Consider the following 138,593-nt stretch of genomic DNA (forward strand, 5'->3'; position numbering starts at 1 on the left):
AATGTCCAAAATATGCGAGCAGGTCATTCAGCTCAGTACCAGAAAAGCAACAAACTCAATCAAAAGTGGGAGGAAGATCTAAACAGACATTTCTCCAAAAAGACATACAGATGGCCAACCAACACATGAAAGGATGCTCAACAACACTCCTTATTCGAGAAATGCAAATCGAAACTACAATGAGGTGTCGCCTCTCACCAATCAGAATGGCCATCATCAAAAACCTACAAACAATAAACGCTGGAGAGGGTGTGGAGAAAAGAGAACTCCACTGCACTGGTGGTGGGAATGGAAACTGATACGGCTACTCTGATACGTATGGAGATTCCATAAAAAACTAGGAATACAGCTACCATATACCGTCAGTCCCACCACCAGGCATATAGCCTGAGAAAGCCACAACCGAAAAAGACAGGTGTAACCCACTCTTCATGACAGCGCCATTCACAATAGAGAGAATATGGAAGAAACTCAGATTCCATCAACAGATGAGTGGATAAAGTTATGTTACATACACACAATGGAATACTACTCACCATAAAAAGAAACGAATTTGAATCAGTTCTAGTGAGGTGGATGAACCTAGAGCCTGTTACACATGGTGAAGTAAGTCAGAAAGAGAAAACTAATTTCGTATATTAATGCCTGTACATGGAATATGGAAAAATGATATTGATGAACCTATTTGCAGGGCAGGAATAGAGACACAGACATAGAGAACAGACTTGGGACACAGTTGGGCAAGGAGAGGGTGGGCCAACTGAGAAAGGAGCATGGAAACATATACATTCAGTTCAGTTCAGTTCAGTTCAGTCGCTCAGTCGTGTCCGACTCTTTGTGACCCCATGAATCGCAGCACTCCAGGCCTCCCTGTCCATCACCAACTCCCAGAGTTCACTCAGACTCACGTCCATCGAGTCCGTGATGCCACCCAGCCATCTCATCCTCTGTCATCCCCTTCTCCTCCTGCCCCCAATCCCTTTCAGCATCAGAGTCTTTTCCAATGAGTCAACTCTTCGCATGAGGTGGCCAAAGTACTGGAGTTTCAGCTTTAGCATCAGTCCTTCCAAAGAACACATATATATTACCACACGTAAAATGGAGAGCTTACGGGAAGTTGCTGTATAACACAGGAAGTTCGACTCGGTACCCTGTGATAACCTAGAGGAGTGGGATGGGTCACGGGGGGTTGGGAAGGGTTCAAGTGGGAAGGGACATTTGTATACTTATGGCCGATTCATGTTGTTGCATGGCAGACGCCAACACAGTGCTTTAAAGCAATTACACTCTGATTAAAAGTAAATTTTTAAAAAAATCCCAAAGTTAAGCAAACAAGCAATTCCTCCAATAATCTTCTGGATGGGTCTTCGTCTCTACGTGCAGGCTTTCTCTAGCCGCAGAGCGGGCTTCTCACTGTGGTGGCTTCTCCTGCCGTGGAGCTTGGTCTCCAGGCACACAGGCTCCAGGGGTGCAGACCAGAGCAGCAGGGCGCAGCGAGAGTTCAGCAGCCGTGGCTCACAGCCGCGTCAGAGCTCCAGCCCAGCCACTGTGCCACACGGGCCTAGTTACTCTGCAACACGGGCCTAGTTCCTCTGCGGCACGTGTAATCTTCCTGCACCCGGGATCAAACTCTCGTCCCCTATGTTACCAGCTGGATTTTTATCCACTGTACCACCAGGGAAGTCTTCCTCAGATAATTAATGAGATCTCTGAGTTATCCTCGTATAAGTCTTCTCGTAGATGCCTGACATGTTCAACTCATGTGGTCTCCCAACCTCATCCCTAATCCTTGTGTGTTTGAACAGGCCAAAGAAACACCTGGAGCAGAAGTTGTCCTTAGCACCCAGCTGGAGCTTTGGTTTGGCTCGCAGACCCTCAGAGCCCAGTATGGTACAGAAGAGACAACTCTTCTCCTAGCTCCAGCAGTGAGTCCAATAACCTACACCTCAGTGGCCACTCCTGCCCCGCCACTGCCTGGAAGGGGCACATTAACGGCTCAGGATTCCAGTCTCCAGGGGCCTCTGTCCAGAAGGCAAATGGGCCATATCTGCTTGGTGAGACCTGGATGGGGAGTACAGTGGGGTCAGAATAGCACTGACTGAGCCTTCCACAGACCCTGTCTTGAGAAACCAGTTCTAAAAAGGAAAGAAAAAAAAAAACAAAAAACCTGATCTGTAGAGATTTCTGCAGTACGAAAACCACTACAGCAGCTAATTCCAAGCTACCAATGGATTTACTTTCCTGAGAAATCTGTATGCAAGTCAAGAAGCAACAGTTAGAACTGGACATGGAACAAAGGACTGGTTCCAAACTGGGAAAGGACTACATCAAGGCTGTATACTGTCGTCCAGTTCATTTAACTTATGTCCAGAGTACATCATGAGAAACGCTGGGCTGGATGAAGCACAAGCTGAAGTCATGATTGCCTGGAGAAATATCAACAAACTCAGATACGCAGGTGACACCACCCTTATGGCAGAAAGTGAAGAGGAACTAAAGAACCTCTTGATGAAAGGGAAAGAAGAGAGTGAAAAAGCTGTCTTAAAACTCAGCATTCAGAAAACGAAGATCATGGCATCCAGTCCCATCACTTCATGGCAAATAGATGGGGAAACAATGGAAACAGTGACAGACTTTATTTTGGGGGGCTCCAAAATCTCTGCAGATGGTGACTGCAGCCATGAAATTAAAAGGCACGCTTGCTCCTTGGAAGAAAAGCAATGACCAACCTAGAGAGCATATTAAAAAGCAGAGACATTACTCAGCCAACAAAGGTCCATCTAGTCAAAGCGATGGTTTTTCCAGTAGTCATGTATGGATATGAGAGTTGGACTATAAAGAAAGCAGAGAGCAAATAATTGATGCTTTTGAACTGTGGTGTTGGAGAAGACTCTTGAGAGTCCCTTGGATGGCAAGGAAATCAAAGCAGTCCATCCTAAAGGAAATCAGTCCTGAATATTCATTGGAAGGACTGATGCTGAAGCTCCAATACTTTGGTCACCTGATGTGAAGAACTGACTCATCTGAAAAGATCCTGATGCTGGGAAAGATTGAAGGCAGGAGGAGAAAGGGACAACAGAGGATGAGATGTTGGATGGCATCACCAACTCGATGAACATGACTTTGAGTAAACTCCGGGAGTTGGTGATGGATAGGGAAGTCTGGCGTGCTGCATTCCATGGAGTCTCAAATAGTCAGACACAACTGAGCTACTGAACTGAACTGAATGGCTTTAATACTCCTGAACTTTGAACACTTCGCTGTCTTGGTGAGCTGCCACTGGCTGTGTCCAGCACACCATTACCCCGTCCTATGTTGCTCACCATGGCGCCCAAAAGTCCTTGATGCAGGGACAGTTTAATTTCGTCTCAATCTCTGGCAGGTGTCTGACAAATAACCTAGGAAAACTGGGTCCCAGACCGCAGGGGAAAGAAGCAAACAATATAAACCCTTGATGTCTAAAAGGGTTTTTTTCTTCCAAGGAGTTCAAAGCAGTTGCTGTGTTGGATCTGACATTATCCTCCCAAAAACCCTGGGAAAGTAGAGACACAGCAGGAAGAATTCTGGTATCCCTTTCTGAAAGATGGGACACTGAGGTCCAGGGAGCTTAGCTTGGTCAAGGCCACCAGCAGTTTGAACAGAGGTTCGGGTGGGAAGCCCAATTAGGCCTCCCAGTCTCAACCCTGCAGCCCTCCCCCCACCCTGCCTTCTCATGACCCCGCAGCAGGAGGCAGATGGGGTGGAAAAGCATGAGCTCTCCCTGTGGTTTTCCCAGACAGAACCCAGGTCTCTGCTTCCCAGCTCTCCCAGTCTCAGACCACACACCCTCCATGCCTCCAGGGGAGCTGGCCCGACAGGCTTCCCTTGGGGCTGCGCCAGCTCTGTCTCCGCTCATTAGCAGGTCTGTTTCCAGGTGGATCCACTGTGGGGTCATTAAAGCAATAAACAAGTTCCCGATTGTTGGTGGGCTGAACCTGGAACCCACTGATCCCTGCATTGTGCAGAGTTCCAGCGGGCCCACACAGCCCCCGAAACAATGGCTCACTTCCTCCCAGGAAGCCGCAGACCCGAGCCAGTCTCCTGGGCTCGCCCACGTGCTCTGGCCAAGTCATTGTCTTCAAGTCGGCCAGGTCCAGCCATTCCCATGACCAGGGTAATTGTATGCTCTTTGCCGTCCAAGAGTAGGGGGAAATACGGGGCTGGAGGCAGAGAGCCATAACTCCCTTAAGAATGCTGTTGCCCAAATCCCCACCGTCTCTGACCAGGAGGTCTGTGGTCCCTGCTGCCTACCTGAATTCCATGCTTTAGCCTTTCCCTAGAACTGGGGTGTAAAGAAGACTCTAGAAACAAATGCAGGGCAGGAGCCCTAGCCAAGCTTCCCAACCCTCCTGGCACCTTTTTACATGTTTAGCTAGGATTGTTTCCTATGTCCCCAAATGGTTTGCATATATATCTCCCCAGGGAAGGGCAGGGTCCATGAATATTGTGAGCAGCAAGGTTATCCAGCCTTCCAGAGAGTCCTTCGCCTGGTGGGGAGGAACAGCTCAGGCTGTTCTTTCACAAGGGATTCCAACAGATAACCAGTGGTGCCCTAAGACACAGTCACTGCCAACCTGGATTGTTTTAAACACTTCTGTTTGGGATTTCCTAGGTAGAATGATGTCTCAGGGACAGGAGAGGACCTGGGACAGAGGGAGCTAGGATCTGAAAAGAGGATGAGCCTCAGGTGGGGAGAGATCAAGAAGTCTAGGCCAGGAACTTCATACACATGCCGGAGAGCCTGGCCCCTACGGTCCACAGGATGAGAAGGGTTGAGGTCCGGAGACAGAGGTGCCAGAGACTCTGTGTGCAATTGCTCACCCTTGCCAAGACCCGGAAGAGCTGGTGAGGCTGACGTGTTTAATCGAGGGCCAACTCTGCCTCAGCTGAACATAATTGGCTAAGACTGCTCAGCTTTGGCCCCAAGCCCTTACCTGGGAAGAAACACACCACTTATCCTTAAAGCCAGCTGGTCGGGGGATACAGGAGGTTCTGGATTGTGGAGGCGGATGAGCAAAGGCCTGGCTGGAGGTGACAGGCGGGGAGGACCTGCTGGGAAAGAGATCTTTCGCGGAGAAAGGAGTCACCGTCGTGGGATGGCTTTGGGTAAAGATGTTGGCGATACGCTGAAGGGAATGGGCAGATGGAGGCTGAGGTCAGGCTCAAACTCCACTCCTTCAGTGTAGGATTTGGCCAACATTTCTTTTTTTCTTTTTAAATTAATTTTATTGAGGTATAATTTACTGAAAGTAAAACATACCATTTTTAAGTGTTTTGACAAATTTTCAAACCTATGTGACCACCACCACAATTAAGATATAAAACACTTCCTTCGTCCCCAAAAGTTTCCCTCCAACCACCACCGGCCCCAGGCAACAACTGCCTTGTTTTCTGTCACCATAGACTAGCTCTGCAAATTCAAGATTTTCGGATAAACAGAACTATGGAGCATGTCTTGTGCCTGGCTTCTCCCAGTTGTTGCACGAACCTGTACTTTCTCTTTTCATTGCTGAGTAGTATCTCATTGTGCGACTTTACCACAGTTTATTTGTGTATGCTTCTTCATGGACATCTGGATTATTTCCACTTTGGGGCTGTTATAAATAAAATTTCCTTCAACGTGAGTATAAAAGTCTTTGTGGGTATATATTTTCATTTCTCTTGGGTATTTATCTAGTAGTACTTGGGTATACATCCAGCAGGGTCACATGGTGAGTGTATGTTAATTTTATGAGAAACTGTCAAAATCTTTTCCAAAGAGGCGATAGCATTCTATGTACCCATCAACAATATGAGTGTTCCAATTCCTCTGCATCCTTGCACATACTGCATTGTTCATCTTTTTTCTTTTAGTCATTCCCATAGGAGTGTAATAAAATCTCATTGCATTTTTCATTTTCATTTCCTTGATGACTAATGATGTTGAATATGCCTTATTGGCCATTCACAGATTTTCCTCGGTGAAGTGATTGTTCAAATATTTCGTTCATTTTTTTAAAATTGGGTTGTTTGCCTTCTTACTGAAACATAAATTCTTTACATATTCTGAATACAAGACCTTTGTCAGATATATGTATAGTAAATACTTTTTTCAATAGCGTTTACTTCCTTTTTTGGCCTGTGACTTCCTTGTTTGTGTTCTAAAAGTGTCCTTGGAAAAGCAGAGGTTTCTAATTTCAGTGGAGTCAAATTTACTCTTTTTTTTTTTATGTTCTTAGAAATCTTTAATAACTCTAAGGTCACAAAGATTTTCTTTTATGTTTTATTTTAGAATTTTTATTAGTGTCCCTTTTACGTTTAGATCTAGGATCTATTCTAGTTTATTTTTGTATGTGTTATCAGGTTGTGGTCAAGGTATATTTTTTTCCATGAGACTATACAGTTGTTCCAGAGAAGGCAATGGCACTCCACTCCAGTACTTTTGCCTGGAAAATCCCATGGACGGAGGAGCCTGGTAGGCTGCAGTCCATGGGGTCGCTAAGAGTCAGACACAACTGAGTGACTTCACTTTCACTCTTCACTTTCATGCATTGGAATGGGAAATGGCAACCCACTCCAGTGTTGTTGCCTAGAGAATCCCAGGGACGGGGGAGCCTGGTGGGCTGCCCTCTATGGGGTCGCACAGAGTCGGACACGACTGAAGCGACTTAGCAGCAGCATACAGTTGTTCTGGGCTTCCCTGGTGACTCAGACAGTAAACCATTTGCCTGTGATGCAGGAGACCAGAGTTTGATTCCTGGGTCGGGAAGTTCCCCCAGAGCAGGAAATGGAACCTGGAGAATTTCATGGACAGAGGAGCCTGGTGGGCTACAGTCCATACGTGGGGTTGTAAAGAGCTGGATATGACTGAGCTACTAACACAACAGAGAGCTGGTCTAGCTTCATTTGTTGAAAAGATACCCTTTCCTCTTTAAATTACTGTGGCCCTTTTGTCAAAATCAACTGAGGAAGTATGTGTCGATCTATTTATGGACTATCTATGTGTCCGTCTTTACACCAACACCACACTGACTCCGTCACTACGGCTGTAGAGTATGTTTTGAAGTCAAGTAATATATTGTATTTTGCTCTTCTTTTTCAAGATAGTTTTGAATATTCCAGGTCCTTTGAATTTCCACGTAAATTTTAAAGTCAGGTTCTCATCTTATTGTTGATGTTAAAAATTTTTATTTCCTTAGTTTGGGCCATGAGGGGGTCTCTGTTGCTTGCACTCCGGCTTTCTCTGGTTGGGGCAAGCAGAGGCTACTCTTCACTGCAGTGTGTGGGCATCTCACTGCGGTGGCTACTCTTGCGGATTCTAGGGCACCCCGTCCTCAGTAGTTGTGGTTCATGGTTTTAGTTGCGCCACAACATGTGGAATCTTCCCAGAGTAGGGATTGAACTTGTGTCCCCAACATTGGCAGGTGATTCTTAACCCCCGGACCACCAGGGAAGTCCCTCCATGTAAATTTCAGAATAAGCGTGTCAATTTCTGCAAAAATCACTGGATGGTTATCTTAGTCCCTTGGCCTGCTGTAACAGAATACCATAGGCTTAAACAACAGAAATTTATTTCTCAGTCCAAGATCAGCAGACTAGCAGATTCAGTGTCTGGTGAGAGCCTGCTTCCTGGTTTACAGATGCCATCTTCTCATTGCATCCTCACATAGCAGAAGGGGCAAGGGTTCACTCTGGGAATTTCTTATAGGGGCACTAAACCCTTTTGTGATGGCTCTGCCCTCATGACCTAATCACCTCCCAAAGGTGTCACCTCCTAATGCAATCACACTGGGTTTAGGGTTTCAACACATGAATTTGGAGGGGGGGGGCGACACGTTCAGCCCATAGCAGTGATTTTGATTGGGATTGCATAGAATCTATAGGTTGATCTGGGGAGCATTAATGTTCTTACAATATTGAGTCTCCCCATCCATGACAATTGTGTATCTCTTCATTTCGATCTTTGACTTCTCTCAGCAATGTTTTGCAGTTTTCCATGTAAATGTCTTAGACAACTTTCATTAAACTGATCTCTAGGTATTACGTGTTTGTTGATGCTACTGTAAGTGGTATCTTTTCATTTTATATTCCAATAGTTTGTTACAAGTATATAGAAATATGACTTATTTTGTATTCTGATCTTGTATTCTGCAGCTCGGATCAATTGACTTATTAGTTCTAACAATTTTTGGTAAATCCATTAGTTTTCTACACACATATCATTTTAATTGTGAATAAAGTCAGTTTTATTTTTTCTTTTACACTTTTTATGCCTTGTACACCTGGACTATCCCACTTGGTCCTGTGTGTTATCCTTTTTTATATTGCTGGGTTCTATTTGCAAAAACTTTGTTAAGGCTTTGTGTCTGTGTTCAAGGGATATTACTCTGCAGTTTTCTTTCCTTGTAATATCTTTTATTGTGGCATCAGGGTAATTCTGGACTCATAAAATGAGTTGGGAAATGTTTCTTTTCCCTCTGTTTTCTGAAACAATTAATGCATTATTAGTATTATTTCGCCCTTAAATAACTGATAGAATTTTGTCAGTTTCTTAAAAAATTATGAACTGAAGTCTTTAATAGAGGGCTACTCGGATTTTCTATATCTTCTTGGGCCAGTTTTCCTAATGTTGTATTTCAAGTAATTTGTTCATTTTATGTAACTTGCCAAATTTATTCTAAAAAGTTAATAATTGTTATTAATAATAACAATTGTTAATAACACTCCCTTTTATCCTTTTACTATCTATAGAATTTGAAGTGATGAGCCCTCCCTTTCATCCTGATGTTGATATTTTTGTGTGTCTTCCCTTTTTTTCAAGTGTTGTGTCTTTCCTCTTTCTTTTTTTAATCTAGCTAGGAGTTTATCAATTATATTGATCTTTTCAAAGAATCAGGCTTTGCTTTCATTGATTTTCTTTATTGTTGGTCTGTTTCTTATTTCACTAATTTCAACTCTTATCTTTATTATTTTCTTCCCAACATTGCTATTTGAAGGTCATAGAATAGCATAAGTTCCCACTCCCATCTTCAGTCATAAGATGTCTGAATGGAAAGGGATTTTAGTCATAAACTTGTCCAGCCCCTTCAATTTTACTGGTGAACAGAAATCTGAGGGGGCAGTAATTTTCCTCAGGCCACTTAGTTTTCTTCCAAGGCCAACTCATTTATTCCTTTGCTTATTCATTCCTTCATTAATACATTCTTTTTAAACATTTTAAGCCTTATTGCATTTATTGCAATACGGCTTTAGTTTTTGGCTGCAAGACATGTGGGACCCTAGTTCTTCAACCAGGGATTGAACCCATGCCTCCTGCACTGGACGGTTAAGTCTCAACCACTGGACCACCAGGGAAATCCCCATGAATATATTCTTATTCAGGACTTCCCTGGTGGCCTAGTGGTTAGGAATCTGCCTCCCAAAGCAAAGGACACAGGTTTGATCCCTGGTCCTGGAAGATTCCACATGCTAAGGGGCAACTAAGCCCACACACCACAACTACTGAGCCGGTGTGCCTAGAACCCATGCTCTGCAACAACAGACGCCACTGTAATGAGAAGCCTCTGTACTGCAACTAGAGAGTAGCCCTTGCTTTGCACAACTAGAGAAAGCCCACAGGCAGCAACAAAGACCCAGTGCAGCCACAAATGAAGAAATAAAATTTAAAAATAAACATATCACTCCTTGTAAGTAAAAATCAAATATCTTATTCATGTGAAATATATTGGTTGATCTTGTACTATGAGTCAGAGATTGTTCTGTTCTAAGAACAAAGTTGAATAAGTTCGTCTCTAGGTTCAAAAATCTCCCAGGCTAATGATGGAGATAACAAGTAATCAGACAATTACAATACAGTGCCAAATGCTTAACAGAGGTGTTCTCAGGGTGACACGGATGGCTTATATGAAGACAAGGGTGGAGGTTGGGGTTGGTCAGTAAAGACTTCAGACAAGACACGAAGGCAGGAGGAGAAGGGGATAATTGAGGACGAGATGGTTGGATGGCATCACCAACTCAATGGACATGAGTTTGATCAAGCTCTTGGAGATGGTGAAGGACAGGGAAGCCTGGTGTGCTGCAGTCCATGGGGTCACAAATAGGTGGGCATGACTGAGCAAATGAACAAATATATGTAATTGAGTTTATTTTAAGAAAGGTATAAAAGGGAGTTAGAGAAAGAGAAGAGGTGGAGTCAAATGAATAAGGGTTTTCATCCTGGGCCTCCTATCCAGAGGCCTCAGGAGCTCTGCCGTGGATCTGTCCGATTCTTTCAGGTCAATAAGTTGTTCTCGTGAGCCACTGCCATGTTGTAGATTCACTGTCAAGTTTCATAGCTTTCTCTCTATCTCTTATAGCAAGGCTTCTCCTAATACCGCCATTGATTTATATCCTCAAAGAGCCCATCCATGGTACGGATCCTGTTTAGGGTCCGATATGCACCCTCCACATTCCCTTCCTGTGGCATCATAGTCCTGGTAATGAACTTTAGATGTTTTGCTATGACCCTTGGAGTTAAGTCTCTAGTCCACAGGACCCCTTAGCGCCCAGCCAACTGGAAGCCCAGGCAAGACTAAATGGATACACCAGGCAAAATAACTCTTCTTTGCTTCAGAAGAAGTTTTGTGAATCTACTAAATATTTGTTTTAAATAAGGCAAATAGAAAGCAATGCAAATCTCAATAAGCAGTCATCAATTAATTAGCTAATTTTGTGACTAGTCATGACAGGAAGCTTGGGAGAATAAAAATTATGTATTCAATCATGATTGAATCAGATGACTCGATTATGCTTTCCAGGGAATAAATATTCTCTCAGATTCTCGTTTATATTCTGACTTCCTTTTTTGCAGGTGGCTGATCCCCTCCAGAGACGGTAAATATATGTAGAAGCTGTGGCATTATCTTACTAGTATTGACATCTTATATATTATCTCCTTACATACTGCTGCATAAAAAATCACCCCCAAACTCTGCATCTCAAAATAATAAACAGTGTTACCTCACACAGTTTCTGAATTTTAGGGATCCAGGTGTGCTTCAGATCCTGAAAGATGATGCTGTGAAAGTGCTGCACTCAATATGCCAGCAAATTTGGAAAACTCAGCACTGGCCACAGGACTGGAAAAGGTCAGTTTTCATCCCAATTCCAAAGAAAGGAAATGCCAAAGAATGCTCAAACTACCGCACAATTGCACTCATCTCACATGCTAGTAAAGTAATGCTCAAAATTCTCCAAGCCAGGCTTCAGCAATACATGAACCATGAACTTCCAGATGTTCAAGCTGGTTTTAGAAAAGGCAGAGGAACCAGAGATCAAATTGCCAACATCTGCTGGATCATGGAAAAAGCAAGAGAGTTCCAGAAAAACATCTATTTCTGCTTTATTGACTATGCCAAAGCCTTTGACTGTGTGGATCACAATAAACTGTGGAAAATTCTTAAAGAGATGGGAATACCAGACCACCTGACCTGCCTCTTGCGAAATCTGTATGCAGGTCAGGAAGCAATAGTTAGAACTGGACATGGAACAACAGACTGGTTCCAAATAGGAAAAGGAGTACGTCAAGGCTGTATATTGTCACCCTGCTTATTTAACTTATATTCAGATTACATCATGAGAAACGCTGGGCTGGAAGAAGCACAAGCTGGAATCAAGATTGCTGGGAGAAATATCAATCACCTCAGATATGCAGATGACACCACCCTTATGGCAGAAAGTGAAGAGGAACTAAAAAGCCTCTTGATGAAAGTGAAAGAGGAGAGTGAAAAAGTTGGCTTAAAGCTCAACATTCAGAAAACGAAGGTCATGGCATCTGGTCCCATCGCTTCATGGGAAATAAATGGGGAAACAGTAGAAACAGTGTCAGACTTTATTTTTGGGGGCTCCAAAATCACTGCAGATGGTGACTGCAGCCATGAAATTAAAAGACGCTTACTCCTTGGAAGAAAAGTTATGACCAATCTAGATAGTATATTCAAAAGCAGAGACATTACTTTGCCAACTAAGGTCCGTCTAGTCAAGGCTATGGTTTTTCCTGTGGTCATGTATGGATGTGAGAGTTGGACTGTGAAGAAGGCTGAGCGCCGAAGAATTGATGCTTTTGAACTGTGGTGTTGGAGAAGACTCTTGAGAGTCCCTTGGACTGCAAGGAGATCCAACCAGTCCATTCTGAAGGAGATCAACCTTGGGATTTCTTTGGAAGGAATGATGCTAAAGCTGAAGCTCCAGTACTTTGGCCACCTTACGCAAAGAGTTGACTCATTGGAAAAGACTCTGATGCTGGGAGGGATTGGGGGCAGGAGGAGAAGGGGATGACCAAGGATGAGATGGCTGGGTGGCATCACGGACTCGATGGACGTGAGTCTGAGTGAACTCCGGGAGTTGGTGATGGACAGGGAGGCCTGGCGTGCTGCGATTCATGGGGTTGCAAAGAGTCGGACATGACTGAACTGAACTGAACTGAGGTGTGCTTAGCTGAGTGATTCTGACTCAGATTCTCTTAGATCTCTTCAGAAGTTATCAGCCGGAGCTGTAGTCTCTGAAGACTTGACTGGGCTGAAGGGTTGGCTTCTAAATCCCTTCACAGGCCCGCTGCAAGAGGTGTGGTTCCTCACCACATGGGCCTTTCCAAAATGCTGCTTGACATGACAAGTGACTTCTCTCAGAGTGAATGACCCAAATGCCAATCTGTTATGACATGATCTCCAAATTATATGTTGTCACTTCTTCCTTAATCTGTCCATCAGAAATGAGTCACTAAGTCCAGCTCAGCTCACACTCATTGGAAAGGGATTACAATAGGACAAGGGCATGCAGGCCTGGAGATGAGGATCACTAGGAATCCATCTTGGAGACCCTCACAGACTGACTACAACTTTAAGGGTTTGGAAGCTTAGTGACATTGAGGATGAAATGGCCAATTCGCTTTTGTCTTATTTTCCACATAGAGCCTAATTCTTAGAGATGAAATTATTTTGTAAATCTCCTCTTTATAGATATTATACTATTCCATCCTAAAATAAAACATAATAGGAGTTTAGGGCCAAGATGGTGGCATAGAAAGACCTTGAGCTCACCTCCTCCCACGGGGCACACCAAAATTACCACTATTTTCAGAGGAACTATTGTTGAGAAGAACTGGAAGACTAGCAGAAAACAGTTTCTGCAACTAAAGAGAAAAAGAGAAACTACAGCATGATGGGTAGGAGGGCAGAGACGTGGTATCATCAAGACCCTCACCCCAGGGTCACATACAGGAGGATGGTCACAATGGCAGAGATTCTCCCTGAGGAGTGAGTGATCTGAGCCCCACATCAGGCTCCCCAGTCTTGGGGTTTTCTGCACCAGGAGGATGAGCCCCCAGACTGTTTGGCATTGGAAGCGAATGGGACTCATTTGGGGGGAGAGCCAGGGAACTGTGGAAAATGAAAACTTCACTCTTAAAAGCCACACACAAAATCTCACCTGCTCTGGGACCCAGGGCAGAAGCAGTGATTGAAGGGAACTGATCAGAAGCACCTGCTGATCTTGCAAAGCCTCCTGGAGAGGCAGGAGGAAACTGGAGCTCAACCTGAGGACAAAGACACCGGCGATAGCCATTCGGGGGAGTTCATTCCACCATGAGGACACTGGCTCTTATAAGCACTGCTTTGTAATCCTCCCTCTAGCCTACTAGGGCAGGGACTCAGCCCTGCCCACCACCCTATGGGCTCCAGTACTGGGATCTTTTAGGCCATCCAAATACCTGGGCAGACTCACAGCCCCACCTACCAACAGACCTAATCCCTTAAGACCCCCTGAGCCTGTAGCAGCACTGAGAGGGCCCTAGAGGGGCCAGGGCCCAGCCCCAAATACCAGTTCACTGGCACTAGTCCTGGGATCCCTAAGGTCCTACAGCAGAGACCCCAAGACCCAGCCTCACTCTTCAGTGGAAAGCCACCAGCCCTGGGATCTCATGGACCCTGGCTCTACCCACCAGCAGCAGAAACTCAGCCCTAGGACTGTGACAGCTCTGCAGCTTCCCAAACCAGGATGCAGCCCACCCACAAGCAGGCCAGCACCAACTCCAGGACCCCCTAAACTCCAGCCCCACTCACCAGCAGGCCAGACACCTTGGACCCTCAGCCAGCTGCCCTAGGGTCCAGCCCCACTCACTGTCACCAGCAGGCCAACACCCCAGACCCTACAGTCAGCCAGGTCAGCAACTGGCCCTGCCTACCAGCAGATTGACACTAGATCCAGGACCCTCAGCACTCAACCTTCCACCACAGAGCCCAGCTCTATGCATCAGTGGTCCAGCACCAGCCCCAGGGTCCTTCAAGGCTCTGCAGCTAACAGCCCCATGACCTGGACCTACCAAACAGTGGCCTGCAGGCTCTGCACAAAAAGGGCCTGGCAACCAACAAGACCAGGGTCTAGCCATGCTTATCAAACGGCCCATAGTAGTCAGCCAGACACCACAGGAAGACCTGTGCAGCACAAACACGGGGTACCCGTAGGACATACAGCTCTGGTGACCATAAGGGAAAGCGCCGCTGGGGCATATAGGATCTTCAAAAGGCCATTTCTCCAAGGCTGAGAAATGTAACCAACCTACCAGACACATAGAAATAAAAATAGCAAATTAGAGGTGACAGAGGAATATTTTCCAAATGAAAGAACAAGATAAAACCCCGGAAGAAGAGCTAAGCGTAGTGGAAATAGCAATCTACTCAATAGAGAGTTTGAGGCAATGATCACAAAGATGTTCAAAGAACTTGGGAGAGAATGGATGAAGATGAACAGAATGAGAAGTTAGACGTTTTTAACAGAAAATAGAAAAAGAACCAAACAGAGATGAAGAATCCAGCAACTGAAATTAAAAATACAAGATTTCCCTGGTGGTCCCATGGTTAAGAGTCTGCCTTCTAATGCGAGGGACACAGGTTCCATCCCTGGTCTGGGAACTAAAATCCCACATGCCAGAGGGCATCTAAGCCTGCACCTCAACTACTGAGCTCATCCTGCGTGCCACAGCTAAGACCCGATGCAACCAAGCAAATAAACAAACAGATATTTTTTTTAAAATACACTAGAAGGAATCAACAGTAGATTAAATGATACAGAGGAACAGATCAGCAAGCTGGAAGACAGAGTAGTGATCATTGAAGCTGAAGACAAAAAAGAAAATAAAAAGAAATGAGGAGAGTTTAAGACAGCTCTGGAACAACATCATGCAAACTAATATTCACATTGCAAGGATCCCAGAAAGAGAAGAGAGAGAGGAAGACTCGGAGAGCATATTTGAAGACATAATAGCTGAAAACTTCCCTAATTCGGGAAGAGAAACAGATATCCAGGTCCAGGAAGACACACAGTGTCTCAAATAGGATCAGAGGACCACACCAAGACACACCATAATTAAAATGGAAAAAAAAAATAAATAAAAGAGAATATTAAATGTGGCAAGAGCAAAGCAACAAGTTACATACAAGGGTGACTCTCAGGTGACTTTTTAGCAGAAATTCTGCAGGCCAGAAGGGAGTGGTCAAGAAACATGAAAATTACAAATGGGACATCTCGTTGGTAAAGGCTAATATATAGTAAGCGGAGTAAAACAGCCATGTGTAAAGCTAATAGGAAGGTTAAAAGACAAAAGCAGTCAAGTCAGCAATAAGTAGTTAAGGGATGCAGAAAATAAAAAGATGTAAAAAATGATGTCAAAAACATTAAATGTGATGAGTATGGGAAGAGTAAAAATGCAGATTTGTTGAAATGCATTTGAATTTAAGAGATTAGCAACTTAACGTAATCAAACACATATATGTAGATTGCTATGTACAGTGTGGGGAGTCTGTTGCATAACTCTACCCTATCTTTGTATAGTGACATATCATAACTAGACTTATTGTGGTGATCATTTTGAGATGGATGGAAATGCTAAATCACTATGTTATGTCACAGCAACTAACATAGTACTGAAGGTCAATTAAACTTAAAAAAAAAAAAAATGCAGGGGCAGAGGATAAACTGAGAGATTGACCAATGTACATTACTGGGCTTCCCAGGCGGCACTAGTGGTAAAGAACCCACCTGCCAGTGCACGAGATTTGGGAGATATAGGTTTGATCCCTGGGTCGGGAAAATCCCCTGGAGGAGGGCATGGCAACCCACTCCAGCATCCTTGCCTGGAGAATCTCATGGACAGAGGAGCCAGATGGGCTATAGTCCACAGGGTTGCAAGGAGTTGGACACGAATGAAGTGTCCATGCATGCACATACGCACACTGCTGCTGCTGCTAAGTTGCTTCAGTCGTGTCTGACTCTGTGCAACCCATACATGGCAGCCCACCCATACATGGCAGCCCACCAGGCTCTGCCGTCCCTGGGATTCTCCAGGCAAGAATGCTGGAGTGGGTTGCCATTTCCTTCTCCAATGCGTGAAAGTGAAAAGTCAAAGTAAAGTCGCTCAGTCATGTGCGACTCTTAGTGACCCCATGGACTGCAGCCCACCAGGCTCCTCCACCCAGGGGATTTTCCAGGCAAGAGTACTGGAGTGGGGTGCCGTTGCCTTCTCTGCATATGCACACTACTATATATAAAATAGAAAACTAATAAGAACCTGCTGTACAGGAACTTCCTTGATGGCTCACTAGTAAAGAATCTGCCTGCAGTGCAGGAGACCCAGAATCTGCATGTTCCATCCCTGGGTCAGAACGATCCCCTGGAGGAGAAAATGGCAACCCACTCCAGTATTCTTGCCTAAAACATCCCATGGACGGAGGTATCATAGCACAGGGAACTTGAGCAAATATTCTTTAACAGCCTATATGAAAAAATGATCTAAAAATAGAGTTGATGTATGTATATGAGTACTTTGCTGTACATCTGAAACTACAACAACATTGTAAACCAACTATACTCCAATAAAAAAAAATTTTTAAAGTAAGCAAATTCATACAAAAAGAGGTCAGATTTGTGGTTACCAAGGCTTCCCTTGTAGCTTGTCGGTAAAGAGTCTGCCTGCAATGCAGGAGACCTAGCTAGGTTCAATCCCTGGGTCAGGAAGATCCCCTGGAGAAGGAAATGGCAACCCATTCCAGAGTTCTTGCCTGGAGAATCCCGTGGACAGAGTTGGATACAACTAAGCTACTAAGCACACACACACACACACACACACAAAGGCAGGGGTGGCTGGAGGGAGAATTGAATGAAGGTAGTCAAAAGGTATGAAGTTTCACTTGTAAGATCAATAGATATGACGGATGTAATGTACAGCATGATAAATGCAACCGGCATTGCTGTGTGTTGCATACGAAATTATTAAGAGTAAACCCTAAAAGTTCTCATCACAAGAAAAAATATGTATTTTTTTCTGTTTCTTTAATTTTGTACCTAAACGAGATGTTGGATGTTCACTAAACTTTGTGGCAATCATTTCATGACGTATGTAAGCCAAATTATCATGCTGTACATCTTAAATTTATAAGGGCTGTAAGTCAACTGTATCTCAATAATACTGGAAGGGGAAAAAAATAGTAGGAGTTTTTACTGAGAACCCTGTCCAGCTTTGTGTTCGGAGAGCTACCTTAGATACTTATCTATAAAGAATGACCTATCAGGAGGCAACTTCAAGGAATGTTTTGGAAGGATGTAACTATTATCTTTTGTTGGTTTAGAATTATGCAGAATTATGACTCAATTTGTTTATTGTAAGGGCTGAAGATAGACGGGAATGGGCATGAGAGGTATTATGGACTGAATGTGTCTTCCCCCAATCCAAGATGAAGCCCTAACTGCTCAGTGTGATGGCATCTTGATAGGAGACCTTTGGAAGGTAATTAGGTCTAGAATCGATGAGATCATGAGGGTAGGGCCCCCATGATGGGAATTAGTGTTCTTACAAGAAGAGATATGAGGGTTCTCTCTCTTCACCAAGTCCAGATAGAAGAAGTATTCAACAGCTTTCAAGCCAGGGAGAGAGTTTTCATCAGGAATCCAATCATCTGGCACCTAGATCTTGAACTTCCAGCCTCCAAAACTGTGAGAAGTGAATTTCTGTTGTTTAGGCCACCCAGTCTACGGCATCTTGTTACAGATAAGGGGTTACTGTCATCTGATTGAGTAGAAGCAAAAATAAATTCACAGTGTTAGGATTCTACTGAATTTTCAGTGGTGGAAGAATCTGCAGGCTTTCACAGCAGCCTCTGTCTGCAGAGGGGCTGGACTGATGGCAGGGAGTTCCAACAGCTGAGGAAGTAACTGAAAATGTGACTCGGGAGCATGAAAGTAAACATTTTAAGGGCCAACTTGGACTTCTAAGCCAACAGAAGAAAATCTGGAGAGGATTCACACTGCTGGTTGGAGGGGTGGGATCAGTATAGTCATTAATGCAGATTCCTCTGATCAAAGATTGTTTTTAACAGAATAGGTTCTTCTGTTTGCATAAATCATTTTGTCATGGAAAAGATTTTAAAAATGGGAACAAGAGCTAAGACCTAGCTTACTTTTCCAGATTCAAGAGAAGAAGATGCAGCCAGGAGGCTTGTATAGTCATGAAATGCGGCAGCTCGTCCACCTTCATGCGCCTGGTGACAAGGAAGGGCTCTCTTTCTTCTCTACAGGAGCAACCCAGCAGGAATATGTCTAACTCTTCTCCGAAACTGCTCGGAAGAACATCATTCCAGGCTCACCGCAAAAGAAGGGAAAGTCTGGGGGGAGATGTACACGCTAAAGAGAACTGATTCAGCTGCTATAACAAAGGCCAGTGTCACTGTGGCTTACCCGACATATCAGTTTATTAGTGTTTCCTGTAATTGCTCAAAACTAGTATCAGTATCCTTTTTTCATGCCCCAAGTCATGGCCTGAAATACCTAATACAGTTCCTGCCACCATGTACACATTCTAGCCAGGAAAAGGGAGAAAGAACAGACAGAATACATCCTTTCTTGTTAAAAACATGACCAGGGAGTTTCATGTATTATTAATACTTTGTGTAGGTCTTACAGGGCAGAACCAGGAAGTTGTGTTATCACTTCTTACATTCTATAGGGTAGAACCTAGGCACATGGCCATGTTTAGCTGCAAGAGAGGCTAGGAAGTGCAATTGTTTGATTGGTAGTCAGTTTTTCAGCTAAAACTTGTATTACTCTAGAAGAGGAAAACAGATGTTATGGGACAACTAGCAATCTCTGTCACAAAAAACCTTCTGCAATCTTGCATGGAAGGAGGGCAAATCAGATTAGTCATAGATAAAGATCTTTTTATTAGATTATAAACTTTTGACAACAAGGAGCCTAGCTCCTCACTTTGCCATCATTGCCTAGCACAATTCATGCACATAGTAGGTTCTCAATATTTATCAAATACATGAATGAATGAGAGGCAGCTAGGATGTAAGTATTCAGAAGACCCTCCACTGTGCCTCTTCCCAAGGACTGTTGTTGCAAGGATCCAGAATACTTGATTTCTTGTCAAGTTTAAACATGAGGAAGTATGCTGGAATTCCTTCACAAAGCAACATTTCCTACCCAGCATTGCCATCTTTATAAACAATGTGGTTTTTTTATAACTCTGGTCTAACATCTAGTGATGTCAAGTGTTGCATGACACAGTGCGCATGGAGCAGTCTGACAGCATATGATAGGAGAAAATTAGGCTCTCCCAGCAGCTTTAATGTGCTATTACTATAAGCAAACTTGATGTGTTCCTGGGAAGGTTTTACCCCAAGTTCTTCTATATTACACAGATTAATTCTTATAGATGGGAGGGGCCAGTGTTGGAGCAAATGGGACATCTTCTGGGAGTTGCTGGGAGGAATCAGCTCAAGGAGGCAGAGCCTCCAGCCTCAGCTTGGGGGCTGGGTTAGCCTCCCAGCTCTCCCCTGGGGGCTATGTTTTCAGATCCAGCATTAAGTAAGCTGAGAGAATCAAAAACAGTAAAATATGGAAGATAATACAACAGTCAACAGAAAGATAAACTAAGAAGAAATAAAAAGTAGTTAAAAAAAAAGGCAGCAGGCAAGTGACAATATGAACTAAAAATAAAAAAATAAGCTAAAAAGAAATTAAAAGATGGAACAAAGGCACGATAAGGCAAAGGGTTAGAAATAACAGATGGAAAATAAAAATATAATATCAAAAGATCTAGAAGATGAGATGAAAGACATAGTATAAAATAGCTAGAAGAAAGAGAAGACGGGATTAAAAAATGACTGAGATAAGTAAACTCATTAAACTCCCAAAATAAGAAGACTAAAGGGGTTAAAACAATAAAACGTGTTAAACCAATACCAAAAGAAACAAAAAATTTAAAAGACTAGGCTCTGAGGGAAGAGAGTAATAGATCAATTTTGTTTCACGTTAAAATAAGGCTGCACTGCAAGGGCAGAACCCTTCCCCTCATGCAGACTCATTCTTCTCAGTCCAAGCAGTCTCAAGGTTGTGCAGACCTCCCAACAGAGAAATTAGCATCCGCAGCATTACACAGCATCTGGAGAAATTTGCTAGAGTTGATCTAACAAAGTGCCACAAACTGGGTGGCTTAAACAGCAGAGCTTAGAGGTCCACGTTCACAGCGTTGGCAGGGTGGGCTCCTTTTGAGGGTGCAAAGGAAGAATCCACCCCGGCCCGCTCTCCCTGGCTGGGGACGCCCATTTCTCCTGGTGTCTCTCCTCCATGTGCGTCCGCAGGCAAATGTTCCCTTCTGATAAAGACTACAGTTCTGCTGGATTCGAGCTCACCCTAATTACTCCATTTTAATTTAATTGCCTTTGTAAAGACCATATCTCCAAACATAGTCACATTCTGAAGTATTTGGGGTTAGGATATATGAATTTGGGAGAAGGGCCCATAATAGCATCCCTACAAGTTGTTCCTGGGAGGATACTCTCTAGACAGAGAGATACAAGCAGAGAGCAGATTCTTCAACCTTTTGCCTAGTTTGGGGCCTTTGATAGAGCTGATTTTTTTTTAAATTTCTGATTAATATTCTTCATTTCTCTTGGAGCCACAGGGCAGTAAAGCTGAGTCCCAGAAGGATAAGCCTCTGCAGTCTGACCCATTTTCTCTCATGACTTTAGGGCAGCTGGGGGCAAGAAACGTCCTGGCAGCCCCTGTCTGGTGGCCAACAGAGAGGCCCACCCACAAGGCTGGGCTGGTGCGCCTGGCTTCTCCTGCCAAGACATTTCTGCTCTGGCTACAAACACCTTGCGAGATCGACGATGCCTTCTAATTCTCTGCAAACCCACAGCATGATCGCTGGCCAGGTTTTGGCGTTTGTAAGTCATTCTCTTCTGCCTTTTCCAAGCAGGAAAGCCAGGGAGAGCTGGGCACTGGAACACCTCACTCTTAGGAATGAATGTTCTATTCTTGGTTTCTGTCTGAGGTGGAGCTCAGGACTGCGTGCAGCGAGAAAAGACTAGAACATCCTCCTCCTGGAGAGGAGGAAGCCCTGACCCACAGATCACCTAATTCAATTTCCTTGTTAATAGTTGAGGAAATAGAAGTTCAGGAAGGAAAGACTTGCTCCCAAGTGTTCTCTCCGTCTCCCACACGCAGGCACACACAGGCAAAGAGCAGGCCGGCGCCCAGGCCCCAGGGCAGCCTTCTGACAGGGACAGCCTCCTGGGCCTTCAGCTTGTGCGTCTGTGCAGGGCCTTGCGCTCAGAAGGGCCCTGGGCTTGACTGACCGCTCTGCTGTCACCATCTTGAATTCTTAATCATTTGAAACAAAGGCACCACGTGTCATTTTGCAGTGTGCCCTGCAAGTTGTGGCAGCGGGTCCTGCCCCTCACCCCCACTTCCCACTGCGTTCTGATGAAGAAGGAAGCGCAGGCCATCCAAGCTCTTCTTGGCCACGAGCTGGGGCAGAGACTTCGGGTACTGTTCTTAGCACAAGATAAGCCCTTCAGAGAAGGCGGAGGAAGGGAGGATGCCTTTGCTTCAGGCCCAAGGCTGTGGCTCTGGCCTCGGCTCCTCAGCGAGTCCTCAGCTGGGGCATGAGCCTCAGTCACTCCCATCAGATCTCCGGCCTGCCTAGATGGCCCGTCCCAGCCCTGTTCCTTTCCAAAGCCCCTCAGTCTCCCTGGCAGAAACCCAAGGAGGCGGGAGAGGGGAGGGATGAAAGGAAAGTGAAAGTCTCAGCCTCTCTGGATAGCCCTTCTCCTCCCCCTCCCCCTCCCCCTGCCCCCTGCCGTTGCCATGGAGACCAGAACAAAGCCTCTCTTTCCCCTCTTTTCTGGATTGTTAATTGTCTTTACTCCATGGTGCCTTTGTTAATTGTTGCCAGTCCCTCCCAGGATGAGGATCTAGGTCTCCTCAAGACAGGAAAGAGCAGGGGAAAAAAAGTTAGGGGGTGGGGGTGGGGCAGGGCAAGCCAGGTGGCGGGGGTGGGGACGCAGGGAGGAGGCGACCGCGGGCTTTTCTGAATCATCCCGGCTTCTAGGAAGCAAGCACCCTCCTCACCTCTGTCCCTCAATCAAGTGCCTTTGGAGGTGGGCCCCAGTGACCCCGCTCTATGGGAAGGGATAGGAAAGAACAGAAAGAGAAAAGAAAAAAAGCAGCCGCTGCGCATACGTGCCGCGTGTGCATGTTTGTGCGCTTGTGTGTCTGGCAGGTGCCCGCTCAGAGGGAGGTGGCTGTCTTGGCAGTGCACCCATTCCAGTCGACCAGTGAGACATGCAGCTTGGTTTTATCCCCAGTTTTTAGGATTACTAGTGATTAGACTTACAGAGAGAATGTGTGCTAGCTCGGGAGGTGAGAATGCCTACGCCAGCTCTCTTCCCCCTGCCTGAGTCCCCACAGTAGCTACACATGTGAAGAATGGAGCCAAGAAGTTTTAGAAGCACGCACGAGTGTATGTGTGCGTGTGTTTGTGTATAAAATGGACCCAAGTCATAGCATTAACACACTCAAGAGCACATGCACCGAGCGGGGTCACTGTCTTTGTGCGCGTAGGCACGTGGGTCAAGTGATAGTGATGGGCTGAGAGCGATATGGGTCTATCCTTTCATGGGTGACAGGAGGTTGACTTTCACATAGAAGCAAAGAGTTGTTTCTACTTCTGGGGTCTAAGCTAGGCTGTTAAATAATACTCAAGTGTTACTTTATATAGTTCGGAGTCTGAGGACCCCATGAGAAGTGGAGCAGGGTGGTTACAGAGGAAAAAGCATGGATTTGAGGGCCAGAAACCTGGATTCAAATGTCACCGCTTGCCCCTTCACTATGTGGTCTCGGAAACTTCCCTTCCCCTCTCTGAGTATCATTTTCCTCATCTCTAAAATGGAACTGTCCCCGTCTTCACAGAGCTGTTGAGAGATTAGAGGAGATTATGCATATAAGGTACCAGAGTTGAGCAAGATACCTCTCCTTTCTTAGAGAGGAGCTGGAGGAGATGGTTCTAGAAGGCTGATTCCTTCCAGACCTTATATTCTCAGATTCTGATAGGCAAATGAAACATTCTGTGAATCCACTTGTTATCTTCTTGATTAGCTTTCATAGCAATTAAGACTGAGGATGACTCTCTGGAAGAACTCAGATAGAACCAAGTAGAGGCCCACCAGTGTCAGCCGGAAGGGAGAGCCTGCTGTGGCCCTCCCATGCACCACGGGGGCACTCGTGACTTACTCCTGACTCCAGTGTCTCACTACAGGGATCGAGAAAAGCATTTCCTTGGTCAGCGGGAGGAAGAGCTGATGCCCAAACTAGCTCTGCTAGCCTGGGCCTACCCTGACCTGGCCCAAGACACAAGCTCCCTCCTCGAGGCTTCACAGAGAAAGTGGCACTCGGGAGGTCCTGGTGGTCTGCCAGAAGCAGGAAGGGCTTCAGGCAAAGCAGTGAGACAGGGCTTTCCGTGTGCTCTCAGCTCACTTCCTCTCCTGGAGCTTCTCTCCAGGCCCTGCTCCTATAACAGTGAGGAAAGTAGTTCACACCAATCTGTGAATCTAATCCTTTTACGACTTCTCCATAAATAAGGAATATTTATACTCCTTTTTTTCAGCAAACATTTTTTAAGCATCTCCTATAGGCTCTGGAAATTAAATGGAAAGTACAGTGGACAAGTTTCTTTTCTCACAGAGCCTACAGTCTAAGGATAGACAGAAAAGCACAAGAAAACAGAAACCTAATGAAATAAGCATCACCTGTGATATGAAGGAGGCAAATGGGGTCTGAAGGAATAAAGGTGGGAGACGGGGGTAGGAGATGATCGTAGGTCGGGGAGGAGGAAAGATGGGGGAAGGGACACTTGTGTCGACACCAGAGAATGAAAAGGTGCCACTCTGGGAAGGACAGAGTTTGGGGAGGCACTTTCCAGGTAAAGAGATATTTATAGGGTTTGAGGTCTGGTTTAAGACTGATCCTTTAACAAGGAGATCTGACTGGGATTGGGCAAATTTTGCAAGATAACAGTTCAGGATTGGAGCACACAGCAAGGGGAGAGTCTTTAAAAATAAACAATTGTTTGATAAGCTAGTGGTTTGCCAGGTTAAACAAACTATTGTCCTGAGAAGGAGGCTGTCTGAGCAGTCTATTGTTCAGATAAATTGATTTTTAGCAAGCTCCTGAAGCAAATAATGAAGTTATTTACTGGTTTGCAGTCTTATCTTCCTGGGCAAGAAATTTCTGGAACAAATATTAAAGCCATGTCATTGCAAGTAGCCTTATATAAGTTATGTGGCCCATAAGAATTCTCAGTTTCTCAGTTCTCAGAAGCAGTGAGTTTGTGGTAGTCTAGCTGAGAGACTACCACAGTGGCCTGGGCTAGGGTGGGGACAGTGGAGATAAAAAAGTAGATAGATTGGGATATACTTTTGGAGACAGATCAACAGTACCCACTAATCAGATTAGATCAGACTGAGTCAATCAAAGATGACTCCTAAGTGTTAGGCTCAAGCCACTGAGTAAGTGGTGGGTACCATTTACTGAGATAGGAAAGATGGTCCAGGGTATAAACAGTCTTAGGGGAGTGGTTAAAGGCTCAGTTTTGAAGATGTTAAGTTTAGGATGTCTGTGAGTTCTTGGGTAGAAATGACAAGCATGTGGTTGAATACATGAATCCAAAGTATATTAGGTAGTCCTAGAGATTTAACTGAAAAAATTGGGAGAATCATCAGTACCTCATTGGTATTTAAAGTCATGGAAACAATTAAAATTTCGTCTAGGGAGAGAAAGTAAAGAGAAAGGAAAACGGGATGTCTCTCACCTGGAGACAGCAGTGGAGGAAGAAACGTAAACAGAGGAGGCTGAGAAAGGGCGACCAGTGAGGTCAGAAGAGGGTGGCATCTTGAAGCGGGTGTTTTAAGGAGGGAATGGTCACATGGGGTTAAATGTGTAAGTCTGGTATTGCCAGGAAATGGTGCAGTAGGCATAGAAAGTCCTAGAATCTTCAAAGTCACATTACTTCCTCCCATCACTTTCTAGCTATGACCTTGAGCTTCCTTTTCCTTACCTAAGTGGGGATAGTGATACCACCCTCACGGAACTGGCATGAGGTACAGATAGTGTACGTGAAAAGTACCATGCCTAACATGCAGTAGGCAGATACGATAAAGGTCCCAATTCAAGTGTCGGTGATTGGGAAGAGTAGACACCAGTGAAGTGAGATACAGTGGGTGGGGGTACTGGAGAGAGGAAAGCCCACTTCCTAAGCTCGCCTTTCTTCCCATCTCATTTGCCAAAACCGAGGATCCCTACAAGGAGGAATCCATAATGAGCTTACCCACTGAAGCTGATCAGCAGCCAGAGAAGACGCCCCGATACATGGGAAGCCCTGGCATGTTTGCTGGGAGGAGGAAAAGCTTGGTGGCACCTGAGAGGTTTCCATAGTCTCTGAAATGGCTTCACCCACAGTTGGCTTCTTCCAAATGCCAGTCCCTGAAGAATGAATTTTGACTTTTCTCACCTCCTCAACTCCACCCATTTCTTTCTTTCCACTCTCCTCACCCATACCTTAGCTCAGGCCCACATTATTTTTACCCTGGTTACCGCCACTGGCCACTGGCCTCCCTGTCTTCAGTTGGACTGATCTCAGTAGAGGCCTGCTTAGAATTCCTCACTGACCTCCTATTCCTTTCAATCAACCAACTGATCGATGAATATTTATCACGGGGCTGCTCTTTGCCAAGACCTGGCTAAACACAAGGAGTCTAACAGTGAGCCTGAGAGACACATTCCTGCCCCTGCAGTGCTTACAAGGGAGTCAGACAAATGAACAGCCACCATACTATCTGTGACTGGGGGCCGAGGGTGGGGGTGGGGGGCTTTCTGAGCCAGATTGCCCACCAAGAGAGGCTCTGGGAGAGTAGATATCTGGGCTGAGACCTAAAAGATGAATAAGTTAGCCAAGGAAGGTGGTGAGGAATGATGATATCCAAAACCTCAGAAAGTCTTAGAGCCTGGCTGACCATCAGCTGAGACCCTGGCCACCTGCATTGTGAGTGTTATTTGCAGATCCAGGATCGCCACCCCTTTAATCTGCTCTGCTTTCCAAGATCCAGTTCAGATGGCACCTCCCCCAGGAAGCCTGATCTGTCCCAGGCCCTAGCACTCTTGGTGGTCCCCATGCTCCACGTGCCTGGCTGGTCTCAGCACCTTTCCACATCACTGTAATCATATGCTCACTCCTCTGTCTCCTCCAGAAAGGACAGGGCACTTTCTCATTCATCCTGGTGTCCCTTGCACTTAGTTGGGTCAGGCATAGGCATTTAATAAGTACACTGATTCAAATGAATCCATCCTCCCCTCCCCCACAGTATCAAACAGGTCAGGGAAAAAATAAAAGGGCTTGAGAGAGTGCAAAATGACAGGGCTGGGGAGTGGTCTGCCACATTAGGAAGCCGTCCAGCTGCAGGTGGGATCATGCTCCTAAGGGAGGTTCTGAAACAGGGTTTTTAAGTCCAGATTCTCTGTCTGGAGGGGTTAGGAGGCTGGGAGTTGGATCCACAACTTCTTGGGTCTTGCTCTAAGGAGCGAAGATCCTCTGGAATGACCTCATACCTGGGCAGTGAGAGTGAGAGGCATCCACCTCTTTCTTCTATTCTCTCCATCCCGTCACCCACCTCCACCCGCGTCCGCCGCCCGGGAGCCCTCGCTCTTCCCTTTGCAGCAGAGGTTTCCAGCTGTTGCTGCCTGGAGGGACCTGGCCGCAGGGAGGAGGAGGGAACTCTCTGTCCCTCCCTCCTCCTCCATCTCCCCACCCTTCCTCCCTCCTCCAACCCAGCCCGCTCTCGGTCTCCCTCCCTTTTTCTCCTCTGAGGCTGTGGAGTCGCCTCGCAGCAGCGAGCAACCGGCAGCTAGCGCCCCGCTCCCAGTCCCGGCTTGGAACTGAACTGTGTTAAGTGCGGGTCCTGGAAGCCCGGCCCAGCAGCGGTGAGCCCGGGTCTGAGCCTGGGGCGCCGCGATCAGCCTCAGAGGCCGTGACTGGGGACCGAGCCGAGGCGCGGATCGCGGAGCGGGAGAGCCGGGCGGGCCGGCGCCGGAGCCCGTGAGTCCGAGCGCAGGACCGCGGAAGGCCGGGAGCCGGCCGCGCGCCGGGGCCAGAGGGCAGAGTGCAGGGAGCGGCCTGGCCCGGCCGAGGGCGCCGCCCGGCCGGAACCGAGCTCTCCGCCCGCAACGGCGGCGCGCGGCAGGGCGCGGACCCGGGGTGGCCGCGAGTCCCGGCCGACTGCCCGGCCGACGGCGGGGGGCGTGCCTCCTCCCAGCGCGGCCGCCCCGGCCCGGCGCTCCCGGCCGCCGCGCCGCGGGGGCATGTGAACGGGAAGCCCGGGCTGCCGGCCTCGAGGACCTGGACAGAGGAGGAGCGGGAGCGCCGAGCCGCGAGCCCGGCGCCCGGCTGAGCCGTAAGTGCGCCCCTCCGTGCCCGGAGCGCGCCGTCGCGTCTCTCTCGCCCGCCCTCCGAAGTTTTGACACTCGCGACCCGACGTTTCTGAGCACACGCTGGGTCTTTTCTCTGCGAGTTTCCATCTTCGGCAAAGTTTTTCACAAAGGAACGGGTCCCCACCTACCCCGCACTAGGCGGGTGCTGGCGGATACCCGCGGGCAGACTTGGGCTGGGGTGGAGAGGGCTGGAAGCCTGGAAAGGCCGTGGGTGGCTGTGTGTCTGTCTGTGCGCACCACACGAGCCGGGCTTGGGGTGCACCGCCCCCCGCTGCTCATTTACTGCTCGGGGGCACTGGGTTTTTCTCACTTGTACGTCCAGTTCGAGGATTTCCTAGCGGGAAGCCGGGGCGACCAGCGAGCGCCCGGCTTGGGGCTCCGGTGCCCGCCCCGCAGCGCAGATCTGCCCCTGTCCTGCTTCTGTTCGGTGCGGGGGGCGGGCCACGCAGCCTCTCTCACCCTTCCAGGTTTGTTTCCCAGCGGACCAGCTGGGCGCTGCGCCCTGTTTGTTTTCTGCTCCGGCTGCTCCAGTTTCACCCCCCTTTCCCCTCCCACCCTAGCCTTCTTACCACCCCCAACCTCCCGCCTCTGCATGTGGAAGGAGAATCTTTTCATCCCCATTTCTCTGCAAAAGCAAATCGTGCCTGGGGGCGGGGGGTGGGAAGGGGGTCTAGACGCTCTGTTCCCAGCGGCTCGCCATTGTTTTCCCACCCCGCGCGTTCTGTACGTAAACACACACACACACACACACACGTGTGCGCGCCGGCTGTTTCGAGTCGCACACATGCACACACACTCACACACGCACGTGTGCGCGCCGGCTGCTCGAGTCCCCAGACGCGCGGGGATCGCCCGCGGGACTCTCCCATCTGCCCGCCTGGTCTTCGGGCTCGAGGTGCCCCATTACTTAACCGGAGCTGGGGAGGGCAAGACGCGTGGGGGTTGCCGGAGAGTCCAGGTCAGAGCCGTGAGCCGGGCCGGGGCGGGAAGTGAATTTTGAACTTCAGCCCTAGACCTTTCTGGGAGGACCCCGAGCGCACAAGCCGCGGCTTCCCGCCCTGGAGGGCCGACGGCAGCTGCAAGGACTCCAACGGCGCTCTTGGCAGCCTCCTCCGTGACAGGGGCTAGGAGGAAGCCCAAGAGTTTTCCTGGGAAGTTTGCTTTGACTCTGTGGGAATTTCCGGGCAGGGCGCCTTGGCGCTGGTAAAAGGATCTGGCGAAAGACAGCCAGAGAAGATGCTGCTGCTCTGGGCGGAGTTTCCAGAGACCCTGCTTTCTACTGTGCTCCCTTGGGAAGTGGGGCTGGAGATGCTGGGGTATAATTCCCCACCTATGGACAGCGTGTGCTTGGTCAAGTCCCTTAACGTTTCCAGATTTCCCCCCATGCAAAATGGGCAGAGTTATGCACACATCTTTGAAACCGGGGTCTAATGACCAGGTAAAGGATACAGGTTTGGAAGGTATGGACTCCAAGAGGGTAGTTGGAACATTGAAAGCCTAGCTTAGTGATTAAGAGACAGGGCTGTAGAGTTGGATCCCAGGTACCGCTACTGGAGACATGATCTTGAGAAGTTTAACCTGTATCTGTTTGCTCATCTGTAAAATAGGTTTAATATGGACAGTACCTACTTCATGGGGCTGTCTTAGTGAAGCTCATACAATAGTGCCTAGCACATAGTAAGTGCTGGAGAAATGTGACATTATTATTGCCATTATTACTTAACTGACTTTGTACATAGCTCAGAAGAGCATTCTGGGATTGTGCTCATTTAATCAATTATAATTATTGTCCATTTCTGGGAAGGAAAAAAACCTCACACTTCTTTCCACCCTTTTCTGATTTTAGCACCTCCCTACTCCTTGTGTGAGCTTCCCTAGCAGCTGAGTGATAAAGAATTTGCCTGCCAGTGCAGGAGATGCAGGATCAGGTCCTGGAAAGATCCCTTGGAGAAGGAAATGGCAACCCACTCCCGTATTCTTGCCTGGGAAATCCCATGGACAGAGGAGCCTGAAGGGCTGCAGTCCATGGGGTCACAAAGAGTCTGACACACATAGTGATTGAACACCACTCCTTGTATCTTGTGAAGTCTTTTTGCTTTTTCCTTTCTTTTTCTCCTTCCTCTCCTCTTCCCCTCCTCCCTCCCTTCACAATTTTTGTGCAAGGCATTTTATTCCCTCCTTTTCCTCATTCTTAAAAATCAATTTTGGCTCGAGGCAGTGGAAATCAGACCCCAGGAAGGGAGCATCCCCGAGAGGGCTCTGGCCTGGGCTCCTGGCTCAGGATTGGATGCCCATTTCTGTCTCTGGGGCCGGATGAATTTCTGGAGAGTGGAGCCCAGGTGTCTGAGGCCCCAGGGAAGAGTCAAGTGGGATGGGCTGAGGCTGTTCCTGGGGGAGCTCTGCTCCCAAGGTGCCATCTGTGTTGCCTGATGCTGGGGCTCACTTGGGAACTTGGGATATCCCAGCTGCCTGGGCAGACTCGATGTAGGATTTGGGATAAATAAGGGGCAAAGATTCCACCTTCCATTTTCCACTTGCAGTTGGAGTGGTTACTAGGAGTCTGGGTTTGTCACAAGCTTCTTGTCTGATTCTGGACCCTGCAGAGGCACCGCACAAGTAAGGGGGAGCTGGGCAACAGGAAGAGCAAGGCAGCTGCTGCCCACCCACCCTACCTTGGGCAACAGGTTCCTCTCTCCTCTTTCTCTGACCCCCTAACCCCCTCCCCAGTCCTGGGAGAAGATGGCCAGAAAGTTGGTCCTTGGAGATCCTGCAAGTGGGCTCTCAATGATGAGAACCAGCATTTTAGTCTCCTCATTCATCCCTTTAAGAGAAATGTGTTGAGCTCCTATTGCATGCCAGGCCTGTGCTAGGCATCAAGGCTTCAGGGTTGAACGAGACAGGCAGTGTGCCTGCCTTCTGAGAGCCTTCTTTCTGGGAGGAGGCAATAAATATCTTGAAATAAGTAGCCAAAACAGGATTAGATCCTATGTGATTTCAGAAATACAACACGGTGATGAGATAGACAGTGTATGTGTGGGGACCGTCAGCGGAGGTCCTAGGAGGGGAGGCCAGTGAAAGCTGACCTGGGAAAACAGTGGCTCAGCCCAGGCCTAAAGGATGAGAGGGAGCTCGCTGCCCAAAGACCTGAAGGAAGGGGACTCCAGGCAGAGGGAGCAGCAACAGAAAGACCCCTGCAGCCAGAACAGGGTTTGCAGCAGCGGTGCGGCTGGAGAGGGAGCCCAGAGAAGCCAGGAGGGCCGGGGCTGTTCTCCCGGGGCCTGGTGAGGAACCTGCATCTCAGGACCAGGGCCGTGGTCCCAAACTGGTCTCATCATTGAAGCCGTTGAAGAGTTTTCAAGAGAGGCGTGACATTCTGATTTATGATGTTAAAAGATTATTTGGAACATAAAAAAAGGTTACTTGGTGATCAGAGTTGCGCCAGGAGAGGGAAATGGTGGCTGAGGAGTGGGATGAAGGAAAGACGGTGTCTCCTCTGTAGACTCTTGTGTCCTTTCTGAGTGTATCGATAGTACCCTGTGTATGTGTCCACTATGCCAAAAAAGTACTCAAAACCAGAGAGCATAGTTTAAAAAGTATAGCATAAGCCTGGAAAAGGTATATAATAAAAAAAAAATCTAAAACTGTATATTTTAGTACCAATTTTGTAAAGATAATGGTATGTACATCACACACATACATAGCAGAGGTTAATTCTGGACACCAGACGTATGGGTGAATTTTATTTTCTCCTTTATCTTCTGTTAATTTTTCCAACCTTCTGCAATGGTCACAAATTACTTTTACAAGTGGGGGGGAAATGTGGAAAAAAGGTATCACTTTGGTTACTAAGTAAAGAGTGGTTTGAAGGGGAGCAGGAACTGAAGAAGAGAGGCTGGCTAGCAGACTGCTTCTGAGTTGAGGTGACTTGGATAAGGCAGCCTGGTGGGGGTCATCCTGGAGGTAAAGCCAGCGAGTCTCATTAGCACACCATTGCCTAACCCAAAAATGCTCTGCTCTTGCTTTGAGAGCGCATTCCACCTCCAGCTGAGATCTGGTAATCAGGAATGCTGGGATCTGCAATGCTGACAATTTCCAATGCTGCCTTGGCTTTGGAAATATCTTGGGTTTCATCTACATCCTTATTCCCATCTTTCCTCCTAGTAGGGAGGGCCCCATCCTGAGCATTTGAACATTTTTCTACTGTGATAATTAGCAGCCTCAGGGCAACATGATATCTACAGTAAGAAGGATTTAGAGCCAGGAGAGCTGTTCATCACATAACATCTCTGAACTTCCATTTCCCCATCTATGAAATGGGATGACAGCAATACTTCCCTGTTAGAATTTGGGAGGCTCATATGTGTTTGAGTCTGTAGGTGGTCCATGAACGGTAAGGATCTGGGTTTGCTGTTGTCAGACAAGTGTTCGTTTGAGCAAGGCCTGCTCCTCCAGAGGATCTAGGTGTCCCCGTCCTTGAGGGCTAACGCCTGCTTCTATGCAGGTTTTCTGCTCTCTGGGGGTGCTTTGAGTCTGGCCCTTATTGGGCAGCTCCCTGAGTAGGTCACTAGGAAGCTGATGCAACTGGAAAAAGGGGAATTCAAATGCAGCTGTGCCCACACGCGTCCTTCCCCAGCCTTATTCAGGGGTGAAGCTGAGTGTTTGAAGAGGGCTCTGTGCTGGGAAGGCCCGGCCAGGCCCACGGTAAGTTGTGCTTTGAATGGGAATTATTTTTGTGTCTGTGTTTGCTTAAGAGGGCCACTCCTGCCTGAACTCGCCGCGATCCTCGCCGTCTGCTAGCCCTCTTCCTGGAACTCAGGTGTGTTGGCCAGGAGGGCTGTCACGGTGCTTGCCACCACTCGGGGGACCGGGACACGCGGAAGGTTGCTTTCACATATCCTGTCTTCTGCCTGCCTCCCGCTTCCAAGCAGGAAAGCATGCCCTGGCTCACCCCTGTGTTGACTGCCCTTTCCTTGGCCTACCTTCCAGCACCTTGGGATGATTCAGGTAGGAGATTTGTTACAAACCAGCTGAGTAGCGCCACATTTACCTCCGCCAGCTTCTCTAATCAGGAGTGACTCTTCCTTCTAAAAATTCAAATGCTTTCTCTAAGCAGCGGTGATATGGTAGTTCCCTCCTAAGAGGGGTAAAATGGGGTGGATGCGACCTTCGGTTCGGGTCTAGGACCTGCTGCATCCACGGGCCTAGCCGGAGAACCCTGAGACTGACCCTGCTCAGGCCTCATGATGGCGAAGGCCCTTGTGGTTCCCCTAGGAACACATCTCTGTCCAGAGTGAAGTGGTCAGAACTCTGAGAGGCTGAGGGGTGAGGAGGAAGTGGTCAGAGTATCCCCTGCCTGCTCCCAGGGTCATCAGGGGGTGAATCCAGGGCCTGGGCACAGCCCAGGATATGCCGTGTGGGGCCCAGCATCTCAGGTGTGCACGGGAGGACCAGCTAGAGGAGCAGCAGGGGCTGGGATCTCATCCAAAGGCTGGCGATACCAGCCAGGAGTGTTTTTATGGGGGAGGGATGTTGGGGTGGTAGAGGAGAGGAAGGAAGAAGTGAGGACAGTATCTCTAGCTGCCGCATTTTTTTCTTAAATAGCATCCCTGCCTAGGCCCGCCTGGTCCCTCTGGGAAGCCTGACATGTGCCATCAAATCTTAATTCAGTTCTCTTGATACACGCAGCAGACTCCCGTCCCACCATCAGTGGCCTTAGCATTTAAATGGCCTTGGCATGAAGCCCCATGCATGAGCAGCCCGGGCGATCGCGGCCTGGTTGAGCAGGATGGTTTAGCGTTATTCCCCGTCTTGTCCCTCTGTGTCTTCTGGGGACGTGTCCGAGGTAGAGCGTCACTGCTTTGGCCTGAAGAGAGGGGAACGCGGAGGAGCCACAGATAGGGCACGCCCACTCAGGCTCCCTTCTCTGGTGGCTTGGGTCTGTAATCCCTGCCAGACCTGGAGCTCTCTGGGGGCCCCACCCCAGAGGAGGCCAGACTGATCTCCCCGGCCTCACCTCCTCTAGGCCCGCCCCTCGCTTGACTCGGAATGGAATGTGCCGCCTGTGCGACAGGAAGGGGTGGGAGCCAGCTCCAGAGGGCCTGGTCCCGTCCCTCCCTCCCCCACGGAGGGCAGGGGCCTCAGGGTTGGGTCCTGCTTGCTCCTTGGCAGGGCTGAAGGTGCCCCAGTCCGGCCTCAGGGCCTGCGCTGAGTGGGCACGAGGTGGGTGCCCTGGGGACCCAGGTGCAGCCTTGGGAAGGAGCAGCCACGGTGGGGGGATTTCCTTGTAAGGCCAAGACAAGGGTCAGTGACCAGTCAGAGTCGAAGCGCACAGCGAGCCAAGCGCCAGTAGCTGGGAGTGGCCCACCCCAGACCTCCATCCTTTCTTGACTTGTGTTTTGTTTTTTTGACTTCTGTTTTAATTGTGGCTTATATTTCTGTAGTTTCTAAAGGTAGTACAACAATAGGGGTTATAATCAGAATGGAAAGGATTTTAAATATATGTAGAATTGCCAGACGGTGAAACAGAAAAAGTGATCTGTGTTTCTTCTCTGGAAGACTGGAAATCAAGGCTTGACCAACAGTAGAATATTCTGCTGAAAGAGAATGGTAGGAGGAGCAATAGTTGGAAATATAAGAGGCCTGTAACACTGGGCTGATACCCTTTCGAGATGACCGCTGAGCAGGCCCCACCTCGTGCCCTGCCCACCCCCATGTGCTGTGGGCTGGGGTGGGCTGCCCAGTAGCTGGCACATAGGCCTCCTACTTCTGGCACCTGGGAGGGCAGGAAAGGGAGTGAACTGTGGCTAAAGCTGTCCTCCTGCTGACTCAAAAGAATCAAGTCCTACCTGGCCACAGGCCGGCCTGTGCACCCCAGGTGTGCCGCTCTGACCCAGCCTTGCTTCAGCACCCTCACCCCAGCCCAGAGGAAGGAGCCTGAAGTCATTCACCCATTCCTGCAAGGCTCTGGTTCCAGGCCCATCCCTTGAAATGTAGGGTGGGGTGGGGTGGGGAAGGAAGCACGAATAAAAGGTTAGTGGGGAGGGGCTGGAAGGACGCTTGTTTCCAGGTACAACCAGGCAGTCTGGGGCCAGTGGGGCGTGGACAGTGGGGAGTGAGCGGGGAGCCGCTGCAAGCAAAAGGGAGGGGCCCTCCAGCACCTGCCATTTCTCTGACTTGCTTGGCTCCCCTGTCCGCGGCCGGTGGAGAGGGAGGGTGTGTGAAAGAGCGTGTAAACGCGTGTAAGCCCTTGCCTGCTAGCCCTGGGGAACCAGGCACTACCTCTAACAGCCCCTGGAAGGCAGTGGGGACATTAGACCGGTGTCAGGGAGAAAGGGGAGAGAGAGTCTGGCAGGGCCGTGCTCAGGAGCCAGAGTGAAGCCTCCCCTCCCCCCACTCCAACAGTGGGGCTCAGTTCTAGCCTATCAGAGAGGCGATCCCCCACCACGGTCCTCTCTGCAAGGACGCAGCGGGAGGGTGTGGTGGGGACTGTAGCCCCACCCCCCACCAGGAGGCTAGGATTGGGGAGGTCAGTGGGGTCCCCTCGTTTGGGCTGAGGAGACCAGGAGATCAAGGCTTCTCCCCTTAGTGGGGGTGAAGGGCTCAGCTGTCCCAGGTCCCCAAGCCAAGGAACAGGGCAGAGAACAGAGAAAGGGCAACTTGCTTGGGGTAGAGGTAGGTGGCAGGGGAGATTTTTCTCTTTGGTATCTGAGGAAGTCAGGGATGATGACTCTCGCATCTGGGTGAGCAGGGCTCTTGGAGTTGTGCAGCGCACACCCTGCACAGCTATGCATGCTGGCCCTTTTGGAACTGGTGTAGAGCATCGGGCACCTGTGTTTTTCACAAGGTAAGCTCCTTTCTCTGCTACCAGATCTCCCTGCCCTTAGATCCATACTCCTCAACTTGAGACTTGCAATTTGGAGGTGATATTTAGATCTTTGTTTCCTCTCTCTAGGTGTTGATTGACTTGGAGTTTGGGGAACCAGAATTGAGGAAAGTGCCTGTACGTGAGCATGGGTGTGTGTGTACCCGGCAGTTTTAGGGGGTCTGGAGAGTCTGACTCCGGCCGCCTTCCTGTGGAGTCAGCGTCCTGTTCGGACAATTCACCAAAGGGTGAAGCAGAGTTCCCAAGTCCTGAGTCGAGGCTCTTAGATGCGGCAGGGAAGTGGAAAGAGGGAAAGTCCTTGCTCCCCCAACAGTAACCTCTCCCCCAGGTGCCTTCCCTGGCCTTTGGCCCGCTGGGTCTTTGTGTCCTTGCTTTCCCCACTCCCTCTCCCATCATCAGACTCATTCATCCCTTGTCCTTCAAGATCCTACTCTTTGATCTCTTAGGAGATGACTGGCTAATCAGATTTACCCATCTAAATTCATGTGCTGGTGGCACAGGTAATTCCTGAAGCTCTTTTAACTGACCTTTTAACTGGCCACCAGGCCCTATCAATCCAAGAGGTGACTGTCCAAGTGGGAACCTGGGGTGCAGCTGGGGTGGGTCTTTGGCCCAACCGTGCTGCTCCATCGCGCATCCATCCAGCAGGCGGGAGGGGAGCGGCCTCAAAGCTGTGCCCTGCACACGGGCTGAGATACCAGTTTTGAGGAAGGTAAAGGTTAGATACCGACTGATGAAGTGAAGGTTAGATACCGACTGATGAAGTGAAGGTTAGGAGGTGCGGGGAGAGGGCTGCAGAGCATCCAAGCATCCGGGAGGGCACCACAGCCAGATCTGGGCAGTCAGGGAAGGTTCCCTGGTGGCTCAGAGGGTAAAGCGTCTGCCTGCAATGAGGGAGACCCAGGTTTGATCCCTGGGTCAGGAAGATCCCCTGGAGAAGGCAATGGCACCCAACTCCAGTATTCTTGCCTGGATAATCCCATGGATGGAGGAGCCTGGTGGGCTACAGTCCATGGCGTCGCAAAGAGTCGGTCATGACTGAGCGTCTTCACTTTCTTTCTTTCTTTCTTTCTTTTAAGGGGAAGCATAGTGACCTGGAAGGTGAGGAGAAAGCTTATCGAGAGCAAGTCAGGGAGAAGGTTGTAAGGGCAGGTCTCCCCACATCTCCCAGGGCCCCACTGGGGTCTCCAAGGGTATTTCAGATATCCTGTCCCTCACCAAGGACCTGGAGCATCATGACTTTTCAGGGGAGGGCGATTGGTGAGCGCTCAAAGACAGGGTAGCTGGGGGCTCCTGGCAGCCTTGTTTGGCTATGGATTGTGTGTGGCAGCATGGGGAGCGTGTGTTTTGGGGTGCACTGATATGCATGAGATGTGTGGGGGCTGCCAGTGGTGGGAAACCCAGGTGACCCAGAGACGGGAAGCCCAGATCTCTCCCAGGCAGCAGTGGGGCAAGGAGTGGGGGTGGGGGGCTGGATGAGGGGTAGGGTACAGGATTGCTAGGGCCAACTGCAAATTAGCCAGGTGGGCGCTAAATGCCTTTGCTGCTTCTGCCCTCCCGTCCTCCGGCCCTCCTGAAAATCAGCAACTGTGTCAACAGCGGGGTGATTGTGCTTGGCTGGCGGCAGGGCCGGGCAGGTGCTGGCAGGGCTACCCAGCCCCATGCTGGGAGCAGGCCCCTCTGGCTGCCAGGGCTGGGGTAAACAAGGCCGCACACAGGCTGGCCCTGAGGGAGGGCGGCCACAGGCGGGCAGGAGCAGGAACAGGTGTCTCAGGAGGCTGCAGACACAAAGGCCGCTTGTCTCCTCCGCCCTGGCCCCGGGAGAGCAGCCCCTCCCCGGCAGGCCTGCCCCAGGCCAGTGGCCAGGTCAGCCAGAGGGTGCTGGGCTGAGGGGAGGGCCGCTGCTGACCTCCAGACTCCCCTATCTTGGGGCTTGCTTTTTTAAATTTTTCGCTTGAGGCAGAGGTAAAACCAGTCCTTATCGGGCGCTACCCTGGGGGCAGGACACCTGACTCTGAGCAGATCCACTGTCCGTGAGGCTTCCGTGGGTCTCAGTTTCCCACTGGAAAGACAGAAAGACCCTTGCAGCGGCTGGGGCACTGCAGGAAGAAATGGACGGGAGCGAGGCAAAGGCCCTGGAGCTTTTCGGGAGAAGGGCAGCCAAGGTCAGCAGTGGTGGAAGGTGGAGTGACAAGTAGGGCGTGCTGGGACCAGGGCTGCAGGTGGGCTTTGGAGTGGAGGTGGCTGGGAGTAGCAACACCCCGTCCTTCCATATCTTTAATAAAACAAACCTTTCCTGGACACGTGCCAGGGGCCAGGCACTGCGCTAAGGATGGGGGAGGCAAGGAAGACTAGCAGCCCCCCGGACAGGAGGATTCTGGAGCCAGACGGCCTGTGTGGCCTTGGGCAAGTAACTTAAGCTCTCAGAGTCTCCGTTTCCTCGTCTGTAACACAGGGTGACCAGAGTCACTGCAGGCAGGCAGACGAATCATCGCAGTCCAGTCAAGTGCTAGAGGCCAGGGCTGCCCAAGGGCTCTGGGATGCCCTGGAGGAGCGATCAGCTCTTCTGGGATTTTTAGGGGGTGATTCACAGAGGAGGAGCAACCTTGTTTAACTCATTAGTTTCTTCCGTTTTGTTTTGACTGCGCTGGGCCTCCGTTGCTCGGCGCAGGCGTTCTCTAGCTGCAGCGAGCACGGCTGCTCTTTTTTCTGTGGTGCACGGGCTTCTTGCTGAGGGTGCTTCTCTTGCTGCAGAGCGGAGCACAGGCGCTGTAGCTCCAGCTTGGCGGCTGCAGTGCACCGGCTCAGTGGCCTCGCGGCATGTGGAATCTTCCCAGAGCAGGGATCGAACCTGTGATCCCTGCACTGTGCCACCAGGGAAGTCCAAGGAGGGGCAACATTTGAACTGGGCTTGGAGTGAGGTCTGGGTGTTTTCTGCTCAAGAATGTAAGCCTTTCAGGCATGGGCACCCTGTGAGCTGTAGCCCTGAGGTGTGAAGGCACCTGTTCGCACCTGCATTGGGGTCTGTGAGCCTCAACGTGGAGGGCCTTAGCCGCGGGTGAAGGGGCTTGAGCTCATCCATAGCCTGCTCCAGGGTCCGGTACCTTTCTCTCTCCTCCCACACCAATACTTTATGACCCACTCAGTCTCACTCTGGAATGCTCTTCAACTTACAGAGAAGCAGGATGGCTTGGTAAAAACACTGTGGAGTCTTAGAGTCAGAAAGTTCCGGATTGGAAGCTTTTGGATTTTGAATCTTGAGGTTGGGCCGTTTACCTAAATTCTCTGAGTTGCATTTTCCTTACCCATAAACTGAGGCAGTGGGTTGTCCTTTCTGGCAGAGTTATTGTAGCCATTGGAGGGAAGTGCCGAGACACAGCAGCTGCCCGGGATTTGCCTCACGGGGGCTGTTGGGGCTACTCTCTGCTTGGTCTTGCCAGTGCCATCACCCTTCCTGTGCCTACGTTTCTATATCTGTAAGGGGGAAACGGTGCTCTGCTTCCTTCCTTCCTTGATTTTCCAGCTGCTAACGGGCCAGGCTGCCCACTTTCTGGGTCAGGCCTGACACCCAGGGCCAGAAGGATCAGCCGCAGCCTTCCCAGGGTGCTAGCCGGGCCTGCTGGACCGAGTGCAGGGGGCTGACCTCCCACAGTCCAGCCCAGGTGCGGCCCCCTAGGCAGCAGCCAGTGGGCTCCTCATCCTGCCTTTCCCGCAGGAGCTCCCACAGGCCCTCCAGGTTCCTCTAGCCGTTGCTTGTGGGGCCAGTGGGCACTGAAGGCCCGTGGACCCCAGAGGAGACCAAGGCCTGCTCTAGACTGTGTCCTCGGGCCTGTCACGCCACCTCTAGGGACCTTGCTTTTCCCATCAGCAACTTGGGAAGGACCACTTGTACCCTTCCTGGGAAAAACTGAATACTGTGTTGCTGCAGCAGTAGAGTCAGATGAGGATGAAGACAGCTACCCTGGTGATTTTTGTTGCAGTTTCAAAATCTGGTTGTGGAGTCAGACACTTAGGCACAGTTCTGCATCTGTTCTTGGTGGTGCCTTCCACGCACAGGTCCTGCCACGTGGCTCATCTCAGGGATGCCTCGTGAAACCTTGTCCATTAGGACGGGCAGAGAGTGCCTCATCCCTCGCTTTGTGGATTGGGAGACTAAGACTTACAGGCAGGGTGGTGGGGCCTCTTAGCTCCATGCTGACTGTGGGTCTGAAGAGATGAGGCTGGTCCACGGGGCCAGTGTGGCCACGCGGCAGCACACGTGGGAACCGCTGTGGGGTCTTTGCAGGAGCTCCTGGCCTGCTGCCCCTGGTTTGGGGGAACCGGTGATGGGAAAGGGCTAGGGGCATCAGGGAACGCCTGGGGTCTGAGGGCCTCTTGACAGCTGCAGGGAGCCCGTCCTGGGCCCAGATCTGGAAGGACAGTTGCCTTGGCAGAGGCCACCGCCCTCCCTCCTTCATTTGCCACCTTGGCCATGCTCCGCGTGGGCACAGCCCCGTTTTTTCTCCCTCCTCTGTACTCAGCATTTCTCAGGTAGCCTTCTTGGAGAGGTGAGGTCAAGGAGAGAGGTTGATACGAAGGGGAAGGCAGGAAGATGGGACTGGGAAAGTACTCTGAGTACCCTGGCCAGGTGGTCAGATAGTAGCTTCCTAGGTAACCCTGGAAACAGCTTGAGTAAGAGACAGGCAGAGACAGTAGAGGCGACACTTGGATTCTTCTGAGGGCTGTGTACATATTTACATATAATTTGCATATAACCAGTACACTGAACACGCTTTCTATAATGTATACCTAGCCACATTCACGTTTGCCTTTTAATGTTGCTCTTTTCAAAGATGGCCGCTCCTGGCTCTTTGCTCTTGTCCAGCCTCACTCCTGCTCTGTTCTCCCAGCCCCTTCGCAGAGGGCAGGGAACGCTTGCGGGGAGGGACAGAGAGCCAGCTTCACAGTGGCCTACTGTCGATCACCCTCCCCAGGGTGAGCACAGGAGGTGGTCCCCAGTGACCCCCACCTGTGAGTGGGACTCTGTGCCTTCGCATTAGGTGCACAGAGCTCGGCACTCAGCAGGTGCTCAATAAATCTGAAGATAAATCGAGGTTAGCGACAAGGAGCAACCTTGGAAAACAGACGTTTCCTGTTCAGACTCCTCGGGGCCCAGCTTTTGTCCCTGAAGACAGGTGGAAAGGGAGAAGTGAGCCTCTGGGGAGCAGCTTTCTCCCCTGTGACCAGAGGAGGCATCTCTTTCTCTTCTTGGTCTTGTGGAAATAGTGGTGTGGATGCTGCTGCTAAGTTGCTTCAGTCGTGTCCGACTCTGTGCGACCCCATAGACGGCAGCCCACCAGGCTCCCCTGTCCCTGGGATTCTCCAGGCAAGAACACTGGAGTGGGTTGCCATTTCCTTCTCCAATGCATGAAAGGGAATGCATGAAGTCGCTCAGTCGTGTCTGACCCTCAGCGACCCCATGGACTGCAGCCTACCGGGCTCCTCCATCCATGGGATTTTCCAGGCAAGAGTACTGGAGTGGGGTGCCATCGTGTCCTCTGTGGTGCGGATGAGAGGAGCAGAAAAGAAGGGTCAGGCCTTCTATGATGTTGTTTTTGAGATTGAGAGCCTGTTATTAGCAATTTATGATGGCCAGGTCTGCAGCCAAGCACATTCTGTTCTCCAGTGTTGAGAGGAGGCTTGCAGGGCCTTAGCAAGAGGCTCAACAGGAAAGACACTCGGGTCACTAATTTCAGGACCGACCACGCAGGGCCTCGGCCTGTGCTGGTGGCAGCTTTAGCGCAGGGCCAGTTTGAGCCCAGCCCCGTGTGGGGAGATGCCCTTCTGGCTGGCATGGCCTCCTCACGGGACCGCAGATGGCTCCTGTAAGTGGAAGGAGCCCCCTCCCACGTCGGCCCACTGGGTCTTGGGTTGCTGATTGCTTTCTGTGAAACGGGGTCAGGACGGTCACGAGAGCAGTCACTGTAGTTTCTTGAGACGGCAGGGCCTGGGAACACTCCTACAGAGAAAGAAGAGCGGCTGTGTGAGAGGAGACCCCGGAAGAGGGGCAGCGGCAAGATGACCACCCTTGTGGAAAGAATGGTGCACAAGCAAAACAACCCCCTTTCTGCAAAAGAGCTGAGCTGGTGGAATTTAGCTCAGCGGCCGCGAGATCGGGGCAGCAGATAGAGCTCTGCGGGCGCCGGGGCCGTGTGTGTGCAGGTTGCTGTGTGGCGTCCCGGAAGACCATGGAGAGGGCAGGGGCAGCACCTGCGGCGCCCCCTCCTCCAGGCTGGCCTCCACGCTTCCCTGGATTCCTCAGCAGTCCCCGTTCCTGGAAGCAAGGCCCCTTTCTCCATCCACTCCTCATGTAAGTCGGTTTCTTTCTTTCTGTGATTTCCCTTCATTCTGTTCCCAACTGTTTGGCTTTGACTAGAAGCAGCCACATTAGCCATTCTTCAAGGGGTCTGCGTCCCCCAGGTGGCCAGAGTGCCAAAAGGCAGAGAGCTTTGGTTGGCGGGGCCTTCTCAGGGTCAGGTACAGTGCTGCCTGATCTCCGGCCTCTGCTTCATGCCTGGGAGGAGCCTAGTCAGCTTCCGGAAGAGCGAATCTCTTAAGTAGCCATTTCTTGCATCCCAAGCATGTCTCCAAGCTTGCTGCCATCGGATGGTTGTTGAAAGGCAGACTCACTGGAAGGATAAGACGCTTTTGTGGGACTCCGGAAAGAGCCAAGGGTGAGAATGTAATGCGTTGGGTAGTGGGGGAGAGAGATGCTGGGCAGTGAGAGAACTGGCCTGGTTTCCAGCTGTTAGGATTCACTGTTATCTTATTATTATCCTCACACAGCTGACAGCCACTCAGTCCTGAGGCAGATTGCCTGTCCTCTCTTCTGTGGGTTGACATCCTTTTCTCCTGCTCACTCAAGGCTCTTGCCAGGGGTCCATGAAAGGGTGAACTCAGCTCTGACCCAGTGTGGGTAGGTTTGCTAGGTGTGGAACACGCGCTCTGGCCCAGCGTGAGACTCAGGGCTCCACTAGCAACCTCCGTCCCCTGCTAAGACAGATGTTAGTAGGGCGCCTCTGTGCCAGGTGCCGTGCAACAACGGTAACAAAGCTACCAGCCAAGAGGCTGAGGAACCCTGCTGGGGTAGAAACAGGGTCGGGGGGTAGCTTAGAGAGCAGTTAGGAAGAGATCTTCAAGGTCAGAGGGAGTCTTGAGCGCAGGCCAAGGAGCCCAGACTTGGTTGACAGTGAGGAACCAGAGAAGGTCTCAGAGAACTTTCAGAATGGGTGGCTCATTCATTGAAGCCGAAACTTCTCTCTGTTCTTCAACAAAATTCCAGCAGAAACCTGTGCTTTTTCTTTCCATTCAAAGACATTTTTGCTGCTTTCAAATTGTACTGAACCACCTGGTAATAGAGACAACTCTCCTTCCCCCGCAGGGCTCTGGGCTCCCAGGATCAGGACCAAGCCTGGCAGCCTGCGGAGGGGATGTTCCTTCTCCTGGTCTCATGACCACACTCACCCGGGTTTCAGTCCCACGGGGGCTCGAGGGAGTGAGTGCAGCCAACTTTCTGAGATGTGCCATTTCTCCATAAATGAGCAAACTCTTTTTGTTCAGGCTTGATGAACGTTAATCTCTAGATGTCTTTTTTAAAGGCAATGGTTTGATATATTTTTTAACAATTAAGATATTCAGAGGATGGATAAGTTTTCAGTTCAGTTCAGTTGCTCAGTCTTGTGGCTTCGGTGTCCATCACTGACTCTCAGAGCTTGCTCAAACTCATTGTCCATCGAGTCACTGATGCCATCCAACCATCTCATCCTCTGTTGTCCCCTTCTCCTCTCACCTTCAACCTTTCCCAGCACCAGGGTCTTCTCAAATGAGTCAGTTCTGTGCATCAGGTAGCCAAAGTATTGGAGCTTCAGCTTCAGCATCAGTCCCTCCAATGAATATTCAGGACTGATTTCCTTTAGGTTTGACTCCTTGCAGTCCAAGGGACTCTCAAGAGTCTTCTCCAACACCACAATTCAAAAGCATCAATTCTTCGGCTCTTAGCCTTCTTTATGGGCCAACTCTCACATCCATACATGACTACTGGAAAAACCATCGCTTTGACTAGACCTTTGTTGGCAAAGTAATGTCTCTGCTTTCTAATATGTTCTCTAGGTTCCCCGTAGCTTTCCTTCCAAGAAGCAAGCGTCTTTTAATTTCATGGCTGCAGTCACCATCTGCAGTGATTTTAGAGCCCAAGAAAATACAGTCTGTCACTGTTTCCATTGTTTCCCCATCTACTTGCCATGAAGTGATGGGACTGGATGCCATGATCTTAGTTTTCTGAATGTTGAGTTTTAAGCCAGCTTTTTCACTCTCCTCTTTCACTTTCATCAAGAGGCTCTTTAGTTCCTCTTCACTTTCTGCCATAAGGGTGGTGTCATCTCCATAGCAGAGGTTATTGATATTCCTCCCGGCAGTCTTGATTCCGGTTTGTGCTTCATCATTCTGGCATTTCGCATGATGTACTCTGCATATAAGTTAATAAAGCAGGGTGACAATATACAGCCTTGACATACTCCTTTCCCAATTTGGAACCAGTCTGTTGTTCCTTGTCCGGTTCTAACTGTTGCTTCTTGACCTGCATAAGCTTTACCGCATACCTCATCATGTGAAGGCACTGGGTGGGGGTGGGGAGGAGACCAAACCCTGCCCACAAGGAAGCAGTAATCTGAGGAGGTGAGACAGGATCTTTGGAACCAGCTGCGTTGTGAGAACAGAGCTTTTAGCTGAGTGGGCCAGGGCCCCATAACTCTTTTTTTTTTTCTTTTTTAATATTTGTTTTAATTTTTTATTTATTTATTTATGTGGCTACTCTGGGTCTTAGTTGTGGGATCTAGCTTCCTGACCAGGAGTCGAACTCGGGCCCCCTGCACTGGGAGCTCGGAGTCTTAGCCGCTGGGCGACCGGAGAAGTCCCGTGTCGGGACTCTTGAAGACCTGTTCGTCTCCATGGGCTTGGTTTCCGAGGCTGGGTGCAAGGTGGAGTTAGACAGATCCCTGTTTGCATCCTGTCTCTGCTTTTTCTGAGCTGGAAGATTTCTGGCAAATACTAGAACTTTTTTTGAGTTAGTTTCTTCACCTACAAAGTGGGAAAAGAATAATACCTACCTCCCAAGTTTAAAAGGATTCAGTGAAGTGATGTCTGTATTACAGTGTCTGGAGTATACTAGATCCCAGTTAGTGGGAGCTGATGTTAGTGTCACGGCCGTCATGGTGGTGGCTGTTGGGACGGCGGTGCAGCTCTCCTGGAGCCTGTCTGGATGTGGGGGCAGCTCCTCCCTTGGGTCATGAGCATGGCTTATATGGGATTTGAGAAAGGGAGAGTGCGGTGAGCAGACTCCGTCAGCGGCGACACCTCTCTCAGCCCCCCCATCAAATTCTCCCCTCAGATGTGTGCAGATGTGCTGCGTGACCCTGGCCAAGTTACTTAGCCAGTCTGTGCTTCAGCTTCAGGAATTACCAATTGCTGCTGACAGTCATACCTGGTACTGAATTAAAAGCGTTACCTGGAAGATTCAGTCACTGTCTGCCATGGGGGGCGGTGTGGGAGGAGTTCTTGTCCAGGCATTTGCTGCTGTTACTATTGCTGTGATTATGCTGGTACAGGAGTGACCCATGCACTCAAAGAAACAAGGGCAAGAGAGGCTAACCCAAGGGTTCTCGGACCTTGCAGCAGGGGTAGGGTGTGGGGCGGAGGTGGGCTGGGGTGTGGACCCCAGTGTGTGGACCTCACCGTGCTGGCGCTGGAGGGCAGCCCAGAAAAGACGGTGAACTTTCTCACCCAACAGCTGCAGGCAGGGTGTCGCCAGATAGAGCATAAATGATAGTTTGCCTCTTGTCCTTTACCCAGTGTTGTCCCTTAATCGGGTTGCTAAGGGTGACAGTTCTACACCAAGTAGAATGGATTTTTGCAAAACTGGTGAAATTCGCTTGTAAGTCTGAATCGCTTGAAAGCATGAAACCACTGCATTCACCAAACCCAACTGCTGGTGAAGTTTTATAATTCATAGTAACAGACAGCCTTTCACTAACCTTTGGACTCTGGGCACTCCAGAGCTCCTGCAGGAACCCAGCAGGAAGTGGAGGCTGTCCCCCAGCATCCTGCAGCAGACAGGGGTGATTGGACTGGGTGCACCTGCGGGGAAGCTGCCTTTTCTCCAGAGTCCGTGTGCTGTGGGTTTGGAATTGGAGGCAGGTGGGCCTCCTGTGGGATTTTGCTTCCACCCTTAAGCTTCAGGTGCCTCGATTATAAAACGGGCTTTGTTGTTACCAAAAATACCTGTGAGGTGCCTAGCTGGTCGTGCCCACTCAAAAACACGGCAGGTGCTGTCACTGTCTTTTGCTGCTGCGGGCCGCAGCCTGAAGGTGGGAACCAGGGCCTCAGCAGCGCCTGTATTCCTGCATCAGAGACCCTGGAGCCCTCCCGGACTTGAAATGTTATCTCTGAGAGAAGAAATAATAATTTATCCCATGAGCAAATGGAAAAACTGAGCCCTTGCACGTTTGGGTGGTGTGTCCCACGCCCCACAGTGAGTTCCAGGTGTCCAAACCCCTAACAGTTGTAGGGGGTTTTTTAAACCATCAAGCGTGTGAAACATTTTGACATTTAGAAAATCACTGTGCTGAGGCTCCAAGCAATTTGGTGGTGTGTATGTTGACTTCCAATTTATAGATAGGAAAACTGAGGCTCAGAAAATTAGGACTTACCTAGGATTGTACCCTGATTTTGTGGCAGAGCTGGGGCTCCAACTCAGACCTCCGGCCTCCAAATCCAGGGTTCACTTCCACTGTGCGCTCAGAGTTATCACGTGGGTCTGTGTGATCCTCTCTGCAGTAACTTTTCCCCTCCGAGCAGGTAGATCTGTTAGGGTGACTAGTCATGAGCCAGCAGGGAGAGGGTTAAATTCCTTACTAACCAAGGGCAGGTTTTGAGCTGGGCACCTCTAGTGACCCCGTCACTGACCCTCACCCTGGGTCAGGGCACGGGCTGTGGGGGAAGGGAAGGAAAGCAGCTCTAAGGGCTGGGTGGGGCCGCTCATCTCCCTTCTTCGCTGGACAAAGACAGACAGGTGCCAGTGACTCTTTTCAGTTTCCATAGACAGTCCCTAAGGTTCCCCTGCGGTGGACGGCCACCCGCAGGGCCTGCCCTCTCAGTCAGGCCCTGGGGCCCCGGCAGTGCTTAGAGACATTGGAAGGCCTGTGATGTGTTCTTGGGTAAGTGGGAGCTGGGCTAGTTTTTTACCTGTAAAGGCACCAGTAATAGAGAATGGGACTATCAAATGACCCTTCTGGCTCGATGGGACTTTGGTCCCCGCCTGTCATTCACTGAAGAGGAGAAGGAAGATCTGGGTGGCCCACAGAAGCCAGCGTCTCTGAAATAAGTGGTGACTCTGGACACTGGGAAGGCTTCTCCATTCCCTCCTTCTCTCCCCAGGGGGCCCCCACCCCAGTCACCCCCTCTGTTAGCTCAGACCGACGTGAAAGCATTTGTTTGAATTATTGTCCCTGTGTCCTCCCTAGATGGACCTCAGGGAGGTCGAGAGCTGTAGAGTAGACTGCCCAGGGCTGCTCAGCAAGTCGGGGATGGGGAGAGCTGTTCTGGAAGCCAGGCGTCACCCAGCACTTTCCTTGAGCCTGCCACCCCAAGAAGGACAATTGAGGAAAGGATTTCCACGAAAGCAAGGAGCTGACTTAAAGGAAGTGAGCAAAATCTCTTCCTCCATCCCCGCCTTCCTGCCCCCAGCCCCTTGCCCTCCCCACTGAGGAATCCTTAATACCCCTGTCTCTGAGTGACAGGGAAAAGCCTTTAATTGTACCTAGAGGCGAGGGGGGCACTGAAGGGAAAGCCTGCTAACTGGTGGGGCAGGTCCCACTCTGTCTGGCTCTGGCCCTTTTAGACACTTCAATTAATGATGTTAATGATGGCTTTGTGCGCAAGAGGCTCTCCAAGGCAGCTGGTCTCCCGGCTGCACGCTCCCGATACCTGGCCAGACCTGAGTCCCCAGTCTGTGAGTCTGTTTTATGCCTGTCTGCAAGACTAAAGGTGCCATGTAAATTATTAGCAGTTTCATGTTCTCCATCTTTTTTTGTGTGGTAACATACCTATTAATGAAATTGACCGTTTTAATAATTTTTTAATTGCATAGTTTGGAAGCATTAAGTACATTTGCGTTGTGCAACTGCCCCTGCTTGTCTATCTATCTCCAGAAGTTTGCCTCCCCCAAACTAAAACTCTGTACTTGTTAAATAATAACTCCCCCTTAGCCTCTCTCCCCAGCCCCTAATAACCTCTATTTTACTTTCTGTCTCTATAAATTTATCAATTGTAAGTACCTCGTACAAGCAGAATCAAGAAATACTAGTCTCTTTGTTATTTCGCTTCGGCTGGTTACATTTGACGTTTTCGAGTTTCCTCCGCATTGCAGCCTATGTCAGACCTCCTTTCTAAGGACGATGTTATTCTGTTATCTGTAGCACGTTTTATTTTATCCATTCACTCTTCCACAGACACTTGGGTTGTTTCCACCTTTTGGCTGCTGTGAATAGTGTTGTGCAAGCACGGGTGAGCAGCGTCCCTCCACGGCCCTGCCTCACATCCTTTGGTTGTACACCCAGAAGGAGAATTGCTGGATCATATGGTATTCTATGCTTCCGCTCTTAAGAAACCACCAAACTGTTTTCCATAGCAGCTGTAAAATTTTACATTCCCACCAGCAACTGTCTGCATCCTTGCCAACACTTCTTTTTTCTTTTTTTTAAATAGTAGCCATCATAATGGGTGTGACGTGGCATCTCACTGTGATTCTCCATCTTGTTAAGGGGAAGTCAGGCCCCAGGAAGCACTAAGGCATGTGCTCCGCATTGCAGAGGCAGCTAGGCCCGGGCCCACATTTCTGGGTCTCTGTCACAGCCTCCATCCTGTACTTCTGCTACGTGCTTGTCCTGTCAAGAGGAGGCAGACGACGGGAGGGTTTATAGATTAGGAGGTTGGGATTAACGGATACACTCAACTATATCTAAAATAAAGCCAGTAAGAACCTACTGTGTACCACAGAGAACTCTACTCAGTATTTTGTAATGACCTATAAGGGAAAAGAATCTGAAAAAGAATGTATATGTGTAACTGAATCACGTTGCTGAGCACCTGGAACTGACACAACATTGCAAATCAACTATACTTCAGTGAAAAAAAAAAAAGTAAAGAAAAAGAGGAAGCAGGTGAGGCCCTTCTACCCTGATCTTCCTGCTGATTGTCAGGGCCCTTTCCCTGCCTTCTGTCATAGGAGCAGAACGGCCCTGGCCCATCAGAAGTGTCTGGAGGGTGAATGACCTTCAGGGGGAGAAGGGAGTTTCAGTGAGATTGAGATTTAAAGAGTTGGATTGTTTTAACCCTGGGCGTTGGGTAAATTACGGTACAGCCACTGCAGAGATGTCCAACAATTACAAATGACTTCATAACGAATTTTCTTTCTTTTTTGCTACACCTCGTGGCTTGTGGGAGTTTAGATCCCCAACCAGGGATCGAGTGCTGGCCCACACAGTGAAAGCGCAGAGTCCTAACCACTGGGCTACCATGGAATTCTCTGGAGAATTTTAAGTACTTTCCAGTTTTTAGTAACATGAAAGCTTGCTCTGATACACTATTACAGGTATATGGAGGGGAAAAGTGTAAAACTTTTTTATGAGCTTATTGATGAAAAAGAAAACTAGACAGGAAAAATATTTAATGGAAATATGCCAAAGTGTTATCAGCTGCCACCTCTGGATTAATGTGAAGTGGGTGACTAATTTTTTGGTCTTTATGTTATTCTAAATTTTTCAGATTATCTATTGGACAATGAGTACATATTCCTTTTATAGTCAGAAAAAAGATTGATAATAAGATAGCTGCCGCTATTCATTTGGCACATGTGTTGAGTGGTCTGTGAGGTGTACAGCTCTGCTGAGGCTGATGGTGGGACGCTAAGGTGTGGAGGTGTGAGGACAGAGGGCAAGGAAGGAAGGTCAGGACCCCGGCGAGGTGATCGCTGGAGGAAGTCAGGGAGGGGGGCATCTCTGCACCCTCCGATGCCGCCCTGAACTCACGACACTGGGGCCCTGGTGTTGAATTATTTGGCGTCTGCATGTGGCATTTGCCTTTGACTTTTCTCCCTTCAGCTGAGCTAGGACCTGCCTGGATCCCTTGACCCCCGTCCTGAGAGCAGCAGTGCCCTGCAGAGGTTGAGATCGAGGGGCAGGTGACTCAGCCTCCAGTGGGTGATTCCCCGTGGCTCTTAGTCCCTCAAGCTTGTGGAAGGGAAACCAGTGTAATCCAGCGCTTTAAAGAAAGCGCTCGACAGCCGGTCTCTGGGCCCGTGTTTTGCTCACCACTCACTGGCCATGACCATTGCCAGTTGTTTAGCCTCCTTAAGGCTTTGTGTCCTCAGTAGTAAAACAGAGATGATGATAGTAACTCTTTCACAGGGCTCAGGAAAGTATTAAAAGAGCTAATGCCTACTGATGGCCTTTAGCTTATTGTGTGCCTGATTCCTATTGTCTGGTTGAGAGGAAGATTCTGATGCTAGACATCCTGGACGCAAACCACCTCTGTGCCTCAGCTTCTCCATCTGTAAAATGGAGATCATAATACCAGCTATCTCAGATGGTTATTGTGAAAATGAAATAAATTACTATAAATAAAAGTGATTCAAATAATACTCACATATAGTAAATACTTAGGAAATGTTAACTGTGATCAGAGGGGTACACACCAGAGTGGCAACCAGTTGTGTGTGGGGGGCACCTGCTAACTCATCTGATTGTCCCAGGAGTCTCATCTCACAGGTTACTGCCCATCATTCAGTTGTTAAATACTTTGAATGTCACCGCTATTGTTATTACCGACTTGGGCTCCAGATGTCAAGATCCCTATCTTATCCCACCCCTTTGCCAGATTTCCCTTTCTTAGTTGAAATGGTCCTGCTCAGTTTCTAAAGGGTGCTGGTGCTGGAAGTTGGGGTTCCAGGCAGACTGGGGTGCAGGCTGGCTGCTTTGGGGATTGCTTGATGAGCATTTTAGATGAAATCGGAGACTTGAAGCTGTTCTCCTCCACTTGCTCTCCTGCCCTTTTGAGAAGGAGCCAAAGCCAAGAGAAAGCAGTGACTCACAAATATAAAGGGGTAATGAACGTGACGGGCAGGAGAAATCTTCCGCGGCAGTCTTGGCTGCCGGTGGGCCGATGGGGTAGATAATGGGAGAGGAAACGTAGCCTTTGCAGAGAAATAGAACGGAACACTTTGTTCACTGGAAGAATGAATGCTGCTTGAGTAAGAGCCGCTCGGTCGGGGTTTCCGATGATGAGCTTTTCTTTGGGGAGATGATGGTGATTAGGTTTTCTCAAGGCGCAGGTGGGGTCCCACCCAGAAACCCTGCTGTGGGGGAAGCCACAGACCGGAGCAGGGCACCCAAAGGTGAGGCCAGTGCGTCCCAGTGCAGCTCATGGGCCCTGGCCGCTGACTGCAGTGCCGCCAGCCACTCTGCCCCTCCGTTGTCTGCCCAAGCCGAGGAGCGGGATGTGCAAATCCCTCTGGAAGCCGCCGAAACTTTTCTCAAAGTATATCTTTTTATGGAGCCTTAGGGAGGTAGAGGGGAGAAGGCAATGGCACCCCACTCCAGTCCTCTTGCCTGGAAAATCCCATGGATGGAGGAGCCTGGTGGGCTGCAGTCAATGGGTCGCTAAGAGTCGGATACGACCGAGTGACTTCACTTTCACTTTTCCCTTTCATGCATTGGAGAAGGAAATGGCAACCCACTCCAGTGTTCTTGCCTAGAGAATCCCAGGTACAGGGGAGCCTGGTGGGCTGCCGTCTACGGGGTTGTACATAGTCGGACACGACGGAAGCGACTTAGCAGCAGGGAGGTAGAGGGGCTTCCCTGGTGGCTCAAATGGTGAAGAATCAGCCTGCAATGCAGGAGACTCCTGGGTCGGGAAGATCCCCTGGAGAAGGAAATGGCAACCTGCTTCAGTACTCTTGCCTGGAGAATCCCATGGACAGAGGAGTCTTTGGAGCTATATTGTCCACGGGGTCGAAAGGAGACTGAGCAACTTTCAGTTTTTTACAGGGAGGTACATCCCCGGGAGGAGAGGATGAGGCCATGTGTGTTTTCTGATTATTTGCATGCCAACTTTCTGGGTCAAGAAGGTATCCTGTCAGCACTTCCCTGGCAATTCTGTACTAGATTCTCTAAGCTTATGATTACCTTCTAATCACAAAGTAGGTATTGGAGTCTCTGTTTTGCGTGTGAAGAAACTAAAGTTTTGAGAGACTGGATCTTTCCCCCAAGTTTCCAAAGTGACTTTGGGTTTTTTTGATTAATTCTTCCTTGGCCATGACTCAAGAAACGACTGGAATCCTGTAAGCGGCAAAGACAGTGGCAGCTTGATCTTTGCTGGACCGGATCCTGTTACCTGGGTTAGAGGGAGCCAGGGCACAGCCAGCAGATGAGAAGACATGATCCGGGCATTAGTGAGGGCTGAGTTCAGACGCCTCCACTGGGCCTTGGGTGGGTCAGGAGAAGGAGAGGCGAGCCCTTGCCCAGTGCCCTCAGCCGGGTGGTGTTGTGGCCCTGTGCGCTCTTTTTCCTCCTGTCCCTGTGGTTAACACTCAGGGCTACCCCACAAGGCAGGTCTCTGCAGAGGCCAGGTCGGCCTGGGCCGCGCGCGGGCCCTGGACGGGACCCTGCTTGTGCGAAGGAGCAGACGCGCGCGCCCTCATCCAGGCCCGGGGCCTGGGCCTGGCGCTGGGAGGGGAGGTCAGCACTGCGGCTGCCCCAGCCCTGCGGCCGGGCTGCTCACGGGGCTCGGGAGGGGCTGGAGACAGCCTCAGGTCCCGAAGCAGGAGGGCCCCGGACGAGGGCCTGCAGGAAACACTGTCTACTCCCTCGGCTTCACCCAGGCAGGTGCGGCAGCCCCTTCCTCCTGGGAGTCTCAGCTGCCCTTACACGCTGCCTCTTATGCCTCTGCTGGAGCCTCCAGGAAGACGAGGCTCTGGGTGGGAACGGCGCCGCCCGTTTCTCCCAGCTTTTTAAGTCCTTAGGGGGTCAGCTGAATCTTGGCAGCTGCCAAAGCTCTGTCTGGAGCTGGATTTCTGTGCCGGCGATGCAAGGGGCTGCCTCCTCTTACAGGCTAGGACAGGGGCTCCCGGGGGCTCAGCATGCCTCAATCTAGCTAGTCTCGGCTGCTCTGCGAGGTGATATATTACCTTGGCCAGCCTGGAAACAGCCCAGGGACGGGGTGGTGTTGGCCATTGTCTCCACCTGGTCTGGGCTAGACAGGGCCACACCATGGACCTGTTCACCCCCAGGGCTCACAGAGGCTGAAGAGAGGGAGAGAGGCTCGCAGGAAAGCTTTGTTTCAAGCCTGTGGCCAGCCCAGCTCCCAGCTCTGAGTAAACAGCAGAGATAGGATCGGGCGTAGCCAGGAAGGGTGGCAGGGTGCGGCCTGGGAGAAGAATGGCAGGATGTGGCACTGGGCACCGTGCTGGGCACCCACGCCTCGGGCCATTGTTCAGGGCTGCCCGGGGCTCTCAACTCTCAGGGGCCCTGAAAGGAAGTGATGTTCCTCTGGGACCCGTTCCCCTGGCCCTGCCCCTCCCGGCCACATGCTTCCTCCCTGGCAGTGCCCTCTGCACCACCCACACAGGGCCAGCGTGGGGGCAGGGGGTCTCAGTAGAGGGTCAGGTGTGTGCCTAGCAGGGAAGTGTCGTCACTGGCCCTCCTAGGAGGGTCTGCCTTCCTGTAGCCCCGGGTCTGAGTCACCCGTCATGCTCCGATGACTGGAATTTATGTCTATCTTTATCTGTATCTAGATGTGGGGAGGGGCGGGCTGTTGTTATGGAGGGAGGAAGGTCTGAGAGTAAAAAGTCCTTTGATTCCAATCTGGCTGGGCTGCTTGTTGTCTGATTGGGAGAGGAAGTGGCTGGTGATTTGTTTGGGGGTAGAAAGGGGCTTAGTTTGTGTGCACCTTGGGTGGGAGGGGGTCAGAGGGGCTGGAAAAGGGTTGACTGTAGGCAGGAGAAAGAGGAGCTTAGCCCCTGGAGTCTGCCTGGTTGCAGACTCCAGAACTGGGCCCTGTGCCCTCATCCCTCTGTGGGGGGGCAGGCGTCCGCTGCCTTGTCCTGGGCGCTGGATTTGGAGTCAGCTCAGAGACTCAAGACTCTGCGGCATCCAGGGTGGGGCTGGCTTGAGCCCTCTCCCCCTAGGGGCCTTCACTTCTCAAGATGCTCAGGTGAGGTTAAACCCAGGAGAAGGCGGCGGAGGGCCTGTGGGGTAGGTTCCCCGGAAGGGAAGGGAAGGCAGAGCAGGAATGCTGCTCCGTGCCCCAGCTGGTTGAAGGTCCTCTGACTACTCCTAAATCAGTATGCCCAAACAAGCCAGGTGAACCTGACCTTTCTGGGCCTCAGTTTCTCCATTTATAAAATATGAGTAAGACTGGGCGAGAAGGAGGAGATTGGGAACGTGGAAGCGCTTCTACCCGAGTGAGAGCCCCACCAGGGTGGCCTCTGACCAGGACCTGGGTGGGAACTGGGGGAGGCCAGTAACCCACATCTCCTGAACACCAGAATAGTCTGACTTCTGGGCATCTGGGGAGAGGGGAGGCTGTGACTGCTGACCTTGAAACCTCCTGAGAAATCATGTATATATGATTGAAGCATGGAGCATGCTTTGTAGGGAAGGGGGTAATAAGGGAATTTTTTTTTTTTAAGTCTCTGGAAAAGACTTAAGGGAAGACTCCACACGGTCTTTAAATTCATAATGTTTGGAAAATGTTTCTTACTGTCTCAAGGTAGGAACAAAAGGAAATGGGCTTGCCTTGCTCCTGGGGGATTGGGGTCATTCACAGGAAGAGCTTAGATGCAAGAAAGATGCAGCTGAGGAAAACTGGGTGTGGGAGGTGGGGGTGTGGGAAATTAGCCCCAGACAGCAACATCCATCTAACGATGATGATTACAGTAGCTGTCACTTAGGCATTCGGATCTGCCTTGTCCTATGCTGCTGAACTGTATTACTCTGAGTGTTGTACAAATGTTTATTGAGCACCTGTATGTATCAGGCACTGTGCTAGACTCTGCGGCTATAATGACGAGCAAAACTAAGCTTATTTTCACAGTGTGGGGTTGGATGGGTTCTCAGGCTACTGGGCCAGTCAGAAATAAAACATGTGAAGGTATCATTATCAATTGTGAAAAGTACTTTGAAGTTGCAAGTTCAGGATGCCAAGAGAATGTAAACAGGCACATCTTATAGGGACTGGAGTGTTAATGGAAGGCTCATCTCCTCATCTTTGGTCTTCCCTTGTGGCCCAGCTGGTAAAGAATCTGCCTGCAATGCAGGAGACCTAGGTTCGATCTCTGGGTTGGGAAGATCCCCTGAAGAAGGGAAAGGCTACCCACTCCAGAGTTCTGGCCTATCCATGGGGTTTCAACGCAGAACAGCATTCCTGCTCTGCCTTCCCTTCCGGGGTTGCAAAGTCGGACACAACTGAGCGGCTTCTCCATAAACCAATGAATCCAGGAAGGGGACCAGTGGAGAGCCAGGGCCAGTGCCTGCAGTGGAGACAGACGCCTGTGGGAATGAAGGGCCCTTTTCTGGGCTGCTAGCAGGATTTGGCAGGTAATGGGGGGCTGGGGAGGGGGGAGTACCATGCCCTGGTGAACAGACTGACACCTCCAAGCTAGCTTAACTGGTCGCGAAGAGCCATTTTCTTTGTTACCAGGCTCTGTGTCAGAAGCTGGGACGGACTGTTGGGAGCCCCCCCAAAATAAAAACAATCCCAGTGCCCAGTTGGGTGTACTCTTGGGAGTTGAGTGGGTAGAAAAGGCCATCAAGGTCAAAGGGAAGAGCTGTCAGTGCAGCAGGGTCCAACAGAAATATAATGTGAGCCACACTTATACACGTTTTTCCCTAGCTACAGTAGGAAGTGCAAAGAGAAACAGGTGAAACGAGTTTTAGCGATGTGTTTTATTTAACCCCAAAGTGTGCAGACTGTTATATTTGAACCAGTGATCAATAACCAATGAGCTGTTCTGCATTATGTTCTCGTCCTAACCCTTCCAAAACGCGGCTGTGGCTTGCACTCCGCATGTTTCCACTGGGACCAGCCGCGGTTCAGGTGCTCAGCAGGGGGGTGTCCGGGGCACCGGGCCTCCCGGCCCTGGGGTTCCTTAGGACCGAGCGTCACCTCCTCTGCCTCGGCCTTCAGCGGCGGCGGCGGGGGAAGGGTGGTCCCCAGCGGGGCCGCGCTCGGGGGGGCGCTGGGCCGCGTGGGGGAGCACCCTGAGGGTGCCCGGAGGAGAAACCCCCAGGACGCCGGCCCGGGCGGGGCGCGGGGGGCGCGGAGTCGGCCGGGGATCAGAAGCCCGCGGCCCCGCATTGTCCGCCTGTCACACTTCCTTTGGCTTTATTGCCTTTGTCCGACACCCTATTGTCTGATTTCCTTTTGTCCCCCTTTCAGCGCCGCTGTCTTTTATTTTCCAGCCAGCCTGGTTGTTTTCATTTCTTTTGTCTGAAGTTCCTGAGAGGAAGGTTTTATTTTCAGCGGTTTGATTAATTCACAGCTTGAGCCCCGGGTTGTTTGTTATGTAATTGCGGCCCTCGGCTTCAGGATCGCGCCCCTCCCCCGCGCCCCTCCCCGCCCGGGTGGGCCGCGCGCCGGCTTCCTGGCTGCCGGCCGGGCCCGCGCTGGGCGGGACCCAGGCGCACCCCAGAGCCCTGCTGGGCCGCTCGGGGGTCTCTTCTCCTCTCCTCGCCCTGCAGTGCCCCTCCTGGACCCCACACCAAGCCCCCGGGGCACCTTGCCCTTTGAAAGCGGCAAGAGAGTCTGGTCTGGTCTGGTCTGCAGGATGGCATCAAATCGAGCAGATAGATAACATCTTATTCGACTGGAACGCTTTCCGTTATTTCAAGTGGAATACTGTGCGTGTATACAGCTGTGTACATCTGTCGTATGCAGCTCATCGCATCATTCCTTATAAGAAGCATTTTGTTATACAGAGGTGATGTAATACACAAATATTATACTGCACCTGCAATTTAACGTGAGGGATGTTTTACTCTATATAATTTTTGCTTTACATTCCCCTCCTAAAAATGTAATGCCCGTTTAAACAAATTTTTTTTAAGTTTTATTTAACACAGCTTTTCAAACTACTCTGTATCAGAATCACCAGGAGGGCTTGTTAAAACAGATTCATGGCCTCACCCACAGAAATCCTGATTTGTGCGTGACCCATGACTTCACCTTTCAAACTAGCCCCCAGGCTATGCCGGCTGCTTCCCTTTGCTGCATTCCAACCTGCTGTGCTTTAACAAAGGCACCAAGCACTCTTCTGAACACCTTGTAAATATCAATTCATCACTTCACATTGTCCATTTTACAGATGAGAAAACAGGTATGGAAAGGTTAAGTAACTTGTCCAAGATTCCTCAGCAGCTCCTGGAGTAGCTGAGGCCAGACCCATGCCTTCTGGGAACCTGCTGTGTGTCCCAGCTGGTCTTGTCTCTGTGACTTTGGAGACGGAGCAGGTGAGCTCTGGGCATCTGCTGCTCTGGCCTTGAGCCTGGCGTGACCACTGAAAACGACTCCAGGATCCTGCTCAGCTACTCGGTGATCCCACATGGCATGGTGTCAGCGACAGAAGTGGGAGATTCAGTCTGTGCTTTCATTACACCGGGGATTGCAGAGGCCCAGAGGGGGCCAGACTCTAACTGAGAGACTCTAACCAGATACAAGACAATATTTCTCGGAAAGCGACTCATCTCTTAGGTCACTTCAACTCACCTCACTTTTGGTAAATAGATAGATGGATTCAGGGAGTAGTTGGAAAGAGTTCACTTTTATCTTGCCTCTACTATAAGGAAAACAAAGAACAAGTGTATGGGGTAGTCAATACTTGGTTTCGCTTTAGGGGAGTAGGAGGCAGTGTGAAAGTGAAAGGCGCTCAGTCGTGTCCGACTCTTTGTGACTCCATGGACCGTAGCCCTCCAGGCTCCTCTGTCCATGGGATTCTCCAGGCAAGAATACTGGAGTGGGTTGCCATTCCCTTCTCCAGGGGAACTTTCCAACCCAGGGATTGAACCCAGGTCTCCCGAATTGCAGGTGGATTCTTTACCGTCTGAGCTCCCAGGGAAGCCCCTGGTGAGTGGTGGAGAGGGAAACAATCCGGCCTCTTCATAAAGAGTAACTGCTACTCAATCCCAGTTATTGCCCCAGACTAAATTCAAGAGAGTTCAAGCCCAGATTTTTATGTGCTATCTCTTGATTTTTAAATTTTGATAACTAATTACAAATATGTACTTACACATACACAGACACATACTGTATATATGATCTCGGTTTTACTGGGCTCAGAAACAGCCAGTTAAGTTTCTAGCCTTCTCAGTGGAACCCATCAGCCCGCTAGTCCCAACGCTGCAACAAGCAGGGTACAACAGAAGGTGGCCCAGTCTCCTCTAGGCCTTTCTATTTTAAAAAAAAGGCCGGGGCAGAATCTTTTCCAGTCACAGTGAGTTCCAAGTGGAGCTTGCCTTTTGCAAGCACATACCTGTTTGGGGCTGGAACATCAGTCAACAGCAGTCACTGCCTGGGGGCTCAGGTCCTCCTCCCTGACTCTGCCCCTCCTCCCTCAGGATGTCTATGAGGAGCCCCGGCTCTGCCCAGCTGGTCCTGGATGAAGTTGGCACCATGGTGAACTGTTCTGTCAAGGCAGAGGGGAAGAAGGAGCCCTGTTACGAGGACCCCCAAGGCTCGGCCACTGCAGCTGAATCTCAGCCTGGAGACCCAGCCCGCCCCGCCCAGAATGGTGCTGACCTGCAAGCTCCAGCCCAGGTGCCCAGCACTCTCTTGGGTCCCCTGGGTCAGTGTTCCCAGCCTGCCTCTGCAGCCCCTGTGTGTGTGCCTATACCCCTGGTGGATGGGCCAGGCACCCACCAGGGGCCCCTGGGTCAGTGTCCCCAGCCTGCCTCTGCAGCCCCTGTGCGTGTGCCCATCCCCCGGGTGGATGGGCCAGGCACCCACCAGGGGCTCCTGGGTCAGTGTCCCCGGCCTGCCTCTGCAGCCCCTGTCTGTGTGTGCTTATCCCCCCAGTGGATGGGCCAGGCACCCACCAGGGGCTCCTGGGTCAGTGTCCCCAGCCTGCCTCTGCAGCCCCTGTCTGTGTGTGCTTATCCCCCCAGTGGATGGGCCAGGCACCCACCAGGGGCTCCTGGGTCAGTGTCCCCAGCCTGCCTCTGCAGCCCCTGTGTGTGTGCCCATCCCCCGGGTGGATGGGCCAGGCACCCACCAGGGGCCCCTGGGTCGGTGTCCCCAGCCTGCCTCTGCAGCCCCTGTGAGTGTGTGCTTATCCCCCCGGCGGATGGGCCAGGCACCCACCAGCCTAGCAGGGGACAGGGGCAGGTAGACGGGTGGGTGGGTGGGTCAGGCTACCTGTCTGAGCAGGACATGGACTCACTCCTGCCCTCACTCACCTGATATTAACCGCTTGCCTCTGTGTGACCGGTCCTTACCCTCGAGGACTAGTTGAGAAATAAGATACACGCGTTTACTGTCTGGCTTAAAGATAATCTACTAGCTTTGCCTAGTAGTAGAAATCTACTACTTTCGAGTCTACTGCTGATTCGAGAAAATCAGTCTTATTACCCAAACCAGAGTTTAAATCACTGTTAAAGACAATATGATTCCTCATCCTTAAAATGAAGGAGCTGAACTATATGAGTGGCAATGATTCTTTCAGCTCTTAGAAATTCCATGATTCCATTTAAGAGACATAAAAGGAAATATATAATCAAAGGCAAATGAGAAAATAAATAAATTTTTTTATAAAAGGCAAATGAGTGAAAATGAGAGTTTTAGGGCTCTGAGGAAGGATCCAGCCAGGAGGAGTAGGCAAAAGGGGGCTGGAAGTAGGGGTAGTGAATCACGGAGGACTTCCTGGAGGAGTAAGGCTTTAAGCTGAGCCTTAAAGAATGGAGAAGACTCAGATGAGAAGAGGAGAAAGGGGACAATGTCTGAAAGAGGGTGGGAGTGGGGACCCTGAAAGTAACCAGCCAGGCTGGAGTGTAGGTGCATGCAAGGGAGGAATAATTAATAGCTGACTTTTGGCCTTCGCCTCTGCAATGGCAAACCTCATTCACATGCGTTAACTCCTTTGATCCCAGCTACAATCCTCTGGCAAAAGGAGGTGTAAGTCTTTCCATTTTCAGGAGAGGGAGGCCAGGTTCATAGAAGTTCAGGGACTCGTATGGGATTAAGCACACTGTGAGTCAGTGAGCCCAGACCTCTTGTCTTAAAACCTTTTGTTCTTTTCACGAAATCTATTAAGCCAAGTCAGAGCAAAGGTCAGGAGGTGGGGAGAGAAGGCCCTGCTGAAGGCTGGGAGCTGGGTAGAGTCTGGGGTCCCCCAGGGCACACATCCTTGGAGTGTTCAGCACCGCCCCCCACCTGCCCCTCTTGTCTTATGGCGGCAGGGACATTCAGTGTGTCTTGCAGGACAGCAACTCCCTGGAGAACAGTGGGTCCCCGGAACCCAGGAGACCAGGAGGTTCCGAGGCTGCTTCTGGAAGCCAGGAAAAGCTGGACTTCAACAGAAATTTAAAAGAAGGTGAGACGTCTGACCTGGTTAGAGACGGGGGCCTGGGGGGGCGGCGTTAGGATGGTGCTTCTCAGCCTTCTGGTATCTTCCAGTTGTGCCGGCCATCGAGAAGCTGCTATCCAGTGATTGGAAGGAGAAGTTCCTGGGAAGGAGCTCTGTGGAAACCAAAGATGTCAAAGGTGAAGGCCCATGTGGGTGGGCAAGGGGGAGATATCTGAACCCACTTCCCTTCTCCAGGCCTGGCCATGCAGTCTAGGCCTGCAGGGCAATTTCTGGGATTCTTAGCTCCCTCACACATGACCTGTGCCCCTCTGGCTGCTGCCTGGCCCTAGGGGTCAGTACCATTCTTCATCCAAGTGCTGGGCCTATTTCCGTGCAGCAGAGGCCTGGTGGGAATCAAGTCCCCTGGTGAATCAAGTCCCCCCCGCCGCCTTGTGACCTTGGGCATGTCATTGCCACTTCCCGTTTCTCACTATAAAATGGAATGTTCCCTTTCACTGCTGGAAATTAATTCTAGGCTATCAGGACCTCACTCAGTACATTAAAGTGTGTTTGCTTAGGTTCACTCCCAGTGTGGTTGTTTAATTTTCCGAGAGGAAACTTTAAAATAACGCAGATCCCCAGATTCGAGACCCACAAAGGATAGGGACTTAGGCATCTGTATATTTCAGAGGTTCCCTGAGTAATTCTGATGCAAATGGTCTGTATGCTGGCACTTAGGAGTAACTGCTGCATCTGATCTGAGCTGCACGGGAGACAAGTTAGACATCGCTAGTTGAGGGCCGTGTACCCGATCCAGGACTGAGCTTTACATTCAGTTTCCTTGCCCTCACAGCAGCCCTGTGAGGTGATGACCACAGTGCTTATTTATAGATTCAAAAAACCATAAAGTGCAGAGGTGTTGGTCGCTTGCCCAACAGCTCCCGGGGGGAATGGGTTAATAGGGGAATTTGAACCCAGATCTGTCTTGCTCCAAAGCCTGCGGGTGTCCCTCTGGACTCTCCTGCGGGACAGTTATCCACCTGGCCCAGTGGCGCTGGGCTCTTGAGGACACCCCAGGGGTGGGCCAGGCCTGAGACGTCCACCATCAGCATTTGCAGGGCCTGGAAGAGCAGCTGATGGTGGGAACTTCCAGAGCGACCAGTGGTCAGCTGACTAGATGCGGAGCCTGCTCCAGGGCAAGGATCATGCCCCAGTCTTCTCTGTGGTCCAGTCCCTGGCAGGGGCCTGGGGGATAGCAATTGCTCAGTGTCCTACGGATGAACCAGTGGGCAGATGAACAGACAAAAATCGTCAACAGCGGCTCTTTCCCTGTGGAGCAGGGACGAAGGAGAGCCTGGCGGAGAAGGAGCTGCAGCTTCTGGTCATGATCCACCAGCTGTCCGCCCTGCGGGACCAGCTTCTGACAGCACACTCGGAGCAGAAGAACATGGCCGCGATGCTCCTGGAGAAGCAGCAGCAGCAGATGGAGCTGGCCCGGCAGCAGCAGGAACAGGCGGGCCCTGCTCCCCGGGGCGGGCACCCTCAGGGCACAGCGGGCAGCGTGGCGGGCCCTGCTCCCCAGCATGGGCACCCTCAGGGCACAGCGGGCAGCATGGCGGGCCCTGCTCCCCGGGGCGGGCACCCTCAGGGCACAGCAGGGAGCATGGCGGGCCCTGCTCTCCAGGGTGGGCACCCTCAAGGCACAGCAGGGAGCGTGGGGGGCCCTGCTCTCCAGGGCGGGCACCCTCAAGGCACAGCAGGGAGCGTGGGGGGCTCTGCTCTCCAGGGCGGGCATCTTCAGGGCACAGCGGGCAGCATGGTGGGCCCTGCTCCCCGGGGCGGGCACCCTCAGGGCACAGCAGGGAGCATGGCGGGCCCTGCTCTCCAGGGCGGGCACCCTCAAGGCACAGCAGGGAGCGTAGGGGGCCCTGCTCCCCGGGGGAGGCACCTTCAGGGCACAGCAGGGAGCGTGGGGGGCTCTGCTCTCCAGGGAGGGCACCTTCAGGGCACAGCGGGGAGCGTGCGGCAGGCCTGGCTAGCGCAGGCTGAGGCCACGGGCAGGTGGGGAGGGAGCCACAGGAAGGGGCTGGGATTCCCGCCTCTGGGGTGCATCAGTCCTTGCAAGAGGACCAGGGTGGAGGGTGCTGGGGGTCTCTGAGCAAAAGCAACCAGCTGCTTCCTGCCCACCCTCCCGGTCTGGTCTCTAAGGGCGAGCTCTGCAAAGGAAGAGTAAATCCTGGGGGCTGGCCAGCTGGCTTCTTATGCTGTCCAGCTGTCCTGCCTGTCCGTCCACTGGTGTGGAAGGCAGGCTATGGATGGGGCTGCAAAGGCTTATGGGAAGTGGGATCGTGGGGCCTAATGCCACACTCCGTTGCCTACTCTTTCCTTCTGCCAGATCGCTAAGCAGCAGCAACAGCTGATTCAGCAGCAGCACAAAATCAACCTCCTTCAGCAGCAGATCCAGGTAAAGGGGGGAGGGCTGGGCTCTGGGAGGGCTGGAGGTTGAGGGGCTGACACCAGTGTGCACAGGTGTTGTGAACAGGGAAAGACAGTGGCTGTGCATTGAGCAGAACCACTCAAGCGTGACCCTAAGCATGAGGGCTCATGTTTGCTCTAGCCCCTTCCGTTGTTTTTGTCCCCCGTTTCAAGGGCAGGGCCCAGAAAATCTTCCTCCCAGCGGGGATGTGAGGGAGCAGACAGGGGCCCACGGAGTGGGTGTGGGGTCAGATGGATCCTTTTGAAAACTGCCCTCGGCCCGTGTCTCTCTTCCCCTGGTCCACCCTGTGTGTCCAGGCCTGACCACAGCTGGGTAACTGGTTGGGACCCCCAGGGACTTACCCAGTGTTTCTTTGCCCTCAGCAGGTCAACATGCCTTACGTCATGATTCCAGCCTTCCCCCCAAGCCACCAACCTCTGCCCGTTACCCCCGACTCCCAGCTGGCTCTGCCCATTCAGCCCATCCCCTGCAAGCCAGGTGAGTGTGGGCGGGGAGGGCTGGCCTGAGGTCAGGGAAGGAGCCCAGGACTCGCTGTCGTCCATTGGTTCGCAGTGTCGCCTTTCTGGGTCTCAGTTTGGGATGTGTCTGGTCGAAAAATAATCCCTCCTTTCTGAATGTCACTGAGAGAATGAGAAGAAACCGCACACGACCATAAAGTGCCTTCCAGACTAAGGATGCTGCCAATCTAGGTCTGGTCTCCCAGTTCTGGGACACTTCCTGTACCAGAATATCAGTACTTGAACGTTAACTGATTTATACATCTCCCGAATTCACACTCTGCTCTGCCCCGTCACGGGACTCGGTGACCGCAGAACAGAGCACCAACCGTGCGTCCGGCGCTGACGAGTTGCTGGGCAGCCATGGGGTGATGAAATGTGGACTCTGAGCTCAAGGAACTTATGGTCCCGGGAGGGAGACAGCAGAGAACCAACTGCCAGGGAACCTGGGAAGGCTTCTTACGGTGCTCACTTGCGTCCTGGGGGCGCAGACTTGTGAGGATGGGAGCTGAGGGTGGAGGGCCAGGGCCTGGATCCTGCGGCCAGAAGCCCAGTGGGGTGTCGGAGTGGGCCGGCAGCGAGTGGGACACACCTGGGGAGGGCGGCAGGGCTGAGCGTGGACTCTGGAATTCATCTGTAGGATGTGGGATGCGCCCGGACGTTTCAGTAGAGGCCGCATTGTCACACTGGCTACGGGTGGTGGGGAACAGGGTGGGTACCAGGTGAAGTTGAGACCAGCTCGGGGGCTGTTGGGGGGGATTCTTGAGATGGGGGTGATAGCCCGAATGGAGGCAGCGTGGGATGGAGGCGGCGAGGGAGCTGTGAGCACCGAGTCCTTAGGAGCGGCCCTGGGGGCAGGCGGAGGCGCTGCCTGCCACTGGTCCAGGAGGGGAGCAGGTTTTAAGTCAGCTCCCTTTGGATGATGTTCCTGTTCGGGTGAGAAACGGCAGAGGAAATTCAGTGTGGGTCCAGCAGCAAGGCCTTTGGGCTGCGGGCACAGTTCCTGGGTCAGCCCCCCTGATTCAGGGTGGAGGCAGGGAAAACATAAAAGCCTGGAAAGTCAGGCCCTGCTCTGAGGGCAGCTTCCTGGGGTGAAGGCATGGGAACTGGGGTTGGAGCGGGGTGAAGGGGAGGGCGGGCTGCATAAAACCACAGCACCTCCAGGTGTTCACGGGCTGAGCTGCAGGGCTGAGGAGGGCAGGAGCCTGGGCAGGGATGGGACCACAGCCTCGCGGAAAAGGGGGACAGGAAATACATTTTGGGAGACCTGCAGTGGCCAGGCTACCACCTGCTTTATCTGCTCGCAGATCCTAGTGGGCAGGGAGCCTTGTGGCCGCCAGTTGCGCTGCCAGCTTGCGAGCGTTAGTGGTGCCCACAGCCCATAGAACAGGGTCCAAACTCCCAGGCTCGGCTTCACAGGCCGCGAGCCCCGCTGGTCCACGGCGTGCCGCCCTCACTTCCCACCTTCTGCTTTGGCACCCACCCGCCTCCACTGCACCTGCCCTCCCCCTGGGAGGCCTGCTCCGGTCCCCCCAGCTGAACAGAGTTGTCTGGCACGCTACGCACACAGCCCGTATCACCACCGATCACGTCGGCAGAGGCTTATTATCTACATGGCTCATCTCTCCATCTCAGTTGTCAAGTCAATGAGGCTGGGCCTCCTTGAGGGAGAATGAGCCCAGCTAGGTAGAAGCGAGCTAGTGCCTATAGAGGGGTACGGTCTGGGTTCAGATCTCAGTGCTCCCACACGGGTGCTGTATGGGCACCCGTGTCATTTCTCCGGGTCTCAGTTTCACTATCTGTAAAATGGGATGACGTAAACCAAGTACCTATTAATCTGCCACACACTGGGGATTACCTTGCTAATGCACGTAGGACAGACTGCAAACCAGGCAGCTGCTTTTGTGCCCTGCATGTGCATGCACGCATGCTCGGTCACTTCAGTCGTGCCCAGCTCTTGCGACCCTGTGGACCGTAGCCCGCCAGGCTCCTGTCTCTGGAATTCCAGGCAGGAACACTGGAGTGGGCTGCCATGCCCTCCTCCAGGGGATCTTCCCAATCCAGAGATCGAACCTGCATCTCTAGTCTCCTGCACTGGCAGGCAGGCTCTCTACCACTAGCACCACCTGGGAAAGCCACCCAGCCTGTAGTAGGTACAAAGTCCGTCCCTACTACAGCCTAGTAGAGCTCATCTTGCCATTGGGTGGGAACTCTGTAGTCAGTGAGCTGGGAAGGGCAGGAACAGGGTGAAGAAACGGAGTCGGGGTGGGCACAGGAGGCCTCAGCAGCACTCGGGCTGGGAGGCAGTGGTCGGAAGCAAGCTGGGCCTTCTCTGAGCCTCCGCCCGCTTTGAGCTGCTGGGACCTCGTCAAGCAGGGTGTCTGCTGTTCTGTGCTCACACAGGACTTTTCTCCTTGCCGCCTTTTCCATAGTGGAGTATCCGCTGCAGCTACTGCACAGTCCCCCCGCCTCAGTGGTGAAGAGGCCTGGGCCCTTGTCAGCCCACCACCCCCTGCAGGTACCGCCCCCCTCCCGGGCCCGGCTCCCTTGGGGATGGGGGTTCCTTTGTGCTCCCCTACTTCTACCCTCGTTTCCCGCCTCCTTGTCTCCTCTGCCCCGCTCTGGCCCACGTGCCCCTGGCCCCTCTGGTGTTGCTGACCTTCGGCGCCTCCCTTAGGAACCCTCCCAACCGCTGAACCTCACGGCCAAGCCCAAGGCTTCGGAGCTGCCCAATTCCTCCAGCTCCCCCAACCTGAAGCTGAGCAACTGCGGACCACGTCCCCCAAGCCACGGGGCCCCCACGCTGGACCTGCAGGCCAACCCCCCTAGCCTGCCTTTGGGTAAGCCCCCCCGCCTTTCCCTGCTAAGGGAGAGTGAAGAGGGCGGGATCTGAACAGGTCCGTGACAGTTTCTATGAGCAGGGGTTAGACTCGCTCCTTTCAGCCCCCATGAGTTTCAGCACTCGGCATCCCAGAGACCCTTCCTGTGCTCCCCGCTGGATCTGACAGGGCAGCATCCGCCTGCCCCCACTATCAGGGATCTAGGCCTTTCTCCCATCCGTCTGTGGGCACCAGGACTCCCTGTCAGTGGTGCCCTTGGGGGCATGCAGGGCAGCAGAGGAGAGAAGGGTGCATCACCCCAGGGGTCGCAAGACATGACCTCGCTCAGTCACCGCTCCGTTCCTCCCCAGGCTTCCTCGGTGAAGGGGACGCCGTCACCAAAGCCATCCAGGATGCCCGACAGCTGCTGCATGGCCACAGTGGAGCCTTAGACACTTCCCCCAGTGCCCCCTTCCGTAAGGTAGGGCCCTCCCCTGCACCCGGGGAGCCGGGGGCACACAGAGGCCGAGGCTGCCGGAGGGAAAGCAGGGCAGGGAGTGGGGTGTGCAGAGGGGGCTGCTGTACGAGCTCCCTGTCTCCCCAGGACCTCATTAGCGTGGACACATCTCCAGCCAAGGAGCGGCTGGAGGACAGCTGTGTGCACCCACTGGAAGAAGCCATGCTGGGCTGTGACATGGACGGTGAGGATCTGCGGCCGTTCCTGCTCCCCGCCAGGGCCAGGGCAGACCTGGGGTGTCTGTCTGCAACCCCTTCTCCCCTAGGCGGTCTGTGGAGTCCCATTGCTGGTCCCTCCCTCGTCTGTCTCGTCCCTGGGCCCCTGCCCGTCTTCCCTGGCTGCTGCCGGAGGCTCCAGTGACCCCTGGTGGTGACAGAAGGGAAGTTCTTCCGCCAGCCCTGGGGGACTCTCGTTACCCCACACTAACTGCCCTGGAGGACACTCCTTACCCCACGCTGGCTGCCCTGGAGGATACTCCTTACCCCACGCTGGCTGCCCTGGAGGATACTCCTTACCCCACAATGGCTGCCCTGGGGGACTCTGTTTACCCCACGCTGGCTTCCCTGGGGGACACTCCTTACCCCACGCTGGCTGCCCTGGGGGGCTCTCCTTACCCCCACACTGGCTGCCCTGGGGGGCTCTCCTTACCCCACGCTGGCTGCCCTGGGGGGACACTCCTTACCCCACGCTGGCTGCCCTGGGGGGACACTCCTTACCCCACACTAACTGCCCTGGGGGAGTCTCCTTACCCCACGCTGGCTGCCCTGGGGGGCTCTCCTTACCCCATGCTGGCTTCCCTGGGGGGCTCTCCTTACCCCACGCTGGCTGCCCTGGGGGACTCTGTTTACCCCACGCTGGCTGCCCTGGGGGAGTCTGTTTACCCCACGCTGGCTGCCCTGGGGGGCTCTCCTTACCCCACGCTGGCTGCCCTGGGGGACTCTGCTTACCCCACGCTGGCTGCCCTGGGGGACTCTCCTTACCCCACGCTGGCTGCCCTGGGAGGCTCTCCTTACCCCACGCTGGCTGCCCTGGGGGACTCTCCTTACCCCACGCTGGCTGCCCTGGGGGGCTGGCTGCCCTGGGGGACTCTGTTTACCCCACACTGGCTGCCCTGCGGGGACTCTCCTTACCCCACGCTGGCTGCCCTGGGGGGCTCTCCTTACCCCACGCTGGCTGCCCTGGGGGACTCTCCTTACCCCACACTGGCTGCCCTGGGGGGCTCTCCTTACCCCACTCTGGCTGCCCTGGGGGGCTCTCCTTACCCCACGCTGGCTGCCCTGGGGGGCACTCCTTACCCCACGCTGGCTGCCCTGGGGGACTCTGTTTACCCCACGCTGGCTGACCTGAGGGACTCTCCTTACCCCACGCTGGCTGCCCTGGGGGGCTCTCCGTACCCCACGCTGGCTGCCCTGGAGGGCTCTCCGTACCCCCACACTGGCTGCCCTGGGGGACTCTGTTTACCCCACGCTAGCTGCCCCTCCAGGCTGCTTCCTCCCCTGCTCCCCAGGCTCCCGCCACTTCCCTGAGTCCCGGAACAGCAGTCACATCAAGCGGCCCATGAACGCCTTCATGGTGTGGGCCAAGGACGAGAGAAGGAAGATCCTCCAAGCCTTCCCAGATATGCACAACTCCAGCATCAGCAAGATCCTCGGTAAGGGCCAGTGGGGTCTCGGGGCTGGGGGTGGGGGCAGAGTATGGGGCATCTCGGAGCCGTAGTTCAGCAGGATCTGGCTGCAGTAGTCAGCTGGGTCTAGGTGGGGCTCACTGGGTGAGGGCCCAAGCCATGGGGAACCCTGCCAGAGTCTGCTGGTATTTGGGAATCAGGCAGGAAGCGGGGCCGGTGGGTCCTAGAGTCTTGTGCCACGGTGGGGCTCTTCTGCACCCGTAAACTTGGGGGGAGAGAGAGTGTATCTGTGCACATTCTCTAGCTCTCCCTCTCCTCTCTCTCCCTAAGCTGTCCTCCTCTTTGCCCAGACCCTTGGAGCTGGCTCTGGCAGGAAGCAAGAGAGACGTATTCTTGGGCTGCCAGTAGAAAGGGTTTTGAAAGTATGCATTCTCTTTGGGGGCCGAGGAGGAATGGAGGGCAGAGCAAGTGGGGCTCAAAGAAGCAGCTGTTTTCAAGCTTCAGCTCCTCCAGTTGAGGCCTCTGGTGATTGTTGAGGGCCTGGGGGGCTACGCAGACCAGAGGCTTCCCAGAGTGCCGGGTAGTTTGGGACGTGGGTGGGTGCTGTGTGTTAAGCTAGCAGTTGGGTATACTTCTACCTGCCAGCCTCATTCATTTCCTCAGTATCCATGGAGCACCCACACTGGGCCAGGCCCTTGCTGTGTATATATGATTGCACATGTATCTGGGACCCGAAACCTCGTGGGGCCTCCAGCGCCCGCAGGGGGCGGGCTGTGTCAGCAGAGCCCAGCGCTGACCGCCTGCCCTGGGGCTGGGCCAGGCTCCCGCTGGAAGTCCATGAGCAACCAGGAGAAACAGCCTTACTACGAGGAGCAGGCCAGACTGAGCAGGCAGCACCTGGAGAAGTACCCCGACTACAAGTACAAGCCGCGGCCCAAGCGCACCTGCATCGTGGAGGGCAAGCGGCTGCGGGTGGGCGAGTACAAGGCTCTGATGAGGACGCGGCGCCAGGATGCCCGCCAGAGCTACGCGACCCCGTGAGCAGCCCGCCCGCGGCTGCGGCTGCGCGCGCCCGTGTGTGTGTGAGAGTGAGCGACAGGGGTTAGCGTGGGCTTCCAGGGGAGCTGTGTGTGTGCGTGTGCGTGTGTGTGAGTGAGCGACAGGGGTTAGCGTGAGCGACGGGGGAGCTGTGTGTGTGTGTGTGTGTGTGTGTGTGTGTGTGCGTGCGTGTGTGTGAGAGTGAGCGACGGGTTAGCGTGAGCGACGGGGGAGCTGTGTGTGTGTGTGTGTGTGAGTGTGTGTGTGTGTGTGTGTGTGTGTGAGAGAGAGTGAGCGACAGGGGTTAGCGTGGGCTCCCAGGGGAGCCGTGTGTGTGTGTGTGTGTGTGTGTGTGTGTGTGTGTGTGTGTGTGAGAGAGTGAGCGACAGGGGTTATCGTGGGCTTCCAGGGGAGCTGTGTGTGTGTGTGTGTGTGTGTGTGAGAGAGAGTGAGCGACAGGGGTTAGTTAGCGTGGGCTTCCAGGGGAGCTGTGTGTGTGTGTGTGTGTGAGAGTGAGCGACAGGGGTTAGCATGGGCTTCCAGGGGAGCTCTGTGTGTGTGTGTGTGTGTGCGTGCGTGTGTGTGAGAGTGAGCGACGGGTTAGCGTGAGCGACGGGGGAGCTGTGTGTGTGTGTGTGTGTGAGTGTGTGTGTGTGTGTGTGTGTGTGTGTGTATGAGAGAGAGTGAGCGACAGGGGTTAGCGTGGGCTCCCAGGGGAGCCGTGTGTGTGTGTGTGTATGTGTGTGTGTGTGTGTGTGTGTGTGTGTGTGAGAGTGAGCGACAGGGGTTAGCGTGGGCTTCCAGGGGAGCTGTGTGTGTGTGTGTGTGTGTGTGAGAGAGAGTGAGCAACAGGGGTTAGTTAGCGTGGGCTTCCAGGGGAGCTGTGTGTGTGTGTGTGTGTGAGAGTGAGCGACAGGGGTTAGCATGGGCTTCCAGGGGAGCTCTGTGTGTGTGTGTGTGTGTGTGTGTGCGTGCGTGTGTGTGAGAGTGAGCGACGGGTTAGCGTGAGCGACGGGGGAGCTGTGTGTGTGTGTGTGTGAGTGTGTGTATGTGTGTGTGTGTGTGTGTGTGTGTGTGTGAGAGAGTGAGCGACAGGGGTTAGCGTGGGCTCCCAGGGGAGCCGTGTGTGTGTGTGTGTGTGTGTGTGTGTGTGTGTGTGTGTGTGTGTGAGAGAGTGAGCGACAGGGGTTAGCGTGGGCTTCCAGGGGAGCTGTGTGTGTGTGTGTGTGTGTGTGTGAGAGAGAGAGTGAGCGACAGGGGTTTGTTAGCGTGGGCTTCCAGGGGAGCTGTGTGTGTGCGTGTGCGTGTGTGTGAGAGTGAGCGACGGGTTAGCGTGAGCGACGGGGGAGCTGTGTGTGTGTGTGTGTGTGTGTGTGTGTGTGTGTGTGTGAGAGAGTGAGCGACAGGGGTTAGCGTGGGCTTCCAGGGGAGCTGTGTGTGTGTCTGTGAGAGTGAGCAACGGGTCAGCATGGGCTCCCAGGGCAGGTGTGTGTGTGTGTGTGTATGTGTGGGCTTCCTATGTGACCCTATGAGCGGCCCGCGCTGCAGCCAGGGGAGGTGTGTGTGTGTGTTTGTGTGAGTGACAGGGGTTAGTGTGGGCTTCCAGGGGAGCTGTGTGTGTGAGTGTGACAGGGGTTAGCGTGGGCTCCCAGGGCAGGTGTGTGTGTGTGTGTGTGTGTGTGTGTGTGTGTGGGCTTCCTATGTGACCCTGTGAGCGGCCCGCGCTGCGGCCAGGGGAGGTGTGTGTGTGTGTGTGTGTGAGTGACAGGGGTTAGTGTGGGCTTCCAGGGGAGCGGTGTGTGTGTGAGTGTGACAGGGGTTAGTGTGGGCTTCCAGGGGAGCGGTGTGTGTGAGTGAGTGTGACAGGGGTTAGTGTGGGCTTCCAGGGGAGCGGTGTGTGTGAGTGAGTGTGACAGGGGTTAGCGTGGGCTTCCAGGGGAGCGGTGTGTCTTTTGGCTGTGTGTGCGCGCGTAGGTTTGTGTGGTGCTGTGCGTGTGTGGCTGCAGGGATGCCTGTGACTGTGGTGAGGCCCTGGGGGCTCAGGATGTAGATTTGTGACTGACTGGGGACTAGCAGGCATCTACAGAAATGTGCCTATGGATCCCATTTTTGACAAACTCGAAAAATTCAGGGGTGCTAAAGCTCATACAGAGGATCCGTGACGACCAAAGCTGGCATCCCAGTGGATTCCTTTAAATAGGAACTCGCTGGCGCATACGAAATATATACAACTTCCCCAAACTGAATTTACACACGATCCGCTAGGAATATCTGAACATGTGGCCCTGGGGCTGCGTGGGGCGGGGGCAGGTCTGTAGCGGCTGATAAATTTGCCATCAGAAAAGCGCCAGGGAGCAGGTGTGTGTGTCTTGGAGCCAGAAGGGTGGGGGTGGGAGGACCTGCCCTGAGGAGGCCCAGAGGAGAGTGGGCCTGGGGTCGAAGTCGGGAACGCCTGTAACCGCGCCTGTCCTCCGCCTGCAGCCAGCAGACCGGCCAGATGCAGATGAGCCCCTCAGAAGTCCTGTACCCGCGGGTGGCAGGCGTGCCACTGGCGCAGCCCCTGGTGGAGCACTGTGTGCCCCGCGGCCTGGACCCGAACATGCCGGTCATCGTCAACACTTGCAGCCTCAGGGAGGAGGGCGAGGGCGCAGAGGACAGGCACTCGGCGGCTGACGGCGAGATGTACCGGTACAGCGAGGACGAGGACTCGGAGGGCGAGGAGAAGAGCGATGGGGAGCTGGTGGTGCTCACGGACTGATCCCGGCGGCCCGGGCCTGGCCCCCCTCCCCGTGGAGACCTGGGCACAGCCACCCCACCCACTGGTACTTGGACTCGGGCCTGCCGGAAGATGGGCACAGCTGTGCGTGTGCAGATGCATGCGCGATGGGAGATGACCCCTCCGCACACTCCCTGTGGGCACACCGAGGTGCTGGTGGCCTCGGGGGCTCCTCCTCGGTGGTGATGGGCTGGGCTCGCTGAGCTCCACTGGGGCGCTTGGGGCTCGTGGCCAGGGGGCGCTGTGTGACTCTCCCCTCCTGCAGGTCTGCCCGTCCTGGGGGTATGGCAGCTACAGACCTGTTCCTCTAGGGCCACAGTTTTTCATTTCCATTCTTGTTCTGGCTGGACCAGCCACCGTGGGACCAATCTGTACCCCAGCATCACCACCACAGTACCCCAGATGACTCCTGGAACTACCAGGATCACTTTGTGCACAAAGGTCTGGCTGTCCTTGCCGTCTTTACCTTCTGCCAAGCCTTTCGTGTCTCTGGCTGCTGCGTGTGCACGTGTGTCTGCGCGTGCACGTGTTTTTGTCTGTTCTTGCATCGCATAAGGTATTTATTGAGTGCTAGGGGCCGCCGCTGAGCTCCCGCGGCTGGGTCTCCTGGTGCCGTCCTTGCTCCTCTAGGGGGCGCTCTGTGCTTCTCTTCGTCCCCGAATTGCTACCTCTCCACGTCAGTCTGGGCGTCTCAGGTTCCGTGTGTCCTTAGTGCATTTCTGTCCTTGCCTCTTTGCAGGGCCTGTTTGTGTCTCTCCCTTCCCCAGTGCCTGCCCTTGCCCCCGTGGCACCCGCTGGGTCTCTGCAGGCCCGTCTGACCCCGGTCCCCGGGCATCCCGCTCCTGCCCACTCCGTCACTGCCTCCCTGACCCCCCTGTAAGCTCCCCTGGAGCCACTTCCAGCTCCCGCGGCTGGGGACGTACTGGCCTCCAGAGGGCCCTGTCCTGTTGCCTCAGCCCCGTCCCAACCAGAGTGCCAGGAGCGGGGCGGAGCTCTGGCGGTGCCCCTTCTGGAAGCGGCAGGAGCCTGGGAGGGCTCTCGAGGCCGCGGGGCTCCACGCCCCTCGGGAGCCGGAGGTGGGCGGGCTCCGTGTTCCGGGGGGCTTCATCCTCTCCCCCTGTCCCCTGCCTGCCGCTCCCCTCCCCTGCCCCACGCCACACCGGGAACTTGCCCGGGTCCTGGTGGTCCCTTTCACAGAGGCTTTCCCCAAGAAAATCAAATCCTGATGGCACCTGACTCCAAAGATCCGGAACAGCCCTGGGCAGGGTGGGGAGGGAACCCACACCCCACAGGGACAGATGCGGAGTTTGTGTCTGTCCCTCCATCTCCCCCCTTCTGCCCCACACCCAGCTTTTCTCCAGCTGTTTCTTTTTTTTTATGACTGTAAACATAGATAGTGCTTTATTTTGTTAATAATAAGATAATGATTAGTAACTTAACCAGCACATTTCTCCTGTTTACACTTGGGGGGATTTTTTGTGTTTTGTTGATATAATAAAGACAGACCGTCTCAGAATCTGGCCCTTGCCTGGATGGGGAGGCAGGCTGGCCACAGCTCCTCAGTGTGCACCCGCCCGGCACCACTGCCCCCGGTGGCAGCCCCGTGGAGCCGAGGAGGAGACATCCCAGGCCAAGGAGGCCAGGCTAGACGCCCCGCCAGAGCCCACACGCGACGGCCACCCCTGCTTCAAGGAGGGGAGCCCAGCCTCACCACAGCGCCCCCTCACGTCCGGAGAAGAGAACGCAGTGTTAGGAGCGCCGTGGTAAGAGTCAGGAACTCAGGAAGCTCTCCCCAGAACCGGCCGTGTGGTCCTGTGCGTGTGCTGGGGGGAACGTCGTCTCCTCTGTGTGCCTCATTACCCTCATCCGAGAAACAAGGATGTTATGCCTTAGCCAGGGCTCTTTTCCTCTCTTGGAGAAGGAGCCCTTTGAAAATCTAATGAAAGTATGGACTCTCATTCCACAAAAGGGCTCACGTAGACACCATAACCCCCCCAGGATACTGATTAATGAAGCAGGGTCTCTATTTATGTACTTCAGGGCTCTGTGGCCTTACACTTTGAAATGAGGATTTCAAATATCTATGTATCACAGTAAGGGAAATAATAGTCCCTAAAAGAGCTGGATGACAAACGCTCAAAGTGCAGGAAGAGCTGATGAAAAAACCAACTCATGCAGCTGAAATGTTAATCCCATTAATATGAAATGGGGGCAGCAAAGCTGAGCAGTGCTGTGTCAGTTAGACTTGGGTTGGATTAACAGAAGCGTGTGCTGACCAGGGAGGTGAGGAGCCAGTGTGCATCACACATTCCTGACCTCAGGTGCGTCATGCCAGCCCGAGGGCCTTCAACAGAAAAGGCCGTTCTCACACTGGAGGGGCCCAGAGGCAGGCATCCTGTTCAGAGGGTTGGAGGGAGCCCGGTGGATGGACGTGACTTTCAAGGAACGGTTGGGAGGGCCAGGGATGTTTGGTCCAGAAAAGAGGTTAGGGTAGGGCGGAAAGAGCAAGATTGCTCTCTTAAGGCTCTCAGCTGGGCAACACAGGCGTTGGACGCAGCTCACGAGGTAGCGCTAGCCTGGCCTTTTGATGACAGTCTCACGGGCCAGCGTTTTTGGCTTAACATAAAAAACCTGTTGACCAAGATGGCCAAAAGTGCTAGTGAGCTTACCCAAACAGGAGGTGTTTGAGGAGAGTTCTTGAAGGCTGGAAAACGGATTTCTAAGTTAGAGATGGCTAGTGGTGAGACAAGGTAGGTATGGTTGATTCCAGGGCCACAAACCCAAGAATTAGGGCCCCGGTCTTTTGATCTAGGGAGCATCCTGGCTGCCAGCCTTCTGCGGGTTTTGCCCAGCCCAGCCTCCCAGAGCCTGGAGCCTCCTGTCTCCTGCCCTCCCGCCCCAGGCCACCAGTGGGGCAGTGGCAGGCAGACCTTGGGGAAGGCTGACTGTGGCGCCCGCCCCCTAGTGGCCACACGGGAGAGTCGCTCATTTCCACCTCACTGTCCGTCACTGTTCCAACCCAAGCTGGGCAGTCTGGTCAGCACACACCCAGCAAGGCTCACCCTCACCCGCAGCCTATCCTGAGCTCCCCTCGCTTCCCTACTCCCAGGGACCCTGTGGTCTCCGGAGCCTGAGGCCAATACACCCCAGCTCCCACTCCAGCAACCCTTGTTCTGTCCTCCTCCCAGCTGCGGACAGTGTCGCACACCCGCATCCTCTAAGGACAGGAAAACCATCCCGGGAACCTGTGGCTGGGGCCCTGGAGCCCCACCTGCTGGCCCCAGAGGAGGCAGCACAGGGTCAGACGGGTGGAAAGTGCCTGGACACTACTAGGAAGCTGGGGCACGGCCTTGTTCTCTGCGCCCTGGGTGCCTCTCTGGAGGGTAAGGGGCAGAGCAGAGCAGAGATGAACGTGTGCCCGGGAGTACTTTGCCTGGAACACCCGCTCAGTGCCAGGAAGGGGCCTGAGGGAGCATCCCAGGCCACCCCAGAGTCTGGGCAGGGGTGCTGGGCAGTGCCAGGGGCAGCGCAAGGAGACACAGTGAGACTCCAGGTTTTGTTTGGGAGTGGTGTGCCCAAACCTCTCATCAGCCAACCCACCCCCTAGGGAACCAGAGGGATGAGAATCATTTCTCAAGGCTGTCGTGGAATAGAGACTCAGATGAACTCCTCTGCTGCAGGGGGTGGCCAAGCCAGGGGGGTACAGGATACTGGGGGCTCTGCGCCAGCCACTGCCTGCTCGCCACTGAACCACACCATTTCAGTGCATCAGCGTGCGCTCTGCTCAGGCACTCAGTCGTGCCCAACTCTTTGTGACCCCGTGGACTGCAGGCTCCTCTGTCCAAGGGACTTCTCAGGCAAGAACACTGGAGTGGGTTGCCATTTCCTGCTGAGGATCTTCCCCGCCCAGGGATCAAACCCACATTCGCTGCATCTCCTGCACTGGCAGGTGGATTCTTTACCACTGAGCCACCTGGGAAGCGGATATCAAGGCCCCAGGAGTCTGGGAACAAAGCTGCCTTCATAGTGCTCCCTCAGCTCCAGAGGCAGGTGATCTGAGGGGAACAGGGAGGGTGGGCACTGCCACACAGTCCCCAGGAAGGCAGTGCCCATCGCTGGCCCCAGAGATGATCCCCAGGGGTCCGAGGTGCCCAGCCCTGGCACTCGTCCTACGCTGGGTAGGGCCTTCACCCACGTCCTCCACTAACATCCCTCCTAGGCGTGATACTGCTGCCCGCCAGGGGTCTGGCCACGCTGGGTCACCAGGACCTTGAACAAGGCCCCAGCTTCCAGTGCCAGCTTGACTCCGGAGGTTGCCACAGCTCACGGGTACTTCTGCAAGCACAAGCCAAACAGAGTCCCCCTGGCAGGCAGCCACTGCTGCTGTAGGTGCTACTCCTAAGGGGATCGGGAGCTACTAGGGGCCCCAAGGCCGGCCCTCAGAGTGCAGCCTGGGCTGCTGGGAGGTGCCCTCCCAGCTCTGAGCTTCTGTTCTCTCTCCCTCTGGCCTACTGAGGCGACAGTGTGGGTCCAGAAATCACCCTGGCGTGCTCTCAGCAACTCCCCGCTCAACTCTAACAGCTAGCACCAAGCGGGCACCAAGGAAGTCCTGAGCACTTGCGTATGGGGTCTTCCTGGCCCATCACCTGGGCAGGCATCCACAGCCTAGTTCCCTCTAGGCTCCGCCCTCTCAGGGTCCACTTCAAAAGCGGCGGAGCTGTGAGACCACCAATTCTGCCCAAGCCGGGACCCCAGCCACGTGGTGCCAGCTGTGCAGCGCACAGGACCCCAGAGAGGAGGGGCCGCACCCCCTCCACGCCACTGCAGAGCGCATCACAGGATCCAGGGCAAGTCCTCACTAGTGGCTCTGTACGTGACCATTTTAATGCAGAAAATGATGATCATTTACAAATGAACCATTTTATCAGCCAGAGCCAGGAGGACCCAAAAGGCAGTGAGGAAGGAGGTGGCGGCCACTGGGACCTGGGGAAGCAGTTCCCACAGCACCTTCACAGCCGATCCCACCCGAGCCCCTGCACGCTGGGCGAGCCCTGGCTGTCCGTGGCCCCTGCCCTCTGACTCCCACTAGGCATTCCCCAGGGGGAAGACCGTGGGCCAACCTCAGGATAGAAGACTGTTCCTGGGAAGTGAGGGTCTGGAGGGCAAGGAGGGAGGGGACAGGATGGTGGCTGACGTGCAGCCGCCGCTCTGGGCTGCTGCCCTCCAGCTGAGGCAGTGTGAAGCCTAGCCAGCCTTCGGGCCCATCCCCTCCCTCTCCTCCCGACGACCGAGCACAGGCCCGGGGCAAGGGGCACTGGGGGAAAGCACGTGTCCTCAGGATGGGAAGGGCTTATCTGGCTGGATCTGCTTTGGAGAAAGGGAGGGATCTGAGAGGAGGCAGCTCCTCGGGGAGCCATCAAACCTGACTCTAGACGCCTCCCCCAGCATCTAGACATCCATTGGTCAGAGTTGGCAGGATACTCGTCTGGACCCAGCACCTCCCACCTGGGGCACGCAGGGGTAGACAGGCTGGAGGCTCAGGGCCCTGGAGGTAGAAAGGAGCCCTCCCACCTTCCCCCTTCCCCAGGCCAGGAAGGTCCCAGACCAGATTCCAGGATGGCCTGGGACGGGAAGGCTGGGCTTCCCAGGGCAGCCCTGACTCCAGGATGGCTGGGACGGGAAGGCTGGGCTTCCCAGGGCAGCCCTGACTCCAGGATGGCTGGGATGGGAAGGCTGGGCTTCCCAGGGTGGTTGAGTCCCAGCCCAGACTCAGGATGGCCTGGGATGGGAAGGCTGGTCTTCCCAGGGTGGTAGAGTCCCAATCCAGACTCAGGATGGCCGGGATGGGAAAGCTGGGCTTCCCAGGGCAGCCCAGACTCCAGGATGGCTGGGATGGGAAGGTTGGGCTTCCCAGAGTAGTTGAGGTCTGAGCCCAGACTCAGGATGGACAGGGTGGGGAGGCTGGGCCTCCCAGGGTGGCTGCAGTCCCAGCCCTGCCTGGCTTCAGGCACTCCCCGTCACCAAGTCTGGCAAGGTGGAGAGGACCCTCAGAGCTGGGTTCTATCAGCCCCTCCAAACAAAAACGGTCACCATCATCTCTCAGGGCTGGGGACAGGGGCAGAGTGCTCTTCAGGGACACTCCTGGCCCCTTGCCCACCCTGTCCAAGGTGCAGACCCCAGAGCAGAGCCGGGCCCTGGAGAGCAGGTCTGGCCAGGCAGACGGGGAGGACTGGGAAGGGTGGTCACTTTGGCATCTCCAGGGCCGACACTTGAGGCTTCACCTTGAAATACTGGTTGAATCGGATCACTGCATACCTGGCAGAACACAAGAAAGGGAACTGGGGGTGAGAAGGGAAGCCAGGTGAGCCCTGTTGGGGGCACTCACACCCTGAGGACAACTCCTCACCAGCTCAGCCCACCTAGGTCTGGACAAACGGACCCCAGCCCACACTGGGGTTTTTTGTTCATTTTGCTTTGACTTCAACTATAATTGTTTTTTTTCCTTAGATCAGACTGGAGCAACTTCTCCCCAAACATGTTTGTTTCTTGATTCTTTATGGTTCAGTGTGGTCAGTGTGTCCACCTTGTCGAGCAACAGAGCTCCAGGACTTTCCATCCTGTAAACCTGGACTCTCCCCGACACGGCAAGCGCCAGCCTCCAGCACCCACCGCTCTACTTCCGTCCCTATGGACGTGCCTACTTTAGTTGGCCCGTCTAAGTGCGATCGCACATCACTCGTCTTCTTGTGACTGGCTTGTTTCACTTGGCACAATGTTCCTAAGGTTCATCTGTGTGGTATTATGTGACGTAATTTCCTTCCTCTTCAGAGGCTGAATAACATTCCCTGTGTGTATAGACCACATTTTGCTTATCCATTCACCCATCAATGGACCCTTGGGGTTGCTTTCACCTCTTTGCTATTGTGAATAATGCTACTATGAACACGGTTCTGCAAATATCTGTTTGAGACCCTGCTTTCACTTCTTTTGAGTATACAGACCCAGCAGTAAGACTGCTGGATCAGACAGCAATTCCATGTTCACTCTTGGAGGAAGGACCGTATTCTTCCCCACAGAAGTTACACCATTTCACATTCCCAACAGCAGAGCCCAGGGTTCCCATGCCTCCACATCCTCACCAACACGTGTTATTTTCTGTGGGTGTGAGGTGGGGGTGACTGGGGGTTCGCCTTGCATTTTTCTAATTTTTGTGAACACTTTGAAGCCAGCACTGTGATTCCTTTTCAGCTGAGGGTGGGTAGGGAGGATAATGACAGAGACTGGACCAGATGGAAGGCAAAATGATTCCTGGTCCTTCGGGGCCACGTCTCACACGGCAGGGCCCCCTGAGTGGTCAGTACTCACTACACTCTCGGTACAGCCCCTGATGGGTCACTAGGGGCCCTTAAAGGAGCACTTGGGTCTGGCCCCATGCACAGAGCACCAGCCACTGAGCAGCCTCGCCAGCCATCCACCCTCTGGACCTCTGTCCCTTCTGCTATCAAGTGAGGGTTGTACTCATGATCTTTAGACTAGTTTCCAGCAATTCCTGCCAGCACCAGGCCGTGTGGGGAAGAGCCAACCAGTGGAGCAGACAGCAGGCTGTAACAGGAGGAGGAAGCAGCTCGGCAGGAGGCGGGGTGAGCGGCTTCTGACCCCTTAGAGAGGGGTCCTGGGCGCGCGCGCTCTGCAGGCATCCGGGCAGCAGCTGCCCTCCTCGCAGGGGCTGCCGGGAACGGGGTCGGTGAATGGAGCAGAAGCATGCATCCTGGGCGGTCTATTCGGGGTGTCCTTCACCCCCACACCCTGGGCTCAAGGCTCTTCCTTCCCCCCAGCCCCCTCCCCCAACGACTCCCAGCTTGCTCCCTGCACTCACCTGAGGAAATCAAAGTCGATGGTGGAGAACTGGCTCTGGATGAGGGCCCAGAGTGCCCAGAGGAAGTGAGACGCCTGAAAACAGGTCAGAGAAGATCAGTGTGGTGAGCCCCCCAAACCTGTCATGGACCCTGACAGCTGGAAGGACATGGCCGCCGGGGAAGACACAGAGAGCCAGGACGCTGGCAGAAACGCATGGGTGGGGGGAGTCTGGGGTCACTGCATGGCACTTGGGCCTCCACTCACACTAGCAGAAGGCAAGCAGGGTAGATTCTCCCTGCCCTCAGGCTTAAGCAGACCTTCAGCTTGTTCCCCAGCTTAAGCTGAACCTGAACACCAGCTCTGGCCTCCCCCCTACCCAGGAAAACACCTAGGAAGAGAAATCCCAAAGGCAGAGCTCAGGCCTGCTCACTAGTGGGGGGCTGGCACCCCATCCACAGTGCCCTGGCCACAAGGGCATCAGAGATCGAGTCACGGGAAGGCCTCTACACTGCCCTCTCTCCTATCATGAGGTGAGTGGGCTCAGGAAATAAACACAGACAGGAGCCAGCCCACCGACCAGGCGTCCATCGGCCACCCAGGCCACCCCAGGCGCCAGAGCACTGGGGTCCCTGCTGCCCAGTGACCCAGGCCAGGGCTCGCTCCCACGGATCTCCCTCTCTGCCCCGAGTCCCGCCCACTCTGCGGTCGGCTCTGCAGTGCCTCCCGTGTCCTGACTTAGATCCATTAGCAAGTAGGAATGGTTACTAAAAATTTAGCCAAAGGAAGGCATGGGCGAAGAACCTTAAAAAGAATCACTTGGTTGTACAGCAGAAATTAACATAACGTTGTAAATCAACTCTGCTTCAATAAAATAAATATTTTTAAAGAGGAGGAAGAACCTGACAAGAATCACTTTTATACCAATAAGGAAAATAGAATAGGCAATTCAAAATTACATGAGATTAAACTTTTACTTAAGCTCTATAATGCATTGTGACGTTCAGGTCAGCTGATTGGCCTTCTTGCTTATGCGTGACTAACATAAGAAAGACTAGCTAGCAATCCCCTCGGCACATATCAGTGGAGACCTGAGGAAGCATGTACCTTGGGTAAGCAGGGCTCAAAACAGAACCGACAGCACAGTATTTCAGAAGAAAGAGCCTGATGGGAAAGGCTGACAGAGTCCTGAGTGCGTCAGCGGGGACAGTCAACAAGGAGGACTCTTTAGAACTGACATTCTCTACCTTTTCCAAAGGCTAAAAAACAAGCGAAAACAAGGCATGCATCTAACTGTAGCATGAAAGGCTAAGGTCAGACCCTAGGAAGAACTTGTCCAGATGAGAGGACTGCTAAAACAGGAAGTGGGGATCTTCCTTGGAAATAGTTCTCCAGGAAGGAGAGGGAACCTGGACCGGACGGAATGGGAGGAAAGCAGAGAGCAGGGCATCTCAGTATTAAGAAGCCCAAGATGGCTCTTCCCAGACTCCGCCTCAAGGCTGGGATGCCCTGGACCTCAGCCCTGACCCTGGGCCCTGCTTCCTCGACCACAGGGCTGTGAGGGCACAGGAGCTGGGCGTGAGTCCTCCTCCCGGCTCCTCCCTCCCTGCCCCCTTCCAGCCCCCAGCACTCACCAGAGCAAACTTGTTGACTTGCACGTAGAGCCTCTCCACCTCTCTGGGGGCCACAGCCGCCCCTTTCTGGGCCTGCAGGTAGTAGCGAAGCCACTGCAGCTGGGTCTCCCGCGCCGGGTACCGAGAGTAATCGACCTCGTTCACACCTGAAGGGGACGTGGCCGCTCAGAAGCTGCTGGGAGACGGGCCCACCTGGGGGTCTCCTCCGGCTCAGCAGGTGTTCCCCGATGCCCTCAAAACCTCCATCTCCTTTGCCCTGGGGGGCTGTGCCAAAGAAACCAGCTTCTTTGACCACCAAAAAACTCTAATGTATGGAGAGCCGACCCCCAACCCAGCTGAGGGCACTGCTTTCAGCTGAGCCGGAGGAAAGGACAGACGGAGGCAGATTTGTTGAGAGGCAAGGCACTGTCCTGCAAGTGATGGGGGTCCCCCTAAGACAGCACCACTGCACCCCTGAACCCTACACAAAACCACAGCACACAGGAGGCGCTGGGTCAAGGCCCCGGATCAGGAGTCCAGCTGTCTTACATCTGACGCTAGTCTAGCCTCTAGTTAACTGTGAACAAGCCCTTTCTTTTCAGCGGCCTGAATCTCATTTATAAAGCAAAGGAACTGGATGCAATGTATCCGTATCTGAAACACTGCCTCCTTTTTAGGTAACCAATGTTGAACTGGTTACCTAAAAACACCACCTGGAGTGCTTGGCAAAGATAGACTGCCAGGCACCCCACACTGCCCAGCTCTCCAGATGATCTGGACACACAGCCATGCTTGAAGCGCTCAGCTAAGCGGCCTCAATGCCTTCCAGCCCTGCCTTTTCTTGAGTCCTCAAGCTGCCAGCCCAATAAACACCAGCCGCATCCCAGGCACGGTGGCAGAGAGGCTGGCTGCAGAGCCGGCATAGGAAGAAGCGGTTTGTCAAAGACGGGACCAGGACTGGGCTACTTTCCCTTGTCTCCTCCCTCTCTTTTCTCCCTATCTTTCCCAGCTTCCCTGTGTTCCTGGAGAAACACACAGTCTTCTGGGCCCACAAAAGTACGGCTGGAAAAGAAGCTGCTGGCACAGAGCTACACTCGAAGGCCCACAGAGAAGACAGTTGTTCAAGGTCACAAAGCCAGTTAGAGTCTGGCTCTTAGCTCCCCTTCCTAGAGGGTCTCCCTGCTCCCGAGAGCCCAGGAGCTGCCTCTCCTCCACTGCCCTCCCCATCCCCCCATCCCAGGTTCCTGGCCTTCATTCTCAACTTGGAAGCAGAATACGATCTTGGCCCCTTGGAGAACGCCCAGCTGGACTCTGCTCTGTGTGGTGGGTGAGAAGGACTCAAGATGCTTGACAGTTACCCACTTTGGAAAGGCTGGTGGGTCTGGCAACCGAGCAATCACAGGCCCAGTACTCAGCGGTGCCAGCCTCTGCTTCAGGCCACACCCCACAGCTCAGCTGCTCTGCCCAGCTGAGGCCCCACCACCCTGTGGGTTTCTGGGTGCCACTGGTGGCACCCCGGGGAGTCACACCCTCAGGTACAGAGCTTGACAGCCCTCGTCACCAGGGATTCCAGAAGGGGAAGAACTGGCCCGGTTGGCTGGGGCGTGCCCGAGGCTGGGGCGGGTGCCTTTCCTCTCCGAAGCCACGGGGACTGGTCACACTACCCCAGCACCCCACACTGCCAACCTGGGGATGTCTCTCCCACCCCAGTGCCCACCTTCAACCACCAGTTGCCTCTTTAGCCCCATCAGATTGTTTATTAAGCCCTCAAGCTGGAAAAACCTGCCCTGCTTCCCCTACACAAATGATTCCATTGTACACGCCTGCCTTCATGGAAGGACAGCCTACACCAGGACATACCCCTCATCCAACCTCTTCCAAGGTGCTCCAGCCTCCCTTGAGCGCTCCCCGGACTGACGCCAGCAGGCTTGGGGCTTAGTGTGTGCCATGCTGGTGTGTGTGTATCAAAGCTATGAAGTAGGCGCTATCTTCTCCATCTTACAGAGGCAGAGAGAACGTAAGGAACTTGCCCCAAGGGTCATACAGCTAGTCAGCAACAAAGCCAAAAAGCGAACTGGGGGAGTCAAGATGCAGGGTACACTTTGAACTAGTTCCACCACAATTAATCTCATCAGGCCATGGGGCCAATAGCTACTTGCTGCTTGTTCTGCCCTTTCTCTGCCTGCAGGGCCCCCATTTACACGGGCTGCACTGGGCCAAAAGCAGCCCAGGCGGGGGTGATGGCAGTGACATCAATCTACACTGCAGCAGCGGGTGGGCTGTGTCTGCCCAAAGGAAGGCATCTCTTTCTATCTCACCTGTCAAGTTGCGTGTCCTCAGGGATCCCACAGAGAGCATGTTTTCCGAATGTGTACCAAAGTGCCACACGGGCTAGCAGGGGCTCGCTCTGTGTATACGGACCCACCCACTCCCACCCCACCTTGAGACCTGGGGCCTCCTCAAGCAGGCTGTGCCTGCCCCTCCGCTGAGCTGTGGTATCTTGAGGACAGGCGTGTCCAGCCTCCCTTCCCCATAAACCGAGCCCTCTCCCCCAGATCCCCTGGGCCTGGCCCCCCATCTCAAGGAGGGTGTCTTGGGCATAGGCTGGAAAGTAACGCCCTTCTCACCTGCAAACTCATTGAAATGGTTGCCAATGTCAAAAGCTTGGTAGTTGTAGCCAGCATATTCATAGTCGATGAACCGTACATGACCTGTGAGGCAGAGGAGAGGCAGGGAGGGTTGGCTCCAGAGCTGGACACAGGGCTTAGTCAGGCTCTTACGGACTCAGGAGTGCCCCCGCCGATGCTCACGGGCTCTGCAGCAACCCAGCCTAACTCAGCGTCTCAGTGGCCATCTTCTGAGCTGCTTCCTTCCGTCTGTCCATTTGCCCAGCTCCAGCTCCCCCTCTCACCCAGCTGGGCCCTCAGCCGAGGACCAGAAAATAAGGCTAAGGCCCCTGTGGGGGTGAAGCTGTTGTCAGGAACTCAGGGAGGTCGCTCTCCATGAAGGCTCAGGGCAGCCAGGATCATCCTCACTGTCGGGGAGAACAGCTCCACAAGCCGTAATTTTGAGTTCTTTCGTGGTAAAGTTTTCTAACCCGGAATTTGTTTCTTTCTCACTTCTCTCCTACAGATCAACTTGAGACCTACAGCAGACGGTCTCCCCTTGCTTGCCCAGCACCCGCCTGAGGAGCGACACCCCAAGCTGCTGAGCCCAGCACCCGCCTGGGGAGCGACACCCCAAGCTGCCGATGGGGCCGCCGCAGCCCTGCCGCCCCTGGGCTGGGACGCGGTACCTTTGCTGCTGTCATAGATGATGTTTTTGCAGAGCAGGTCGTTGTGACAAAACACCACCGGGGAGTCCAGCTGAGGCAGGTGCTCCTTCAGCCAGGCCAGCTCCCGTTCCAGCACGCCAACCTCAGGGACGTCCGCGGACAGGCTGCGCAGCGGCAAGAAAGGCAGCCGGTGAGGGGCGGAGAGCGCGCGGGCCCAGCCTCAGGTGCCCCGGGCCTGGCCCCGCCTCTCACTGCACAGGGACCCTGCACAAGCCCCCACTTTAGTCGCGTGTAAAAGGGCACCAACGCTTTCCTGTCCTTCTGACTTCCTGTGGTTACTCCGTGAAGCTGTTTAACACATGGGCACGGAAGCACTTGGCGAAGCATGCAAGTCCCTGACTGAACAGCGTCCTGCTTCTTCATGAAAGGCAGCAGAAGATAGGGCAGAGGCTCAGGAGGTGTCAGGGAGGAGAGAAATGAACGTCCAAACCCAGTTATCCCAGAAGGGAGAAGGGCGGCAGGGGAGGGGTGCACACAGACCTCCTCAGAACAGTGCCGAGGGGGAGATGCAGCTCTCTCAAAGAAGAGCCCGGAACTCCTCCCGTGGGCGAGGGATGGAGCCCTGGAGGTGGCTGGAGCCCCGGGGCCCTCTTGAGCAGGCAGAGGGGCGTCCGGGTGAGTCTCCCTCCTGCCCTGGCAGCTGCTGACATGGTCGGAAAGGACCCGAGACCATTCTGACCAGCTTCCCACTGAACAGAGAGACCACTCGGGTCCAAACAAGAAAGCCAAAAAAAAAAATGCTTCTTAGTCCCACGTCTACAAGGCCAAGGGAATACTAATGCCTTTCAATAGAAAAACACTTCTCTTGTGCCTCAGTAACTCACCTCCTCCCGCTTGAACTGGGGGTGTGTGACCCTGCCCCGGCCCCCTGCGTGTGTGAGGGCAAGTCCAGAGCAGGAGTGAAGATGCGTATCTGTGGATGCACGACCCACCTGTCCCTCAGCCCACCCAACCCTGCGGCCCACGGGAAGTACTTCCGCTAAAGGCACATGTCGATGAATGAATGAGCAGGTCAGTCAACGATGCTCTCAGAGGCCGTGGGGAAGCTGATGTGGGTGTTCTCTGCACCAATGCCCTGAACTTTGGTCCTGCGAAGCACACAGGTCTGTGTACACTGCAAAACCAAATAGTTAGTGGAGCCTTTCCACACCTAGCCTCCTCCCCTCCACCCACTGCTGGCTCTGGGGCTTTATCTCCACTCATGTGACTCCTATTTGCTTTCTTGTCCAGGGCAGCGGGGATACGTGCAGGAGGCTGAGAATGAGACATGTCCTCGTTGATTCTGCCACAGGATGCCCCACTGGCCCTCACCCAGCCCAGAAGCCAGAATGCAGGGTAGAGTATTCAGCGGCTGAGGCACCTTCACACGGCCCTGTAACAGGGCGAGCAGGAGGCTCCCCCCAAGGCTTTGAGAGGGTCAGAGCGAAAGAGCATCTGAGGCCTCCAGTCTAGCTCCAGGGGGAAACGGAGGTTCAAGGCAGAGGCTTCCTCCCACCTCCAGAGTCTTACACACCTGGACACTCTACTCCCTCACGTAAGGACAGCAGTCCTTGGCATGTCCAAGAATCCAAACCCAAGCCGAGCCTCTGCCCTGGTGAGGTGTCAGCGGCCCTCAGGCTCTGCACCGCCCACTGGAGTCTGCGGGTCTGTTAGGGGCCGGGTTGGGGGGCCGCCCCTCACTCTCACAGGAACGTCTCTGTGTCGACAGGTCTGTGCAAGGTGCATTTCAATCTTGCCTTTTCTTAGAGGCTCCCTTTTCTTTCCAGATTCCTTCCCGCCTCCCGCCTTGAACTGACCATCCAAAGATAAGAATCAGGTTTGCCCAGGTCTTAGCCTGAGAAACCTGTCTCTGCCATCCACGATGTCTGCCACCCAGGCCCTGACCCCTGTCTGACCCTTCCACTAGCCACCCCAAGGCCATGCTGCTCATTATAACTGTGGGAGCAACCCAGACCTTCCACCTCTGTGGGCTGCCCTGCTTCCCTCCGCTGAGCTCTGGAAAGATCGCCAGCTTTGCTGCCTTCAGCGCTTATGTCTCTCAAGGCTGAGCGGATGGCAGAGCCTTACTGCCAGGTCACAGAAATTCCCACACCCTGAGCAGACAGCTCCTCCGACTCCTCTGTCCCTCAGAGGCAGTGGGAGGGGGTGACGGGCTGGGGGTCCCCTCAGGGAAACCTGGCCATGTCCACCTAGCTCTCAGATCCAGGTGCGCTGGCGGGGGCGGGGCACTGTCTCCCTGGAGAAAGGACTTTCTAAGTGTTCACACGTACGTACCAGTCAACCCGTGTGCACCGCCTCCTGATGCCCCCTGAGCAGTGATCAGCCCCTGTGCCCGCCACGCTGGGCCCCTCCAGGCCCCCACCCAGCACCAGACCACCCTGCCCATCCCGCCAGGCCTGCCTCGTCCCCCGTCCTCCATCTCCCCGGGAAGCTGCCATGGCAATGTTCCTCGGAAGGCGGCTCCCTGATCCCCCGCCCAGATCACCTGGGGAGCCTGTCAACGTGCAGATTCCCAGGGTCTCATGTAAGACCTCCCAATCGACCTCCAGGGTTAGGCTCGGAATCTACGTGTTGCAAGAACCCAGGGGGAACCTCGTGCTCCAGCTTAGGGACCCTAGGCTTAGATGTTGCCCATCAGATTATAACACTCCCCCAACTGGCCTCCCTGCCTCAAAGCCCCCAACTCCTACCCACGTCTGCCCTTTACAGTGAGCTCCTTACAAGGTGAAGGTGGCTAACACCTTCACGGTGACTCTCCACTGCCTGCTAAATTAATCTGGGCTCCTTTACCCGCCATGAAGGCCCCTCACAATCTAGCTCCAACTCCCCTCTGCAGTCCCGTCTCCCATGACCTGCCCCCAGTCCCTCCTAAGACTGGCTCCCGCCACCTCATCCACTCATCACCCGTAAACAAGCCTCTCTTCCAGCCAGAGGCCTCCCTTCTCATGTTTGCCATCTGCCTCTGCCAAGAAGACGTTCCCCGGTGCCCCCTCTCACGCGTACCCTCTCCTGCTCACATACCCTGCACAGGCGGGTCCTATCTACATGGATGATTTCTAAGCTCCTTGAGGGCAGGGCCACTTCACCCTCAAGTATTTTTATTGTTCTAAAGCCCAATCAGTGTTTGTGAGATGAACCCGAAGTCAGGGTTATTAGGCAACAATGGGAACGCAAGTGCTTTGTCTCATCCAAGTAACTGTCCATTGCTGTCCTGCTTGCGGCAGGTTAGATAGACTATGGCAGGACCCATCCCCTCAAAAGGCTCAACTTAAGCAGCTTGATTTGTCCAAGGTCAAAGGTGTGATGAGAGATAAGGAAGTCGGCCAGCTCTTCTTCAAAGAGCATGCCCCTCTCAACAAGGTCACCCTCTTAAGATTACACAGTGACAGTACAGTCAAAAGAAGCTGCAGGAACAAGAGTCGCGCCTGAGCACCGAGCCTGGGCTCCAGTCCTTGAGCCGCCATTGATCAGGTGGGCAAGCCCATCTCTCCTCTGGGCCTCAGTTTTCCCATCTGTCGAGTGAAAGTGGGAGGCTGGCTGATCAGAGGGTCTGGCTCTCTGTGTGCTGCTCAAGTCCTAGAACAAGTCCTAGGCCCCTCCTAGAGGGAAGGCAGTCCTTGTCCCAGAGACACTGACATGGCAGGTCTGAACACAGGCCGTCCGCGACAAACAGTTCCCACGTGGTGCTTAAAAGGCAGTGAGAGGGAGGATCCTGATAAAGTCGTGAGTGTGTGTGTGTGACAGACGCATCCTCGGGATGGTTACTTACTGTCCTATCTTAGAAGGGACAAGATGCCCTTCCATCAGACCTCTTCTGTACCCTGCCCCTATGAACATTTGGAAAAGAGTGATGCTCAACCCCAGTGGGGAACATGGAGAGATCGGAGACGCACTATGGTCTTTTGTGGGGGCAGGGATGCTGCTGCTGCTAAGTGGCTTCAGTCCTGTCCAACCCTGTGCAACCCCAAAGACGGCAGCCCACCAGGCTCCCCCGTCCCTGGGATTCTCCAGGCAAGAACACTGGAGTGGGTTGCCATTTCCTTCTCCAATGCATGAAAGGGAAAGGTGAAAGTGAAGTCACTCAGTCATGTCCGACTTCTAATGACCCCATGGACTGCAGCCTACCAGGCTCCTCCATCCATGGGATTTTCCAGGCAAGAGTACTGGAGTGGGGTGCCATTGCCTTTTCTGGGGGAAGGGATGACTTCAGTCTTTTCTGCACCCTTTTCTTAGCAGTCAAGGGCAGGCTGGGGAATCAGGGATCTGAAGGCTAGAAGGATCTCGGGTTGCTGGCCAGAGAGCATCAGGAAAGGTCCAGAGTACTGCATCTTACCCAGGAAAAGGCAATGTCAGGAGGGGCAGAGCGTGCCCTCCCTGGGAAGAGCAGTGAGGTAGCAACAGCTGTCAGTTTGAACAAGGTGGAGGACCGGGGTCCTGGAGCTGTGTGGGGGCAAGAGGCATCCGGGCAAGCAGCAGGAATCTTGACATCCTAAGGGCTTGTCAGCTGGTGAGCTGAGCCCCACACTGTTCTCTCAAGAGAGCCAGGCCATCGCTTCTCAGGGCTCGGAGCCAGCTCAGGGGAAAAGGGCCCTACAGAAAGAAGAGCCCTGCCTCAGACTAGCCCTGGGACCCCAGGAAAAGCCTCGTCTCTGAGCTCAGTGTCCTTCAAGCGAAACGGGGAAATGTCCTCACCCCTAGTACCTGCCATAACCAAAGACTGAAGAAGAAATAAGCTCATAAGGACAAAACTGCAGGAACAAGTTCCTGAGATTTCACGCACTGGCCGCACTCTGCGTGGAGAGAGAGGCCCAAGAATCGGGACTGAAGCTAAACCTTCTGTCGGGCAGGCTGGGCTGGGGGCCACGCTAAGGCGGCAGCGACAGCGGAAGCCTCGGGCTCTCTGAGATCCTCGTACCTGGGGTTGATCTCGTTCTTCACGAGGGCGAAGTAACTGTGTATCTTGTGCCAGAGGGTGGGCTTAGGCAGGCTGCCGTTGGCATGGATGGTGTGAATCTTGGCCATTTCTAAGGCGATCAGCCTGCAGCGGAAAGGGAGAGCAGTCTGAGAGTGGGGCCAGTGTGGGACTGTCACAAGTCAGAAGCTCTCGGTCCTGCAGAAGGAAGGCCTCGGGACCTTCAGGACCTGAAAGCGGTAAGGCCTTCAGCCCCGCAGCTCCCCTTCCTGAACAGAGCTGGGACAGCATCAGGAAGCGAAAGGGCAAAGCAGTGGGCTGTTGCCACAGGTCAAGGACCTTGCCCCACCACAAGGTTGAGTAACCACAGCAAACCCCGAGGACAGAGGGGTCACCTGGGCATGGGGGCGGAACCCCTCCCACCGCCCCGCCCCGCGCATCTGCACTCAGACCCACGCATCAGAGTGAGGTAGAGGCCCGGCCCCAAGGAATCGGGGGTGGTGATGCCAGGTGGAGGAGCAACACGCATCTCCCATCAGCCTGGCCGAGGCGGGGAAGGGGGGCAGGCTGGCCCTGGGCAGCCCCACTTCCGCAGCAAGGAGGCGATGCTGCGGCTGGGTGCCAAGGACGCAGAACAAACCAGCGTTCTATTTCCAAGTTCTCCCGTGGACATTATCCAAGGTCCCAGGAGGGAAGCAGGGGGTGGTGGGAGGGGAGAAAGCAGAGCTGGGGAGGTTGCTGGGAGAGGGCGGGAGTGGACAGAGGACGGGGCGCTCAGAGAGGGGAGGCCCTGATAAGGAGCCCAGCGTCTGAGGTCCGCGCCCCCGCAGGCTCCCCCACCCCCTGCCAGCTCCCCCTCCTGCAGCCCCACCCCCACCCAGCTGTGAGCCTCCAACATTCAAGCTTCCTTCGCCCCTGTCTGCTGCTCAAATAATAATCACTGGGAAAGACAACAAGGGCATTGGCTGTTTGAAACCTTGTTACTAACTTGTTCTAGGGACAACCCCTCCACTCGCCAGGTCCTGGCAAGGAGCAGCCATCACCCACCAGGAGAGCCGGGCAGACTAGGGGCTGCCCCAGAAGCCCCCAAGGCTCTCACCTTTAAAGGGTGGAGAGGCAGGAGGCGTGGTAGCAACCAAGTGGGTGAGAGAGGAAGCCTGTCCTCTCAGGGGCGAGAGGCCCTAGGGCAGGAGTGGGCCGCCAGGGCTTGGGCAAGGCGGGGACACAGACCTGGAACCCCGGGCTCCCCTACTCCAGGGAAGATTCCTAAGCAAAGAGCCTAAACAGAGCGTTTCCTTGAATAACAACAGGGTTGTTGTCTGGAATAGCAAAGACAGTAACCTCAACACAGCATTCTTATGCTGCAGAGCATGGAAGCATCACCCAGAGGTTGGGAGGTGAGGTTCAGGGACACCCGGGGAAGTAGCTCCTGCGCGTCCCCCCTGCCTTTCCCCCAGAGATCCACCTTCACCAGAAGGACAATGGTCCGTCCTGGGAATCATCGAGGAAGCACCTGCTTCCTGTCTCTATCCCAAGTTCTGACTCTTCCCTAAGGGTAAAGTTCTTATCAAACCTAGACCCATCTGCAATATTCCTGACAGTGCTAACTGTTTCCACGGGAGGATGCCGGGCAGTATCCGTGGGAGAACAGGGGTGGGGAGGTTCTGTGAGCTTCTTGACACAAGGCTGAGGGGGAGCTGGGGGGGACTATGGGAGGATGGTCAGGATGGGGTCTGCCCCGCTTCAACCCACTCTGACCTCACGTCTCCAGCTGGGTGCATGTGGACCTGTCACCTGCAGCCTGAGAAGACCCTCTCACAGGGGTGCACGCTCCATCCTTACCCCCACCCCCGCCACACACAACTGCACGTGAATATCCTGGGGCCAACCAGCCCGAAAGGCAGGGCTCTCAGAGTCCCTTCTTCCAGGTCCCCAGAGGGCCTGCTAGGGCTTCGCTGCAGATGAGGCAGGGGCACTAACTAACTCGGCGTTAGCTGGGCGACCTCAGCTGACGGAGCAAAGATGCTTCTTGGTCTACTCCCCAAGTGGGCTTTCCTGTTTCCCCTCAAGAGCTGAAAAGCTTCTTCCCCTTAGGTGGGACAGGACAGACCCCACGGCTCTCAGGCAGACCCCTGTGCTGCTGTCGGGGGTGTCTGGGGTAAATTTCAGCCTGCCTCAAGCCTCCCTGTGGTCTGAGTGCCCTGCCCGTGGGCGTGGCAAGAAGGAGAATCCTGCCCGACCTCCCTGCCCAGCATGGTAAGAAGAGAGCATCAGAGGGCTCTTCTTTCGTTCTCCCCCTTCCAGACCCCCAACAGAGGCATCCACAGGTTAAGTCTAGTTCCTGGGTCCTACACATCCAGGCACTGAATAGGAGGTGATCCCTAAGGGGTGTAGGTCCTTAGGAGTCTCTGGAAGGAAGCCTCAGCAGTCTCCCAGCCTGGGCTCCCACCCTGTCAGGAAGAACAGAAAGAGCTCGCATGGGAGAGGGCTGGCACCTTCTGGGCGGGGACAGCCATGCTCAGCGCGGGTAAGGCCCGTTCTCCAGGAGGCCCTGGGCTCTTGGCAGGAGGGGGTAAGCAGGGAACCTTGAGCGCTCTGGAGATTTGGCTCAGATTTCACTTCCAAGGCTGCGAGATGTTTCCAGGTCAGATGTGGGGTGGGCAGAGGGCTGAGGCATGGGCCAGGAAGCAGATCCCCTTTGGTTTCACACACCCTTTTAGCTGACCTCACTAAATATCGAGACAAAACGACAGCTGCTCTCCACAGAGCAAGGCATATAAGCACACACACATGTTTCATGCAATTTCAAGGAGTTCATAGATCCTAAGACTCTTTCACGGACTCCGCTCCACCAGGGAAGCTGGCCAATGACTTGAAAGCCTAAGGCCTGTGGAATCCTGGAGATGAACAGTACCCCGGGCGCCCTCCTCACCTGAAGAGCCGGGGCTCACGGATGTGCTCTGGCCCCAGGGCCACGCCCCTCATGTACTCATAACACAGACCATTCTGGAAGGTGCAGTAGAGTTTCGGGGCACAGCCGTGAGCCCGCAGCAGCTGGAAGTTCCGGACCTCGCTCTCGCGGTCCACCAGCAGCTCCGTCCGCTCCCCGTAGACTCGGACCAGCACACAGTCCCGCATGTCCTCCTCCACGTAGCAGGCCACCAGCTTGTTGGTGATGCCGTCAGTGAAGCGCTGGCACAGGAGAGGGCAGTGCAGGGGCACGTGGGGCAGGCCAGGCGCCCCGTGCTGCCCCAGCTCCAGCACGCGCTGCTGGTTTGAATGCTGAGCGTAATCACACAGCACCGGCATCTTTTAGCCCTCTCATTTAGTGAAGAGCTCAGCACTGTTCCTAACCCTCCACCCTTTCCCAACGCTTGAGACAGACCAGAGAGTTCAAGAAAGAAGCAAGAGCTTGGGCTCAGCCCAGACACACTTCTCCTGGGTCTGCCTCTGGTGAATGGGATTTGGAGGCTGAAGAATTTTCACACCACTTGGTGGGTAGAAGCCTGCCCCCCCCCACCCCCTACCCCCAGGTCCCATCAGGCCCTAAAGGAAACCTCTATGGGCCAGAGTGCCACAGAGGGGGCAGGGTGTGGCCTAGGACAGGGGCAGCCTGACCTTACTTGCCTCTCATCACTCTGCCTGCCAGACCGAGGGCCCCTTGCCATCCCTCTTGCCCCACCCAGCGGCAGCGTTACAGGAGGGTACTGAGATTGGCACCCACCCCAGGGCCAGGTGGCCACAGCTCCTTGTGGCCAGGAGAGACAGAAGGTCCTGGGCTGGGAGAGCAGGCTCTCTGAGCAGGGTGACGACGGGGAGTGAACCACGGAGTTTATGGGGTACAGAGTGAGAGGGCTGGAAGGGGCCTCAGGGGACATCTGAAGCAAGAAAAGGTGGGGGAGCTGAGGCGCAGAGAGTGGAGGGACTGGAAAGCAGCATGTTAGGCCGGAGCTGGAACTAACCTCAGGCCTGCCTGATGGCCTGACAGTTTTAAAGCAAGGCGGCCTTTTGCTGTAGAAAGGTTACCCCTCCCCCTCTCCGAAAGGGTCTGTAAGCCTTCCCAGGCCCTGAACCCCCCTCTCCCCGCCAGCAGCCCCACCAGCGCAGCGCCCCTGCCGCTCCAGCAAGAGCCGCAGGTGCCCACTCAAGGCAGCAGCCCCCACAGGCAGCTCCCGGAGGGGCTGGGGCAGCTGAGGACCCTCTACCGAGGTCTGCTGGGGAGTCAGCCTGGGGCTGCTCAGGGAGAGACTCTGCCCGCGTCTGTGTCCCTACGCCTGTGCCCAGCGGAGCAGGGAGGTGCCCTGGGTAGGGGGTGTTGAGCCAGAGCTCAAGGCAGTAGAGAGGCTTTCCACCGGGCGCGGGGCTGTGGGCTAGCTCGAGTTCCACAGGGTGGCTCCCGGGACCAGCAGGAGCAGCTCAGAGCCCGGGGACTTCGCTTCCACTCTGGGCTGCAGCAGGGGCACTGATGTGAGACGTGAGAGTGTGGGGGGCGCCCTTAAAAGTTCCTGCCTCCGCGGCTTTCAGAGCCGGGTGGGCACCGGCTTCTGGGCAGCGGGGGACACGCGCGCACAGCGTCCGGGGGTGGGGCCCGCACGCGCGGCACGCTGACAGTGGGCAGGTGGCCCTCCGGCGCTCCCGGGCCCCGAGAGGAGGGGTGCGTGTGCAGGCAGGGCCGAGAGAGCGGGGAGCCTGGCTGTGCTCAGGGACCGAGACAGAGAAAGAAGGACCCAGGCACGTCGCCGGAGCAACGCCTCGCGTGCAGCAGCCGCGCGCACCTCTGAGACCCACACCCGGCGGGATGCCCGGCCAGACGCGCGCGCAGCCCAGCTGCAGCCCCTCGGGGCCGCGTCCCCGGCCGCCCGCCTGTTCGGCTTACCTTGGTCCGGACTCGTTCGGGCTTCCAGCGCGGCCGCAGCTCCCGGATGAGGCGCAGGGCGCCCGGGAGGATGTCGTCCTGGTCCACCGAAATGCCGAAACACGGGACGGCGGCGGCTCTCGGGGGCCCCGGGGGCGCCCCGCGGCCCGCGCCGGCCGCCGCCTCCATGCCCCATGCGCGCCGCGGGGGTGGCCCCGACCCTCAGGTAGGAGGGCGGGCCGGGCAGCAGGGCCACGGCCGGCCCCTGCAGCCCCGCCCCCGGAGCGCCGCGCGGACGGGGGCGCGGCGGGGGCGGGGCCGGAGCGCGGCGCGGGCGGGGCGCGGCGGGGGCGGGGCCGGGGTGCGGCGAGGGGGCGGGGGCGCGGCGAGGGGGCGGGGGCGCGGCGAGGGGGCGGGGGCGCGGCGAGGGGCGGGGCCGGAGCGCGGCGCGGGCGGGGGCGCGGGCGGGGGCGCGGGCGGAGGCGCGGGCGGGGGCGCGGGCGGGGGCGCGGGCGGGGGCGCGGGCGGGGGCGCGGGCGGGGGCGCGGGCGGGGGCGCGGGCGCGGGCGGGGGCGGGGCCGGGCGCCGGCGGCCGCGACGTCACGGGCCGCCGGCCGGGGCGGCACCGCCTCCTGCAGCTTCGGCGGCCCGCGCGCGGGGCTTCCCGCGCGAGCCGGGAAGCCTGGCCGGGGCGCGGCGGGGACCGAACCGCGGATGGGGCAGCCCCGGTTCGCTGCCCGACTTTCGAGGCCGCGAGGGGCCTCCGCCCTCCCGCCCCATCGGAGGCTGCGCCCCCGGATAACCGGGCCGGGGCCCGGGGAAAGCGCCCCCCGCGCCCCGAGTCCGCCCGGAGGTGTGGAGGTTCCGCCGCCCCCAGGTGGTTAGCTTGGGCGGCACCACCTGAGCCCCCAGTCCCTGCACTCCTGCAAGAGGCTCCGCGGGAGTAGGCCTTTTGGGATGGCGAGGGGACTGGGGAGATGCATTTTGTTGGCGGCCGTGCCCATGGGGACCTCAGTCACCAGCCGACTTGGGAGAGCGCTCGCGGCGCCACCCAGGAAAGTGCCTGTTTCCCCACGTGGCCCCTTCCACCTCTTCGGGAATCTCCCAACCGCAAGGCCCCTCTCCTCATCGCTGCCCAGAATCCCGCTCTGCCCCAAAGAACTTCTGGGCTGATGCGTGTTCTGTTTTCGTGTTGTCCAGGGCTGAAATGGGGCTAGTGTGACATTTAATTCAATTTTATGTTTAATGTAAACAGCCGTATATGGCTGTCTTATAGAATAGGATAGAAGATGTTGGGGGGCGGGGCGCTACTTAAGGTCGCGGAACCCAGGATGTTGGGAGAGAACCCTGCCTTCCTGCAGCGAGGAAATACAGCTAAGCAGGCAAGAAGACTCAGAGAGTGATGCTCCTGGCTCTGCACAGGGATGTCACAGATGTGGGAATGCTGCCAGGGAGAGGTCCTGGGATTCCATACAATCCCAACAGGCGGTAATTCTGGAGCTATGAGGTTTGCTGAGGCCTGGGTGAGCCCCTCAGTGCCTCACTTCTTTCAGTCAAAAGAGGGGTGAGCAGCTGTCATGAAGAGGGACAGTGTCAGTGGCTTCATTTGGGCGGATACGGTGTCTTATTCCCCAAGCTACACGTCTCCCACAGCCAGTCCAAGGCGTCAGAGCGGGAGAGCACCTCGACCTGAGCCCCAGGTCTCGCGATATGGAAGAGCGCAGCGCCTAGATCTATGTGCTTGTGCACCTGGGCCCGTCCTGGGGTGGCTGAAGCTCTGAACCTGTGGAGACTCACCTGTATGTGGGAAGGTGGGAAGCTCCTGAGGTCTGAGTCAGATGGGCAGCCTTCTAGTTGTGGTCTTTCACACGTCACTGAGCAACCCTGGCCAGAGCTTTCACTCTCTGAGGCTCAGTTTCTCCTCCTGTACAAGGGGAGTATCGGGCAGACCTCTGTGGCTCTATGTTTTTAGGTGTTAGTGCCTTAGATGGCATGTTAGATGGCTACGTGGGGAAGCACAGAGCCTGCGCTGGCGGCTGACCTCCATGAGCTTGGAGCATCTTTCTGTCTACAGTCCACTGCCGCGGCGTTAGCTTTGGTTCTCCAGGGGCTGGCTCTCTGCAAACTTCCCGCCCAGGGTAGTGTGAACAACTCCATCTGAACCCTGCCGACGTTGCATGGGTGGCATCAGCCCTGCGTGCAGGAGCCTGTGCTTGTGTGCCTGTGAGTTTGTCATTGTGTTGCGTTCTGTCTGCACAAGATCACACACTGTACTTCCCTGTTTCAAATCCTTGAGAACCCAGATGCAGTGGGGTTGGAAACATGAAGTCTTTATTTTGTGGTCCTCAAAGAAGGGAAGAGCCAGTACTGGGGGCAGGGCACACATCCGGGGGGACTTCCACCCCCCTGAGTGAGGGCACAGGCAGGGGTTGGGGGGTGGTCCCAGAGAGTGCTCTAGTTCTGGGCCAGGGCAGGGCAGCAGAGGGCCTCAGCGGGCCAGGGCAAAGCCGATGCGATTGTTACGCCGATCAAACTCCGTGTAGAACTTGCGGATGAAGGTGGCACCCAGGACCCAGACTGGTCCAGTGGGTGGTGGGATGTCCATACCATGCAGGGCCAGTGTGCACAGATCATCATTATTGTAGGGGTCCTGGCAGGAAGCAGAAAGGTTCCTCCACTGCCTGGCACATAACCACCTTGCCAGAGCCCTCAGCAGCATCTGCCCACCCGTGCCCCATCCGCACTGGGCCTCCATCACATCTTGGCCCTTTCAGCCATCATGGGTCACACCCCTCCTAGAGGCAGGTACTAAGCCGGATGCTACTGACAGTGGGTCGGGCGCAGCTCTGCCTTCAGGAGCTCCCAGTCTGGCAGAGCTTCTGGTCCTCGACAAACTATTAACACCTCTAAACATGCTGAGTATAAAAAGCAGATAGCGTTACTGGGGACATTTGATCAGAATGGAGATCAGGAGATGGGCACAGTGATTTCCAAATTCGGCTGCATGCTGCGATTACCTGGGGAGTTTTGTAAACACTGTTGCCCAGTTATCCCCAGAGGTATCAGTTGGTATGGGATGTGGCTTGTTACTGGGATTTTTAAAAGCTCGCAGGTAACCCTAATGTGCAGCCAAGTTCGAGAACCACTGGTCTAGCAGGTAATCTGTGCATAATGACATGTCTGTTTTTGAAGGCCCCTGCCCCCTCTTCCTCCCTGCCACCGAGGAGCAAACCGCAGCCTCACCTGTAACACATAGTCCGCACTGGTGAGTGTGTAGGCTTTGCCTCCAAGGTGGAAGGAGATGTCGGGGAGTGTGGGCATCTGGTTACAGTTCACGACATACTGGCAGCGGGTAGGGTCACAGGAGCCCCTTTGAGTGTGGGAGGTACCCCAGGAGACGTAGCCCCATGCTTGTGGCCTGGCCCCTCTGCCGCAGAGGGGTGGGCACAGCCCCCAGCTTCCCGAGCTCCCCTCCCAGGGCCCAGGTCAGATGTGGAAGAGTGTGAGAGGCAGGAGAGGAAGGCCAGAAACGGTCCCATTCAGAAACAAAGCATCCTGGGGTGATCTGGGGGCCTGGGCCGGGTGGTGCGCCCTCCTCCCTGGTGCCCGCCCCCCAGCTCCTTACTTCATCTATGCTGAGCTCCTTGGCCCCCAAGGCCTCCATGAGCAGTCTCAGGGAGCTGGTGGGGCCTGAGATGTAAGATGCACCAGTATCCACTACGACCATGCAGCCCTCCTCACAGAGCAAGGTGGTCGACCTCACAGACACCCTGGGGGAGGCCACCGTGTCAGACAGACAGCTGGACAGAAGGCTGAGGGGCACCACCAAGCTGCACAGTTTTCCTGAGTGTGGGCAGGTGATGGGAGGCCATGCCGGAGGTCAGGTGACGCGGTGAGGGATGCGTGACACGTGAGCTGGAAGAAGAGAATGCTGCCCACCCCAGCACACAGCTTAGTGACCCTCCGCCTCTTCTTGTTGCGCCCTCCCCCTGACCCATTATCTCCGTGTCCCTTCCCTGGACCAAGCAAGCAGAGAGCAAGGGCTGCACTTGGAGAGAGGGCGGGATGGCAGCCCAGCCCCCTTGCAGGCCCACCCCCAGCAGCAGCACTTTCAGAGGGAAGAGGGTTGAGGGTCCTGACCCTTTCATTCTGATCTGCCAGGAGCCAGGCTTGCTGATGCTCACGTAGTGGAAATTCTCTTGGTAATACTGGGGGTCACTGCCTCCCAGCACGATCTCGCCCCCTAGCAAGTGGGAATTCCTAAAGGGAAGATTACAGTAGCGTGGACACCCCCGGCCTCCAGGACTCAGTAACCCCCGCCACCAGGGAGGCGGGGCCCAGGCTCAGGGCCGGCGGCAAGGCTGGGGCGGGGCGTGGAGGCCGCTTCTCCACCTCTGCCCGTCCCCAAAGCTCAGTCAGAGGGTTCCAGTGTGGTCCAGCAGCACCCAGTAAAGCCTCCCCAGAGAGGCCACAGAGGAGGGGCAGACGCAGGACAGGGTCGCCCCCACCTCACTGGGGCCTGAGCAGTGCGGGACCTGGGATGGGCCCCTGGGAGCTGCTAGGGTGGTGGGCAGGGGCGTAAGGGAGGCGGGGGTAGATGGGGAGCTTGGGCGTCAGTGGTGCCTGGCCCGCTGCAGTGAGTTTGGGGAGGGTGGCATGTGTGATTCTGGGCCAGGTGCTCTGGAGGGTCAGGGCCAAGTCCGGGCTTTCCATCTCCTTACTTGGAATCTCTGCAGAGAAAGAGACAGCAGAAAGGAAGCTTTTGTTTCAGGTGAGCCCCACCAGCCCGTTGTTTGGCAGGGGGGTATTACACACTCTTTACCCTCCAGGCAGTGGAGTCACCAGGAGGTAAGTTGCTGAAGTCACCCCAGCAGTGAGTGGGGCCCTGGAGCCAGGACCTCTGGTGCCCCATCCGCAGCTGATGCCCCTTGCTTTCCTCTCCTCGAGATGGCATGATGCCTCCCACAGGTCAGGGTCTACCTTGGGGATGGTTTCGTGTGTGTGTGTGTGTGTGTGTGTGTGTAAGAGAGAGAGATGGGGTTTCCAGCCCTCTTAGGAGGCAGGTGTGTGTGCGCGTTGCAGCACGCAGCTCACACGTGTTACTGGTGCAAGTTGCACCATTATGAGTCCAGTACACGTGCAACTGTGCTAGACGAGCTCCGCTCACCTCTCTCCCAACACTTCACGGTCTCTCTGGGCATTTCCTCCTTCTCATCCCAGAGTAAATGAAGAGGCAGGCCTCTCCTCAACAAGGCCTCTTTGCTGGGATTCCCCTCCATCCCGTGGCCTCTCGGCTCCTGCCCTCAATTGTCCTCTTTTCCTGCCTTTTCAGTTGCTGGCCCTCTGCTGGCTGATTCTCCCACCTGCCCATACTCGGGCATCCTCCAGCATTTACAGACACCTGCACGTCTCTCCCTGCTTCTCTGCGCAGCTGTGTCTGCGTCCCTCCCCAGGCAGACTTCTCACGGTGGGCCTTTCCCTCCCTGACACCCACACCTGTCTCTGCACTGCCTGCCTTCCGCCCTTGTCTGGCCTCTGGAGCAGCTCTTCCCAAGACTGCCCCGCCCGCCAGTTGGTGGCCTTTTCTCAGTCACTCTCTTTCTCTCGCCAAACTAGACACTCCTTTCCGTTTTATCTTTGCGATGTTTCTGGGTGCTGGCTTTCCCCTCTGTCCTCACTGCTACTGGGCTGCAGCTCTCATGCCTGTCTCCAGCTTGTGCCCAGCAGCTCAGGGCAGATCGCAGCTCTGCTCCACAGCTGGTGCTAGCTTCTGCAAGCCTGGCTGTGCTGCACCCAAGTTTGGCCTGGAGTTGAAAGCACAGGGTTTCAACCTCATGTCCCCTGTTTTGCTCATCATACTGTAATGTTGCTTGTCTTCCCTGCTGGACTGTGAGCTCTGTGAGGGCTGGAACTCTGTCTGGTACACTGTGTTCATGGCTGTACCCCTAGAGCCTTGCACAGAGCTTGTCATGTCAGTGTCCAGGGTTTGTGGAGTCAGGGACTGAGCAGATAAGTGAAGGCACTAATGAATGAAGTCAGCAGTCCACATGAGAGGAGCCAGGCCCTCACAGGGAGGCCCAGCGGTCATGGCAAGGCCTCACTTCCCATCACCGCCACTCTGCGCTCTTCTCTTGCTCTAGAGCAGTGCTGAACTAAACTGTAAGTAAAAGCCTCGTCTGCCAAGATGGAACTGTGCTGTGCTTGTATAGTGCGGTGTGGTAGCCGGTAGTCACTGCGGCCACTGAGTACTTGAAAGGTACAGTATGACTGAGGATTTGAGTGCCTGACTTTATTTCCTTTTTATTTAAGCGCTGGCTTCCATGTTGGATCGTATCCCTCTGGATATGGAGCGAGCACCACCTGATCCTGAACGCAGCACAGGAGCTCGACCCGCCCCCTCTTCCCCGGCCCGGCCCCGCCCCCGGCCCCGGCCCGGCCCCGCCCCCGGCCCCGGCCCCGGCCCCGCCCCGGCCCCGGCCCCGCCCCGGCCCCGGCCCCGGCCCCGCCCCGGCCCCGGCCCCGCCCAGGCCCGCCCCGGCCCCGCCCTGCCCACCTGCTGTAGTAGACGGAGAAGACGTCCTCGGTCAGCACCCGTTGGGCGAGGATGTGGTCAAAGACGGGCGTGACGCCGCCGACTGCCTGGGCCGGGAAGCCCATGCCCAGGACGCCGTCAAATTTGGCCAGCATGAAGGGCCTCAGGGGCAGCTCCGTGACCTCGCCAAAGGTCTGTGTGACTGTGATCCCGCCCACCTGTGGAAGGAAGGAGCACCAGGGGAGACCAAGCCCACGGCCCATCCCCTGGTCAGAGTCCGGTCCAGGCCTCCCCACGAAGGGCCCTAGGGACACACCGCCCCGGGTGTGACCACTTCATCAACCCCAAGTGCACAGCAGCTCTCTTAACACACATGAGGGGCAGAGGCAGAAGGTGGCACCACAGTCAGGCCTGCCGTTCACGCCCCCTTTCCCCTATTTCATGGGCTCACACTGATTTCTCCCAGTTCCATGGGTACCCCTACCCTGACTGTGCCAGAGCAGGGAGTGGAGAAGCCTAGAGATGGAGGCGGGTCAGACCCAGACCAAGTGACAGTGAGAACGAGGACTGACCCTAATTCCAAACTCTGAATTCAGCTGTGACCTTACAACCTGTGCCTAACTCCAAAAGTGATCCTGACCATAAGGCTGACAGTACCCTTGACCCTGACCCTGACTCGGGATTTCAGTCTAGGGTCTGGTTAAGAGCTCAGTCAGAGTTGGATGACCCCAAGCAGGTTCCTCGATTGGAGACTGGGCTCAGGACAAGCTCCATGAATGCCGTAGCTGCAGAGGCCCTCACAGATTACTTGGGTAGTGCCCAGAAATCAGCTCTGCTCTGCCCCAGGTGCTTGCAGCTCCAGGGAGCAGTAGCAGAGGAGGGTGCTCCTCCAAGGCGGGCTGGGCTGCACCATCCCCAACCGGGGACGCTAGGGTGGCAGAGGAGGCCTGGGGACAAGGAGGGCAGATGACCTGAGACAGCCTCACTTACAGTCACCAGGTCCTGGCTCAGGAAACCTTTGACCTTCCCAGATCCATAGTAGATGGTGAACTCCGTCCCATTCTCCATGTAGCTGGAGGATTCCAGGGAGTCGTAGAGGCTGTGAATCTCTGGCGGGGAGACAAAGGCTCAGGGCCGAGAAGCCCGGGGAAGGGGTTGGAGGCGGGCACTGGGTGGGGCCTGAGTGCAAAGACAGGGCGGCCCTGAGCTGGGAGGCTTGAAAAATGTGGTTAGTCAATCAAGGTCTGTATTTCTTGGACCCCTGTAATGTGCTCATGTCTCTGAGAACTTTGTCTCAGATGAAGTGTCTTAAAGTAATTGCTAATCCCAGGCTGGCGAGAGGGCTCTGGTCCCTGGAAGCATTCAGCAGTTCCCTGAGGTTGAGGAGGACACAGGCTATGCTCTGAATGGGCCTGAGAATTCAGTCCTTCTGGAGCCTACTTTTTACTTGGCCATGACATTCTCTCCTCTCCTCTCAGGGGCAGGGGGCGGAGGCAGATGGAGGAAGCTCAGGGGGCAGCAGGAGGTACTGAGCTGGGCCTGGCCCGACAGGGGAGGGCACTCGGGCCCCTGGTCTCACCACAGGCAGTGTAGAGGGGGCTGCACTTGGTGGACGGCACCCAGAGGTTAGCAGAGCCCGTGTCAAAGATGACTTTGAAGGTCTGTGGTGGGGTGCCGATGCCGATCTCACCATAGTACTGGGTCTGCAGGACGAAGGAGAGGGGTGGTGGCCTGAGGCGCCTGGGGAGACTTGGGGTCTTGCCCGATATGCCCTTTGGAACTTGGGGTGAGATGAGGCAGACCACGTAGCCTGGGTGGTCTGGGCTTCCATTTTCAGCAGGGATGGAGTCAGAGGCTTAGCAGGGTCTCATGACAGGAAGTGGGAGGCTCAGTAAGACCAGAGGGCAAATTAAATGTACTGCCAGTGAAGCAGGGAGGTGCCCCATGCCCCACAGAAATCCTGATGCTTCGCTGAGCCCCTGCCCCTGCAACACCTGTACTTGGGGGCCTAGGGCCTGGATTCCTGAGTTCCAAACCTGACCCCGCCTCTGGGCTCCTTCCGGTCCTCTGTGCCTCAGTCTTTCCAGCTGTGAAATGGGAATTTCGTGAGGTGCTCAGAAAGGGCAAAAATGCCTTAGGCCCAAGAGAAGAAGGAGAGAGTGAAGTGGGCAAGGGACCGAGCTGGGCACTCACGTCCAGGTAGTTGGTGAGGACCACAGGGGAGGTGCGGTTGCCAAAGGAGAGAGTCTTGGTGAGCTGGCTCCACTCAGCACCCAGCTGGGCCATGTCCACGCCTCGTTCCCTCAGGCTTTCCCGGACTGAGGGCATCTTCTTGAGGAAGATCCTGGCCCATGATGGAGTAAGAAAAAGTAGACGAGCTCTGTCCCCTCCCACAGTAATGGTAGAGTTCTAGAAGCTTCTAATAAAACTACCCCAACCTTAGCCCAGGCACCTAGGAATCACTCTTGAACTCTTAAGTCTCTGAAGGAGACTCCGTGGTTACCTGTGCTGGTATTAAATGATCCTCAACTAACTCGCTCCTGTTGTTTGATTTTGCTCATCATTTTAAGGTCATTTGTTCATTCATTCACTCCACAATCACAGGTTGGACACCTACTCTGTGCCTGCACCATGCTGGATGCTAGAGATAAAAAGACCATCACCGCCTTCGAGGGGCTCCAGCGGATGGGAAGACGGAGGAGGAAACAGCACTGACGTCCCCCTAAGGAGGTGAAGGCTGGGCATGCCGGCTCACGGCTGGATGGGTGAGGCAGTGCCACGCGGGGCCTGCAGGTGGCAGCACATGCCCGCACGGCCGGGGCGGGGGCTCCAGGAAGCAGCAGGCAGCACCCGGCCAGGGGCCTGGGCCTGGACTGGGCGGGGTCGGGGAATGCAGGCGTCTCCAGAGTGCCTGTGCAGCCTGCCCTCGGGAAGAAGCGCCTTCCTGAGCCTAGGTCCCAGGCCCTCCGCTTCTTGTCCCGACGCTTTCCTGTCACCTTCGGGAGCCAGAGTTAAAGAAAACTGGGAAACTCATGTCGCCCTGAGCTGCCACCGTGCGGACACCCAGCGCCGTGCAGGCCACCCCCACCACGTGACCTCGTTCCCATCCTGCAGGCTGGCTGTCCTCACTCTGGGGTGAGGGATGAGGCGACTCAGGAGTAGGTGCAGCAGGGATTCGAGGTGCCCTGACTGGCCCATCTCCCACAGAGGGGTCCCCGGACTCCGACGTGAAGGCTGTGGGCCACAGCCTGAGCCGTTGTTGGGGGTCCCGGGCTTGCAGCCCAAAGTCTGGAGGGTCCCTATTTCTTCTGTACTTGCACTAGCCTTTCCTTCTCAGGCCCCATGCATTTTGCCCACAAACGTGAATGCAACTTTCATGCTTGTTGGTGTTAATATTTTAACAGAACTGACTTGCCATATTCATAACATGGTCTGTTCTTCCACAGAGTATTTTCACGACTATGATCTGTTTGATTTGCAGCCATCACCTGAGGTGAGTATCTTTACTATTCTCATTTTACAGATGGGAAAATGGAGGGACAGAGAAGGCTAGACCCCAGAGAGGGCTCCTTTTACCCTCTCCTTTTAGAGAATCCCTTCCTTCTCCCCTTTCTCTCCCCCTCCCCCCCACACCAGCACTTTCCAGCGTTTTCCAGCCCTCTAAGGCCAGCGTGCACCCCGCCTCCTGGAAGCCCCCATGCCCCCACGCTGGCCTCCCCTTTGCCTGGGCACCTGCCCCGTTTCCCCCGGGTGTCCGTAACCAGCGCTGCACAGCCTCGTGCCCTCTGTGATGAGGGTGTAGTGGTCCTCGCGATGTGCTCGAATCCCCTCCTACCTGCCTGATTCTGAGCAACTTACCTGACCTCCTCTGGGTCTCTGTAACAATGGACTTAATGGTAGTACCTACCACCAAGAGTACGCACTTTGCAGACTGAGTTGCCCGGTGCTCAGTACATGTTGTAAAAGGTGTCTGTGTGTAAAAGGCAATGACTGCACCTTGAGACTGGAATCGGCCGTTCAGAGCGCCACAGAGCCTTGCATGGGGACGTTGAGGCTCATGTCAGTTAGCAAAACTCCTCTAAGTACATTTGGAAAGCCTGACTCCCTCTTCACCCTGGTCTAATTTCATTCTTCTCGTTCTGAAGAGACGAGGGAGAATGTTTTTTTCCTTTCCCTCCCTTTATCCTGGGGGTGGGGGCCACGCTCAGACACATACTGCCGCTGGGAAGCGCCTCTCCCCCTCACCACGCCCCCAGCCCAGCAGCTACTCTCCCTGGAGCAGAGGAAAGAGGCTTTGGAAACATGGTGCAGCGTGTGCCCAGGCTGAGCCTCCTACATCGGACCTCCCTGGACCTCAGTGTCCCCAGCTATGAAATGGGACTGTTGGGAGGATGACTTGAGCTGAGACACAGGAAGCAATCCTATGAAGTCCTCAGCATTTTACAGGCCTAGCCACTACCACTGTTACGGAAGCCTGCCCCTGAACTTCAGGTCTTCTGGTCCCATCTGCTTCCCCAGCGTGAAACCCTTTCTCTAGGAGGCCCTCTCCCCCCTACCTCCCCGCTCCTGCAGCCTTGAAGAAGCCTTGTTCCCTCAGGGAAGAAAGTGAAACTGAAAGCCACTCAGTCGTGTCCGACTCTCTGCGACCCCATGGACTATACAGCCCATGGAATTCTCCAGGGCGTTCCCTTCTCCAGGGGATCTTCCCAACCCAGGGATCGAACCCAGGTCTCCCGCATTGCAGGCAGATTCTTTACCAGCTGAGCCATCAGGGTTCCCTCAGGGCCTGTCGCCAAACATGGATGTTGGGTCTTTATCCTTCTCCTTTGGGCTGCCTTAAACTTTTCTTTTAATATTCGTGATAATCCCCCTGGAGATGGTAACAGCTGGGTTTTTACAGCATGCCTGCACCAGGCTGAGGCATTTACAGGCAATATCTTATTCACTCTTCAAAGCAGCTCTGTAAAATAGGTATTTTATTATCCCTGTTTTAAAAATGGTAAACTGGAACTTCCCTGATGGTCCAGTGGCCAAGACTCCATGCTCCCAATGCTGGGGGCCTGTGTTCAATCCCCGGTCAGGGAACTAGATGCCACGTGCTACAACTAAGTGTTCTCACACCACAACTAAAAGATCCTGCCTGCTGCCATGAAGATCCAAGCGGGCAGTGTAGCCAAATAAATGAATATTGAAAAAATAAAAGTGGCAAACTTGGACCTGGCCAGGTTCAGGGTCTTGCCCATGGTTCCAGAGTTAGTTGGCACTGCTAGTGGAACAGAATTTAAACCAGGACTGTTCAGCTCTGGAAGCTTTGCGTTTAACCACTACGTTGCCCTGCTTCCCTGGCAGAGTTAACAATACCACACCCTTCTTAGTACTTAGTCTGTGAGCTCCCGAGGGGCAGAGAACATGTCTCAGTCATCTCGAGTCCACCCAAAGCGCCTAGCATGGTGATCTGTGCAGGAACTGAAAACTCTGGGCCAGGATTAAAAGGCCCAGCTAGTGCTTCTGCTGGCTGTGTGACATCGGGCAAGTCACCTGACCTCTCTGAATGGGGCGAAACTCTCCCTGCCTGGCTGCTTGCGAGGAAGGGGTGACATCCCTTGTTTGAACCACCCCCCAACCCGTGTCAGGAAAGTGAGGATCCCTCCTCCCCCCACCCTTTCTCCCAGTTACCGTCTGAAGGCGGCGGTGTCTGCAGGGAGACTGAAGGTGCTGCAGCCCCAGAGCGCCAGCAGGAGTCCCCAGAGAGGCATCTTGCTGCACTGGTCCACACTTCGCCTGGGTGCCCAGCTCGCTCTGGGGTCCCCTGAAGCACCCTCTCCTTTTATACATGCACACTCGGGATGGCTGCGATTCTGCTCTGCCCTGATTTATTACTGCGGGGCAGATGGCAGGGCAGCCGGTAATAAATCCCTCAACGGGACTGAGCTAAGTGGGTGAAGGGTGACCAGGTTTCTGACGCGGAGCTGGGGGGCTAGAAGAAGGATGGCTGTGGGAAAGCAAGGCTGCACCCAGTGACGCCAGTAGCCCTGTCTCGGCCTGGCCCTGTGACCCCTCAGGGAAGACTGAAGCCGATGAGAAACAGCACCGCTAGGGAACCAGGACAGGGCTGGGACAAGCACAGGACCCTGGTTTCCAGCCCCCAAGCCCATCTCACCGACCCCTTGCCTCTGTGTTAACCTAGGCTGTGCCCCTGACTGGCGTCTCCCAGGCTGCGTCGCAGTGTTACCATCTGGAACATGGGTGATCCCTCCAGCTCGTTCCCTGACAGAGCCAGATCCAGGGAGTCCCGACACGGCCTCCCCCCAGGTCTCTGTTACCAGTGGTTGTTTATGGGAAAGTGCAGCACAGACCTCCTCTGGAAGTAAGGAGCTGGGGGCAGGGGACGTGGTTCCATCTTAGATGACCTGTGTTGGTGGAAGGGAAGGGAAGCCCCGGGACTGGGGGAGGCTGCTTTCCGCCAAAGTGCGAGGTGGAGCAGCTGGTCCACCCTCTGCCTCTCTCTGCTTCTCCCTGAGTGCTCTCTGGGGCATGTCTCAGCCTCCTTCCCTTTCCCTTATGCCTTACCAGCAGTCTGGAGCTGCTCACCACGCACCCACCCGGCCCCTGAACCCCAGGGAGGATGTTGTTTGCAGCCTAGGGCCTCCTCTCCTGGCTCCTCCCTGCTCACTCCTTGGGGCCCACCTCCAGGATCTCTGTCTCCTCCAGGACGCAGGCTTGGATTCAGCCTGGAGTTGACTGTCTCTGCTGGGGCTCCACGGTGCAGACACGCGCCTTCTGTGAAAGCACAGGCCTCGAATGTCCTCTCTTGGAATCATTTCGATGTGCGTGCCTCTGCCTCTCACCCAGAGTGGTGCTCCCCGCTCATCAAATGAGTGCCCAGTGAACCCTGACGGGCAGGGCCAGGGGCCTGGCTTCTGGTTCTGACTGGACCCCCAGCTTGCTGCATCTCGTGGGGGCGTCCGCCCCTCTCTGGGCTGTAGTCCCCAGGCGGTGTGAGGAAGCAGACGCCGGGCGACCCCAGGGTGCCCGCCCGTGTGGACGCTCCAGTAGCCAAGTCCCGTGTCTTCAGCGCGCTCCTCTCTGCACCTGTGGGCGGAAAGAACTTAACCGGCGGAGCGAAACTCTGTTGCTGGTGTGCAGACTACTTAATGCGTCGGGATCTCTGAAATTACAACACCCTTGCCGAGGGATGGGAGAAGCTGGTGCTTCTTGGAACAAACTCTCACTGGAGAATTTTCAAGCATTGTGGTTGGCACTGGGGGAAGCATTTGAGGGGCTGGGAGAACCTTTTCATGGGAACTTCTGTCTTATCAGACTGAATAAATAGTTATTAAACTGAATAAATGTTTATTTGTAGGCTCCAGTGCTCTGCCATTCCTTAGTAAGTGTCACTGAGCGTTTCTTACGTGTCAGGCGCGTGTCCAGATGCACAGCCCTCTGAGGGGCGCCCCTCAGCCCCCCTGGTCAGACAGGAGGCTGAGCCTTCAGAGGACTCAAGGAAGGGCAAGCCGAGCAGTGTGCCCGCGACTCCCGGCTCCTCTCTGGGGCTACGTGCCCACCCGAGCCCACAGGATGCAAAGGAGAGGGTGCCGGGCTGGGGCTGAGTCTGCCAGCCCAGGGAGCTCTTCAGAGCCGCGGCCTTGCTGCAGTGTGGACGCCCGGCACAGCGGGGCCCTCGGCTGTGTCCCAGGTCCAGACTCCGGTCTCTTCCATGGCAAAGGCAGGGCCGGGGGTACCCCCACCGGTCCAGCCCTCTGTGGCCCCAGGCGCTCTCCAGCCAGAAACACCCTTCCCGCCCACCTCCCTGTGTCCTGCCAGTGTGTGCAGCTCACACGAGTGCTGGCCCTGTGCACCAGTGTGAATAGAAGAGGGAGTGACCTCCAGGAGAGACACAATTTGTCAGAGTGCAGACCAGAGTCACAGGCACCAGAGGGGAGGCAGGGAGCCAGCTTCTGAGGGGTGACACGGCCCGGACACCATCGGCTCTCGCTTCTCCCAGGACCCCAGCCAAGCTGGGAGCAGCAGCCATTTCTCACTTTCTCACCAGCTCCTCTCAGCCCACCCGCCCCACCCTTGTGGGACCCAGATCCTGAGGCCAGACACCAGGTTGCCCATCCCAGCGAAACTGTGGCCCGGAGTCAGAACCAGCAGGAATCCCGGAATCGAGACCTGGAGGTCCATGGAGGGCTCCGCGGAAGCTTGACTGGGAGCGAGAGGCCTCAGGAGTCACAGAGCCCTTGAAGGTTCTTCCACAGAAGCTGGAACCAGAGCTGTTTGTGCAGCCTCATCGTACAGAGCTGAGGTCTGTGACGGCAGGAGAAAGACTCCGGTTTCAGCTCCACTCTAAGGAGGAACCATCGAGCAGTCAGCATCATCCAGTGACCACAAATGCCCTGCCTGGGGTCACCTTGGACGCTGGGACAGTCGGCCCGGGATTTTAGGATTTCATGGTCCTGCCTGCCTGCCTGGTGGCCAGCCTGTTCCTCTCCCATCTCCGGGGTCGTGTGGGGATGGTCAGGACGGCGGGTGGGTCTCCCTCTGAGCTAGGGCCCACCAGTGCCCCGGGCTGTGGGAGGGAAGGAGCGTGGGTAGGTAGGGACCTTTCTCAGGTTATCGAGCGGCCCCATCAGCCCGGGCCCAGGGTTTCTCACGGAAGCCCCCGCGGAGTCCCAGGCGAGGCCCCAGGCTGCGTCACCTGGAGGTCGGGAAGCAGCCAGGGCAGAGGCAGGGGCTGGGCGGCACCTGCCCTCTCCCCTGGGGCAGGCCCGTGACGCCAGCGCCCTCCGGAAGAGCGTAAATCCCTCCAGCCTCTCTGCTCTCCCTTCAGATCTGCCGGGCGTGCGGGGTGGGGGAAGGGACTTCCGCAGGGGCCTGGGGCACTGCAAATCTCTCAGGAGACAGTGAGACTCAGGGTTTCTCTACAAGTCGTCCCAAACTCCATTTGCTCTAGGACAGTGATTCCAAGGAGATTCAGGATTGTGACCAAGGATGGAGGGGCCAGCAGGGGAGAAGGGGAGAAGGCTGAGTGGCACAGAAAGCCTGGTTTTCGCCACTGTGAAAGGTTCGTGGATTTATTCCCACCAGCATTAGTTTAGTGGAAAACTTGCCAAGGCTACAGCCCTGGGGAAGGTGGAAAGAGGTCGAATTCACGAGGCTTGGAATTGGCGAGCTAAACATTTCTGGACTGGTCCTGCTTCTGTGCATAAAAAGCAAACGGGGAAGCAGGGGCAGAGAGAAAAATGGACACATCTTTTCTTTACCTGTCTTCCTCCCCACGTCACAATTAACCCCCTGTCCCCAGAGGGCCCAGCTGCCTCCTCGGAGGGATTTTCAATCAGATGGGAACACTGAGCTTGCAGATGAGCAGCTGGGGCCTTGGGAGGAGGGCGTTGAGACCCAGAGTGGACCTTAATAGCCAGCCGGGGCTGCTTTGTGTGGGTGGACCCTCCAGAGGGGATGACTACTTGGAAGGCATCAGGGCTGGGACCAGGAGCACCTTGAAGCTGGGGGCCGGGGATGCAGAGAACCAAGTGTCCTTAGCTGGTTGTTCTGGGGACCTTGGAGGAACAGAAATCCAGCCACAGGGTTGGGGTGATCCCAACTCGAGGCCTGCTCAAGTGAAGGCCCAGGAAATTGAAGGCAGGTCACCCAGGCCTTGGGAGGTGCAGGGGCCTGAGGGGGATAATAGGATTGGCAAGGAGGCTGAGGGCTCGGTGAAAGAGCCTGGTCAAAGGAGAATTTCTGAAATGAGATGCACCAATATAGTGGGACCAGACCCCATATCCTGAGGCATGGAAGCTAGAAGCATAATAAACTGCTTCCCCAGATAGGGGTCTGTTCCATTATCAGAGAAAGCTTAAACCAGAAGGAGGTTCCTTTTCCAGAAGAGGGGTACCAGTGGAGCAGCTTGGTGGAGGGTGTGTGTGTGCGCGTGCGCGTGAGCGTGTGTGTGCATGTGTGCGTGTGTGTGTGCGTGTGCTGGGCGGGGGTGGTGACCCGGGGCAGTGGTTCTGACGGGAAGGTGCTCGGCTGTGTGTGCTTGTCTCACCAGGGAAGTGGAGGGAAGTAGTTGTATCCCAGAAACATTTCCTAGAAAATGGACTCCTTCCTCTCTTTCTTCTCTCTTTCCTTTCTTTATCAGAGAAATAAAGGCTCTAGTTTTAAAACCCAATAGAACCCAAAGGCTTTTAAGGGTAACCACTACCTCCAGCCCTGCGTCCAGTCCCCATGACAAGTCCTGCTCTACTGAGGCCAAACCCTTCATCTCTAGGCTATTTTGCTATTTTTTGTTGTACATATCCCTAAAGGTTATGCTTAAACTGCCATTTCTAGATTTTTCAATTTTATTCACTATGGCAATTAAAGATTTCTCTTATACTCTGTCCCTCTTGATTTGGCAAAATCAAAAGTCACTACTTAAATTATTATAATTAAACTAACATTCACGTGTATTAAAATTACATTTCCTTGTGTAATTTTCTGCTTTTAATTAAGTTCGTCATCACCCCCTTCCTTTCCCACTCCTTGTTTTTCTGTGTCCAGCTGCTCCAGACCACCCTCCGCCTGGTGGGATGCCCAGCTAATGCACCAGTGGGATTTTCTCCTGGGGACTCGGTGCTCCCGAGTCTGCTGCACGTTGTCATCTGGGGCATCTCTTTGCTGCTCCCCTCTGTGGCTTCCTGTGTCCTGGCTCTGGGGCTTTCTTCTTTCTCAGCTGACACGTGATTAAGTGGAAAATGTATTCCAAAGTTTGCAGAGAAAGAGTACAGGGGAAGTAAACACTTCCAGTACTGGCATGTCTAAAAATGTTTCCCTTAGTCCTCACTCTTCAAAGTGTGAGTAGAATTCTAGGTTGAAGCTTATTTCCCCTCTGAAATTGGAAGTTGTTTTCCAGTATCTTCTGATTTTAACAAATATGGTACAACTCTGATTCCAGACTCTGCTATGGTTTGATCTTTGGGGTGTCTCACCACCTTCCCTACCCCTGGCATAGATATTTTTCCATTCATGTGCTGAGCACTCAGTGGGTGCCCTCAACCTGGAAATTCATGTCCTTCCGTTCTGGAAAATCATCCTGCATTAATTCTTCAGTCATTTCTTCCTTTCCATTTCCTCCTTTCTGACGTCTGGAACTCACATTATTAGGATATTGCAACTTCTGTTTGATTCCTAAATTTCTTATATTTTATCTCCTGATTTCTTTTTGTTCTACCTTCTATGAGATTTTTTTACCTTGATGTTCCAACTTTTATTTCTTAAAAAATCATCTCCTTTAATTTTAACCTCGAAGGAGCTTTCTGATTCTGTTATTATGCCTGCTTTATTGCAATCACTCTTTGTTTTACAGGTGCAAAACTTTCGCTTATGCCCTGTGAGGATATTAACTACACACTGATTTTTCCAAAATCACTGCAGATGGTGATGCAGCCATGGAATTAAAAGACTCTTACTTCTTGGGAGGAAAGTTATGACCAACCCAGACAGCATATTAAAAAGCAGAGACATCACTTTGTCAACAAAGGTCTGTCTAGTCAAGGCTATGGTTTTTCCAGTAGTCATGTATGAATGTGGGAGTTGGACTGTAAAGAAAGCTGAGCACCAAAGAATTGATACTTTTGAACTGTGGTGTTGAAGAAGACTCTTGAGAGTCCCTTGGACTGCAAGGAGATCCAACCAGTCCATCCTAAAGGAAATCAGTCCTGAATATTCATTGGAAGGACTGATGTTGAAGCTGAAACTCCAATACTTTGGCCACCTGATGCGAAGAGCTGACTCACTGGAAAAGACCCTGATGCTGGGAAAGATTGAGGGCAGGAGGAGAAGGGGATGACAGAGGATGAGATGGTTGGATGGCATCACTGACTCAATAGACATGGGTTTGGGTGGACTCCAGGAGTTGGTGATGGACAGGGAGGCCTGGCGTGCAGTGGTTCATGGGGTTGCAAAGAGTTAGACACGACTGAATGACTGAACTGAACTGAATGTTTTCACTATGTCTCTGGTTTATCTGTGTTTGTTTGTTTTGATCTTCTCTTCCAAATAGAGGTTTTATTCAAGCTCCTGGGACAACTTGGCTCTCCGTTCATTAACACAGACACGTGGAATGGCCTAGATACTTCGTGTGCAGGGGCAAGGTCCACAGTTGGTGTGCCCCACTCTAGATGAGGGCTTTCAGCAGAATTTTCCCTGGAGCACTGCTACAGATGAATGTTTGTGTCCCCTCCAAGTCATATGTTGAAATCTTAACTCTCAGTGTGATGATATTAGGAGGTGGGGCCTTCATGGGTGATTAGGTCATGAGAGTGGAGCCCCCATGAAAGGGACTAGTGCCCTTATATAAAAGACCCCAGAGAGCTCCCTGCTCCTTTCTGCCATGTGAGGACACAACAAAAGCACAGTCATCTGTGAACGGGAAAGTGGGCCTTCACCAGGTAAAAGCAGGGGTCCCTTGATTTTGGACTTTCCAGCCTCCAGAACCGTGAAAAATAAATTTCTGTTGTTTATCAGCCACTGAATTTGTGGTAGGTAGTTAAAACAGCCCAAGTAAACTAAGGCATGTGCCCTTCAATGTCAGAACCTTTGGGTCTTTCCTTTGGGGCTTTCTCTCTCCCATTTGGGGGGTGGTCTTTGCCGACTACATTCTAAGAAGAGGTTGCAAAAGGTCTGGGGACTTACCCAGGAAGACTTTCACACAGTCCACTCTCTTTTTTCCTCTTTTCAGCCACTCTCCTTATCCCCATCCTCATTGTGCTTGTGACCCTCTGACTAGAGTCTCTACTGAATCCTTGAGAGAAAGCCTCTAGCTTCTTCCCGATGGGGAAGCAGGAAGCACGGCTGTGTTGGCTGGATAGAGGGGACACAGGCGGTCTGACTTCTCCACATAGAGATTTCCAGCCAGCCCCCTGTTTTCAGTCTAGAATTTGTCCCAAGTACCTCCAGGTACCAAGAGCTGGCTCTGGGAGCCAGTCAGTTATGGCCCTTCAGTAGCCCCCTTTGGCTGGCTTTGAGGTTGTAGCTTCCTTCATTCTGCCAAGTCCCCACCTAATTTCCATCTTCAATATTTTCCTGTCATTTCTCACCTGCTGTGGCTTCCTATCCCTTCTCTTTGTCCTTGGGAGTTTATTCCTTTCTTGTTCCTTTGCTATCTTTTAAGGGGCTTAAGGAGGGAACAGGCATGAATGAGTCAAAAGTGGTACCGTGAAACATTTTGTGAAGGTAATACATGGACAAGATAGTTGTTAGACTATTCTGTGACCAGCAATCCCACTCCTGGGCCTACACCCTGAGAAAACCACAATTCTAAAAGATACGAGTACCCCAATGTTCATCGCAGCACTATTTTTGATAGCCAGGACTTGGAAGCAACCTAGATGTCCATCAACAGATGAATAAAGAAGTTGTACTACCTTTATATACTGTGGAATATTACTCAGCCATAAAAAGAAAGAATTTGAGCCAGTTCTAGTGAGGTGGATGAAACTAGAGCCTCTAATACAGAGAGAAGAAGTCAGAAAGAGAAAAACAAATGTCATATGTTAATGCATATGTATGGAATCTAGAAAAATTGTACTGATGAAGCTATTTTGGGGGCAGGAATAGAGACACAGACATAGAGAACAGACCTTGGACATGGGGTGGGGAAGGAGAGGGTGGGATGAATTGAGAGAGTAGCATTAACACGTATGCATACCATATGTAAGATAGATAGCCCGCAGGAATTTGCTGTCTGATGCAGGCAGCTCAACCCAGTGCTCTGCGACAACCTAGAGGGGTGGGATGGGGCGGGAGGTGGGAGGGAGGGGACATATGTATCCCTATGGCTGATTCATATTGATGTATGGCAGAAACCAACACAACATTGTAAAACAATTATCCTTCAATTGAAAATAAATTTAAAAATTTTAAAGGCTATGTTGGACAGATAATAAATAAAATATAGGCAAGCATGGAGAAGGCAATGGTACCCCACTCCAGTACTCTTGCCTGGAAAATCCCATGGACAGAGGAGCCTGGTAGGCTGCAGTCCACGGGGTTGCTAAGAGTCGGACACGACTGAGCGACTTCACTTTCACTTTTCACTTTCATGCATTGGAGAAGGAAATGGCAACCCACTCCAGCGTTCTTGCTTGGAGAATCCCAGGGACGGGGGATCCTGGTGGGCTGCTGTCTATGGGGTCGCACGGAATCAGACACGACTGAAGCGACTTAGCAGCAGCAGGAGGAGGCAAGCAAAGTCCAAAAAGAGGATGAAATTGGCGGCTCTTTGCTGTAATCTGGCTCTCTCCTGATGACCAAAATCAGCCCTGCTGGCCTCCAGGCTCCCTGCTCTGAGCCTGTTGGGCTCTGATGTTTAAAATGGAAGAGGGGACCCAAGGTGAGCAAGGGCACACTAGCTCCCCTGGGACTTGACATCTTTGCCTCCCTATGACCAAGTCTGGACCTGGGGAAGCTGCTTCCAGAGAAAGGAGACAGACAGGGACCAAATCAGTTGCCTGATCCCTAATAGGAGGTTTGAGGGGAGGAGGCTTGCTCTGGGGATTGGTGAGCTCACCTGTGTTGTTATTAAAGAAGTCAGAGAGGGATCAGGATACAGTTACATCAACTGCCAGAGACCTGCTACCCAAGACATGTCATTCAGGAAGAAGGCTGGCTCTGCCACACAGCAGAGCAGAGAAAGGAAAGGTTGTAGGGTGTGGGGAGCTGATGGTAACACTCTCGCTCTCAGACTCGCCAGCTATGTGACCTTGGGCACATCACGTAACCTTTCTGAGAATACTGCCCACTTCATGCAGTTGTTGTGAGGTTAAAATGGAGTAGCCCTGCGCTTGGCACAGTGTAGTTTCTTAAAAAATTGCTCGTTAATATATTAAGAGTGATACTGGAGGCAGAAATCCCCCTAGATCCCTCCCACTCCCACCCCTCATATGCTTCGGGCCAGGAGACCAACGCCTTCCTAGGGCAACAGACTGACCAGAAGGGGAGGAACATGGAAAGAGGTCCTCCCACTTCCCCTTCCCCAGGGAAAGATGCCCAGACCTCCTGGGTTCTCGCCCCTCGGGGACTGTCCAGAGTTCTCAGGAAGGAGTGCATTGGAGAGCCCCAGTGGCAAACCACTCCAGTGTTCTTGCCTGGAGAATCCCAGGGACAGGGGAGCCTGGTGGGCTGCTGTCTGTGGGGTCGCACAGAGTCGGACATGACTGAAGCGACTTAGCAGCAGCAGCAGCAGCAGCAGGCAGCCCTACCTCCAAGTCTTCAGGCCCTGTTGCCCTAGCTCACTGAGCCCACCCAGAGGTCTCGGGAGTCCCTGGGGCGCCTCACTGCCTGCAATGTGCTCTGGACATTCCCTTCAATCTGTTCAGAGTCAGGCTGGGACCCTCATGAAACCAAAGACCCCTTCGTCCCATGGAAACCTCCATCCCTACACAGTATATGGGGCCAAGAACTGCAAGGCCTGGGGTCCTTGGAGAGAAGATAGGATTGGCAGACCCGGTTCTCCTCCTGCTGCCCACTGAAGCAGCTAGAACAGAGATCCTGGAGAGCATCTGGGTGGCAGAGGGAGCTAACAAGGCCTGAAATGCAGTTAGAGGGGCCACACCACAGACAGTCACACAAACATGTGTGCTTCTCACATGTACCCCTCTCTTACACATACCTTCTCACACACAGGCCTGCTTCTTATACGAGAGAACACGTTTCACACTTTCACCCCTGAAGTCACACACACACACGCACACACACACCTGTCTCCTATCTGCTTAAACTTAAGGTCATGAGGAGAGTTAGAGGGGATCACAGGAGATTTTGTAAAAGTAGGCTGGCTAAGAGCAAATTTTAGAGACTCATTAACTTCTTCCTACCCATAGACTTCATCAGAGAAAGGACTAGTCCAGAAATAGGAGAAAAACTCACCTAACAGAATAGGTGTTGAGTTTATGATTCCTCTCCTAGAAGTAGAAAGACACACTCCAGGCTGTTTGGGGGATGATATATCAGCAGCATCACCCTGTCGCACCACACTAGGACCTGAGCTCACAGCAGTTTCAAAAACATGAGAGATCCTTGAGGTTTCAGGGTAGAGGTGAGGGTGGGGCAGCTTGTCGTGTTTCCATGGCAGCCTATCTCACTGCCATAGCAACAAGATTCTGCCTCTAATCTGCGGAGCCCGGGTTTCTGTAATGAGTGGAACACTGGTGTTTCATGGAACGGTGGTGAACCCCACAATCCTTCTAGGAAAGAGCATTTCCATTCTAGACCAAGCAGGGTAGTGGTAGCCTGAGGCTGTGAAATAGGGCTGGGTTTTTCTGTGGGCAGAAGCCTCGATTTCCTGGAGTTTCCTAACTACTCTCTCCTTCCTACAGCAATTTAAACTCCCCAGCCATTGGGGACCCCCAGGAATGTCTGCACACAAGGCAGAATGACCCTTTCTGATGTCCACCACAGCCTACTCTAATGTCATGTCATGTCAGAGAAGTGTGACAGTGCGATGGGGAAGCCAGGCTCTGCAGTCAGGAGCCTGAAATGGCTTGCTACTCATTGGCTGTGTGCCTTGAGTGAGTTTTCTTTTTAAACCTTAGGGTATTCACTGTGCAAAAGGGGTCAATACATGCTAAGCCCCCTGGGTGCCTCCAAGGATGTAGAGAAATGCTGCACATAAATCCATCCAGGGTTTCCAGGGGGGTGCGGTGGATTCATCCAGAGTTTCCAGGGGGTGCGGTGGTGGGTGCATGGCCCAGTCCCTGCTGACACTCCTTGCAAATGGAGTGGGGCTTTAGGGTCTTGCGGCCAAGCACCCCAGTGGAGGTCTGACTGTGGAGCTGGGGTGATATTTATACCTCAGTGAATGGGGCAATGGTCAGCATCATCTCTCAGATCACGCTGTTCGACTGGCTGAAAGCTTCTCTGGGAAAAGGGGAGGTGCTTAAGCCAGCTGCCTTCCCTCCTAGAGCAGAGCTACTCAAGCGTGTGGCGCTGGGCTCAGGGGCCTCTGCAAAATGCTTGCTACCCAGCTGCAGTGACATAAGTCTAGGAACTGAGAGAACGTCTTCAGAAATTTTTATAGTAATTTGATGTTGCTGTAATACCACCCAAGCAGCATCCAAAGCGTCCAACTGGGGCTTCTTTTTGGTGTGTGTGTGGGGGTGGGGTGTGTGTGTGTGTGTGTGTTAGTACTGATCTGCCCCATTCCACCTTAAAATCAGCTAAAGATGCAGGTGAGAGACAAGGGGAACAATCTCATCCGCAGCCACCTGCAAAAATGAGCCCCAGGTCACACGCAGATGAGTCGGCAGCATTTCCTTTATTGCTTCGGGACACAAACTGCAGGTCGACAGCCCTGCCCTGCTCCGGCCCGGGTGGGGCTGGAGGTGAAGGCCCCACCTCGGCGCTCAGCCACGCGCGGCGCCGCGGCCCCCGGGCAGCGCCGCCTGCCGCCTGCCGTAGCGCAGGCCGAAGGAGTTCCAGTTGTAGGCGGACACGTCCTTCTCCCGCTGCACCAGCACGGCGCCCCTCGGAGCCGGGATCAGGCGGCTGCGCGGGGCGCACGGGCCCGGCTGCTGGGGGCCCGCGGAGTTCTCAGAGGGGCAGAGCGCGGCCCCCCGAGGCCGAGGCCCGGCCGCAGTGGGCTTCCCCGCCGCGCACCGCGGGCTCCGCTCCCAGGGCGCCCGGAGCGTCGCGGGTCCGAGCTGCGAGCCTAGGACAGAGCCACAGGGTGAGGCTGAGTGAGGCGGGAGCCCGGAGAGAGGCTTTGGACCACCTCCTCACATCCCCATCTTCGGCTTCCCTTTTGTTCCTTGACCCCTAGGAAGCTCAGCGCTCCACGCTGGGCACCAGCAGCAACTTAGCTTGGGTGGCTAGGCCATCTGCTCCTCTCCTTCAACATAGCTATGATTTCAGATATTTCACAGGATTTTCTTGAGTGTCTTTTACATTGAATTCCTTTTTTTTTTTTAAGGAAGCAAGCAGGATAGAGCTCGGAAATAATCAGCTCCGCTTCTCTTCGTGGCTGGCCGGCCCTCTACCCCTGGTTTTCAGCAGGCTCCTACTAGACCGAGCTCCTTGGGGTAGTCGGGGCAGTGTCCACTCATCTGAGTCTCTCAGAGTCTTGAAAACAGTGCCTTGCTCATAGCAGGGCCTCAAAAAGCCTTGTTAAACATATAAAAACTAATGAAAGGCTTGCAGTTAAACAAATGAAGAAAGTGAAGCAAAGACCACTGTGCTCCCACACCCTCAACAAATGTGACCCCTAATAAGCTACATCAGGGCTTCAGCAAAGAAGGGGAACTGGGTCACCTCAATCAGCTCGCCTCCCCTTCTCCACACTTTCCCCTTCACACTGAGGGCTAATGAGGCTAACTTGGAAGGCACTTCACATGCAAGGCTCATTAAGTTCATTAAATTGTTAGCAGTAAGATAGTGCAGCTAGCTCTCAGGAGACAATGAGCCCCACCAGTTGTGGCCAGGGATAGGTGGAAATGCGGTCTGGGGTGTGAGTGGGTGTGTGTTGGATGGAGGGGGATACTTGACTCTGAGCCCTGCTCTTCAGTGACCCGGCACTCTCTGGAGACGCGGAGCGTGGGTGAGTCTCGTCCAGGGTGAGTGCTACTCTTCCTAGGAGGGCCCTGGGCCTGGCTGAGATGGGAGGGACGATGATCTCTTTTCCAGCTACAGCCATCATCCCAGCAGGTGGATCACTACTTAGGCATGCCTGTTTTTAGCATCACCTAAAAGATTTTGCCAAAAAGAGCCAAGAGCTCAGTGTCCCCAGGGCGGTGATGACATTGTTATTCTCCGGGGGATCCTCCCTTACCCAGAAAGAGCACCCGATCCCAGGAGAGAAGAAGTTCTTGGCAAAGGACACCCGCGTCCATATTTCCTTGCACTGGAATATCTTTTTAAAATTTATTTTAGTTTTGGCAGCACAGGGCCTTCTGCACATGGGCTTTCTCTAGTTACAGCGGGCAGGGGCTGCTCTCTAGTTGTGGTAGGGGGGCTACTCATAGCAGTGGCTTCTCTCGTCGTGGAGTCCGGGCTCTCAAGGATGCGGGCCTTGGTAGCTGTGGTTCTTGGGCTCTAAAGCACAGGCTCAACCGTTGTGGTGCTTGGGCTTAGCTGCTCCTTCCCAAACCAGGAATCAAACCTGTGTCTCCCGCATCGGCAGGCAGATTCCTGGCCACTGAGCCACCAGGGAAGCCCGCTGTGGGATAGCTATGGGGACAAGGACATCTTGTGTAGAAAGAATGTTGCAAGTTCCCTCGCTGGAGAGGAACAGAGGTCCTAAGAGGCCAGGCTGACCACCGAGCAGTGTTAAACCTTGATTCCTGGCTTGGGGATGAGCACTGTCCTAGCTCACGCCCTGTAGGGGGCACTCTTGGGGGAGCTCAGCACCTGCTGGGTTTCTGCAGCCTTGGATTGAGTGACTTTGGGAAGCTTTCTCTACCTCTTTGGGCCTCAGTTTCTCCAGGTCTTCAATTCCACGATGAACTCATAAGATTGAGAGGTATTAAGGATCTATCCTTTTGCGTAGGTGTTTTTTTTTTTTTTTTTTAAATTCTCCATAAAGGAACTGAGGTCACTGATAAGATAGACTTGCATAGTAAATGCCTTCCCAGCAGATCTGCACAGAGAAGCAGTTGGCACAGAGCAGAGAAGCCCACGAAGGAGCTCGGTGGTTACCAAGCACCTGAGCTTGGGCGAGCCTTTGTCTGTAACAGCAGAAGAGCCTCTCTTGCTTGCAGGTTAGTGGGGCCCTGTATGTGCTGCACGTGCCAGTCTTCGGTTTCCATTGTGCAGCTTTCAGTTCATAGCAACAGATTAGCCATAGCTGAAAAATGTGGCAACTCTCATTTTGCATCAATTCACTGCTCCCTCCCAACCTTCTTCCCAGACAACTCATACCTGTGGTTCTAGGATTCTCCATGGGCGCCACGTTTTCCAAGGTCTCCCTGAAGGCGGTGGCACAAAGGAAGAGCATCAGCTGCCAGGAAAGCAGCACGTTCATCCTGGTGAGAAGATGCAGGCCCTGGAAGTGCCCTGAGGCCAAGACAGAGAGAGGGAGGAGGAACGGGGTTAGGCTTGCTGCCTGGGCTGGGCACTGCGGCAGGGCCCCGCGTGAAGCAGGCACCTGGAAGGGAGGAGACAACCCTGCCCTTGGGAGCCCCCCGTGGAGGGACGAGCCTGAACCGACACAGCATGGAAATAGGACTGAGAGCCCTCGCACCGTATAGTTCAGGCTAAACTCATGCTAGGTGAGGATTGTCAGGGAGGGCCTCCTGCCAGGTGAGGCCAGTAAAGTTAGGAAGGAAAGAAGGGAGGGAGGAGCCGTGCTGGTGGAAGGGGCAGGACTGCTCAGGCTGGAAAATGGCCAGGGCTCTGAACTTCAGGTTTGCTTGAGAGGAATGTTGGAAAAGCGAGGAGTGAGACGCAGTGTGACAGTGAGCAGGGAGGGGTTAAGCGAGGTGCGGCGAGGGGCTGCACTGAGTGGAGCATGCTGAGAACCCAGCCACTTCCTGGGAGCCTGGGAGCAGCGGCCTCTTGCCCGCACACTCGGCTTTGCCTGAATCACAGCTCTCCGTGCTCCACTCTCCCAGCTGGAGTGTGCCTTTCTAAATCCAGCCCGGGCCCTCTTGCTGTAACAGGAAATTCTTTTTAATCATCTTGCATGCTCTCATAACCCTTCATAGCCTTGAAAACCATCATTAAATTGTCATATTGCCTATAATTCAGGAACGAGAAAAAGGCTTTCCCTGATGGATCAGGTCAATTGTCTCCACATTCTGTTCTCCGTGGGCCCTGAGAGGGTATGGATTTAATTGACTGTGTGATCTTGGTGGTTGAGGGGGGAGCTATAGACCCTGAGCCCTTTTTCACCCCCTTCCCTTCTCATCCTCCACTGCCCCCCTCTGGCTCTTCCAGCTCCCAAGGCTGATTTCTCTTCGGAAAAGTCATCAGGCACTTTGAGACTGTCCAGCAAACATAAGGAAAGACAAATTGGTGGAGAGCCAGGCAGCACTGCAGGCTGAGAGAACAGGTGTGGGTGCCAGATCTAAGGCCGGACCCTCCCTGTGCGGCCAGGGGGACGTGGGTGGGGGGACTCTCGTTCGTGCCCATCAGCTGCCAACAGCAGCTCAGCCCATGCATCCCTCTGTTCCTGCTCCTACGCCCTGGTCCCCTCCTGCTCCGAGATGCAAGCATGCGTAGAATAAGAATGGTATCAGAAGGACTCAAATGTGGCTGCAGCTCCTTTCTCCCTCCTGTGAGATTAGAACAAGTCCACCCTCCCATCTCTGGATCTTATTGTTACCTGTGAAAATAAGAGCGTTGGATCAGACTGGCCACCAACTGTCCCCTAGATGGTCACTTTCCTTGTAGACTTTGACTCTGCGATACCCTGAAACCCAGATCATGGCTTTCTGCACCAGCCTTAAGGCCTGGGGCAGGGCATGGAGTGGAGACAGGTTCAATCCACTAGAGAGAAGAGGGTAAAACTGTTTCTGTTGTGGCTTTAGACCACGGATGCACAGGGTCCAGGTCAGTTCAGAAATCATTCCTGGTAACAACAACCAGGTGTTGCACACCTCCCCTGGGCCTTCCCCTGAGATCTAGCACAAGAAATTGAGTCATAAGCAGACCGTCTCAAGGTAACATGGCCAGTGGTAGACCGGAGGCTTGTGAGCATGTGGGTGGGGTGGGGGAGGCCCTGAGCCCTTTTTCACCCCCCTTCCCTTCTCATCCTCTGCTGCCCGCCTCCAGCTCTTCCAGCTCCCAAGGCTGATTTCTCTTTGGAAAAGTCATCAGGCACTTTGAGGCTGTCCAGCAAACACGATGAGAGAGACTGGGGGGGTGGGGGGGGGGGTGGCGGGGCAGACAGCACTGCAGGCCGCCCGGGGTGCTTCAGAGCCCACTGGAGCCTGACCTGGAGGGTCCAGGCAGGTTTTCTGCAGGGGTGGCGCCTGAGCTGAGTTTCTGAGCACAAGTCAGCCAGGTGAATAAAGGTTCATCGACGCCAGGAGTAGAGGGAAGTCCCGCCCTCCAGCCTGCCAGGGGTGTGGGTCTTTGCTGGGGAGAGAGTGAGCGATGAGGCTGGGGAAGGCGCCACCAGGGGCTTCATCCCAGAGCGGTGCGAGCCAGACTGGAGTGTGTGTAGATGAGCATTTCGGATGGAGAATTCAGGCTGCTCTTCAGAAGCAGGATGGTACATGAGGGAGGGGGCAGTGGCCAAGCTGTGTGGTTAGAAGGTGGTGTTCCTCCTTCATGGTCCTCTCACTTGTATTGCTTCCTCCCCATCCCAGCAGGCGCCATGCGAGAACTTTGGTTTTTCCCTACTCCCTGTCCCCAATACCTGTCCCCAACACACACACACACACACACACACACACACACACACACACACACCCTTCCCTACTCTCTGTCCCCAACACACACACACACACACACACACACACACACACACACACACACACACACACACACACACCTCCACCCCTGCCCCCTGGTTCCTGCACACAGGGGCTTTTAACATGTGGTAGAACTGAATTGTTGAATTGTTTGGAAAAGACCCATCAGCTTCCAAGGGCCACAAGTGGCAATTTTGTGGTCCCTCTGTCCCAGGCGTTTTGGACCTAGAGAGTAACAGAAATTCCAGGCTTGCCTGGAAAGCTTTTGGGGTGGGGTGGCTCCCTTCTGGGGTGACCCCATCTCCTAGTGCCGGGGCTGGCAGAGCACTCAGGAGCTCTTTGTTTACGTCTGTGTTTGCCATCTGCGCAACGGGGAACTGCCCAGAGGAGCCCCCGGTGTTCCCCAGGTCCCTCCAGACGCCTCTGTGACCACTAACCCCAGCCACAGGGAGCTCATTCACTGCATTCGCTCCCCAGAAAGTGGCCCCCAAGGCCCTGGTTTCATAAAGTGCAAGTCAGTGTATCTACCCCGACATCCCAGTCATCAGGGAAGATCAGCACCCCTTTTGCCTGCCTGGACACATGCCTGCTCCCACCTCGTGAGCCTCCCTGGGTCCCGCCAGACCCCTCGCCTGGTGTGGGGGCTGCAGGCCACCTACCTTGCCTTGGCTGTGTCCTGAGGGGTCTCCAAATGATGACACCGCTTGGGCGGGGGGGAGGGGGGCACCTGGAGGGAGGCGAGCTGGGCTCCTGGGCTCACTCTCACTGATGCCCTGATCACGCCCCTTATAAAGCCCAGGGTGACGTCTGCAGGCACAGACCCACCTCTGCCCGCCCCCAGCCCCTCGGAGTGCAGCCCTCCCGCTCCCTGCTGCTGGCTCCTGCCTCCTGGTGCCCGTGGCTAACATCAGCCTTTCGCTCCCTCTCCAGGAGTCTTCCAGGGCGGGCTTTCTGATTCCTAATAGTTCTTTGCAGCCTCCTCACCTGCTTCTCCCCAGGCCTACTCACAGATCCACTCTGCCCCCAAACAACGTGGAAAGGGACTGTTTGAGGGATGGGGGAGGCTCAGCACACTTGTCCCTCGTGTGCCCCCAGCCCTGGCAGCTCAGCTGAGGTCTCTGACCAGAAGGTAGCGGCTTCTGGGTTGGGGGCTGGGGTCTGGAGCTTGGTAGGGGGATTGTCTCTTTTTTCTTCTCTGCTCCCTTCTTTTCCCAAGCAATTCCTGAGCTCAGCCCAGGGTTTGGAGAGGAATGCGCTGTGATCAGATGCGTGAGACAGGCATGTGAGCAGCCAGCTAGGAAGGCAGCGCTAAACGGCAGTTCTAGAAGGCAGGTGTCCCTGGGAGTGCTGAGGGAACCGAGGAGAGCCCTCCAGGTGAGTGTGTGTGACGTGTGGCTCTTGCAGCCCCTCGGCCACATCCTGTGGCGCCACAGCCGCCATTCTGAAATCGCTCTGAACCTCTCTTCAAAGTGGGAAGGTCTGCTTTCCTTTGCACCCTCAGCACCCGCTCCCTGGTTCTGCACAGACATAGAGGCCCTCACAGAAACGTATTAAATGTACTCATTGCAGGGGATTCCTGACTCTTTCCTGGGCCTGCAAGAGTGTGGTTTACCCTTAGCTGAGGGGCTTCCCAGGACAGACTGGGGCTCTTAGAAGGTAGGGGCACAGCCCTCTACCCCAGCACAGAAGCTGCCTGGTGAGTGCGCTGTGCAGACATCCACCTAATCAATAGTTAGGAAGCACTTCCCACCATCCTGGGGATTAATACTCGTCCCTTGTTTAACAGCTGCCGCTAACAGGGGCTTACAAACATCTCCCTCATCAGGGCTGGTAAACACTAGGGTTTAATGATGGGCCATGAGGGCTGGCCTGCCCCTCCTCAGGTGGAATGATGTCTGTGCGCCCACCCTGAGTCAGAGAGTGGGCTTAGTGGGCTAGAGACACTGAGTCTCGGGCACGTTCACAGCTTGGGGATTTAATCTCTGCTTTTCCTCTCGTGGGTCCTGGGTCTCTGTTCCCAGCAGTCTTGATGGCTTCCTGCATTGACTTGGGGATCGAGGTCAGTCGCTCAGCTCCGTCCATCCTTCTGGACCTGGAGAGGTCCGGATGCGTCAGGGGGATGAGTCAGTGCGGGGTGGGCGCCTGCGAGATGTCTCCCATTTCCTTTCCAGCCCCCTTGCCCAGTGATCCAAGTTCAAGGAGTGCATCTCTGCTGTTCAGACCATTGAACTGGTGCCTTGAAGCCTCTGGAACAGCTGTGGGAGGCAAGAATCATTACTCCAGACAAAGAGTGGGGAGCAGGCTCAATATCCAGGTTATTATGAAGCCGGCCTTGAGAGCCAGGAGCGCCAGGTGCAGGCATGGAGGGGGCCGCGTCGAGGGGGGCCGCGTCGAGGGGTGGCTGAGGGCCTCCCTGGGGCTTCTAGAGGGCTTGTGTTCTGCCAGGTGCTTCACAGGGGGGAGGGGCGGGGCCGGGGACCACCCCCTGCCCCAAGAAGAGGACAGAGGCACCACTGCCTTTCCTGTTCTCACGGGATGTCACACATCCTGTCTCCCCGGGGCCCAGATTCAGCCAGTTCTCCAGGAATCTGGCACTTTCTGCTGGGTCACCGAGAACCCCTAAGGCTCCGTTTCTTTGGCTCTAACAGGGGAGCTGTTGACCAACACCATTCCCAACGTCCACACCTTTGGCACAACTGCCCACAGAGCCCTCATCCGGTCTTGTCGGGAAGAGGGGCTGAGACGGGCCAGCCGGGGTGGGGTTTAGAGGGGAGACGGGAAAGGATCCTCTGCACCTGGGGAGCAGCTTCACCAAGTCCGTGTGCTTCCCTCTCTCCAAGGACCACCAAGCCACTCACATGATTCACTTACCGCACTCAGGAAGGGGATGTTGGAGGCGCTGCCCAGGAAGCCAAAGGCAACGGGGAAAAAGCCCCTAGGAGCAGAAAGGCGGAGAGGGGTCAGGGATGAGCCAGAGGGGAGGCTGAGGTCCCGCTACAGGCTCCAGCTTTGGCTCCCGGGAGAGCAGGCCCCTGGACCCTGGGCAGGCATGGCTCTGCACCCCTGCTTTTCAAGAGGCAGTATGGTGGAGTAGTTACGAATGAAGGCCTTGGGGTCAGACTCCTGGGGTCCATCTGGACTCCACCTCTCACTGGCCCTGTGCAAACTTGGGCAAATTCCTTAACACCTCTGAATCTGTTTCCAGTTGTAAAATGGGGTTAATAGTAATAGCATCCACATTTCCCCAAAGAAATGCTTGGGAAATGTTTATTTTTGTCAGTCGTCTCTCCCTAGACTGGCCGTGAACCAGCAGCCACAGGTTTCCGGGCACGGATCACCACTGGAGGCTGTGCTCAGATTGCTCTCCCCCACACCCCTCCCCTACCATACCCTCCCCTGGCAAGAATGGTGACCCTCCACAGGGCTTGGGGGCACAGAGGCTGGTGTGGGGAGGGAATAGAGATCTGAATTCTGGCTGAGCTCCTTCCTTTCCTTGGACCTCGGGTCCCTGAGGTCCACTTGCATTTCTGAGGTCTCTGATAGCTGTGATTCTCTTCCCCCTCAATGCTGCTGCAAGCTCTTTGTCAAGACAGCTAGAACTACCGAGTCTGCAGAGGCCCCACTCGCACTTTTGGTCCACACTTGGATCCAGGTCAGACCCTCCGCATGCTCCTTGTGAGAGTTCAGGCAGGGGCAGCCTCTCTGGGCCTTGGTTCTCTTATCTCCAAGAGGCAGCCCTCCAGTGGGCTGTGGAGATGACAGAATGAGAGGAAAATTGTGAGCCTGCTTGGTGCCTGGGAGAGGCTTCGCAGATGTGAGTTCACTGTCCCTGCTCCCTGTCTGGTGGCTAGGCTTGCGGGCAGGTCCTGGGCCTCCTCCCTGCTGCCGGGCACACAGCAGGCGCGCCATGTTTGCTGGTGGGTGTGCCGGTCCCTCCAGCTCGCAGTGTCCACCAGGTGCCCACCCCCGTTTCCAGCCCTTCTGAGTCTCCGCCTCTTTCGGGATCAAGTCCGGCTTCTGTACACACTGCCAGTCACGCTGCCCACACCCGCTGGAGCCTGAGCTCAGCCAATCAGAGGCCCTGGGGTGCCCATCGCGAGGCCCAGGACCTGTTCTCACCTGAAGAGGCTGAAGAAGCCATAGGTTTCCAGGAACATGCCCAGGAGAGGCCAGCGCAGCAGGACGATGACCACGCCCCCCAGGAAGAAGCTGGTGCCCTTGAGTTTGTGCCTCTGGAAGAAGAAGGAGAACGTCCTCCTCAGGCCGATGATGAGGGAGAGGCCAGTCAGGAACAGCAGCTGTGGGGAGGGAGAGCGGTCGGCGGGTGAGCGTGCACGCTGGCTGCACGGACCCGCCCCGCGCAGGGTCGGTGGCCAGGCGCGGAGCTGCACCGCATGCGGGGCAGAGGGGTCGGCGGGTGAGAGCGCGCACGCTGGCTGCGCGCCCCCCGAGTCCGTGGCCAGGCGCGGAGCCGCCCCGGATGCGGGGCAGAGGGGTCGGCAGGTGACGAGCACGCTGGCTGCGCGCCCCCCGAGTCCGTGGCCAGGCGCGGAGCCGCCCCGGATGCGGGGCAGAGGGGTCGGCAGGTGACGAGCACGCTGGCTGCACGGCCCCGCCCCGCAGCGCAGAGTCCGAGGCCAGGCCCGGAGCCGCCCGGGATCGGGGCAGGACCTGCTCCTCCTTCAGAGGCCGACCATCAGCGAGGGCCGGCGAGCTAGCGGGAGCCCCGAGGCACTGGGGCTGGTGAGGGGCAGAAGGGCCCAGAGGCAGGGGACCCGAGGCCTTTGGAGGCCTCTGGCTTGTTACCCAGCTCGGCCCGGTTTCTTGGATCCCAAGCGCTTCCTCACGTCTGTTACCATTTCACACCTCCCAAGTAACGCGGGGAAGACTCCATTTCAGAGGCTGAAAGCCAGGCCTGGGTGGGTTGGGCAGCCACACCCGAGTCCCAGGGAGCTGGCGGAGCCCCGGCCCTCCACCCCGCGGCCTGTCGCCACCTCAGCCAGGCTCCTGGGGCTCCTGCCAGACTGAGCTCTCGGCTCTCTTCCAGCATGTTCCGTGCTTACCCCCTTCTCCATACCTCTGCTCCAGCGGGTCCACCCACCTGGAAGTGCTTTATCCTCCCCACACTCTTTCTTCTCCCAATTCTTTCCCGTCCTTCTCCCACTGTGGGTACTGTCTTTCTCCCAAGCACCTCTTTCCATATTAGATGTATTTATCTTTCAGTGACTTTGCCGCTGCCCCTGCCTTCCTCCCCAGCCGTGTACGTTGATGTCACATTCCCCTCCCTGGGTGGTGGGATTCCGAAGGGAGAGACAGTGTCTGATTCATCTGAATTCCCGCCCCCCACCCTCAACCCAGGGCCTCACCTGGAGCTTAGCATGAGAATCCAGGTCCTCAGGTCCTCTGTGCCCAGGAAGCCTTATTGTCCATCCCCAGCCACCAGCCCTTGCCTGCCCAACGCAGGTGGCACACAATGCCTGGCTGGACCCAATCTGAGTAAACTCGGGGCTGACCCTCCTGGCAGTGGAGACCTCACGCAGGTTCTCAGGGCTGGAAGACTCACATTTCCGAAGGCCAGCAGCACGGAGTCAAAGTACAGGAGCATTCCAACGAGGATGAAGAAGATGCCGAAGCCAGTGGTGCCCACGCCAATCTCTGCAATGGGCAAGGAAGTTGGGGTGGGATGGGTTTGGGGAGCAAACTGGGACACTGCAGCTGCCCTCATCGCCCCTGGACAGGCGCCCTCCGGGGGTGGGAGGCGGGGTGGCTCTGTTGCCACCCGGGAATCTGGGCTTCCATGCTCTCCCGGAAGGATGGAAGGAAGGGGAGGTGGGCACAAGCCTCCGTTTAGCGCCTGGAAACTGCTGTTGGGCCCTGCCCACAATGTACCCTCACCACAGGAAGCTAGTGCTGCCCTCGCTGCTTCTGTTTGCAGTTTCCTCTTGTCTTCAGGATCTTCAAGACTTCTCTGCTAGATCATTATTAGGGTTGCGACTCTGGCTGAACACACCCCGTTGCTTGCTCTGTCCCTGTTTTCTTGTAGTTGGGAGCCACTTGATGCCAACTCACCCCCAGGCCAAAGAGTACCACCAAAGACACAGCCACAGCCCCAGAGGATCTCAGACCTGCCCAGCTGGCCTGCCCTATTTCTCAGGAGGCTTGTCCTCCTGATAATTCTCACAGCCTCTCCTTTCTTCTCGAAACTGCTCTGGTCTCCAGCTTTCCAGTGATGACCCTTCACACTTGAAAGGGAAAGAGAAGTCATGGACCAGAAATGCGCTCATCACCTGAAGTCTATACCGCAGCCAGCAAAGCGATTGCCCCATACTATTTCCCACAGAAGTTACACCATTTTACGTTCCTAGACTGAGCGACTTCACTTTCACTTTTCACTTTCCTGCATTGGAGAAGGAAACGGCAACCCACTCTAGTGTTCTTGCCTGGAGAATCCCAGGGATGGGGGAGCCTGGTGGGCTGCCGTCTCTGGGGTCGCACAGAGTCGGACACGACTGAAGCGACTTAGCAGCAGTAGTAGTGATGCACAAGGGATTCCAGCTTCTCTACCTCCTCACCAACACGTGTTCCTTTCTGTTTTTGCTTTCTTTTGTTTCTGATAGCATTCATCCTAAAGGGTGTGAAGTGGTATCTCACTGAGGCTGTGGTTTGCCTTTCCTTGATGATAACTAATGTTGAGAATCTTTCATGCGCTTGTTGGTCATTTGTATATCTGTTTTGGAGAAGTGTCTATTTAAGGCCTTTGTTCATTTTTAAAACATGTTGTCTGGATTTTTTGTTGTTATAGGAGTATTTTGTATACTTTAGATAGTAACCCCTTATTGGATATATGATCTGAAAATATTTTCTCCTATTCTGTAGGTTGCCTTTTCACTCTCTTGGATCCTTTGATGCACAGGAGTTTAAAATTTTTATATAGTCCAATGTTTCTATTTTCTCTATAGTTGCCCGAGCTTTTGGTATCACACCCAAGAAATAATTGCCAAATCGAGCATTGTGAAGCTTTTCTCTTATGTTTTCTTCTAAGAACTGTTTTAGATCTTACTTAGAGCTAAAATGAACTTTAATTTCTCTATGTGGTATAAGGTAAGGGTCCAGCTTCATTCTTTTGCCTGTGAATATCCAGTTTTCCCAACATCATTTGTTGAAAAGACTGTCCTTTCCCCACTGAATGGTCTCGGTGCCCTTATTGAGAACCACGCGCCCATGTATGCCGAGGCTTATTTCTGGGCTCTCTCTCACATTCCATTGCTCTCTCTGTTTGTCTTCGTCCAGTCTCACCACTTTGATTACTGTAGCTTTGTAATAAGTTTTGAAATCAAGAAGTTTGAAACCTCCAACTTCATTCTTCTTTTTCAAGATTGCTTTGGCTATTCAAGATTCCTTGAGATTCCATGTGCATTTAAGAATGCATTTTTCTATTTCTGCAAAAAATGTCATTGGGATTTTTTGATAGATTATTGCATTGAATCTGTAAACTGCTCTGGGTAGTATTGATAGCTTAACAGCAACATTGTCTGCCAGTCCACAAATACGGGTCTTTCTACATATTAGTGTCTTTTAAAATTTCTTTTAAGAACATTTTTTAGTTTTCGGAATACAAGAGTTTTGTCTCTTTAGTTAAGTTTGCTGCTGCTGCTGCTGCTAAGTCGCTTCAGTCAAGTCCGACTCTGTGCAACCCCATAGACGGCAGCCCACCAGGTTCCCCCATCCCTGGGATTCTCCAGGCAAGAACACTGGAGTGGGTTGCCATTTCCTTCTCCAATGCATGAAAGTGCAAAGTGAAAGTGAAGTCGCTCAGTCCTGTCCAACTCTTAGCGACCCCATGGACTGCAGCCCGCCAGGCTCCTCGTCCATGGGATTTTACTGGAGTGGGGTGCCACTGTCTTCTCCGTTAGTTAAGTTTATTCCTAAGGATTTTATTCTTTTTGATGCTATGGTAAATGGAATCATGTTGCTTCCTTTTAAAAAAATTACTGATGAGGTACAACTTAAAGTTTATATTTTATAGTTTATATTGTTTTGCAACTCACTTTATTTACTTAATATAGCTAAAATGCCTTATTTTCTTTTTGTTGAATATGAAAATCATTTGTTATGATGAATAGAGAAAGAGCTAGAGTGTCTTTTTCAACTACAACATGTATAGCTTTATTAAAAATAGCTTAATTTTTAAAAAGAAAACACATAGGTAAATTTTAACAAGAAGATTTTTACTGGACTTGTTAACTAACATCTCAGAATTGATCCTTAGCATCTCTATGAAATTGGTAGTATTGCCATGTTTCTGTGTGTGTGTGTGTGTGTTCATCAGTCAGTCATGTCCAACTCTTTGTGACCCCGTGGACTGTAGCTCACCAGACTCCTCTGTACGTGGGGTTTTCCAGGCATGAATACCGTAGTGGGTTGCCGTTTCTACTCCAGGGGATCTTCCCGACCCAGGGATTGAACCTGACAATGTCTCCATAGAGCATTGTGAAAAGTTGCTAAAAGTTTGGTTGTTAAGAGGCAGAACTAAGAAAACAAAACAGAAACAGAATTACGAGGACAAGGCTTACTGGCTTAATTATATTTACAATTGAAAGAGAATGAAACCCAACTGTCTTTCAGGTGATTAATCTTTCCTAATCTGTGCCCGTGGCTCAGTGGGTAAAGAATCTGCTTGAAATGCAGGAGATGAGGGTTTGATCCCTGGGTTGGGAAGATCCCCTGGAGAAGGAAATAACAACCCACTCCAGTATTCTTGCCTGGAAATCCCATGGACAGAGGAGCCTGGCGGGCTACGGTCCATGGGGTCACAAAAGAGTTGGATATGACTTAGTGACTAAACAAAAAACAACAACTTGTTATCATACAGATCTTAAGGGGAGAATTAGCACCAGTTCCAGTATAGAAATAAGGCCAAAGGCTTTCCTTAAAAGAGTCATTAAAAATACAGAAATGAGATTTGTACTGAAACCTCATTCAACTCATATTAAAAAAAAAAAAAAGCCAGCCTAATTAGTTCTCCCTTTGGGCAGAGCTGGATTTGTTAGGAACCAGCATAGCATCATTCTTCTCAACATATTGCCTTGCCACCAGAATCCATCTGCAACGAAGAGCAATTCCTCCTGTTTCTGACAAACCTCCGTCGTCTATTCAAGCTTCCTATTTCTACATTCTAGAATGCCTGCCCGAATTAAATCTCTTAGAGCCCAAGACACTGGGCAAAATACAGCCTCCTTGGCCATTATGAAGGTTGTGTTCTTTCCATGCTGCATGAGTTTTCTACCCTCAGAGACAGTAGGGGGTTCCCCAGTGGCTCAGCAGTAAAGAATCAGCCTGCAGTGCAGGAGACACAGGAGAGTGGGTTTGATCCCTGGATCAGAAAGATCCCCTGGAGGAGGGCATGGCAACCCACTCCAATACTCTTGCCAGGAAAATCCCGTGGAGAGAGGGGCCTGGCAGGCTACGGTCCGTGGGTTTGCAGAGAGTTGCACATGACTGAAGTGGCTGAGCATGCATGCGTGAAGAGACAGTAAATTGAGGATCAAGAAGTATTTCTTCCTTGTTGTGATTATTTTACATGGGCCAGGATATTGTGGAGGAAGACCACAATCTGAATGACAAAAATATCTTAAGTTTTTATGACTGCTATAAAAAACCTCTTATTAGAGGTCAGGAGATTAACGCTGATGCATGACTACCATCCAGCGCTCAGCCCCGTTCGAGTTTCATCAGTTGTCCCTGTAATGTCATTCACAGCGAAAAGGTCCAGTTCAGGGCCACATATGGCATGAGCTTGCCATGCCTCTTCAGTTCTGCAGTCTCTCCTTGGCGGGACCTTGACACTTGGAAGACCTGCCGGCCATCCAGCAGCAGTGCCTCTATCTGGGTTTGTCTGATGTCTCCGCATGACTGTGTTCGGGTTATGCAGAAATATCAGCAAGAGGTGATGCCGTCTTGTCCTCCTGCCACTGTTGGTGACGCACGATTCCCGTTTGACCGCTGCTAAGGATGTTTCTTCAAGTCGGAGTCTGCAGGACCCTCCACATAAAGTGACTCTCCAGCTCCCACCATGACCCTGCCAGACGCCCCCCTCCTCCTGGCCAGCTGAACCCCATCCAGCGTGAACCCTCCAACCTGGGGAGTGCTTTGATGCCCGCCCTGGGCATTGTCCCTCTTCCGCAGTACAGCTTTAGGACTGAATTGTTGAGGAAGGAGGGAACGGGGAAGTGAAAGAGCATGTTTCTCTTTACAGAATTAACAGCGCTGACTGATAGTAGTCGTTGTTAACGCTGGTGAGTGCGTGGTGCCAGGCAGTCTAAGCACTTCGTGTGTTTTAGCTCATCTCGTCTTCATAACTGCCTGTGCGATAGGCATGCTTTCCCCCCGTTTCACAGACAAAACTGAAACATGAATGGTGTTGACCTGTGCCCACGGGTGCGCAGCCAGCAGCCAGCAGAACCAGGGTGTGAACCCAGTAGACCAACTCTAGAGAAGTGACTTTAACGCCCTGTCCAGCCCACTCCTGCCCCCATCCCCTCTGCAGGAACTGCTCTGGCCTGGACCTCCCAACATACCAAACGCAAAGGATAGGGGTCGGGCCGCCTCTGTCAGCAGCTGGCCACCGCCTTCTTGCAGCATCCTCTAGTGGGCTCTATGACACCATAGTCTCGATTTCTTCCTGCTATTCTGGCCGCTCCTCCCAGGCTGCTTTGCCAGCTCCCACTTCTCTCTCTCCCTCTCGGGGTCTGAACTACTCAGGGCTTCAGCCCCAGCTCATTTCTCTTCTCATTCTAGTTGCACATGGTCTCCCACTTCTTTAAGTATCTCCTGTGTGCTGACATTTATCTCTCTAGCTCGTGGCTTCTTTGAGCTTCCAAACTCCTATCCAGCTGCCTACTTGGCATATCTGCACGTTTTTCTCTCTTCACGACATCTTGAACTCAACAGGTCCGAACTGAGCTACCGGTTTCTTTCCTTAAAGCTGCGCTTGGCTCAGTTTTCCCCAAATGAATAAAATGTCATCACCATCCACTCAGCAGCTCAAGGCAGAAGCCCAGTGGCCTCACGGCTCCGCCACCCCCTTCCCATTCGATCCACAGGTGAGTGTTATTGCTTCTTCCTCCCAAGTGTACCCTGAAAGCTGTCTGTTCCTCTCCACACTTAGGGCTTAATTCTAAACCACCATTTCCTCTTTCCTGCACTCTGCGACATTCCCGGGTTAGTCTCCTGCTGCGTTCCTGCCCCCGTTATCCCTCCTCCATACGGTCGTCCGGGGTCTTGGAAAACATGCTGGCTGCTCGTATCAGCGCGGCGGACAGTCCGCCCTGGCTCCCCGTGGGCTTAGAAGGAGAGAGTCCTCCCAGCCGTGCCTTGGCTCACAGGCCCGCCATGGGGCCTCGGCTTGCTTGTCCGACTGCATCTCCTGGAGTAGGGCAGGCAGGGGTATGATCCTCGCCTGCCGCACTCCGAGCACACCCTGTTTCCAGGACGGGCCTTCCTGCCTCAGGGCCTCTCTACACACGGTTTCTTCCCACTTGTTGTCTGGCCGACACACACTCCGCCTTCAGGTCTCAACGCAAATGTCAGCTTCTCAGGGAAATCTGGCCCTCTCTCCATTCCTGACTTAATTTGGTTGCCTCCTTTTTCTCTCTCGCAGGACTGACTTAGCACATTCTTCTTAGAACTTAGCACATTTTGGTTTGATAAAATGTAGGCTTGTCCCCGGGCTCAGGCCTCAGCCCTTTTCTCTATTTTTCCCCCAGGTCAGTGTTTCTCAACTTGGCGGGTGGGGGCAGGGCTGATAGATGGTGGTTGGCAATTCTGGTCCCCAGGGGACATTTGGGGCTGTATAGACAGGCTGATGGTCGCAGTTGGTAGTGAGGTGTGCTACTGCCATCTAGTGGGGAGAGGCCAGGGATGCTGCTAAAATCCCATAATAGGAAGGAAAAGTGAAGAGAAGTCGCTCAGTCGCGTCCGACTCTTTGCGACCCCTGGACTGTAGCCCACCAAGCTCCTCCGTCCATGGGATTCTCCAGACAACCAAGAATACTGGAGTGGGTTGCCATTTCCTTCAAGACCCCCCTAAAACAAAGAACTGAAAGTCACGTCTGACTCTTTGTGACCCCACGGACTAGTCCATGGAGTTCTCCAGGCCAGCATGCTGGAGTGGGTAGCCTTCCCCTTCTCCAGGGGATCTTCCTAACCCAGGAATTGAGCCCAGGTCTCCTGCATTGCAGGCAGATTCTTAACCAGCTGAACCAGAAGGGAAGAATACTCAAGTGGGTAGCCTATCTCTTTTCCAGTGGAACTTCCCAACCCAGGAATTGAACCAGGGTCTCCTGCCTTGCAAAGAACTACCCTGCCCACAAATGTCAGTAGTGGGGAGGCTGAGAAACTCTGCGCCAGACCATCTCACGGTTTTAAATACTATCCGTATGCTGGCGGCTCCCAAATTTCTCTCCATTCCAGACTCATATACCTGACTACCTTCCTGACCACAAACCCCACATCTCTAAAACCCAACTGCTGCTTTCCTCCTCCACCCTTCTAATTGCTCAGGCTGTACATATTGGAGGCAGTCCTGAGTTCTTTCTCTCGCACCCCACATCCAATCCACCAGCAAGCCCTTTCGGCAGTTTGCTCAGCGCACGTCTAGCAGTATTTCCCACCGCTTTGGTGCTACCCCCCTGGTCTCCCCACCGTCTCTCACCTCAGAACATCTCCCCATCACCGTCTCCTGCCTCTAAACCGGTCCCTCTGTTGCTCTCCCTCCAGTCTGTCTACTCTCAACCCAGTATTCAGAGTGATCTTTTAAAAACATAAGCAGATCACTCCTCTGCACAAAATCTTCTAACGGCTTCCCATCTTCTGCAGATAAAGCCGGACTCCTTACGCAGCCTGGCTGCTGCGTGACCTCCTGACCAGCCTCCTGCCGCTCTCCCGTCCTCACTGTGTTCCTATGTGATGCCTCAGGGCTTTGGCACTGGTGGTCCCCTCTCCCAAGAAGATTTCTCCCTCCAGACGGCTACATGGCTTTGCCCACTCAATTCCCATGCACCTCTGTAAAAAGCACTTTCCCTGGGTAGTTTAGTGACCATTCCATACAAAGTAGTAACCCCTCCTGCTCGTCACTTGCAAGCCTCTTTACCCTGTTTTGTTTTTGTCCAGAGGATGTATCACCACCCGACATACTCCATACTGACCTCTTCAGCTGCTAGTTACCTGTTTCCTCATCCTGGAGTATAAGCAGAGAATATAATGTTTCACTCATTGGTGCATATGCTGTGCCCAACACCGTGCTTGGCACATAGAGGAAACAGTGGATGAATGGATACTATCTCCAGTTCACAGATGAGACACTGGCTTTAAGTAACTCACCCAAGCAAAACTCATAGAGCCACAGTTCTCACCACTTTTCCTGGCCCTGGGGACTACTTCCCTGCCCTCTCTCAGGAAGAAATGGGAAAGACATTTAAGAGTGAAGACCAGGTGATTTAGGGAGAGGATTTGAGTTTAGTTTCTGATAAGGTGCCAGGCTACAGGAGACTTTAATAGTTTGTGGGTGAAAGAGCCTGAATAGGCAGAGGCCTTCTAGGTCCACCCTTGCAGTACCCCCAGTTTCAGAATCCTGAGTGGGGATGGGATCAAAGTGGTGAGCCTGCCAGTTCCTCCAGGCAGCAGCCTCTGGCCTCCTAGGAGCCCTGAGCAGCCCCCGCCCTGGACGGCAGGGATCCCAGCTGGCCCCAGCCCTGCGGCCTGGAGAAGGCCAACGTGGCAGCTCCCAGCCGTTGGCTCCAGAGGTCACCTTGCAGGTTCCCCAGGGCTGGCCAGGCTGGGAGGGGCCACACCTGCCCGCACCCCAGCCCAGCCCCCTCAGCAGCATGGGCCCAGCCCCCAGCACTCACTCTGCCATTCGGTGATGGAGATCATGTCGAGGGCTGCCTGGGGGACGCTCCAGGGGGAAGCTGGCCAGGGGCAAGGAGCCCTGGGGACCGAACCTGGACATGCTCAAGGGAAGCTGACCCTTGGTAAGTTGTGAAATGAGCCTCTGGCAAATCATTAACTCCCCAACACATACACACACCTACACACACACCTACACACGCACTCACCCACACACACTCACATACAGGGCTGCCTAAAGTCACAGTCTCCTGGTTTCTCCTGGCGGGCACTGCTCCCTACTGGGTGAGTTAAAGGGGGAGTCCTCACCCATCTAACTCTCGTAATCCCCCCCGAGCCATCCCCTGCGGCTGAGTTCTGCAGTTTCCATCTCTCTGGCAAATCTTGGACTGTTTAGGGAAGAACTGAGAGTAAGCAGTACCTGGGTTCCTTACACGGTTTGGTGGATGGTGTGGGAAGAGTTGGGATCTGCTTCTCTTTGGGAAAGTACTATTAATAAATTCACTTGTTGATGAAATTCATTAATAAATGCAGTATGAACTCAAGAGTGAAGTCAAAAGCAGTATTACCGTAGTACCTCCAGCCAGTATTAAGGGATGCTAATGAGAAGGCAATGGCACCCCACTCCAGTACTCTTGCCAGGAAAATCCCATGGACGGAGGAGCCTGGTAGGCTGCAGTCCATGGGGTCGCTAAGTCAGACGTGACTGAGCAACTTCACTTTCACTTTTCACTTTTATGCATTGGAGAAGGAAATGGCAACCCACTCCAATGTTCTTGCCTGGAGAATCCCAGGGATGGGGGAGCCTGGTGGGCTGCCGTCTATGGGGTCGCACAGAGTCGGACACGGCTGAAGTGAATTAGCAGCAGCAGCAGCAGCAGCAATGCAAATTCAAGTTGGAACCCACCAAAAAAGATAGCCCGCAACCAAAAGCAAAGGAGAAGCCACAACACGATGATAGGAGGGGTGCAATCGCTTTTAAATCAAACTTCATACCCGCCAGAGATGCTTGGAAGGCACAAACAAAA

At 54.0% G+C, this 138,593-nt stretch overlaps 5 protein-coding genes and 1 pseudogene across 7 annotated transcripts; 1 reads left to right on the plus strand and 5 right to left on the minus strand.

Moving 5' to 3' along the window:
- Positions 1–10,255: 10,255 nt before the first annotated feature.
- On the minus strand, positions 10,256–27,183 carry LOC138090685 (small ribosomal subunit protein bS21m pseudogene; annotated as a pseudogene).
- A 586-nt stretch (positions 27,184–27,769) lies between these two features.
- SOX13 (SRY-box transcription factor 13) lies at positions 27,770–73,575 on the plus strand. The gene is made up of 15 exons (XM_068986054.1): positions 27,770–27,833; positions 58,453–58,651; positions 58,833–58,853; positions 60,311–60,422; positions 60,506–60,592; positions 61,736–61,908; positions 62,791–62,859; positions 63,255–63,369; positions 65,822–65,907; positions 66,067–66,229; positions 66,580–66,689; positions 66,813–66,909; positions 68,233–68,376; positions 69,170–69,386; positions 71,869–73,575. Exons 2-15 carry the CDS (start codon positions 58,454–58,456, stop codon positions 72,143–72,145), a joined length of 1,869 nt encoding a protein of 622 aa, XP_068842155.1. The 5' UTR covers positions 27,770–27,833; position 58,453; the 3' UTR covers positions 72,146–73,575.
- A 3,478-nt stretch (positions 73,576–77,053) lies between these two features.
- Positions 77,054–94,871, minus strand: ETNK2 (ethanolamine kinase 2). The gene is made up of 8 exons (XM_068985888.1): positions 94,753–94,871; positions 92,809–93,068; positions 89,880–90,002; positions 84,926–85,068; positions 84,258–84,341; positions 81,652–81,797; positions 80,040–80,113; positions 77,054–78,478 (listed from the first exon to the last, which is right to left on the minus strand). Exons 2-8 carry the CDS (start codon positions 93,012–93,014, stop codon positions 78,406–78,408), a joined length of 849 nt encoding a protein of 282 aa, XP_068841989.1. The 5' UTR covers positions 93,015–93,068; positions 94,753–94,871; the 3' UTR covers positions 77,054–78,405.
- Positions 94,872–97,219: 2,348 nt separating this feature from the next.
- Positions 97,220–107,031, minus strand: REN (renin). 2 transcript variants are annotated; one of them, XM_068986546.1, is made up of 10 exons: positions 106,940–107,031; positions 103,457–103,607; positions 102,843–102,966; positions 102,254–102,372; positions 101,285–101,481; positions 99,453–99,461; positions 98,872–98,991; positions 98,357–98,501; positions 97,975–98,073; positions 97,220–97,381 (listed from the first exon to the last, which is right to left on the minus strand). In XM_068986546.1, the coding sequence occupies exons 1-10, from the start codon at positions 107,017–107,019 to the stop codon at positions 97,220–97,222; spliced, it is 1,206 nt and encodes a 401-aa protein (XP_068842647.1). In that variant the 5' UTR covers positions 107,020–107,031. The 2 variants fall into 2 exon arrangements, with proteins under 2 accessions (XP_068842647.1, XP_068842646.1); XM_068986545.1 differs by lacking the exon at positions 99,453–99,461 and having other exon boundaries at positions 106,940–107,019.
- Positions 107,032–118,653: 11,622 nt separating this feature from the next.
- KISS1 (KiSS-1 metastasis suppressor) lies at positions 118,654–121,265 on the minus strand. The gene is made up of 2 exons (XM_068986557.1): positions 121,163–121,265; positions 118,654–118,958 (listed from the first exon to the last, which is right to left on the minus strand). Exons 1-2 carry the CDS (start codon positions 121,263–121,265, stop codon positions 118,654–118,656), a joined length of 408 nt encoding a protein of 135 aa, XP_068842658.1.
- A 4,237-nt stretch (positions 121,266–125,502) lies between these two features.
- On the minus strand, positions 125,503–137,667 carry GOLT1A (golgi transport 1A). 2 transcript variants are annotated; one of them, XM_068986314.1, is made up of 5 exons: positions 137,568–137,667; positions 129,224–129,315; positions 127,780–127,892; positions 126,532–126,595; positions 125,503–125,915 (listed from the first exon to the last, which is right to left on the minus strand). In XM_068986314.1, the coding sequence occupies exons 1-5, from the start codon at positions 137,590–137,592 to the stop codon at positions 125,877–125,879; spliced, it is 333 nt and encodes a 110-aa protein (XP_068842415.1). In that variant the 5' UTR covers positions 137,593–137,667; the 3' UTR covers positions 125,503–125,876. The 2 variants fall into 2 exon arrangements, with proteins under 2 accessions (XP_068842415.1, XP_068842414.1); XM_068986313.1 differs by having other exon boundaries at positions 127,780–127,958.
- Positions 137,668–138,593: the final 926 nt, after the last annotated feature.

The sequence above is a fragment of the Capricornis sumatraensis genome, chromosome 14 (genome assembly GCF_032405125.1).
Source record: "Capricornis sumatraensis isolate serow.1 chromosome 14, serow.2, whole genome shotgun sequence".
NCBI classification, from domain to species: domain Eukaryota; kingdom Metazoa; phylum Chordata; class Mammalia; order Artiodactyla; family Bovidae; genus Capricornis; species Capricornis sumatraensis.

Bases quoted from the DNA above. Each gene is read 5' to 3' on its own strand.
- REN (XM_068986546.1), bottom strand. From the start codon at position 107,019: ATGCCTCTCTGGGGACTCCTGCTGGCGCTCTGGGGCTGCAGCACCTTC. The intron at 102,373-102,842 runs GTGAGACCAGGG...TCTCCCCGCCAG, and splicing joins CCCCCTCTACACTGCCTGTG to AGATTCACAGCCTCTACGAC. The intron at 98,502-98,871 runs GTCAGGACCCTC...GGCCTCCCCCAG, and splicing joins TGGCAGATCAGAATGAAAGG to GGTGTCTGTGAGGTCGACCA.
- SOX13 (XM_068986054.1), top strand. From the start codon at position 58,454: ATGTCTATGAGGAGCCCCGGCTCTGCCCAGCTGGTCCTGGATGAAGTT. The intron at 60,593-61,735 runs GTGAAGGCCCAT...CCTGTGGAGCAG, and splicing joins GGAAACCAAAGATGTCAAAG to GGACGAAGGAGAGCCTGGCG. The intron at 69,387-71,868 runs GTGAGCAGCCCG...CTCCGCCTGCAG, and splicing joins CGCCAGAGCTACGCGACCCC to CCAGCAGACCGGCCAGATGC.
- KISS1 (XM_068986557.1), bottom strand. From the start codon at position 121,265: ATGAACGTGCTGCTTTCCTGGCAGCTGATGCTCTTCCTTTGTGCCACC. The intron at 118,959-121,162 runs GTATGAGTTGTC...GCTCTGTCCTAG, and splicing joins GGAGAATCCTAGAACCACAG to GCTCGCAGCTCGGACCCGCG.
- ETNK2 (XM_068985888.1), bottom strand. From the start codon at position 93,014: ATGCGGGACTGTGTGCTGGTCCGAGTCTACGGGGAGCGGACGGAGCTG. The intron at 90,003-92,808 runs GTGAGGAGGGCG...TTTCCGCTGCAG, and splicing joins CGTGAGCCCCGGCTCTTCAG to GCTGATCGCCTTAGAAATGG. The intron at 78,479-80,039 runs GTGAGTGCAGGG...GTGTTCTGCCAG, and splicing joins ATCGACTTTGATTTCCTCAG to GTATGCAGTGATCCGATTCA.
- GOLT1A (XM_068986313.1), bottom strand. From the start codon at position 137,592: ATGATCTCCATCACCGAATGGCAGA. The intron at 127,959-129,223 runs GTGAGTCTTCCA...CCCTCCCCACAG, and splicing joins TGCTGCTGGCCTTCGGAAAT to CTGCTGTTCCTGACTGGCCT. The intron at 126,596-127,779 runs GTGAGAACAGGT...TTCTGCTCCTAG, and splicing joins GGCTTCTTCAGCCTCTTCAG to GGGCTTTTTCCCCGTTGCCT.